Below are 144,179 nucleotides of genomic sequence, written 5' to 3' on the forward strand. Positions count from 1 at the left end.
AGCCCTTTTTCAATGGAGGGCTCCTTGGCTGTACACAGGACATTTGGATCGTAACTGGAGAAGTGTCACGATGATATCGCCACTGGCTCTATTCCCCTATTCTGATCTCCAGCAGGGGACTGATAAGGGGAAGGTGACACGTCACTAAGATAATTCCGCTTTCTCTTCTTGCTAGTGATCAAATAATTAACCTTTTATCTTTACATGGAAGTGAACGAGCTGTTATTATGGCGATATGGCAACAAGATTTGCAGATATTTTACGTTGTCCGGTTTTTGTGCTTCATGTCCAGCCCATTCATGGAGACAGAACAGTGCGAAACAGTATTAGAGATAAAGATCTCTAAAGGAAAGGAAGAAAAGTAGAATTCAATCCAGAAGAGACATGACGTCATTAGTCAAGGTAAGGACAAAAGCATTTTTTCGCACATTTTTCATGTGCATACAGCCTTTAACGTTAAGATCTTCATCCATTCGAAACAAAGTTAACTGAGTTCATATATTTTCCTACCCAGTAATTTTAACCACAAGACGACTGTTCCTGTGTCATAGAAAATGTAAAGGTGTAGTCAGGCTACAGTACTATAATCATTCTTCCAGAGAAACATGAATGTAAAGAACTGTCGCTGAATAGATGCTTTTTCAGATCACAATTTATTCAAATTTCTTTCACATTTTTGCTTACATTTTGTATTCTGATAAAAATAGGAAATATTACCATAATCCTGACATGGAGTCTGACACGGAGGAAAGTGAATTCGCTAATGCAGAAATTCAAAATTTACGCATTTGAGAATACAGTCTACAACTGCACAGTGAAAGCGATACAGATACTGCAATTGACGATCAATTATGTGAATATGGTGTTCACATAGACAATCCTTCATGTAACATAACTGTTTAGAACGATGATATCTTATGTGATATAAATGTTTCAGTGGATAATGCTCCGAGTGAATCTAATATGGATATAATTAATCAGCCAGTTGATCTATGTAACTACACAGCTGATACGAAGTTTCCAAGCAATGAAAGAAAATGTGAAATGTCTTAAGACTGAACAACAAACGACCTTTAATGCAATGAGAAACAACATCAAGGAACAGTTAAAAAATAATCCAATCGCTTACCAAAATTGACTACTAATTTTAACAATTTATAAATGTGGAGTAATAATTTAACAGAAGAAATTTCACCACTAGAATTGGCTGATCATGACCTTTTGCTAGCTATAGATTCTTTGTCTAACGAACCAAAATAGTTAATAGATATGGTAAAAAAGTAAAAAAATGATATTGGTTGTTTTGTGGAAGAGCAGGGGGCTAATGTACAGAAAAAAATCTGATGATCAGTGCAAGCACAATAGCTAATAGAACATTTTATAGCTACAATAGACCTGCTCCATGTCGCATGATGTAGCTATGATAACCAAATAGATTATGGTGATTTACACAAGTGCCTCTTTTAATGTTATACAACAGTATTTGTTACAAGATTAATGAGATAAACGAAGTGCATACTTACACAGTACAGAACTCTTTATTACTGGAGCTCTCGTTACAAGATCGCAAATTGCCAAGTGGCAGACAGGTAGTTCTTATAATAGAAAATAGAGTTATGTTATGCCTATTCATGTTTTTGAGGGACCTCATAGCCGAATGTTTACTTGGCAAGGAGTTGGTTTTCCCAAGAAAACAATGTTAGGCTTTCCTTTTGGTAAATGCTATTTGTGCACTGGGGGCAAAGTTATCATAGTTGACGTAATAAAAATCCCAATAAAACAGAGTAATTACTACCTGGTTATTAAGATAAAATTCGTGAAAACGAAGAATGCACCTATAAATAACACAGACCAACGATGGAAAACGTTTTTGCTTAAAATATCTTATTCTTACGTTTTTAAGGCTGGAAATCCAAATAGGATAGTTAAAAAATTGTATCACCCATCATTTCTCCACATTTTAAAGTTTCATTTATTAAATTAAGTGACTTTTTAAATAATTTAACAGCTTTTATGTAGTTAAAATAATTTGAAAAGCAGTTGTGATGATTGTAGATGACGTGGGTAGTATTGCTGAAATACATTTCCTGGCAAAAAAGGTCGATTCTATTTTTGTGTTAACAGATGGTGTTTAGTTTACTGTCAACCTCACCTCACTTTTCCATTTCTTGTATGTGTGCTCAGTAAAATATCTAATCGTGGTTGTAAAAACTCTGCTGACACTTTTTGTTGTATTTGTGGTGAATTTGCGATTAAAAAACACCAAAGACACACTACAGACTTTGTGAAAAAGGTTTATCTATCTTACTTTGGACCTAACTTGCTGAGCAAAATAAATCTTGGGGGCCATTTAAGGTATGTTATGTGTGTGTTGAAGATATGAGAAAATGGTGCACAAACGAGAAAAAAGCCTTTAGATTTGCTGGTCCTATGATATGGAGGGAGCAAGAAATCATTCCGATGATTGCTACTTTTGCAGGCTTGATATTACTGGTCATAACTCGAAAAACAAGAAGGTAATAAGCTAGCCTAACCTTCCATTTTCCATCTGACTAGTAGGACATGATGTAGATTTGCCATTTCCTGAACCACAAGATGATTTAAATTCTATTCCAACGGAAGTATTTTCTAATGTACAATATGATTTAGATGAGCCAGATGATGATGAATTCCATTACAATAAAGAAAGACTAGAGCCCAAATAGTTTACTCAGACCAAGCTTAAAATTTGGTTAGGGATTTGGGGGTAACGAAATAAAAATCTGAATTGCTTGGCTCTAGATTAAAAGAAAAGAACTTATTGGCCTTTGGAACCAGCATATACATGTACAGAAAGAGACAGCAGCAATTTGCCAGATTTTTTCAACAAGAACGTGATTGAGTGTACTGCTCAGACATTTCCAGTCTGATGAATGAGTTTGGTATTAAATACAAAAAGGAAGACTGGAGACTGTTTATTGATTCATCCAAAACTAATTTAAAGGCTGTTTTATTACACAATGGTAATATGCGTGCGTTTATACCTGTTGGACATTCTGTAAATATGAAAGAAAGTTATGAAAACCTAGAAATAATGCTAAATAAAACAGACTTTTCTGCTCATGGTTGGATGATATATGGTGATCTAAAAGTAACATTCATGCTCCTTGGACAGAAAGGTGGCTATACCAAATTTCCATGTTTCTTGTGTGAATGGGGCAGTAGGGCTAGGGATCAACAATGGTGCAGAAAGGACTGGCCTGTGAAGGAGTCTTTAAAACCTGGTGAGAAGAAGATTCTATGCCAAAACATTGTAGATCCGAAACACCTACTGCTACCACCTCTACATGTAAAGTTAGGCCTAATGAAACAGTTTGTAAATGCTTTGTCTAAAGGTGTATCACGTTTTAAGTATCTCTGCCCAAAGTATCCACACCTTTCAGAAGCTAAACTAAAAGAAGGCCTATTTGTCGGACCAGACATTAGAAAATTGATGTTTGATGTTAACTTTAAATCCACAATGACCTTAAATGAGGAAGAAGCATGGTTATCATTCAAGCAAGTCGTTGCAAAGTTCTTAGGACATGAAAAAGGCCCAGAATATGTTTCTATTATAGCTACGGTGTTAAAGAAGTTTATAACTTTAGGGTGTTTAAAGGGCCTGAAAGTTCACTTTTTGAACAGTCACCTTGATTACTTTCTGGACAATATGGGAGATGTTATGGCTCAAAATGGCTCTGAGCACTATGGGACTTAACTTCTGAGGTAATCAGTCCTCTAGAACTTAGAACTACTTAAACCTAACTAACCTAAGGACATCACACACAACCATGCCCGAAGCAGGATTCGAACCTGCGACTGTAGCGAGATGAAGGCTAAGATTGAAATATATCCAACAAATAATTGAGGAAGTTCGGTGTATGTGCTTCTGTGAGATGAAGGAGCTTGGGCAGGAGAGGGGCTACATCAAGCCAGAAGACTTAACTCCTTCCCACCAAGGATTTTCGCTGAGTGGTTGCCTGTCTGGTAAGGGCCCGCACAGCAGAGTTACGTAAGCAGCACTGCCATTGCCAACTTTTAGCTGTGTTCCTCTGACGGCCTTAGGCAAGAGCAGTACTTGTCTGTACATCATCGACGACACTGAGACGTAGAGACATTTAGAAAATTCTGTTGTGTAACTGGTTCAAGTAAGCGTGTAATGCTTCCATGTCCAGCCCACTACAACCGTCAGGTATCTCCTTTAGACGAATCGACTGTAGGGTACAGCCTTAATACCCTACACGTATATGCAACCCTGTGAATATGTGTTTTTCGGTGGGGGAAAAAGCACTTAACGCTCTACAGACCATTGTTGTTGCCGGCCGAAGTGGCCGAGCGGCTCTAGGCGCTACAGTCTGGAACCGCGCGACAGCTACGGTCGCAGGTTCGAATCCTGCCTCGGGCATGGATGTGTGTGATGTCCTTAGGTTAGTTAGGTTTAAGTAGTTCTAAGTTCTAGGGGACTGATGACCACTCCAGTTAAGTCCCATTGTGCTCAGAGCCATTTGAACCGTTGTTGTTATGGTGCTGAGTCTGAAGGCAGGTCTGATTCAGCTTTCCACGCTAGTCTGTCCTGTGTAAATCACTTCATCTCTGCTTCACTGTTTATTGTGCTCATGTCTTGGCGCCCTGTACAACTGACACCCCCTCCACACCCTTTCTGATCCTTACCTTGATGTCTCAGCAATGTCCTATCAACTGCCCCTTCATTCAGTCAACATGCGGAAGAAATTTCTTTCTTCCTCAATTCGTCATCGTTCATTTGACGTATGTATCTAATCTTCAGGATCCTTCAACAGCATGACAATTCAACAATCGTTAAAGAAAATACATCCCAGCAGCTTTACTTTCATTCAATAATGTTTTTAGCTGACTGTTTCGGTGCCGCACTGGCACCATCTTCAGGACCGTATACACCTTTCTAGATAAGTCATCCAATCGTTTGAGCTATTGGAGGGATAATTATGACCAACTAATTCTGTAGATTTGTTCTTCGTTGTCTTTAAAGATGTCAAGGGCCCACGTCTACGGAGAACAAATCTACCAAGCTGATAATATTCTTCTCGGGTATGCAGCCGGATCATAACGTCTTCATGGCACAATATTTCCGCGGTCCAACTGGCCGCCATCTTCAGGTGAGAGTGCCGGTGCACGATCTCGCCGGAGAGATCGTGCACCAGCACTCTCACCTGAAGATGGCGGCCAGTTGGACCGCGGAAATATTGTGCCATGAAGACGTTATGATCCGGCTGCATACCCGAGAAGAATATTATCAATTATTACGCCGGGAAAGCCTTCGTAGTCAATCTACCAAGCTTATAATCTCTCGTGTCCGCCTCTGTAATCGAATGGTCGATGGGGCAGGCACTGATGCCGGGGAGCCAGGTTCGATCTCTGGTGGTTTCAGGAATTCCTCCTCGGGGGAATGATTGGACCAGGCTGCACAAACTCGTGACGCCAATTGAGGAGCTACTTCATTTAGAGATAGCGGCTCCACTGCCAAAACGTCGAAGACGTCTAGGAGTGCAGTGAATTGACCTCATGCCTCCCCATACCACATCCTATGATGAATGCTGGAGATTACACGAGGGTCCGTTGACTACCGTGTGGTATTCAGGCCCTGATCGCTGTTTCTTTTTTATTCTTTTTTTTCCTTGTTGCCCGAACTGTTTGCCGTCAGCGTACGAGGCTTCGCCCCTACAGAATATGTCACACAGCCGTGTACATGTCACGGGTGACAAGAGAGCACGTATTTCATAGTGGGAGGTGTTGGAGCCGTGGAGAACAGGGGAAGTACATTAACGCTTCGGTCGTAGCGTCAGTCTGCAAAGCTTTGGCAGGCAACAACGCAGAGCCAAAGGGCAGGCCGGCCGCGTTTGCACGCGCCGCGCCACGCCGCAGTCGGCAGGTGTGCCGGGCGAGCAGCCAGCGCCTGCGCTGCCGCTAATGACTGCGGCGCCGCCCCCACTGCTCCCGCCGCCCCCGCGGCCCACTATTCAGCGGCGTGCGGCTGAGCGCAGAGCGTCGCGGTGCAGCGCCCAGACCGGCCCCCGGCTGTTTTCCCAGCCGGGCCGAGCACAATAGCCGCGCAGGCCTCACCAGCGACGCGTCTCCAGGATAAGGTCCGCCGCGCCCGAGCTGGACTGGCCTGGGCTGGGCTGCTATCTCAAGCTTCATCACGAACATAGTCCTCCTCAAGGATGCTTCCACGAATGAGAAATTACACTAATGTCCGTACGTATCTTGGTCAACAATGAAATTATTCGAACAGCGATTACGGCGTAAACTGGAGCTCTCTCGGCAAAATGCAGCTTATATAGCTATCGTATGGTATGCAACCAGTCGCTTTTATGGTACTTCATACGAATGGTTATACGATTATCAAGTTTACAGCCGACTACAGACCCAGCATCAAATAGATATGCTACAGGAACAGTATTAGGCAATGGAAAGTTAACCCACAAATAAAATTAATTCTTAGAAGCAACCAGTTATACACTAATCAAGTGCACATTATGACCATCGAACTACTATCGATATAAACCAGTCCAAGTGATAGCAGCATCACCTGGCGAGGAATGGCTGCTAGTCAGACACATGCACGGTGGATGTACTGCCAGTGAGCGTGCTGTGCGTGTGTATAGTGGCGAAGGCGCGCAATCTGTCTGACCAAGGGACGATTGTGATTGCCCTCAAGCTCGACACGAGCATTTCGGAAACTGCACGACTTTTCGGAAGTCTTCGACACTGGCGAAACCAAGGTGAGCCCACACCCAGACGACGTGGCTTTGGGCAGCCACCCCTCATTACCTATGTCGGACGTTGTATGTTGGACAGACTGGTAAAACAGGACAGCCAGCGAACTACGGTGGAACTAATGTCAGATTTTAATGCTGGGAATGTACAAATATGTCTGAACACACAGTGCACCGAACACTCCTTACAATGAGCCTCCGCAGCGTGTGCATACGCCAATGTTAACGTCCGACTTCGGCAATTAATACTAAAATGGGCACGTGACCATCGGCACAGGACGTTGGTGCATTGGAAGGGCATTTCATGCTCTGATGAATCCCGATAACTTCTTCACCAGTCCGATCTGTCATCTTGGTTGGCACCTATACTGCTGGCCGCGGCTCGATTTTGCTCTGGGAAACATTCACGTGGGCATCTATGGTTCCAGTGGAGCTAGTGGAAGGCACCGTGAGGGCTAATGACATCATTCACTGTTTGCAGCCGTTCAAGTTTCCTGATGTTACCATTTTTCATCAAGATATGCACCATGTCACGAGGCGAAGATCCTGATGGTGTGGCTCAATGAACACAGTGGCGAGTTCCAGCTGATGTACAGCCCCTCAAAATTCGCCAAATCTGAACCTGGTTGCACACGTCTGGGACGTGATTGAACGTTAAAGCTCATCGCCTCGTCCCTGGAGTTTACGGAAAGTAGGTGACTTGTGCGTGCGGTTGTGGTGCCAACACTCTCCAGCCTCACTGCTTCCATGATACGACGCGTCGCCACTGTTATCCGTGCAAAGATGGACATACTGGCTATTGGGTGGTCTTAATTTTCTGACTGACCAGTGCAGGTAAGTACCGTGTGCAACCAGTCGCTTTTACGATTTTAATACGATTTATTGCATCATTAGAAAGTTTGTGACCCACTGCAGTCTTATCATCAAATGGGTACGGTACAGGAATGTGATTAGGCGGTAGAAACAAAAAGTTAACCCACAAGGAAAATTAGCTCTTAGAAAGACCCAGTCATATGTTGTAGTCTTTGCTAATGACTAAACAATTTTACAAAAGATGGAGAATGATGTTTCAATTTGCCCCTCATAACTTGGGCTTAACAGGTAGAAAAAAGATCAGAACATAAAACCAACGCCGGCCGGTGTGGCCGAGCGGATCTAGGCGCTTCAGTCTGGAACCGCGCGACCGCTACGGTCGCAGGTTCGAATCCTGCCTCTTGTATGGATGTGTGTGATGTCCTTAGGTTAGTTAGGTTTAAGTAGTTCTAAGTTCTAGGGGACTGATGACCTCAGATGTTATTCCCATGGTGCTCAGAGCCATTTGAACCATAAAACAAAAGTTGTGGCTTTTAAAGGAAAATACCTACTATGTTCCAAAATAATTATTAATAGAAAGTCATATTAACAGATAACTCAGTTTCAGCTTTTAGTATGTGCTGTAAGTTATGACTATGAGCAGCGCGGAGTGGCCGCGCGGTTTGAGGCGCCATATCATGGATTGTGCGACCCCTCCCACGGGAGGTTCGAGTCCTCCCTCGGGCATGAGTGTGTGTGTTGTTGTTCGCGTAAGTTAGTTTAAGTAATGTGTAAGTCTAGGGACCTATTAACTGAGCAGTTTGGTCCCTTAGTATTTCACACGCATTTGAACATTTATGAATATGATAATGACATCTGAAATAAGTTAAACAAGTTCAAAGTTGTATGTGGCACTGTAAATAGCACATTGGCCAATAAAATCGGGGAAGACACATAGACAAATGTACAAAGTAATGGCATCACTTATGCCCACATGCGGAAGAGAGACCTCGGCAGTAACTGAGAAAGACTGAGGAAGGGTACTGTCAACAGATATGAAATTTTTTTCGGAAGTACAACGATGTGCTCTGAGAAAGGAAAGAAAGAATTCTGATATAAGGAAAGAATTTAATACATTTTGTATGAATGATATAATAGAATACGGGACAACAAACTGGAAGAATGGGGCCAGAAAGAATAGACATATACCAGACCACAGACCTAAAGGAAAGAGAAATGCAGGAACGACAGGGAAATAGGCGTTGTGTTTGAAATGAAGCACATTGTTTTACTGTGCCATGTGAATTAGGGAGAATATCGAAAATATAGGCATAAGTTAATGAAATACTTAGGAACTGAAAATATTATTATGATGTAGGATAGACTGGAATGCGTCATGTTCTCCTAAAACGTGATTGTCTGTTCGGTTCGTAAACATTTCGTTAATTTGTACTTAAAGTTTCGTTAATTTCGCCATCATCATGATGCTACTGGTTGGCGGCAGAAGATCCAGGGCAGAGCGTTCCTGAAACACCTCACCTGATGATGGAGCTGCTGTGACTCGAAAACTAGTTAATGTTACAATAAAGTTATCAAATACAAAAACTGACTGACTGGATATCATACGTAGATAAATCCCAGTTGTAGTTACTCATCCACAATGGATATACGGAATCCACCGACTATACTTCAGAGGTTATTCAGGAATGTTTACTGAAAAATTTGCTATACTCGTTCCAGACAAATCTTGTAAGAGCTCTTGGTGTGTCCTGTAGTCCGAACACTGATTTGATGTAGGGCTGCGCAGTAATTTATTCGGTGCAACCCTCTTCCTCTCTGCATAACAACTGCAACTTGCTTATTGTATTGAAGTCCTGGCCTCCCTCTGTAATTAACTTTGAGACACCCCACCACTCTTTTCACTCTCTTATGAAACTGAAGATACCGTGATACATCCCCTCCTGATTCTGTTACTTTAGTTCCCTACAAAGGTAACAGCCGGCAGCACTGTAAAACAATTATTAAAAGAGTTGTTTTGCACATTTAACACAAATTTTAAAATATGTGACAAAGTAGTCGTGAATAGCTATTTTAGATACATTTGGATGGGGAATTTGATTCTTTAAGGTTTTGTACGATTTTACGTAACATTTAAAATATTGTCACTGATGATAAAGTTAATGCTCCTGTGGTACAATATGATGCTGGTCGTGCATGAAAATTTTCATGTTCATGATGGAATAATGTGTATGACGATGGGGCCTTGCTAAGCCGTAGGTACCATGTAAAGTCATCGAAGGAGAGGAAGCGAGAGGGAGGGAAGTGGGTAGGTGCTGTGAGGGGGAGGGCTGTGACAACGGCCGGAAAGAAGCGTCTAACTTCAGACAGATTTCATTGTTGTATACTGTTAGTTGAAGCAGAAGAGGAAGAATAAGGCATGTAGTTGCATGGAAGATGGGATATGGATGCAGTAGTGCTGTAGAGTACCTGGACTGGCGATTAGTAGATAGTACACTGGTTGCTGGGACTGGGTTTGTCACTTAATGTTTTGCATGCGAAGAAAAGATACAGGTGTCTGAAGTGGATGAATTGGTATGGGTTGTGAATTGGGGATGGTAGGCTGATAAGAAAGACTATGCAGAATGTATATCTTTCAAGGGGTTGAAGATATAATTTAGGGGAGGCAGAGAACCCGGCAAAATGGACATTTGCTAAGATACGCCAGTTGAGAGATCTGTACATGGGGACAATGACGGGCAGATGTACATCCAAGGTTCTGTTCTTGATGCCACAGGGTGTGCCCTAACAATCTATCTCTTCTTAAAACAACGTACGAGAATCCAGCCACATTACGTCTTCGGCAACCATTACTATCTCCACAGGTGAACATGCCGTCATTTTAAAGACACAAGTACAAAGAGAGAGAGCTGTACAAATAAATATAATCCCTAGGTAGTTGGGCAAAGCCGATCAAGAACAATAATACGGGATATGTTAAACAATAGCGAAAGTAACATAAACAACTAGCGCCACCACACAACCAGAGACGAACAACATTAGAAATTATCCATAGCGAATATTAATTACCAACGGCTGGGCAAGTAGCGTTAATTCTGTCCTCCTATTGTTCGTCTACAGAGAGGCAGCAAAATTTCAACCGAAATTTAAGAAAAAAAAACCGTCTCAGTTCATAAGGTCATTTGTTGATGTCATTCACATGTCTCCTTAACATTACTGTGCAAACGGCTAATATTTAAACTGAAAGCAGTAATGACGGCGTGTGCATCTGTCAGCAGTTGTCTAAGTTGTCGGAAGATTTTCTTACACCTGGAAACATTCAAGATTCTCTGTCTGTGGCTTTTTCTATCGCCAGCAAGTGCTGCTTGAACTAGAAGTGCCGATAAGCAAGGCATGTATATTTCTTCTTAATTTTGTATAACAATTAAATTACGTCAGTTGTGGCACCAGTTTTATGTGACCAAACAATTACATGTTTTGAGAAATACGTTTATTTTGCTACAAAATTCGATTTTCACTCTCGCTCAGACATTAGTTATACTTGCATATTACAATAACTATCCCCTGTATGTGTTATTTCGAGATATCGATGTTCTTACGTCTTGTTCCACCATTATATTCGTACATGTTTCGTTTCTGTCTTGTTCCTCCATCACTGTCTTCGCTCATTTTCAAATTAATGTACACACTGCACAAGATCTCATCATCTATTACAAAAGTATGCAGTTTAAGTGTAATACAGCAATAAAAAAAAACTCGTTTAAAGTCGTTCCTCTGCGCTACCTACACTACTGGCCATTAAAATTCCTACAGCACGAAGATGACGTGCTACAGACGCGACATTTAACCAACAGGAAGAAGATGCCTTGATATGCAAATGATTAGTTTTTCTGAGCATTCACACAAGGTTGGCGACGATAGCGACACCTACAACGTCTGACACGAGGAAAGTTTCCATCCGATTTCTCACACACAAACAGCAGTTGACCGGCGTTGCCTGGTGAAACATTGTTGTGATGCCTCGTGTAAGGAGGAGATATGCGTACCATCGCGTTTCCGACTTTGATAAAGCTCGCGATTGCGGTTTATCGTATCGCGACATTGCTGCTCGCGTTGGTCGAGATCCAATGACTGTTAGCAGAATATGGAATCGGTGAGTTCAGGAGGCTAATATGGAACGCCGTGCTGTATCCCAACGGCCTCGTATCACTAGCAGTCGAGATGACAGGCATCTTATCCACATGGCTGTAACGGATCGTGCAGCCACGTCTCGATCCCTGAGCCAACAGATTGGGACGTTTGCAAGACAACAACCATTTGCACGAACAGTTCGACAACGTTTGCAGCAACATGGACTATCCTTACCCTTGATGCTGCATCACAGACAGGAGCACCTGTGAAGGTGTAATCAACGACGAACCTGGGTGCACGAATGGCAAAACGTCATTTTTTCGCATGAATCCTGGTTCTGTTTATAGCATCAAGGTGGTCGCATCCGTGTTTGGCGACATTGCGGTGAACGCACATTGGAAGCGTGTATTCGTCATCGCCATACTGGCGTATCACCGGGCGTGAAGGTAAGGGGAGCCATTGGTTACACGTCTCGATAACCTCTTGTTCTCATTGATGGCACTTTGAACAATGGACGTTACATTCCGATGTGTTACGACCCGTAGCTCTACCCTTCATTGCCGGCCTATGTGGCCGAGCGGTTCTAGGCCCTATAGTTTGGAGCCGCGCGACCGCTGCGGTCGCAGGTTCGAGTCCTGCCTCGGGCATGGATGTGTGTGATATCTTTAGGTTGGTTAGGTTTAAGTAGTTCTAAGTTCTAGGGGACTGATGACCACAGAAGTTAAGTCCCATAGTGGTGAGAGCCATTTGAACCATTTCTACCCTTCATTAGTTCCCTGCGAAACCATACATTTCAGCAGGATAATGCACGACCACACGTTGCAGGTCCTGTACGGGTCTTTCTGGATACAGAAAATGTTCAACTACTGCCCTGGCCAGCACATTCTCCAGATCTCTCACCAATTGAAAACGTCTGGTCAATCGTGGCCGAGCAACTGGCTCGTCACAATCCGTCAGTCACTACTCTTTATGAACTGTGGTATCGTGTTGAAGGTGTTTGGCAGCTGTACCTGTACACGCCATCCAAGCTCTGTTTGACTCAATGCCCAGGCGTATCAAGGCCGTTACTACGGCCAGAGGTGGTTGTTCTGGGTACTGATTTCTCAGGATCTATGCACCCAAAATTGCGTGAAAATGTAATCACATGTCAGTTCTAGTATAATATATTTGTCCAATGAATACCCGTTTATCATCTGCATTTCTTCTTGGTGTAGCAATTTTAATGGCCAGTAGTGTATAATCGTGGTAGTTCGTCTTTTGATTACATTGTGTGTGTGTGTGTTTGTGTGTGTGTGTGTATTTTGCATTACTCATTAGAAAGAAAGAAAAATCATAAAACAAACCCTTTTTAGTATTATTAAAAATGACACCCCAATAAATCTATACAAATGTATATAAAGATGGTATCTGTTCTTTCGGACATCTCCGAAAGAACAGATACTATCTTCATATAGTTAAGGCTAATCGACCTTTGACCTTCTTCTTCTGTGGAGATACACACGGATTGCCCGAACTCTTACGGGACTCGGTAAGATTGTCTGCGGCGAGTAATGAGTGTAATGGGCAGGGGCACTACGAATGTAGTGTGCGGACATTAAGTTGGGAATGTGGGTCTCACAGGGAGCGTGCAAGGGAAAAGTCCCTGCAGTCGCACTACCCTTTGTGCCCTCGGTGACTCAGACAGACAGTCCGCCTTCGGCAGTGACACAGTGCGGACCGTGTTGCCCTGTGGCGGCGCTGCGGTGCACGCGCCTGTTTGTTTACGCCGGAGCAGCTTCGCGTTTGCGGTGTTTTGCGTCTAGAACGAGATGGCACACTCGTACAGAAAACAGGACTTTGAAGTTCAGTTTTGTGAACGACTATATACCAAAGGCACACGAGATTCAACGTTTTTTAAGAGAAGACGTTAAAATAGAACCACTGGAAATGGTGGGAATCCATTTATCGATCGTTTCCAGCGTCGTCTATGTCAAGCTTATGAACAAGGCGGCTTGTGAAACACTTCTCCAAAGATCGGTGAATGGATATCGTTTCTGTCATGCCGACGGGAATGTTGGTGCGGTTACAGTCGTACACGTGGGAATGGGGATACGCACCATACGAGACTTCGAGCTTTCGTTTGAGTTCCCGTCAGAACTTGTGATCGACGCCTTTCGACCATACGGCACAGTTCTATCACATGTGGCCGAAAAATGGCGAGTTTTACGACATACCCCGCCCTAAATGGGGTGAGACAACTACGGATAGAACTCAGAAAGCACGTTCCCTCTTATTTGTATATAGGGGGTTGTCGCGCGATTATAATATATGATGTACAACCTCCCACCTGCTCAGGGTGCGGAAATGAAAGCCACGTCTGCTCGGAATGCCTCCACCGTCGTTTAGTGCAAACCCCGTGGGATAACGTTCAGGCAGCACAACAGATGACTGTATTGCTGATGACCTTCGTGAAGGCCACGAGAGAAGAAGTAAGGAAGATTTCCAATGGACGCCAGCAACTGCACACTATAGGAGACATGGACACCAACGGATTAGAACTCCGACCACCGGTTCAACCGTAGCAGACGCCGGACCCCATAGAAGAAATGCAGCTGAAGTTCGCTCCAGAGTCAACCGTGGTGGTTGCCAGTGCTTCCACCGAGAGCGTGATAGACCAGGCCCAAGACGGAGGTTGCGCCATCCAAACAGCCGACGCCGAAGCAAGACAACAACGGAAACAGCGTTCGACGAAGAGAAAAAAGAAGCGCCGACTGACTTCTGCTGACGATAGCCATATTCCCGAGGGGACAGTGGACGACAACGACAGTATCGATCTGCCACCAGTGCATTCAACAGATACCGAGATGACGGTGCAGGCGTTGCACAGCAACGATAACTTGACTTCTCCTTCTGGTGACCGGAAGGCAGCAGTGGTGATGATTATTGTCCAAGATCAGAGCGGTGACATCGCAGACCGCCATCCTTCGGCCGGATCTGGAAATACGCTCGGGGACTGGGCGCAGGAAATGGACCAACAGGAGCAGGGTGAAGACATGGACGCGGCGATCGACGATAGTTGGGGATCGCCGGGAGGAGTCGGGGAATGTTGGCCAACTTGGTGTGATGAGGAGCGACGGAGGCGCCGATGACCGACAGCAGTTCGGTTTTCAACACCATCGCTTGATAACACCAGCCTCCAACAGATGAACACACGCCAGGCGTACCGCATTGCGACGATCAACATTAATGACAATCGGACACCACTTAAACTTCAAATTCTGAAAGATATGTTACACACCGCAGACTTCTTGTACCCCTACAAGAAGAGCGTTTCACATCGCCGCCGGAGTTCTACTGCTGCGAAGCACATTATTCCCTTCACGATGAGAGTGGATGCGGTGTGGCGAACCTCACCAGGGAAGGAATAGGAGTGGAGAAAGTCATGTCCCTTCCTTCGGCACGTCGAATATCGATCACTGTCGACGGCGTTCGTTTATCAATGTACACTCCTGGAAATTGAAATAAGAACACCGTGAATTCATTGTCCCAGGAAGGGGAAACTTTATTGACACATTCCTGGGGTCAGATACATCACATGATCACACTGACAGAACCACAGGCACATAGACACAGGCAACAGAGCATGCAAAATGTCGGCACTAGTACAGTGTATATCCACCTTTCGCAGCAATGCAGGCTGCTATTCTCCCATACAGACGATCGTAGAGATGCTGGATGTAGTCCTGTGGAACGGCTTGCCATGCCATTTCCACCTGGCGCCTCAGTTGGACCAGCGTTCGTGCTGGACGTGCAGACCGCGTGAGACGACGCTTCATCTAGTCCCAAACATGCTCAATGGGGGACAGATCCGGAGATCTTGCTGGCCAGGGTAGTTGACTTACACCTTCTAGAGCACGTTGGGTGGCACGGGATACATGCGGACGTGCATTGTCCTGTTGGAACAGCAAGTTCCCTTGCCGGTCTAGGAATGGTAGAACGATGGGTTCGATGACGGTTTGGATGTATCGTGCACTATTCAGTGTCCCCTCGACGATCACCAGTGGTGTACGGCCAGTGTAGGAGATCGCTCCCCACACCATGATGCCGGGTGTTGGCCCTGTGTGCCTCGGTCGTATGCAGTCCTGATTGTGGCGCTCACCTGCACGGCGCCAAACACGCATACGACCATCATTGGCACCAAGGCAGAAGCGACTCTCATCGCTAAAGACGACACGTCTCCATTCGTCCCTCCATTCACGCCTGTCGCGACACCACTGGAGGCGGGCTGCACGATGTTGGGGCGTGAGCGGAAGACGGCCTAACGGTGTGCGGGACCGTAGCCCAGCTTCATGGAGACGGTTGCGAATGGTCCTCGCCGATACCCCAGGAGCAACAGTGTCCCTAATTTGCTGGGAAGTGGCGGTGCGGTCCCCTACGGCACTGCGTAGGATCCTACGGTCTTGGCGTGCATCCGTGCGTCGCTGCGGTCCGGTCCCAGGTCGACGGGCACGTGCACCTTCCGCCGACCACTGGCGACAACATCGATGTACTGTGGAGACCTCACGCCCCACGTGTTGAGCAATTCGGCGGTACGTCCACCCGGCCTCCCGCATGCCCACTATACGCCCTCGCTCTAAGTCCGTCAACTGCACATACGGTTCACGTCCACGCTCTCGCGGCATGTTACCAGTGTTAAAGACTGCGATGGAGCTCCGTATGCCATGGCAAACTGGCTGACACTGACGGCGGCGGTGCACAAATGCTGCGCAGCTAGCGCCATTCGACGGCCAACACCGCGGTTCCTGGTGTGTCCGCTGTGCCGTGCGTGTGATCATTGATTGTACAGCCCTCTCGCAGTGTCCGGAGCAAGTATGGTTGGTCTGACACACCGGTGCCAATGTGTTCTTTTTTCCATTTCCAGGAGTGTATATGCGCCGTCTGGCTCCACAAAAAGAAGAGAAAGGTCGACCTCTTACACCGAAGAGATAGCACCGCTGTTCGCTGGCCGATATGACACTTACCCAGTACGCAGCAACTAATAGTGTCGTCTCCCAAAAGGACCAAATAACTCATTATGTGCCCTGCACGGAATTGCGCGTTTCGATTACCAAAATGGAACTTCAGGATACCTGGGAACTGCAGCATGGCTATAGAACAGGTTACACGTATGTTACGGGACACTCAGCGAGAAGACTTGACCGAGTGTATGTGACGCGTGCTCTATGGACGGCGATACTGGATGACGAAATCTGGCCAGCGGCTTTTACGGATCATATCTACATCTACATCCATGCAAGCCACCTGACGGTGTGTGGCGCAGGGCACTTCGAGTACCTCTATCGGTTCTCCCTTCTGTTCCAGTCTCGTATTGTTCGTGGAAAGAAAGATTGTCGGCGTGCCTCTGTGTGGGCACTAATCTCTCTGATTTTATCCTCATGGTCTCTTCGCGAGATATACGTAGGAGGGAGCAGTATACTGCTTGACTCCTCGGTGAAGGTATGTTCTCGAAACTTCAACAATAGCCCGTACCGAGCTACTGAGCGTCTCTCCTGCAGACTACGATTTCACTAACGCGGCAGAAGATACAGCGGAGTAAGGGTTACTGGAAACTGAATGGAACACTTTTACATGACGCTGCATGTCGCCGGTCGATAGAGGAGGTCTGGGAGACCTGCGTTCGCCGCCAACGGGCATACACCTCAGTTCTCCATTGGTGGATCAAATGCGCAAAACCAACGTTACGGAGAACGTTGATACAGTACGGGCAGGACAAATCGCAGAGGAACCGCGCGACGGCGGATTTTTATTTTACAGCTCTGAGGGAGCTGATGACCATACAACCATCGCCGGAAAGGCACACGGCCATGCGCAGGATAAAAGCCAAATTATTACAGCAGACGAGACTAAGATTGGAAGGGATAACGGTTCGGGCGAGATTGACGGACACAGTTTCTGCCGAATCCCCCTCAATGCACCACGTAGAACGTGAATTCAAACGACGACGAAGGACGTTGATCAGGGAAATGGACCAACAGGAGCAGGGTGAAGACATGGACGAGGCGATCGAGGATAGTTGGGGATCGCCGGGAGGAGTCGGGGAATGTTGACCAACTTGGTGTGATGAGTTGTGCGCCAACATGACATTGCGCAGGTGTTTACCGACTACTTCCGCCAGTTATATGGGCCTGTACAAGTGAACCACGAGACACTAAATGATGTCATCTCGGATATGCCAGGTAGAGGACCACCAGTGGATGGAGAGACTTTCATCACAGCGATAACGGAGGACGCACTGACAGACACAATTGCCAGGGGAGCTCCGAACAAGCCCCAGGACAGGACGGCTTCCCAATTGAATTTTACCTTGCCTTTGTGTACCTCATGGTACAGACATGTATTAAGATGTATAAAGAACTCCTGCTACCGCAGACTGAGATACCTGTCGAATTAACGAAGGGTATTATCATCCCAATACCCAAACCACGCCGTGGCAGAAAGCCAGGGTGTTATAGACCACTAACTTTCCTCAACTGCGACTACAAGATTTTCGCGCGCGTCCTTGGGGCTCGCCTGAAGTCTTTAATCTCTGATGGACTCCTCACAGATCAAACATGCCTCAGCAGTAAAAGTAATGTCCATACGGAGCTTGGTGATTACCGAGATATCGTCACATTAGAAGCGGCGTGCCGACAGCGCGGGGCACTAGTCTGTATTTATTTCGATCATGCGTTCAACAGGGTGGATCATATCTTTCTGCACGACGGGATGGGCAGTTTGGGAATCCCACAGGCCTTCATTCTAGTGATCATGCGACTTTCACGCGGTCAGTTCGTCAAGGTTCCCCCCTTTCGATATTTTTATATGCTATGGAGTTGGAACTCTGCCTATATGGTCTCCGAAGACGGCTGGAGGGAGTGCAGTTGCCACAGCTGACCTGTCATTACCGCGCTTATGCTGACGATGTGATGCTGCTGTCACGTACGGCGTTGGCATGGACAACAGTGATAAGGGATGGCGGCGGAGAGCGTGCTTAATCTACATTGTCACGCTGCATGAATTTCGGTCGAGGATTACGACCGGGGGAGGAAGGCCCGCTCATGTTAGTTAACACCATTCAATGTTTAGGTGTCACGTTTCACTCAGATGTGCAGCGGACAGCAGCGGATAACTACCGTCGCATATTGAAGCTGAAGCGGACAATGGTGCTGTTGCAGAAATTACGTGTGGTGGATATGATTCGAAGGGCGGCCTATGTTAACGTGTACCTAGCACCGAGACTCACTCACGTAGCGTATGTCCTGTCTTTAACGTGCGCAATGGCATCACGGATACAAGCAACCTTCGGGACATACGTGAGTGTGGGACGCCCGTTTAAGATACAACACACAACGCTTACGCTACCACCTGGAGAGGTGGTGAACGTATATGAAAAGGCACGGGCGTTATTCGTCAGTACGGTTTTTCGACAGTGGCGCGGTCAATTTCGCAGTATCTCGGGTGCGTTGTCCGATGCACTGGCGTCCACTTCAATGGCGCCCCCAGCCAACAAGGGCCATATTTCACCGAAGATGTCACATTTCAAGTTTTCTTTTTTTGAGCTTAGCTATGTCAGACAAGCCTTCCCAACAACACGACTGCCGACGACGCGTGATGTGTACCAAATATTACTGTGCCGATGCCCCAGGAACACCCTGGAAAAGAAGTACCCAGACAAGAACTGGCGACAGACATGGCGTATTATACGGAACGTTTACTAACTCCCAACGTTGGTACGCCCTACATGGCATCTGGTGGTAAATAAAAGTTCGCAACGAACCAACGGCGGCATGCGATTCATTTAGCAGACAATCCATTATGTTTAAGGTTTGCAACAATGGACACTGATGAACATCGTTTAGCATGTAGTATGGCGGCTCCGGTATGGCACTTGGCACGACACACTCCTTATCCCCAAAGAATCTTATTATCCGGTCCATAAAACAAATGCAGTGACATGGGTATGGGGAATGGTTGTGAGGTACGTCTAAAACGAATCGGAAAAGGACACAATGGAGTTTTGGTATTTTCTCCTGGATGGGCATGCGAAGCTGCAACAGCATAAGAAATATAGGCAACACTTCGGTAATTATCTGCGGCGGACATTTACAGACCCGCTGGCCAGATGGGGTGTGACGGGTGAGACATGAGAAAGACGAAGTAAGCCGAGACAGACATCGATCACACTTAAGAGAACCTTAGTTAATTTTCGAGAAGACGACCCAGTCTTACGCCAACGTTTGGAGAACAGGTCGATAGATGGCTCTATTGATCTATCGAAAGTCGGGTGGTGATTAGGTGACGCCCCGGACTTGAATTTCATTTCGTTGCTAGAGGAGCATGTTTCTTTTGTATTTGTACCATCAGCGATGTCGTTATGTCATTTTCATTTGGACATTTTCGGTTTTATTCATTTCTTTATTTAATTACTTTTAAAAATATGCACATCAGTGATATAAGCACATCAAGGGCATCAATTATTTTCCCACAAACAATAGAGGTTTTCGTAAAAAAAAGTGGATACCAAAAAAAAAATATGGATAGAGCGTAAGCAGGAGATCCCCGGTCAGGGCACACAATTTCAACTGTCTCCGTTGATGCATATCAACGCTTGTCGGCAGCGTTCGGTCACCTCAGTAAATCAGTCGATTTGTTCTCTATGACATTGAGAGGCAGTACGTAAAACTGCGGTTTGAATGAAAGTAAAGTGTAAATCATATACAAATAAAATAACACTGCCAAAACTAAAATTAAAACAAGGACTTTGAAACTGGCATTTCGTAATTTTTTTCTGAAAGTATTTTCTGTTTGGCTTCCCAATTCGTATTCCAGCGTTGCTTATGTATTGAATCTTGTTTGATGTATTTAATGCAGATATTTTAAGATTATTTAAAAAGTTAAATTCTATATGCTATATTTGGGAAGATATGAAATTAGCTTGTGTAGGTATACGTTACTGAGAGGGAATGTATTTTTGCCTGCAATAAAGTGGTTTCACTACTTAATGGTTTCAGTAACGATTATTTACACGTATTTCTAAATTATTAGCTCTCTAAAACTCTAATAATGGATCCCATATGGCCTCCAAATTGACACCCATTTCATTTTTTAACACAGTTCATGCCTCTCATAGAGGCTCTCAGAGTACTGTTTCCACCTGTTCACTCTATTTTCTACGTTCAACAGTGGAATTCGTTTTGCACTTTCAGTCTTGAAGTCTTTGCATTTACTTTGTCCGAATGTTATTTTTGATTTGTCCGCATAGTGAATCCGTTCGTTCGACGACAATGATGTTTTCGATTTATTTGCATTTTTTCTGCAACCATTTCTCTTCCTATCACATTCAGGTTCATGGTGCTAATCAAACAAATCCAGTAATACGCGACCCGTCTCGGTTTATATGTACTTTAAATTATTGATCTTTCGTTGGTTTTCCATTTCCAACAAAGCAACCATCTGCCCGTTTTAACAGGGGGACTAAATCTCACAGTCATCAGCCATAGTACAAGGCCCTCGTTTGACTCATACCGAGTCCAGCAAATGATGAGTATAGCTGCTGCGCATCCTCATACATTTCACCACTCCTTCCACAAATTGGAATGACAAGGACGCTGGCATTCTTACTGAAGCTGATTATTTTCTCCTGTACGTTAGCTTCTAGAATACTTTCACTTGTTCTACTATTCTGGCGAACTCAATATCAGTCTCCCTTCTGTATCTCCCATCCTCAGGAGCCGAAACATGATGGCTAGACACTGTCAACACTTTGCACCTTCTCCCCATCTCCTAACACGCCACAAATTTTCCTCAGTAACTTTAATCTCCTCTTCCTCTCATACCATCTGCTCCTCTGGAGTAAACACGCAGTACTTTCATATCAAGGAAAAAATACAATGTTAACCTCACACGGGTGACTTTTAAGTTACAAAAACGGTTTGACATTTGTTTTAAGAGCCTTCGTCTAGACGAAAGTATAACAAATATCTTTAAGAAGTTACAAGTTATTAATTGTTGAGGAACTAGATGCGTCAGCCTATTGTCAAAATGGCTCTCCAGACATTAGGTCCACAGTTTTCGTTGGAATACAGACTTAATATTACATTGAATATTTCATTTTGTAGCATTATGTTTACTGTTCATAATGATCAGAGCACATATTTACTTACATTTAACGTTTTTTACGTTTGCGCTGTTGTATACTGCTTTGATAATAACCTGATCTTTAACATAATACACTTATAGGTTGAATTTCTACATTTTCTGTTTTGTCAAGTGGTTATAATTGACGTGCAGGTACTAACGGAGGTCAAGTGTGGTCTGTAATTATAATACGGCAGTCAAACTTGGTGCTATACTAACCCGTTAATGCGGAACCGATTTAAACTGAAGAAAATTAATTCCAATTTCAGCCACCAGGGGCAAATCTCTTGCAAAACAATGTTTATATGACGGCATGACATACACGTTGACATTTAAGTGCAATATGTGGAATATTTCCAGATATGCTTGATGCAAGATTTCGCGAATGTGTTATTTTCAGAGGTTTTCAGAAACACGGCCTGCAAGATCACCTGGTTTGAGTCCATGTGACAGTTGGCTCTGTGGATGTCTAAGGGAATGCTTTTCACAGGGACACGTTCGGTCTCTACCTACCATGAAGGCCAGTAAACAGGAACATTTTGCTCAGATTCCACCTTAACTACAGCTATCAACCGTTGATCTCGTCGTGTTACAAATGCTGCTTTTTGTCGATGTTTCCGGTGCTCAAACTGCATAAGCGACAGTCATTAATAAAATCAAAATTATGCCCTTCTCACTTTTTTCACCTCTTCTGCTCACGCCCCCCCCCCCTCCCCCCCCCCCAACTTAATCCATTCCATACGGAAACATTTCTTCTATACGCCTTTCTTGCATTCGCAATGTCCGATTTGCGCCTGATGGCCAAAATTTTAACTAATTTTTTCCAGCGTAATTTGATTCCACACTTCCGCATGAGAATATCTACCAAGTTTCGCTGCCGTAAGATAATTACAGCCCACACTGGAACTCTGTGATAGCGTAACTTTAATTACAACCAGCCGGTACATATATTGTTGTCTTACTGGTACTATATTGGATGTAACATTAGACACATCCCCATCTCGGTGGGGTGGGGTTGTCGTATGTCCTCTGCGATACAGATTTACGTGCCGTAGTTTCAACCACATCGTGGTGGTATCTATGGACAAGCCATAAAAGATGGTTTCTGCAGAGGACAGCATCTTTTGCTGTACTTGCTTGGGCACCGATGTGGATAATTGATTGAGCTGGCCTTCTAACACTAACCAACATGGCCTCCTAGGCTGGTACTGAAAACGATTGAAAGCAAGGAGAAACTACGGACGCTATATTTTCTGGTGACTTGCATCTCTGGCTTAATGATGACGACATTCGTTTAGGTGAAATATTGCAGAGATAAAATAGTTCCCCAGTCGTATCTCCAAGCAGTTCCTGCTAAACAAGGTTTTGTCATCAGGAAAAACAAAACAAGCGTCGAGTCATAACGTGGAAGGTTACTTGCCTTAATCAGGTAGGTTAACGGAATTAAAAACGGTAATGGATAGGGTGGAGTTAGACGTAGTGGGAATTTCTACAGTCTGACGAAGAATAGGACTTCTAGTCAGGCGGATACAGTGTTATAAACAAAAAAATCTGATATGGTTGCGCAGAATTAGGTTTAATAATAAATTAGAAAGCGGAATGCGTGTAAGTTACTATTAACATCATAGTGAACGCATGACAGTAGCGAAGACAGACAAGAAACCAAGAGCCACGAAAGCCTTAAGAGAGGAAACGGTCAAGCTGCAGAGGATCAATGAGCCCAACAGAAAAGATATCCTTAGATAATGCACAGAATATTGATCTAACTGATGAAAGGTGGAAATATCAAAATTAAGGTAATGAAACAGACAAAACAGAACAAAGACGTTTAAAAATGAGACTGACGGGAAGTGTAAACTGGCAAAGTAAGAATTGCTAGAAGACAAATTGGAGATTTTACAAACATGTACCACTATGGAAAAGATTGGTGTAGCATATAGGGAGATTCAAGAGATCTCTGGAGGAAAGAGAAGCAGCTTTATGATTATTAAGAGCACAGATGGCAAAATATGTAATACAAGCGAAATGTCTTCAGGCTTACAGACCAATGTAATAATTTCTGTTCCAAAGTAAGCAAGTGCTGACAAGTTTTAATACTGCCAAGTCATAGATGCAGTAAATCACTTTACAAAACACTGACATGAATTTTTTTACAGAAAAATATAAAAATTAGTAGAAGTCGACAGCGGAAAGCTCAGTTTAGATTACGGAGAAATGTAGGAGAACGGTAGGTAAAACGGTGCAACTTATAAAATATCTAAAAAAAGGAAACTCAATATTTACTGTATTTGTATATTTAGAGGAATATTTTAACGATTTTGATTGGAAGATACTCTTTGAAATTTTGGAGGTAACAGCAAAAACTTACGGGTAATTTGTACAGAAACCATAATGCTGTTATAAAAATCGGAGGACATGAAAGGTAACCAATAGTGGAGATGGGAGTACCCAGATCGTATTCAGTTTGCACAATGAAGAAAACAGTAAAGGAAACCAAGGAGATCTTCTCAAGGGAACTTACGTTGATGGAGATGAAATACTAAGGTTACGGTTTGGAACAGAATGACTTGTGTCTTGAAACGATAAGATGAATATCAACAAAAAATAAACAAATTTCATGGAATACTGTTAAATTAAGAAAGACAACACTAAGGGAATTAAATTAGCGAACAAGATACTAAAACTAGTCGATGAGTTTTGCTATTTGGACACCAAAACAACTGATGATGGCTGATGTAGAGACGATATAAGATGCAGATTAGCTATGGTAAGTTAACTGTTCATGTAAACGAAGTCTTTGTTCCCATGAACATGCAACTGAGTGTTACGAAACCTTTTCCGAAGGCGTTTGTATGGAGAGCAGTCTAGCTCGAAAGGGACACGTAGACGATACACAGTTCACAAACGAATAGAAAAATTTTAAATATGGCACTATAGAAGAATGATGAAAATTAGATGATTAGATGGAATATTCATTGAGAAAGTACTAAATCGAATTGCGGGAAAAGAAATTTATCTCACAACTTGGCTAAAAGTAGGGATCGGCTCATAGAACAAATCATGAGATGGCGACCAATTGTCAGTTTGATAACGGAAGGAAGTGCAGACGGTAAATATTATAGAGGGAGACCAAGGCTTGACTGCAACAAACAGGTACAGATGGATGTTGGTTGATTACGCAGGGATGAAGAGGCTTATGCAGGAGAGACTAGTGTGAAGAACATCACACTAGTCTTCGAACTACAGGCCACAACAACCAGACCCTTTTATGAAGGTATGACGTGTCTAAATTTGTACAGTACTGGAACAGCGACCCGTCCGGGAATCCGCGCGTGTTAAGGCTCAGATTCCGGGACGGGAGGTGCGACTGTCCCGGATCGAATCCACCCAGCGACTTAACTATCACTGTCGGTGCAACAGTCAGTCTGTATATGGTTTTTAGACGGTTTCCAAAATCCCGCTAGATGAATACCAGGTCGGTACCCAAGTACCACCTCAGTTCCACGATTCTGAAATATTTCGGGAACTTTATCTCACTTTCACATGACTAACACTACATGCACACAATCAGGACTGTCTCTTGAAAGCGGGAATTCCTAACGTCTTATCTCATACATAATGGACAATTTACTAGCATACTTCACTCAAGTATATGAAAGTTGCTTTGTTTATTTCCATTGATTTTTCCTTAATAGTTTATTTTTATCTCATTGAAGTGTAAATCGTTGGTTTCTTCGTGACAGTGAATGTACAAACACGTTTAAAGTGAATACAAATCCCTTGTTCACCGAAAACATTTAAGTGTTTACAAATTAAATATTTTAATATAAACAACCTGAGTACGGAGCAACCATTGTGAACGAGGTTATACGTTCTGACAGAAACTGAGCTTGGTTTTACAATGAATACACTGCAGAAGTATCTAATTTCCATCTCGTTTTTGTCGACAATGTCTCACTTATTGAAAAATTCTCCTGACTGGAAGAAGTGCAGGTCACTCATGTTTACAAAAAGTGTAAAAGAATGGTTGCGCAGAATAATAAATAATTGAGACTGACTTGCGTTTATTGATGGATTCTAGAGAATTCTGTCCTGTTCAAACACAACAAATAAAATAAGCTTCCCTAGAATAACACGCATAGATTCAGAATAAACAAATCTTGTGTGACACACAGCTTGACATTTTCACGCGTGCTATCGTGCAGACGATACATTCAAGAGAACGGGTAAATTCTGTCTTCTCGTATTTCCGAAAGATGTTCAGCATTAGACCAAAATATCGATTTACCAGCAGTTTACGGGATCTTGACAGATATGCAATTACCTCGATAATTTTGTGTGCAATATAATTCACTGCGCCGTACTGAACGGATAATTTCCACAATAACATAAAAGGAGTGCCGAGGAAGCGTTCCACTAACGCTCCCGGTATAAATAAATGATTTATCTGGTCGGATTATTGGAGCTCTCAAGCTGTTTGCTGACGATGTAGTCTAGAGGAAACTGTCGTTGTAGGTCAATCATAAGGAAATGCCTACGGACTTGAATAAAACCTTCACTTTGTGTAATTATAGCGGCTATAGTTAAATAGGGATAAACAGAGTGTAACGCCCACGACAAAGAGAAAGAATCTGATTATATCCGATTACATTTCTAGCTGTGTACGTCTGAACCTTTTTAGTCGTGTAATTAGTTAGCTGTATTAAACTGGACTAACACATAAAACCTGTTGCAATAAAGGTGAAAGGAAAACTTAAAGATTCTGGGAAAATCCCGTGAAGGATACTGCGACGAATTCTGTTACTGGGTCTGGATTTGTTATACAGTAGGCGTATCAGAAGACTTCGAATTCGAACTGGTACTCTGGAAAGAACGTACGATAATTCCTCTATCATCGTTGTCTATCTCGCATATAGATGTGGAAAACAAAGTAGAGAAGATGAGAGGTGTATAGACGCAATCAGACTGATTTTTGTTTCCTTCATTCAAAATGCATAGAGGTAGATGTAGACAATCAGTGGGCTCCTACTGCCAATTTCATTGATCGTGTAACTTCAGTAACAGGGTAACTTTTCGAATTGTATGGAAAATCCTACAACGCAGAGATAATGCGGACAGAAATCGAACAGTTGTTTATTATTTCTCACGTAAACCGGTATTTATGTAGCTATCACTGTAATAGCTCACACACGACAACGATAAGGGCAAAACAGAAAATCATTCGTTCGTAAAATTATCACACCCTACAGATTTCGTGGAATTGCAGCGTCTAAACGAAGCTCATCGGCCATAAAATAACAAAGGTTTCGATAGTGAACAGAGCGAAAGAGGGCTGTAGCTTTGGAATCACCATATACACTCCTGGAAATGGAAAAAAGAACACATTGACACCGGTGTGTCAGACCCACCATACTTGCTCCAGACACTGCGAGAGGGCTGTACAAGCAATGATCACACGCACGGCACAGCGGACACACCAGGAACCGCGGTGTTGGCCGTCGAATGGCGCTAGCTGCGCAGCATTTGTGCACCGCCGCCGTCAGTGTCAGCCAGTTTGCCGTGGCATACGGAGCTCCATCGCAGTCTTTAACACTGGTAGCATGCCGCGACAGCGTGGACGTGAACCGTATGTGCAGTTGACGGACTTTGAGCGAGGGCGTATAGTGGGCATGCGGGAGGCCGGGTGGACGTACCGCCGAATTGCTCAACACGTGGGGCGTGAGGTCTCCACAGTACATCGATGTTGTCGCCAGTGGTCGGCGGAAGGTGCACGTGCCCGTCGACCTGGGACCGGACCGCAGCGACGCACGGATGCACGCCAAGACCGTAGGATCCTACGCAGTGCCGTAGGGGACCGCACCGCCACTTCCCAGCAAATTAGGGACACTGTTGCTCCTGGGGTATCGGCGAGGACCATTCGCAACCGTCTCCATGAAGCTGGGCTATGGTCCCGCACACCATTAGGCCGTCTTCCGCTCACGCCCCAACATCGTGCAGCCCGCCTCCAGTGGTGTCGCGACAGGCGTGAATGGAGGGACGAATGGAGACGTGTCGTCTTCAGCGATGAGAGTCGCTTCTGCCATGGTGCCAATGATGGTCGTATGCGTGTTTGGCGCCGTGCAGGTGAGCGCCACAATCAGGACTGCATACGACCGAGGCACACACTGCCAACACCCGGCATCATGGTGTGGGGAGCGATCTCCTACACTGGCCGTACACCACTGGTGATCGTCGAGGGGACACTGAATAGTGCACGGTACATCCAAACCGTCATCGAACCCATCGTTCTACCATTCCTAGACCGGCAAGGGAACTTGCTGTTCCAACAGGACAATGCACGTCCGCATGTATCCCGTGCCACCCAACGTGCTCTAGAAGGTGTAAGTCAATTACCCTGGCCAGCAAGATCTCCGGATCTGTCCCCCATTGAGCATGTTTGGGACTGGATGAAGCGTCGTCTCACGCGGTCTGCACGTCCAGCACGAACGCTGGTCCAACTGAGGCGCCAGGTGGAAATGGCATGGCAAGCCGTTCCACAGGACTACATCCAGCATCTCTACGATCGTCTCCATGGGAGAATAGCAGCCTGCATTGCTGCGAAAGGTGGATATACACTGTACTAGTGCCGACATTGTGCATGCTCTGTTGCCTGTGTCTATGTGCCTGTGGTTCTGTCAGTGTGATCATGTGATGTATCTGACCCCAGGAATGTGTCAATAAAGTTTCCCCTTCCTGGGGCAATGAATTCACGGTGTTCTTATTTCAATTTCCAGGAGTGTATTTATGCTTGGCTAGAGGAGCTACTTGACTAATGTTTTAAACCAAAAGTGTCTCAGTTCTCGTCCTACGTAGCCCCCACTTATTGTCAGCATAGCAACTCTCTCATACAGGCGTTCGATCCGATGTTGCCGTGCAACTTCCTGTTCCAGTTACAGGCGGTTGTCATGTTAGTGGAATGACGACTTTACCTCAGGTGAAGGACTTGGAATATCAGACGCCCTGTGGTACAACATTCCTGACGAACATTTAATTGAAATATATTGAGTAATCATTGTTAAACCTTTCAATTTTATACTTGAATTCATAGAAGTTCCCCTTTGTTGCGAGTGTAATGAGAATTATTAATGTAACTAATCTGCACCGTGGTACGTGGTATCTCACTTCAGACATAAAGGCCTCACACTTATTAATGATTATTTTAATCAAAATGTCTGTCCTATTTAATTGAAATACACCTCCACTTTTAGCGGATGGGTACGTAATTCAGATAGATGAGACAGGCTTTGTTGTATTACACAGTTTACGTCGCTTCTGTGGAAGCTCCAGCTGTTGCAGTGTTCATCTTCGGTCCGCTAGTGTAAAAGATGTCAAAAAACCATCTACGTGCAAAATCAAAGCAATTCGCATATTTGTTCATTTATACTTATATACGCCGACTTCCGATAACTCCTCTCTATCCGATTAAAATCGTGTGTGTCAGATAAATTCACCTCGGAAACTTTTAGCTACAAAAACTTCATGCAAGATTTAAACGTGAATTTCGTGTCAATTACATGAAAAATCGTGCATATGTCATGATTTACTGTGCAGTGTCGTACGTCAAGTGCCGCGAAAAACCGTAAATTTTACTAGAGCATTAGCTTCAATCAACATTTGCGCTTTATGTAAATGTAGCAGTAGTGTCTTCGTTCAAGTAATCGTTAACCCAGAATTTAAACGTATGTCAACGTGAAAAAACGTAAATTTGTGATAAATTTCGCGAGTTACTAGTTATGTGCATAACTTTTGAAAGTGTGTGTTTGTTATTTGTTTACTGTACCACGTAATATAACTGTCAAATCGTGTTGAATTTCGTATTCCCTTTCAACAGGTTGTATACTGTCTGCGTTTATCGTAAACTGACAATAATTTCAAGTTTGTTCGAAACTATAATCTCAAAAAACCTTCGTGTTTTTCTGTTAATATAAATCTAGTTCTGCTTAAGTTCTAAAGAGATTTAACAGTACTTTTAACTTAGCAGACCCAGAACCTAAAATAGAATCAGCAAAACATTCCACCAGCTACTATGCAGCTCCGCTGCGAACCTCGTTTTCGAATAAGGAAAGCTATAGTTGATTTTGGTAATCAAGTGAAAACAGCCACCACAACTCTCAAACGACTAGCAACTGATGCGAATGGGGGTAATAATGGAAGAGCTCTCTAGGCTGGTGAGATATCAATGGTACCCGAAGTACTATCCTGTCCCGTGGATCTAGTTCCTTCTGCAGGAAGTTAGGGATCTGTCACTACTGGTCCACATAACTGTTAGTGGCGGTCTAGGCACCCTCTAAAGAACAGACAGGGACCAGAGAGAACTATTGGTGTTATTTCTCTCTCCCCCCTTGAAATGTGTCATACTGTAGCCGTCCTCGTGTTTCATTCTCCTTTATACTCAGCCCACTTAATCGATAAGGTGCATCTAATTAATCAATAAATTCTGATGTATTTGCAAAAGTATGGTATTTTCCTTTAGAGTGGGTGATGATTGTAAAGTTGTTCGTTTAATTTTTCTTAATTCTGAAGTGCATGTTTATTTCATGCTGGTGACTGAAAAAAATTGGCCCGTACGGTTTCCGTTCCATTGGCGTGCCCTCAGCGAACGAGGCGGCTGATTGGATGCGAGCTGGGGGTAGCTCCGACCACCTTAGTGCTGTGAGCGGCCTCCCGCCGTCGCATTCGTTCACAGCAGCAGAGGGCGACATGTGTCTTCCACAGAATTAGCCGTGCTCATGAAAGAATGCATTTGCTTGCCGCGTTCAGCGAACTCGCTCTGTTCTAGCCAGTTGGCGAATATGAATACAGACCACCCACGCAAATGCCGCGTCCCGTGCGGTAACACTACAATATTTTTCAGTAGCCAGAAGGTGCTTCCACAGGCGAGTCCTTTGCCTAGCGCATACATGCCGCTACGCCTGGAGCGTAAAGACTGATAATACAACGTTACGGAAAGTTTTTGGCGGACCAGAGCTAGGAATCTTTGGGCACGGCGATGTGCCATAGGGCAGCATTGGCAAGTAGCTGGAAAGAAGAGTTTGAATGAGTCGGCGTACAGAATGTTCTCAAGAATCGACACTGAACGTTCTAGAACAAAACTGTTAGGCGGATTTTGATTTGCCTAATGAAGTACACCGTCTGAGACTGGCCAAAATGTCAGTTTTGGAGAGCTCTCACTGAGAAGGAGCAGTAGAGTAAAGTATCAGACACTTCCTCGCCGATAGCCATACAGAGAACTTATTTGCTGGGAGTCATAGTACACGAACTTGGTCGACGACAAGTACAGAGGACTCTCTCTTCTGTACCACGAGAGGAGAAGGCATTTCACCAGCAGACGGGCCGCGCCACGCTAGGATTCGTCACTGCCTGCCCTCTCATTGTGCGCTGTCTCGACCAAATAATGTGCCACAGCCAAGGCGTACAGAAATCTTATGGGATAACAGGCGCACTGGTTCAAATTAATCAGTCAGTTACTATGTGGTGATCTTTCAGCCATGAATTTACTCTCTGGAGATCTATTTCTGTTACTAACCTCCCGATGCAGTCATCACCAACACTTCAATGTCAATTTCAATTTCTTGCTCATTCGGTTTATTTTACGAGAATTATTCCAGTTCCTCTCGAAATCCACATGTGTATATGCACTCTTTCTGCCCTGATGAGTATTTGATCCTTGTTTGTTCTGAGCAATCTTTGGAGTCATATCAATAAATGTACGTAATTTACAGCCATTGTTTCATCACAGTAGAAGACAGTCATTACTACTTAGTAATTATTAATGTTTAATGAGGGCACACAACTGCTGTCCATGTGTCAGGACCAACCCTTTCTTTCCGTTTTCGTGCCCAAATTTCCTTTACATACGCCTGGACCGTAGTGGGAAACTTGCACCTTTATAGGGAATACTCAATGAATGTCTTTGGCAAAACAGATTGACTAGAGCCTTAGCCCAGTGTCATCTTGCACTATGATCAACAGATTGGAAGTGCTGTCTTCCAGTGAAACGCGAAATGGAGCCAGTGAGATTCTCTTCACCTTTTGGTAAACTTGCTATAACCTGTGACAAGAGGAAGCAAACTCGAAAGAACTGGTAGCTATTAATCGTCGGCAGTTCAAACATACCTCTCATAAATGGTACTCCGCAGAAAATGACGCCGGGAGGTGAGAACGAAAATTAGGTGCTTGGAGACATCATTCCAGCATCTATTGAAAGATCAGAGCGCAGCCAACTGCGTACCGTGGTGAACATTGGAGCAAATGTTACCTGTTGTCTAGTCTCCAAGGTCATACTGCATTCGTTGCAGTGACTGGTAGAAGAGACTGAGATCGACAACGTTGTTCTCGAACAAAACTCAATGTCCAGGAACTGATGGTTGTCCCAAGTTTCTGTCAAGTAGAAAGGTTGGACAAATGTTCAGTGACAAGCTGGGCTGCAACTTCCATTACCTGCAACATAGAGCTGAGAATTGTATGGTTCCCTTACGTGCGTCATGTGGGCACTACGCGCCAGTGACCCAGGTAGATGACTTTGTGCTGAGTGTACTCAAGGGTTTCTTTAAGATGACTTTCCGTCTAGTTCTGATAATGATACCTTTAGGGCTGTAGGGGAACATTATTGTCAGTATAAGATTCCATAAATTTCCCTCTACAGGTGAGGCTGTTAAAATTCTAGTGACGAACTGCTGATATACTTGCAAGAACCAGATGTAATGCCACTTCCTCGGACGAGAAATAAAAATAAAAAATTAGCTCCCAATAACCCAAAGATTTCCCCCCAAGTCACAAATTCCCTGAAAAGTGAATAAGCGAACGAAGTTCCATTTATCACTATTATTAAGACAATAACAAGTAATTAAATCAGGAATCTAAGACTTGACAGTTTAGCAATCTACGAAAGAAATATTAAATTTCAGTAAAATTAAAATCAAAATCGTAATAAATAGCAAAATTAGCGTAAATTAACATTCGCAAAATAGAACCAACAATCCCAAAGAATAACCCGTGTGAGTACTCTTTGGGAATCGTGAGCAACGACTAAGTATAATTCAGTGCATTGTCACTATGTTACGAGAATTAGCCGAAGCAGGTCTTATATTTGAATGCTCGTACATGTAGGCGCGCTTAGATTGTTTTTGAGATTGGATAATTGCGATCTATTATGACGCAGTAATGCGATCTTCTGACTTAAAATATCACGACATTAGAATTTGAACGGAGGACTTTCACCTACTAGGATAAAGTGAACTTTTAACTAGATAATTGAACTAAACATTACTTAGACAGTGATTTAGGCAACGAACACTGATAGCCAATTGTCATTCATAGTAGCCCGTGGTTTATGGAACTTCAGTGATAGGTCCGAAGCATATAATTTAAATCCCCCCAACACCTGGGAAGTTTTCTTCTCAAGGCTCGGTTAGGAAGTGACTGATATTGTGCAATAAAAATAGTGTAGAATCTTTGACTCAAATAACAAGCCCACTGTTACGATTTCTTAGATACTTGAAATTACGACCAGCTTATAGGGAATTTGTTGTGGATGTGACTGTATTGGTTTTATCATTAATATTTCATCATTAATCAGTTATACATCGATTACGAACGATTAATTACGATTCTTGGTGAAGTAAATACCTCACGCACGTCGACATTTCGGTTCAGCACTGTTATTTTGTGTAACGATCTCAACACTCTACCGACTGTCGCCGAGTTATAGCCGAGGCTAAGTACAAATCAAACCAAATCATCAAGAAGAAGAGGCGTTATACAAAATGGCGCCCAACGTGGGGCCCGAACAAGACAACAGACAAGAAAAGAAGTTACAAAACGCCGCCCTAAACCAGGGGCTCGAGCAAGAAGACATATTCAAGCGTCCGGTTACAAAAAGCCTGACGTCCTAAACGAATTATAAAACAACGCAAGATAGGCATAGGCGCTTATTTTGCGTCACGTTCTTCACCGACGCAGAACTTCGAGCCGACGTCGCAGGACGCAGGCCGCACCAACCTACAGCGACGCGCCGACTACGAGAGCGACGACATGCGACGCCGTGAAGATCGGGGGGCGCTGAGGCTGCCTAAAGCTAACTGTGCCTCCGTCGTCTCAACTCGACCCAGCAACAAACAGTAAAGTACTGTACAACTCAGGTTAGTTAGTAGTAGATGAACTCTTGTTTTGTGTGTGGTGTAACATTGGAATCTTTGTACCATTGAGTGTTTGTAAGATCTGGTGGGCACCTACATAGACAACTGAATAAGTATTACTAGATAAATAGGTTTTGTAAACTGGTAGTTGTCGAGTATTAATCAAGATGTCTACATGAACTAAGAAAAGTAGATTGGAACTATAAAGGCACATTTGCATGCCGAGCGTGAGTTTCCTCGGAAACGCGAGATATTAATTAAATAAATAATCAGTGACAAATAAATAAGCCTATGGCACACAACTGCAGCGCTGTGTCGCTGATAAAACAAAAACAGACTTACGTTACTCGTATGTTTGTTTAAGAAAGAAAGAGCCCTGGTTGAAGTGGTGCGAGAAGCACGTATTTTAGTTTATTGTCTGGCACACCGCCATATTTCATGATATAGAAAATTACTGCGAGTTGCAACCATACTAGGCACTCGATTCTGTAAAGAATTTATATTTATAAAAGTAAGTAGGATTATGAACTGTAGGCTTATTCATTGAATATATCTGATTTAACTAACTGTGTAATTTTTTGTTTAGTAGACAATCACCTCTGTACGACGTTTTGGCATGGCTGGCAAATTATTGTAATATTGAGATTTAGTTTATGAGTCCGCACCTACCGCAGCAGTCTTTGGAAACGATTTAATTACGAAGTCCGATTATTTCAGTTTTATTTCACGGTCAACTACGAGTAACATTGCCTTTACGAAAAAGCCATTGTCAAGCGTCTGATACCGAATAATCAAAACCTGACGACTCATAGGAGAGCCAATCATTCAGATAAAAATAATTAATATTTTATTTTATTTTATTTTATTTTATTTATTTTATATTGGCGACTGCGTGTCGGACTTGTTATTTTGTCATTTGTTACATTGTTCTCTTTGTTTCATGTGAAAAATCAACCTTCTGGTCCTGGACTTGACTATATGAGAAATAAAAAAATCAGAAGATATTTGCCAATTATAAAATTTTGCGGGAAGACGCAAAGAAGCTTCCAGCAAAATAAGGTAAGACGCAGCATCTTTGCATTAGCAGGCTTGACCAGACGTATAATTCAGTGTATTAGCTTTTCAGTAAAATTCTGTAGTGTTTCTTTTCCGCATAACAGTTTCAGTGATAAATTCCATTCTCAGTATTTTTCCTTAAACAATAACGTATGCAACAATACCAATACACGAGTGTACAATATGGCCGACTTCTGTACGATATCATGTAACATGGCCAGCAGCCATTACCAATAATCTCAAATTCAGTTTATATTTTTAAATTAACAGACAGCCATTGTTGCTACGACCGATTCATACTCAACTGTATTTTATTTTAAAATCAGTGTCAAATATTTTCTTGAAACATATATCACGTGTGGCATGGTAATAACTAGAAAACAATACGCAAAAATGGAACAGCAAAGACGTACTATTCAGACGCAATCCGACTCGGACGAGAGACAAATGTTAGAAAATGACTTTACGACAGCAACCGGTAGTGACGATTCATCAAACATTGACGCGAGTGTTGACGAAAATTTTGACAATAGGCCTTCCACCACAAAAATTTCAAAGTCTCAATCAGAGCCCATGTTAATGCATGACGTCACGTCTAATGACGCGGCGGGGGCAGAGACCTTGCAAACGGTAAACATTGCCGACATGTTACAAATGCTAATGAAGCAAAACGCCGAAAACATGGCAACCTTACAGATGCAAAATGAACAGTTAAAGACACAAAATGACGGAATCAAATCTGATCTCATAGCACTCAAGACAGCTAATGACACTTTATGTAAGCGTGTGGAACTTATAGACGCCACACTGACCAAACAGATGACTGAACTCAGTACGAAATTTTCCAAGCTTAATACGAGACAAGAAAAGACTACAAATGACGTAGCACTTTTACAGACACAAGTAAAAAACCTTAATGTCACGTGTGAAGCTCTTACTGAACAAATTCAAACATATCCTTCAGTACACGACAACCTTGAAAAACGAATTACTGACGTGCAGAATAAATTTGACGATGTTGAACAACACCTGACTGACATCTTACAATCTGATGCCACAGCTCATTTTCAAAATATTAATAAAGAATTTCATGATTGGGTAGAGAACAAAGACAAACATTTTGATAGATGCATACGTGAAAATTTACCAACAATTGTGCACGACTCCGTAGCGGAATACATCACTAATAACAAACAGCTGATTAGTGACGCAGTACAATCCGTCACTGCACCCATGAGACAATTCACCGATCAACCACAGTCTGAATGTAACGAAAATATCAGTCAAAATGTACAGTTCAGAAATCAATATACATTCGAGTATGACGCACACATACCGCACACAACATACACACAAGAACAAAACACACCACGACAACAACACATACCACAACGTGCAAACACAAACACAAGGTATTATCATGGTAAACCACAGCAACATTATCGTAATTACTCGCCAGCTGAGCATTGCAGTAATTACAGTGGTACAAATCCATATCATAATGCAAAGGAAGAAGAAAGCTTAATGAAACACAGGCAATTTCAGATTTTTATCCCAGAAAAACGAACCATTCATCCGGTGATTTTTCTCAAATCTTTTAGTAACGCATTTCCACGCACTTGGAGTGACCGGAAAAAGATTTCATATATTGTCGGTTACATCCAAGGCGATGCAGCTGTCTGGGCATACAGTCAAGCTGACGTATGTACCACGTACAGTGAGTTTGAGCGTGCTTTTCTGAACAAATTCTGGTCGCAATCCGTCCAGGAGCGACTCAGAAGACAAATCTTAGAACCTGAAACTTTTAACAGTAAAAATGGTAACTTACGCAGATATTTTGAAAAATACTTGAACATGGGACATTTTTTAGACGAACCAGTCGCAACACGTGATATACTCCGAGCGTTGAAGGCCAAATTGCCTTTCAACATTAAGGAAAAACTTCTACATATCCCGGATGACGATTCAGATTATTTTTTAACAGCTTTAGATTCGGTTGACATGTTACTTGAAGATCAGCGCTTCGCGCGGCAAAACAGCAGCCACAATGTTTACACTAGTGGTATGCAAAACATGCAGGCTTGCCAACACAATTCTGGCGCGCCCACAGTTGGATACGCGGTACAACAAAAACAGCAAACTCACATGCCGTCTCAGTACGGAAATCAAAATCAACACGCGTATTCCAATACGAACAATAGTTACAACAGTAATAACATTTCATGCGGCAATCCATACAAAAGGCACCGCGGTAATAACTACAACGGTAACAACGGATACAAAGGTAATAACAAAAACACAAACAGAAATAGAAATATTAATAACTACGAGCCAAGACAGCATCAAGGTTGGACTCGTAACGATCAGTACTTTCATTCAAACTCTGCTTTACCACAGCAGCCACCAGGACAAAATTGGAGCATACCTTACGACCGACAGGTAAGTTATAATGCGCAACAGCAACAACAACCGCAAAAGTTTGGAGATCATAATAGGCAATAGCTGAATGTGAATATAATAGAAATGACACCTGATGCACAACCTCAATCTGTGTCAGTACCTAGTACAAATGCTAATCCAACAAACTAGAAACAGTCACTACTTTGCCCCAGGTCGTGGCTGAAGAATTCTTGGGGGGGCGACTTCAATGTTAATCAGTTATTTGACACCACACTTGAACAACAGAATAATGATATGCCGAGTAATTCTAAACAAAAACTACCTGTTTTATTTATAAGATACAACCACAATAACAATATATCAGATGAACTTTTACAAGACAGTACACAATGTCGTTTAAACACAAATGAAATTGTTTTAGCATCCACTACTGGTGTAGTAGGTGGGATTCCAACTACTATTATCCTAGATACAGGTGCAGCTGTGAGCGTTTTATCTTTTAATTTTTATAAAAAGATGTGTGAATTCGAACCTGTGCCTGAGTTTCCTGCCCAAAACTGTAAAATAACTACTGCACTAGGTAATAAGTCATGTAGGGTTACGAAGCAAGTTTTTGTAAACGTTAAAATAGGTAATGGAACCGTACAATGGCCATTCCTGGTTGTACAAAACCTTGTGACTAATTGCATGTTAGGAATAGATATTATGAGCGAGAAGGACTGCATTATAGACTTCTCCAAAGGTAAATGTATTTTAAATGATAAAGGCAGTGTAATTATTATTGATTTGGACAGGAGAACTCTAAAGCATGACAAACACTGTACTGGGTACAAGGTTCAGTTAGTACTTAACAAAGACATTCAACACATGCAAACACACTCATCTGACGCAGAGCTAATGGACTTGAAAACATTGCTTGATCACAAGATAAGTGAAGCTACAGCTCTCAGTGTACATGAACGTATAAAACTACAGGAAGTGTTATCCAAATATTTACAAGTTTTTACCAAACGATTAGGTGTTATCAACACGTATGTGTACAAGATTGAAGTTAAGCCTCACAAGATCTTCTACCATAAGACATATAACGTACCGTTATCTCAACGACCTGCTGTGTGGCAAGAACTAAAACAAATTACAACATAGATTATAAGTAGTATAGAAATTTTCATTTCAGCGGTTCCAGTGACGCAGTTGAAGACAGAAGAACTTTTCTTTCAACGCCGCGGCACCACCGAGAAGACTGAATATTGAAGTAAAATTTATGATTACGTAGCAGTGAATGATATATAAATTTTTCACGGAACATTTGTGACTGTAGGTACCACTGACCTGGTATGACACCTGACGAACTGACAGACGTCATCTGTGAAGCGATCTTTTACTTTGAGAAATAGATTAGACGCACATCTCTCAACACGAAAAGCATCTATCAGTAGTCAAGGCCACACAGACACTCTACACACACGCACAAAACGCGAGGAATCGAACATTTTCTCTCTCTTACTATTTTGAATATTTATTGAGTAGCGAAAACGCCTGGTCTTGCCTACTGATGTAATGAATGTTGTGTCTAACCTATCTTAATTTCAGATGACATCACAAAAAACATCGATAATATCCCAGCAAAACCGCTAAAGAGGATGTAAATATCTGCAATTCATGTAATCAAATGTGACACAATGTAATAACCCATAGCTATGTAATGATGATGTAAACATGTTTATGTGCAACTGTATTATGTTTATGCTAAGAAAATATGTGACGTGTGTATGTATAATTACTTATTTTTTTAACTGATGTATCATGTAAAAATTTGAACAAAACGAGTGCCAAAAAGACATTGCATAGTGAACCTCTGTTCACGGACATTAACGAACATTTAGGTGAGCTATATTCAGCAAAAAAACTGAAAATGTGAAGTGAATAATTCGTGCATCGTCTAGTGACATTACTACAGTACCCAACTTCAAGATGTTAACTGGATTAAATGGACACAAAGTGCCTGTCCAGAAAACAACACGACGGGTGGAAGAGTTTTGGTTGGAACTTCAGGGAATGAAATGTTCTCGAAATGTGACGGACACTCTTACCTGGACTGTCCAAGGATCGACGCCAGCTATGTGCCGTCCGAGGTTCTGCAACCAAGCTTCCACGGAATGTAAAAAAAAAAAAAAACGAACTGCACGTGGACCAATTACTCGACGGGTTACGTCTGATCTGTAATAAACAATGCTTTTTGTCACAACGAACTGCATCACAACGACTATAATGGAAATAGGAAATGGACACGCTTATGTATTAATCACGTTGTTATACAACGATGTTACTGTGATCAAAAAAACTTTACCACGACGATACTAACCTGTAAAAAATTATTGTGCAGCAGATGAATATGAACTGTGATAACGACACGATGTGTATAGGTCAACGCACCTGAAACAACAGAACATTTTTCGTTGAAGCATTTCATTGCAATGCTATGTAACTAAGAACATTCAACAATCTAAAGTTGTATTGTATTATAACAAATATTGTAATTTTAAAACTAAGTTACCTGTCATAGAATGTAGTCTTCATATGTAATCTTGGTGGAATATTTTCTTTGTGCAACGACTAAGAAATGCGCGCGCACACGAACAATATGAACTGCAATACTGTGCCGCGTGATCTAAATTTACGAAATAACGGCAGTGCCGCAGTTACACAGACGCTTCTGCGCATGCGCGCACTCTATCTGCCAACATAAGAACTTTTACGGCGCACCCGCGTCATTCAAATTTTGTATATAATGTGTATAATGTGTAATGTAAGTCATGTAAATAGTTGTAGATAACTTAGATTTTCTTGTGCCTTTAGGTGAATTGCTCGCCTGCAGGTGTGTCCTTTCGCCTCGCAATTCAGGAGGCAATATAAAGGCACATTTGCATGCCGAGCGTGAGTTTCCTCGGAAACGCGAGATATTAATTAAATAAATAATCAGTGACAAATAAATAAGCCTATGGCACACAACTGCAGCGCTGTGTCGCTGATAAAACAAAAACAGACTTACGTTACTCGTATGTTTGTTTAAGAAAGAAAGAGCCCTGGTTGAAGTGGTGCGAGAAGCACGTATTTTAGTTTATTGTCTGGCACACCGCCATATTTCATGATATAGAAAATTACTGCGAGTTGCAACCATACTAGGCACTCGATTCTGTAAAGAATTTATATTTATAAAAGTAAGTAGGATTATGAACTGTAGGCTTATTCATTGAATATATCTGATTTAACTAACTGTGTAATTTTTTGTTTAGTAGACAATCACCTCTGTACGACGTTTTGGCATGGCTGGCAAATTATTGTAATATTGAGATTTAGTTTATGAGTCCGCACCTACCGCAGCAGTCTTTGGAAACGATTTAATTACGAAGTCCGATTATTTCAGTTTTATTTCACGGTCAACTACGAGTAACATTGCCTTTACGAAAAAGCCATTGTCAAGCGTCTGATACCGAATAATCAAAACCTGACGACTCATAGGAGAGCCAATCATTCAGATAAAAATAATTAATATTTTATTTTATTTTATTTTATTTTATTTATTTTATAGAACCTGACAAGGAGGAGTTCGATATTAGGGAAGACCCAGTGGAAGACATAAATTAAACCTGCTAAACATTCCTTCCGTTGACCCTGAAATTGATTCAATAGAACGAATGGATGAACTGAACATGCCCACAACATCCGATGACGAAATCGAGAAAGTTCCGGACGTTGTGGAAGCTCAGGTAACAGTAATAAACGAACCAAGAGAAATTTCAGGGGTGACAGACGCTTCGATATGAACGTATTATTCAATTTCAAGTCGAAGGTAGAGGAAGATCTAAAACGGAGATTCTTAAAAATGGAGGAAAATCTAAAAGGTCGAGAATTATAGAGAGCGGAAGATCTAAAACGGAGAGAATTAGAAAGCGAGGAGAATAGAAAGTTCAGGCAAGAAATGTTAGATTTGCACAAGAATTGGGATCTCAAATATAACTTAAAGATGGAAAGGGTACAGAATGAGGTCAATAACATTTCTAGTGGTGTACGAACGCTAGATGAGAATTTAACAGTAGTGAAGTCTACACAAAATTCAATAGTACATAAAGTTGCGGAACTATCAGAAAAGATGAACCAATTAAAACTAACTACTAATCAGAACGTTGATTCGTTCTTAGTTAGAAAGTCCAATCAGTGGGAGAAGGAGATGTCCGACTGGATTGACGAGCAATCTGAAGAGATTAAAAAACGGGTATATGATACGGTAGAACGTAGATTGACTTCTATCGGTAATTCTAATTTAAATGTCACAAATGTTGAAGATTTAGAATAGCTTAAAGAGGAGTTTTGTCTTACTAAAAATAGAGTACTCAATGAAATTCCAATAGAAATGGAGAGTACGGTCGTTTTGGGGCCGCTTTGAATGAAAGTGTAAAGGAGCGAAGCCAAAGCGGTCAGGAATTAGCCAGTAAATGTCAAAACTGTAACGTTTGCCCAGAAAAAAAGATTACGTTACGAATCTAAAGCAGCGGGAATCGATAGTGAGGAACGATCTTTACTAGAATCAGAATCGTTTACTCAACGAACGGCATTGTCTTAGATTAAAATCAAAAATAGTATCTTTAAAAGCACACAATTTCCGACATATCTGAAAAGAATAATGTTCATCCTAAGATCTTTATCAATAGTTTTAAGAAAATATTCCCCAATGTGTGGACGGAATATGATAAGATTCAGTTCATAGTTCCTAAAATGGTCGGAGAGGCATCACTCTGGGCCAGCGAGATTAGTGAAACTTGTCAAACCTGTCATGAGTGAAAAACTGTTTTTAGCTAAATATTGGTCCACTAGAAAACAGGAACGTTTGCATAAAGAAGTACACAGTCCCGAGTTTTACAATCCAAAAAGAGGAACACTACGTTCATACTTTGAGAAATATATGAATAAAACTCGGTATTGGACGGAGCCGATATCACATCGCGAGGTTATTCGTATTTTGAAGACCAGACTTCCAATTAATATCCGTGAGATGTTAGTGCATGCTCCAGATGATGACTCTGAACAATTTCTATCTACAATACACTCAATTGACATTATACAGGAGGATTTCCGTCACTTAAATAATAGAGAAATACACTATAAGAATGGTAATGGTAATAATTACGATAATGGTAATCATTCTTAGTGTAATAACAGTAATCAGTGGAAAACTGATAATAGAGACCTACAGTTTAGACCTAAGTTTAACAACCAAAATTTCAATAATCAGAACTATAGTAACCAAAACAATAGGAATATGTATAATCAGTAACCAGTTTCACCGGAAGTGAACAGTCCATGTTTTAATGAATCTAATTTACAGAATCGGAAAAGAAAATTTAATGGGAGTAGACCGTATAAAAATCAAGAACCGAATAGTAACAGAAATCAGAAACAGTCATTCCAATGGGTGCCAACACATTCTCGTGGGGTTAACCAAATGAACTTAGATAATGCAACAAATTCTACGTGTCAGAACGCTTCTGCGGCCATTCCCTTAGGAAATGGTGCGGCAGAGGTCCGAAATCCTAGGTATAATTCGCTTAACCATAATGTGCTTGTTGTGGAGATCGTTGAAGAACCGCGGGGAGAATCTGTGAATCCAACAAACTAGGGCCAGCCAGTCCTAGACTTCCAGGGGTGGCTGGTACGAGCAATGGAGGTCACGACAATCATGATGAATTGATGAGTGAGGCAACGACGCAACGTTTGGAACCGAAGGAGCATGTCCAAGCTGTGATAGTTGGTATGATAAATGAAATACCTGTAAATGTGTTGGCCGTGCGGTTCTAGGCGCTACAGTCTGGAACCGAGCGACCGCTACGGTCGCAGGTTCGAATCCTGCCTCGGGCATGGATGTGTGTGATGACCTTAGGTTAGTTAGGTTTAATTAGTTCTAAGTTCTAGGCGACTGATGACCTCAGAAGTTAAGTCGCATAGTGCTCAGAGTTTTTTTTTTTTTTTTTAAGACACGGAGGCTACGACAAATGTGATGCCATTCGATTTATTCAATTGTATATTGTATTAATAGAGTGGAGAAAGTACCTACTTTTCCAGTTATGGGATGAACTGTTTCCGGTGATTTTGGAGCTTCTGTTAAACCCATTAAAGCTCAAGTGATGGCGAAACAATGTACTCGGGAGGGAAGACTAATAAGCACCTACCTGATTATTAAGAATTTATCCATACCATGCATTTGAGGGTGGGATTATTTGGCCGACAACGGGCTGTCATCGACATAAAAAAGGGAGGATGTATTTTCCACACAGACAACGGAATTGTTGAACTGTCTCTATTGAAAGAAATGAGGATTCCTGATAAATGTTGTCAGAGTCTATCAGTAGTATGTAATTATAGTAATGTAATCTCGTATGACACCGAGATCATGTCAGTAGCAGATCCCAATCCAGATCTTGAACAGTTTATACGAGATAAAATAAATGAATCGGAAAGTTTGTCTAGCGTACAGCGACGGGAACTATCAGAGCTGATACATGATTATGCTCCGGTTTTTGGCAGTCACCCTAGTGTGATTAAAGGATTTAAATATAGAATGCGTGTGAGAACTCATGACACCTATTGTAAGACAACATATTCTATACCCTGGTCAAAACGTGAAGCTGTTAGGTTAGAGGGGGGTTGGGTTGTTTGGGAAGGAGATCAGACAGTGAGGTCATCGGTGTCATCGGATTAGGGAAGGACTGAAGTCGGCTGTGCCCTTTCAAAGGAACCATCTCGGCATTTGCCTGGAGCGATTTAGGGAAATCACGGAAAACCTAAATCAGGATGGCCGGACGCGGGATTGAACCGTCGTCCTTCCGAATGCGAGTCCAGTGTTTAACCACTACGCCACCTCGCTCGGTGTTAGGTTAGAAATTCAACGGATGTTGGAATGGGGTATCACTGAACCATCCAACTCGGTATACAGTAGTCCACTCTCAGCAGTTATAAAACCTAATGGAGACGTAAGATTGGTACTTGACGCCAGGAATATTAATAAAATCTTAATACCTGTCCAAACCAGGGCAGAAAATCTAGATGAATTGTTACAGCGTTTCTGTGGTGTAAAGTATCTATCCTCAGTAGATCTTCGTAGTTCCTATTGGCAGGTCCCCTGAGATGAAGAATATAGAAAGTATACAGCTTTTATATTTATGGGTAAGAGTTATCACTTTAATGTTATGCCCTTTCGTTTGAATATCAGTGGTGGAGTTTTTATTTCCGCACTTGATACTGTGTTGACCCCGGACTTGGTGAATGAATTGACATTGTATGTTGATCTCCTAGTGGCTACAGATACGTGTGAGCGTCACGTGGAGTTTTTGCGACGAGTGTTTTGTAGGTTTCAAAGTTATAGAGTGACGGTGAACATTTCCAAATCGGAGTTTGGGAAAGAAATTAAAAGCAATAAGTGAGTGCCCATACCCTGGTAATCGTAAGCAATTAAAATAATTTCTTGGATTAGTATATTTTTTCAGAAAATTTCTGCCAGATCAGATTCTGAACCAGGACTGTTTGTTGAATCTGCTACCGAAAAACACTTCGTGGCATTGGACACCTGAGTGTTGCGAAGCATTCGAAAAAATACGACACGCGTTATTAAATGCCAAAATACTGAATCATCCTCAGATGGATAAGCAGTTTTATATAGCCACTGACGCTTCCGACGCGGGTCTGGGGGCAACATTGTTTCAAATGGATATTCCTGAAGACATTAATACTATTAAAATTATAAGCTTCGCAAGTCGCACGCTCACCAGTTGTGAAAGAATGTATACTACTACAGAGCTGGAAGTTTTAGCCTTAGTGTGGCCGTTGAAAAAATTTAGGTATTTTGTTCATCGTAAACCAATCGTTGCACATTGTGACCACCAAGCAGTAATTTTTTTAATGACTTGTAGGTTATTGCACGCACGATTAACTCGATGGGCTTTGCTATTGCAGGAATATTTATTATAGATAACGCACATTCGTGGCAGAGACAATGTAATAGCAGAGGCCCTGTCTCGACTACCGCGTGGTGTTGCAGGAACGGTTGCAGTCGCGAATAAAACCGATAACTTTCGTGTTATGTTGATTCAACCCACTTTGTATGAAAAAGTAAGGCAAGCAAAGGAATTGTAAACAGTCTCTAACGGCCTTCGCCTTCGACGAGACGTGAAGCCCCAAGTTTACTTCCTTTTTCTAATCTTTGAAAACACAAGAACTCTACGTCAGATTAACGAAATAGGTACTTTTTAGGATTTTGATGCCGAAATAGGCAAAATTAGGCGTCAGCGTCGAAATACGCAATTTTACATCCTATAGAACTAACGGTATTCAGTTTAGTTAGTCATGAAACGCGTAAGTACCAACTTATATGCAAATTGGAGCATAGGAAAAAAATAGGTTTTTAACCTAAAGATCCGTGATCTATTTTTTACATACGAATAAAAAAACACCTATAAAGAGTATTTCATATTAACAGGGATAGCGACATAAAAAAATAAGAAAAGACCGAAGTTTTAGACAAATACGAAGCATGAGCGGATATCAACTAGACACCTTGCTGCACGCTGGGCAGAAAATATTTTTTTCCATCTGTCGTATAGTGTGGAAATACTTGGAGCCACTGTCTTATATGATGAAATAGGCACTTTTTAGGACATTAAAGCGGAAATAGGCAAAAATAGGCACTAACGTCGAAATAGGCTTTTTTAGGTTCTATAGAATTAACGCTATTAAGTGTAAATAGTCATGAAACGCATAAGTACAAATTTTTATGCAAATAGGAACTCAGGAACAAAATAGGTTTTTACCTAGAATCCGCGGTCTATTTATGACTTATGTAAATACTAGTAAACGGAGATTGTAAGTAACCTTTCTTGTGAGTATTTAATGGTACAACGATTTCCGTCTTACGAAGTTAGGAAGTGACTGATATTGTCCAATAAAACACACACTCGTGCCAAGTTGTGCATTTGTGATTTAAAATTCTATCAAATTATTGACATGAAACTCCCGAGTAATAATTACGCGCAGCGATAATGTTTGACTGTAGCGCTCGCGGCTTGTGTAGAATCTTTGACTCAAATAACAAGGTTACTGATACGATTTCTTAGATACTTGAAATTACGACCAGCTTGTAGGGAATTTGTTGTGGATGTGACTGTGTGGGTTTTATCACAAATATTTCATCATCAATCAGTTAAACATCGATTACGAACGATTAATTACGATTCTTGGTGAAGTAAATATCTCACGCACGTTGACATTTCGGTTCAGCACTGTTATTTTGTGTAACGTCGTCTTCGTAACTTGATAACGATCTCAACACTCTACCGACTGTCGCAGAGTTTTAGCCGAGGCCAGGTACAAATCGAACCCAATCATCAAGAAAAAGAGGTGTTATACAGAGTTTGAAGCGCTTATAAAAAGACAGTGGCGCTTAGAGAGTACTAGACACAGAAAGTTGTTTAAAACCTGAAATTGATAGAAAAGAGTTTTCTGGAGACAGGCTAAGTGTATATCCGAAGGATATGCTAGCAGTAAATGACATTACCATTTTTTTCACAGAAGACAATATACATAGATATACGGAGATATAAACTGGAACTGCAAGCGTGGTTTTCTGGTGCCAAACTTATAGTCGAATTCTTCTATCGATCACGAAACTCATCTCCACATGTAACAGAAAGCTTTGGAAAACCTAAACTCAGTACTACATTAGTTGTCCAAACATACTTTCTTCATCATAGAAGGGTTACACTTCGTACAGTAAACTGAGAGAATTACAGTGTCGTAAGTATATGGACATCCAGCACACAGAAATAAAAATATTACAGTAACTTTTTCTTTATTGAAACAAATGGTTGCAAGTCCATTGTGAGTTGCAATAATAAGTATCCTTTATTTATTGGTGGTGACTAGTTTCGAATATTGTGTCCATTCGGAAATCATCCTATAAAAGATAAGTTACAGCACGTGTTAATACTGTTTAATTATACCAATGAGACATGAATATTGACAGTAGCTGTTCTTATAACAGGTTACGTGAAAGGTTAGATAGTGTCTTCGCAAGTAATTGAAATACAGTCAAGTGCGCATGTTTGGAACAACCACAACAGACAATACAATGAGCAACGCCTTAAGTTTAACATGCCGTAGGCAAGTTACAGTGGACAGTACGATGCTGTAAGACACCAGCAGTTTCCTGGTAACACCCTTAGAGGCTGCTAGCATTGGCGTGCGCGTAAGAGAAAGTATTTGTTGTCCAACCCAAAAGCTCTATTACTGTAAAGTTAACATTACAAATCACAAAATCACAAAGTCCAGACTCCATTAAAGTAATAAGAAGCCGTAACTCACAAATACGTAGCCAGGTTACAATACAAATCAGCAACTTGCGAAACAATTTTTACAGATATATACATACAAATAAAACATAATACAAGATATCCACAGTAATGGCAAAGGCCTTATAACGTCACATACGACGTTAAACATGCAGTCATGATCAAACGTGTAAAACTTTTTTCCGATAGGCAGCATATTTCTTGTCATTGCACAAAGAACTTAATATGAATCAAAAGTAGGAATAAAATGGTGACATATCCGTAGTAGTAACAAATAGAGGCCGCCAGTAGTGGTGTGTGTACAAGACAAAAATGTTTGTTCTTTAAACAAACACTCTTACATCGTAATACTAACCTTACTAGTAACACAGGGGCAAATAAAATAAAGTACAACCAATTTTTGGCCTTGGGGAATTGAACAAACATCCTTTAGAGCAATAGTAACTCATATAAAAATGTAATTCCACATGCGTTGTGATTCTCAAGTTACAGTCGAAAGTTACAGTGAAAATTTCTGACAGCGGAAACAACTTTAAATGCAACCTAGAAATGATATAAATGAAACGAATAAAATATGTGCATAACGTTCATAAAAGATTCCATAATATTACCGACGACGCAAAATGTAGTCGTGGAAATACTTGAACCAACACACGTCCTTGGTGACATAATAAACATCTTGTCATCTAACATAGGAATTATGAAATAAAATACTTTTATAGAATAATGAAAATATCTCTACAGTATACGAGGAGAGCCTCATGTCATTATCTGCGATGAAACATGTGGTTAAATTACACAATGCATACTAGTGTCTTTAATTACAGGTTATCAAGCTGCTTAATGGAGAGAGGTTAGGCGTTGTATAGCCATTCATACCACGATCAACTCCCTTCTCAAACCCGTAAAATCTCTCCCCTATTTCTTGATAATGAAAAACGTGCTACCCTTTTTTGAACGTTTTCGATGTTCTTTGTCAGTCATATCAGTCAAGGATCCCATACTGTGCAACAGGAATCGTTGAGAGAACAGACAAGTTCAGTGTTAGCAGCCCGACTAGTATTTTGGTTCCATCTTCTAAGTGTTCTCCCACTAAAACGCAGTATTTGGTTCGCAATATCCACAACGTTTTCTTTGTGAAAGTTTGAGTTTACATTTTTTCTCATTGTGATACATAAAAATTTAATCGAATCAACAGCCCGTGCACTTTATCATTCAACCAAATTTACGTGAATATTTTTAATACTCATGTGGAGGACATCAAAAATTCTATTATGAATGAACACACACAGCACTTGTGTTATGTTCTAAAATATGTATTGTTTGTTACACCAACGGCTTTCTCGTGTTGCGCCATCATCAGGTACAAACATAAGTATGTGATGCAGTGAAATTTTGTTGGATCAAAGATTTTAAATTAGTGGATATAGAGAGAATTTACTTTTTCAGAGATGAAAAATGTTAATGTTGGAATTAGGAATAAAACCAGCGGGATTATTTCATTGTAAATGCAGTGTAACATTATGTAACTAATTTAAAGTATGTGACACGACAACCATTGAACATAGCCAAATTACAATAGTAGTACATAGAAGTACATAACTGAACAATAAATTTTCGTAACATATTCCAAATATGTGGCTGAAGAAAATAATCTTACCTTTAATGGATCCTGAGTTACAAACAGATGAAATGTAATAGTGATACTAAGCAGTTGAGTGAAGCAGCTGTGACTACAGAGAGTATAAATTTCCTTTTTAATAAGACGAGAGAAAGTGTAGTAACTGAAATAAAGGAAACGAGGCATGTGAGTAAGAGGGGTAATTTACAAGTTGACGTTGATGGTATTATGAGAAGTATCTGCAGTTAGAAGTGGTGAATAGGGGAACTGCTTCTGGTCATTCAGTACTAAGCTTGGGCTAATAGACATCTACTTCTAATTTCCATTATTTCAAGCTACTTCATCTTCCTTCCTTTGTCAATGTGAGGTTATATTTCATGTTTCACCTTGCAACCACGGCCTTCTTTAAGCGGGTGGTCTGCAAAAGCAGATTCTTCTTTTCTAAATTTCCAGCTTCTGTGGTGTTCCTTCAAGCGGGTACATATTGTCCTACCAGACTGACCTATACATCATTTTCCACAGTTACCAGTAACTGTCATTATTTCACTCTTTTTCAAAGCAGGAGTGCTGTCTTTACCATAGGGCAAAAAAGTGTCAAACAGTACTGTGGGCATAAAATTATGTCTTAGCATCCCTAGATTTAAGCTTCTAGCTACATCCAGTGAGACTTTCCAAAGCATGTAATTGTGCACCATTTATTGAATTCTTGAGCTGGTGTGTCTAGGGCAGGGTAAAGAAGAGTGTATCTGTTTTTTCTGCTTTCTGTGCATTGCTCTGTCCACCAGTGAAGGAGGATAGCAATCTTTTGATGCTATTCTACTGATGGCATTTAATTCCATTTGGAAGTTGTCTTCATATTGAGGATAGATATTAGGCGATGTATCACAGAGTAAAATGTAGTATGTTTACGGCTCACTGGGTGTTGAGAATTGCTAGTATTACTACATCTCTGGTGGCAGATTAGCTTTAAATCTTGAAAGTATAAACACGGTTGCAAACCGTCAATCGCTTTAATCATTAATATATGTCTGAGTGAAGCTAATCATGTACCCACACGATAAAATAAAAACAGTGAATAGTAGAGGGCGTATGAATGAGAACAGTGGCATATTTAAGTTTAGAAAATAATTACAAGTTTTATTAAACTTTTAGTAACTACAACTACCTGATAATTCTCACACAAAAATGACAAACACAGATCAGATGAGGAATGTTGTTAGATAGGCAAAGCATACGTGGAAGCTACACAAATTCTCACCTGAATTAATCCCTTTCACTGTTTCCATGAATCCACTGTGAGGCTCAACTCTGTTCAGATGGAATCAACTACGAACAAGTATTCCACAAACTATTGTTCACCTGCGAACAGAGAGCTGTGAATATCATGTAACAAGCAATATCTTACCCCTTCACCTTGATTAAGGCGGCAGCAGAAAACGGCGCGCTGTGGGCGAGGGTCGGTACGCTATGACAGCTGTAATGTTCTGAAACGTCCATGAAAATTTGTCAACTACAGACCACAAGTTTCACCTACAAGGGAAAGACCTGAAGTACTCCACCAGGGTAGGACCACAAGACGAAGAAAGCCAAGAATCACAACTAATTGCCACAAAGTCTCGGTACAGGAGACGAATTAACAAAATCGACGCTGCTCCCACGTTGTAAAAACCAATTGAACTATCCTCTAGTCATTGAAACTCCCCTCCTCACAGCTCTGTTGGCCTGGTAGCCCATCCATACACAGCACCAAGGTTCCCACGCTGGGAGAGCAAGCCTCTACTTTGTATATTCTGCGAGGAAGCAATTAGCAACTCCAAATCTCCCTTGGCTGGAAAATGAAGATTTTAGATTAGGAAGGCATCCTCCTTACGGTAAGCATAGCCATATTTTGAAGAAAAACATCTACCTAAGTAGGACAACGGTCACTCATTTATGGAATGATCTGATCTTTCTGGGCCAATTTCTGAAAGAAGCCAGACAGTTGTGCCTATGAGATATAAGTTTTTGGCGCTCACTAAAAAAACCCGGGGACTTCCTGGTATCAGGGAGGATTACAGTTCCACCTCCAATAGACACATACATAAGCCACTCTTTCCATATCTTTCCAACTTCTAACATGAAAATGTACAGAATTTTATGACCTTCCCACCATTCGCGCAACCACTCAGTTTACAGCAGGCTCTCTTACATTGTTTCCTCGACCCAGTTTCAGCCATCTGGCTGTCTTCCGCAACAGACTACGCCTGGCCCAGGTAGATTGTTTTGCGAAAGGGCGCCCTTCTCTCTGACCCTGAGCTAAAGGAGAAGAGAGCTCCAGTCACAAGTAACGCTGCAGGTAAGAACCACTGAACACTGTTTCCTAGAATCACTCGCATTGCCGTGTCACTGTGTTCCACGTTTAAGGCCCCCAAATCATCTCGCTCCCTGTTCTTGATTGCCTTAACTGTGGACCCCGGGGTACAAACTTTCTGTATGAACATTCTACCCACAATTTCTCCTTATAAAAAATCGTTAATCACACATAGAAAATGTGGTACCAGGGAACACCAACATCATGCTGTAAAATATGTATTTTATTTTAACAGGCAATATTGTTAAAATGAGTGTGGCATCCCATCTCTCACGGTCATCGCTCACGGACCCTGATGTCTACAGTTAGATCGAAATAACGAATGCAACTTCCTCCAAACTTATTACTCCGACCGAACAGGGCTTGGAAGGCCCAACGGTACCGACCGGCCGCTGTGTCATCCTCAGGCCACAGGTGTCACTGGATGCGGATATGGAGGGGCATATGGTCAGCAACCCGCTCTCCCGGCCGTATGTCAGTTTGCGAGACCAAAGCCGCTTCTTCTCAATCAAGTAGCTCCTCTGTTTGCCTCACAAGGGCTGAGTGCACCACGCTTGCCATCAGTGCTTGGCAGACCAGATGGTCACCCATCCAAGCGCTAGCCCAGCCCGACAGCGCTTAACGTAGGTGATCTGACGGGAACCGGTGTTACCACTGCAACAAGGCCGTTATCTCCAAACTTCATTGTGAATTTTATGCCGTTTTGCTTAGAATTTAGCTGTCTGAGGAATTGCTGAAATTGTCTGCTACTACATGTCCATAAGCACACCACATCGTCAACATACCTAAACCACTATTCATCCTTTTCCAACCTTTAATCCAATAATTGTGTTTAAAATTGTTCATGAAGATTTCAGCAAGTATTGGACTAAGGGGGGATGCCATACCTAGACCATCCAGTTGTTTGTATTTTCTATCATCGAAACTTAACTCATTTTGTGTTAGAGTAATTTCTGTAGCTAATCTTATTTCATCTATGAAAACTTGATTAACTCCTGATTTATCTAGTAACTCTGACCAGGTATATTAATGAATGAGTTGCTAAAATCAAAAGAGACGAGGTGGCACTATAGGGGGGACTCACAAGTCTTAACTTGTTCACTAAGTCAACTGAAATAAGGATACCACGACTAGATTTGAACTTGGATTTGGTCTTGACCGGGTCATTTAATTCTCTGGCTAATTTGTAACATGGAACTGAGAATGAAGACATCACAGGACGGATTGGGATATTATCTTAATGGAGCTATAGGACTATCTTCATGAGCTATAGGATTCATGTTGGTGAAGAAGTAGACATCAGAGCCTGATACTCTTTTGTACAGTTTGATAACACTTCTAAGTTAATCATTATAGGATTGTGTGGACTCTTTTATGTGTCTGTGGGAAGTTGGTGCCATTTAGGAAATCTTCCACTTTGTTGACACGGATAAATTGCCCCTTTTTGTGACATTCAGAGATCATCTCTAAATCATTTTGTAATTGTGTTTGATCTTCTCACGACTTTACAAATCACGAATCGAGTCACACAGCTGAGACGATAGGCACGCAGTTCTATTAGAAGTCGCTTGTGAGGAGCGTTGTGAAAAGCCTTCTGCAATTAATTTTAGATGCCATGGCACTAGCACTCATTACTTCACGTGAATAAAGAGCCAGTTATATTCGAAAGTTTCTGCATCCATAGTGGTTATTTGTGAATAGGTCTTTTCCTTCTAGATATTTCTTAATGTTGCAACGCAGAATATGTTCCATAATTCTACTACAAAGTGGTGTTAATGAAATGACTCCATAATTCAATAGATCTTCTCTATTTTCCTTGTTGCCCATTGGTATGACCTACGCAAGGTTCCAGTCGTTAGGAAAGAGCAAGCTGTTGCATATTATTGATGAAAATGGAACTCTTTCATCAGCATACTCTGTCGTGGAATCTTTGTTGTTATTGTTGTGGTCTTCAGTCCTGAGAATGGTTTGATGCAGCTCTCCATACTACTCTATCCTGTGCAAGCTTCTTCATCTCCCAGTACCTACTGCAACCTACATCCTTATGAATCTGCTTAATATATTCATCTCTTGGTCTCCCTCTACGATTTTTACCCTCCACGCTGCCCTCCAATACTAAATTGGTCATCCCTTGATGCCTCAGAACATGTCCTACCAAGCGATCCCTTCTTCTAGTCAAGTTGTGCCACAAACTTATCTTCTCCCCAATCCTATTCAATACCTCCTCATTAGTTATGTGATCTACCCATCTAATCTTCAGCATTCTTCTGTAGCACCACATTTCGAAAGCTTCTATTCTCTTCGTGTCTAAACTGTTTATCGTCCATGTATAGCTTCCATACATGGCTACACTCCATACAAATACTTTCAGAAACGACTTCCCGACACTTACATCTATACTCGATGTTAACAAATGTCTCTTCTTCAGAAACGCCTTCCTTGCCATTGCCAGTCTACATTTTATATCCTCTCTACTTCAAGCTTCATCAGTCATTTTGCTCCCCAAATAGCAAAACTCCTTTACTACTTTAAGTGTCTCATTTCCTGGTCCAATTCCCTCAGCATCACCCGACTTAATTCGACTACATTCCATTATCCTCGTTTTGCTTTTGTTGATGTGGAATCTAACTGGTATAAAATCAGAACCAGAAGACATACATTTATTGTTTTTCTACTCCGAAGGTTTGTGCTTCAAAGTAACTCATGTAGGAAGCTGTTCTTGATTCGAATTCTAGAATATGCATTGCACCTCTTTTGGTGAAATGATTGCAGAAAACACAGTTTGGTATCTCTGCATTGTTGCCGCTGTCGTCGCCAATATTGTATCGCTGTCACGCAGTGGAGGTATTGATTGTGTCTTGCCTCTCGTATACTTTACGTGCGACCAGACTCCCTTTGGGCTGTCGGTCCGTTGTCCGCATAGAGCCCGGCGGCGCGGACGGCTGAATTCGCGGTAGCGCTGGGTGTGCGGAGCTCGGCCGTCCAGTGACCCACGTCCCTGGGGAGCGGCGGCCTGCATCCGGGCAGAGTCCCGCTGCTGCCACTGCTGAGCCGCCTGCCGCGGCTGACTGATACAAATGGCCGCCATTAACGTGCGCCCATCACTGCGGCCAGAATGAGCTTTTTATTCAGACGGGGGATTTACCGCAGCACCGTACAAGCCCCGTGTCCCACGACGGGTATTTGACTGCCACGGGTCGTCGTCCTCGGCAATTCACTGAGTGAATATAAGGCTGAGGAAAAAGTTCGACCTGCACAGGGCCGTACGTTAGTACCATTAATACCACATAGTGTTTGCAAAAAGTTTCCATATCCGTAGCTCACAACAATATATTGATGCCCGTACATACACTACTGCCCATTAAATTTGCTACACTACGAAGATGACGTGCTACAGACGCGAAATTTAACCGACAGGATGAAGATGCTGTGATATGCAAATGATTAGCTTTTCAGAGCTTTCACACAAGGTTGGCGCCAATGGCGACACCTACAACGTGCTGACATGAGGAAAGTTTCCAATCGATTTCTCATACGAGAACAGCAGTTGAGCGGCGCTGCCTAGATAAACGTTGTTGTGATGCCTCGTATAAGGAGGAGAAATGCGTACCATCACGTTTCCGACTTTGATAAAGGTAGCCTATCGCGATTGCGGTTTATCGTATCTACACATTTCTGCGCACGTTGGTCGAGATCTAATGACTGTTAGCAGAATATTGAATCGGTGGGTTAAAGAAAGTAAAACGGAACGCCGAGCTGGATCCCAACGGCCTCTTATCACCAGCAGTCGAGATGACAGGCATCTTATCCGCATGGCTGTAACGGATCGTGCAGCCACTCTCGATCCCTGAGTCAACAGATGGGGACGTTTGCTAGACAACAACCATCTGCACGAACAGTTCGACGACGTTTGCAGCAGCATAGACTATCAGCTCGGAGACTATGGCTACGGTTACCCTTGACGCTGCATCACACACAGGAGCGCTAGCGGTGGTGTACTCAACGACGAACCTGGGTGCACGAATGGCAAAACGTAATTTTTTTCGGATGAATCCAGGTTCTGTTTGCAGCATCATGATGGTCGCATCCGTGTTTGGCGACATCGCGGTGAACGCACATTGGAAGCGTGTATTCGTCATCGCCAAACTGGCGTCTCACCGAGCGTGATGGTATGGAATGCCATTGGTTACATGTCTCGGTCACCTCTTGTTCACACTGACGCCACTTTGAACAGTGGACATTACATTTCATATGTGTTACGACCCGTGGCTCTACCCTTCATTCGACCCCTCCAAAACCCTACATTTCAGCAGGATAATCCACGACCGCATGTTGTAGGTCCTGTACAGGCCTTTCTGAATACAGAAAATGTTCGACTGCTGCCCTGGCCAGCATATTCTACAGATCTCTCACCAATTGAAAACGTCTGATCAATGGTGGCCGAGAAACTGGCTCGTCACAATACACCAGTCACTACTCTTGATGAACTGTGATATCGTTTTGTAGCTGCATGGGCAGCTGTACCTGTACACGCCATCAAAGCTCTGTTTGACTCAATGCCCAAGCGTATCAAGGCCGTTATTACGGCCAGAGGTGGTTGTTCTGGGTACTGATTTCTCACGATCTATGCACTCAAACTGCGTGAAAATGTAATCACATGTCAGTTCTAGTATAATATATTTGTCCAATGAATACATGTTTATCATCTGCATTTCTTCTTGGTGTAGCAATTTCAATGGCCAGTAATGTATGAAAACTATATACACTCCTGGAAATTGAAATAATAACACCGTGAATTCATTGTCCCAGGAAGGGGAAACTTTATTGACACATTCTTGGGGTCAGATACATCACATGGTCACACTGACAGAACCACAGGCACATAGACACAGGCAACAGAGCATGCACAATGTCGGCACTAGTACAGTGTATATCCACCATTCGCAGCAATGCAGGCTGCTATTCTCCCATGGAGACGATCGTGGAGATGCTGGATGTAGTCCTGTGGAACGGCTTGCCATGCCATTTCCACCTGGCGCCTCAGTTGGACCAGCGTTCGTGCTGGACGTGCAGACCGCGTGAGACGACGCTTCATCCAGTCCCAAACATGCTCAATGGGGGACAGATCCGGAGATCTTGCTGGCCAGGGTAGTTGACGTACACCTTCTAGAGCACGTTGGGTGGCACGGGATACATGCGGACGTGCATTGTCCTGTTGGAACAGCAAGTTCCCTTGCCAGTCTAGGAATGGTAGAACGATGGGTTCGATGACGGTTTGGATGTACCGTGCACTATTCAGTGTCCCCTCGACGATCACCAGTGGTGTACGGCCAGTGTAGGAGATCGCTCCCCACACCATGATGCCGGGTGTTGGCCCTGTGTGCCTCGGTCGTATGCAGTCCTGATTGTGGCGCTCACCTGCACGGCGCCAAACACGCATACGACCATCATTGGCACCAAGGCAGAAGCGACTCTCATCACTGAAGACGACACGTCTCCATTCGTCCCTCCATTCACGCCTGTCGCGACACTACTGGAGGCGGGCTGCACGATGTTGGGGCGTGAGCGGAAGATGGCCTAACGGTGTGCGGGATCGTATCCCAGCTTCATGGAGACGGTTGCGAATGGTCCTCGCCGATACCCCAGGAGCAACAGTGTCCCTAATTTGCTGGGAAGTGGCGGTGCGGTCCCCTATGGCACTGCGTAGGATCCTACGGTCTTGGCGTGCATCCGTGCGTCGCTGCGGTCCGGTCCCAGGTCGACGGGCACGTGCACCTTCCGCCGACCACTGGCGACAACATCGATGTACTGTGGAGACCTCACACCCCACGTGTTGAGCCATTCGGCGGTACGTCCACCCGGCCTCCCGCATGCCCACTAAACGCCCTCGCTCAAAGTCCGTCAACTGCACATACGGTTCACGTCCACGCTGTCGCGGCATGCTACCAGTGTTAAAGACTGCGATGGAGCTCCGTATGCCACGGCAAACTGGCTGACACTGACGGCGGCGGTGCACAAATGCTGCGCAGCTAGCGCGATTCGACGGCCAACACCGCGGTTCCTGGTGTGTCCGCTGTGCCGTGCGTGTGATCATTGCTTGTACAGCCCTCTCGCAGTGTCCGGAGCAAGTATGGTGGGCCTGACACACCGGTGTCAATGTGTTCTTTTTTCCATTTCCAGGAGTGTAGATTGTAAGTTTTAAGTTGACAAACCAGAATAACTCGAAAAATAAGCTTCACACGAAAAAATGTGTAGAATCCAAAGTTGATTATTTTCGAGGGGGACATCTGCAGGTGCTAAAATTAGCCCGCCACCTCAGCCCCCTGGGGGTGGGGCAGGAGGCGACTTCAAAATTTTAAATGGGAACCCCCATTTTTTATTGCATAATCCGATTCAACATAAAAAACTACGTCCATTTTGTCTTAAACATTTGTTTTGATTCTTGGTAGTTGGCGCTGTAATTCAAGAAAATCCATGTTCTCATTTTGGCGTGGTAAATGGTTACAGATAAATAGATAGTAGGATGTTTGGTTAGTCAGTTAGCTAGTCAGATGATTTGTTTGATAATTAAAAGTTTTGTGGCCTTATTACCACGAAACAAAGAAAACTTATCCGAATCTGCAGAAAAAATTAATACAGTATTTGGGTCAACATATTAAAACTTATAAACAGCCGACCAGTTGCAATGGATAAAGAATTATTTACCTGGGTTTCGACAAATATAAAGTTGTCTTCTTCAGAAGGTGGCCTAAGGACAATGAACATCATAGCTTACATTAGAAAAGTATGAAACTTAAGTCAAGAATAGATTTTAACACAAATCAGAGAGCTCTTGCATTACAGAAATGTGAGAGCGACGACTGGTACTTACAAGTTTACATTAGTAAGGATTAATGTACCATCGCCGGTTTTTACAAATGTCGGCATAGATCCATTTGTCAAAATTGAAATATAGCCGGCTATCAAGAGGAGTTTACAAACTAACCTGTAATAACTGTCCTTCATATTATATTGGTCAAACAGGCAGAGCTGTGGAAACAAGATATAAAGAACACCTATTAGGTAAAAAAGGAGCGAATATACACAGCTCTATTTTTGCTGAACACCTCTTGATTGCCGGTCATACGCCTAAACAGTTAGAAGACACTGTTATCCTACACAGAGAAGTCAAAGGGCGTAGATTAGATCTGTGGGAAGAGTTAAAAATTTTCAAACATCTTGAGCTCAAGGACGGTAATATACTGAACGACCAGTTGAACCTTGCTTGTAGACAATTTTTCGAAGGCTTTAAACCTGTACTGTTTATGGTATAACATTAATGCTGGCAACCTTAGTGGTCTATTTCCTCAGGAAGCTATAATGCACCTTCAACGCTTTAAGCTCACCACCCTTTATGTAATGTGGTTTTCTCAAGATGTATGGTTGCCACTACATCGGCCCTTATGTGATTTTGTCTGGCTCTAAAACCTTGGTTCCCTACGAATGTGTATTAACTGAATTGTGTACCAGGGTTCGTAATTCTGTCTTAAGAGCCATTATTGTCAATTTTAAAGTTCTGACATATATACCGTTTGTGGGCTTCACTAATATAGTAATGTATTTTTTATATTTTGGCTGTATATGCCACTGTGCGTAATTCTCTCGGCGTAAGCGCCACCTGCCTTTTTGATGTATAACTACATTAATTGTACCAATGCTCCCATACTGTTATAACGAGAGTGTTAAACGCCTTCCTTCTTTTTATTGTTACTTTATCTAAGGACGTTATTAATACTGATAATTTACACGTTGCCTCTGTACGCCAATTGGCACATGGTTCGCGCCATGAGCGCCACCTGCCCTGGTCGCAGAGTAACTACGCTCGCCGATTACACTCAGTCGGTTGTGAGCTCTGCAAGATCCATATACTAATTTATATTTACGTGGCAAACCCTAATTCTAGAGCTATATTTCAATTTTGACAAATGGATCTATGCCAACATTTGTAAAAACCGGCGATGGTACATTAATCCTTACTAATGTAAACTTGTAAGTACCAGTCGTCGTTCTCATATTTCTGTAATGCAAGAGCTCTCTGATTTGTGTTAAAATCTATTCTTGACTTAAGTTTCATACTTTTCTAATGTAAGCTATGATGTTCATTGTCTTTAGGCCACCTTCTGAAGAAGACAAATTTGTATTTGGCGAAACCTAGGTAAAGAACTCTTTATCCATTGCAACTGGTCGGCTGTTTATAATTTTATTACGTGGAACAGTTGCTTTTGTGCAGCTATGTTTAAAATACTGATTTGTAAAACTCTAATTTCTGTCTCTGAACCCCATCCAATGAGGAGAGAGGGAGAGTTTTTGTTTCAGCGAATCAAAATTTACGAAGTAAATAACCATTTTTTATTATCCCTAACCATTGTCCACGCAAAAATGAGAACATGGATTTTCTTGAATTACAGCACTATCTACCAACAATCAAAACAAATGTTTAAGACAAAATGTACGTAGTTTTTTATGTAGAATCTGATTCTGCAATAAAAAATGTCGGTTCCCATTTGAAATTTTAAAGTTGCCTCCCTCCCCACCCCCAGGGGGCAGGGATATCGAGCTAATTTTAACACGAGCAGATGTCCCCCTCGAAAATAATCAACTTTGGATTCTACACATTTTTTCGTGTGAAGCTTATTTTTCGAGTTATTCTGGTTTGTCTACTTAAAATTTACACCCTGTATATCCAGTGCAACTGTATGTACTGCATCGCGCCTTGCACAGACATCGATTTGCGTCCCCACGCCTTCCTACACATCTTGCGGATCCACTAAAGACCTATGCTCCGAATGTGTTCTTCAACTCTTTTGTGAAATCTGTCATTAGGTCTTCTATCTACGTTGTGTCACTTGGGGGTTCTCCAGTTTGGCTGTTTCAAATGGCTCTGAGCACTATGGGACTCAACTGCTGAGGTCATTAGTCCCCTAGAACTTAGAACTAGTTAAACCTAACTAACCTAAGGACATCACAAACAACCATGCCCGAGGCAGGAGTCGAACCTGCGACCGTAGCGGTCTTGCGGTTCTAGACTGCAGCGCCTTTAACCGCACGGCCACTTCGGCCGGCTTTTGGCTGTTTCCGTCACATACACAGAACGGATTTTCCTGCGGTAAACAGGCACGTGTGAAAACAGACGCCACTTCTCAAACATGTGCCGAGGAATTCTCAAAGAACACTGTGTAGGTGTCAACTTATTCAAGAGTGCTTAACATTCTAAAAGAAATATTTAAAGCACTGCATTTCCACCAACACAAAACATTACTGTTAACGTATTAGGGACAGCCAAATCAAATTGAGACAATTGGAAAATAGTGAGTAAACTATTTATTATTTCAAAAACAGTCACCATAACAGTTATTACCTTTACCCCACTGTCAGACGAGAAAGTTAATGCTTTCGGGGAAAAACGTTCGTGTTTACCTACGTCATCATGACTGTATCCAAGCGCGCACCTCTTCGTCCGAAGCAAACCGACGGTCAAATCTTTAGGGCTCCAGAATTACTGAAATCACATTGGAGAGACGGCACTCAATGGAGAACGGTTAAGAACTTCCCAGCCTAACTTCAGCAGCGTAGTCGAAACAAGTTGAGCAATACGTGGGAGGGCATTATCCTGGAACAGAATGATGCCGTCCGTCAACATTCCTGATCTTTCGGACTCGACTGCGCGCTTCAATTTTTTCAAAGTATTCACGTGCTACGGTGCGTTAATGGTTCCAGTGTACCAGAATGTCAATGATTAGGGCCTCACTGTAGTCAATGAAAAAGGTCATCGCGGTCCTCCTGGAGCTGGTGTGCTTGTTGTTTCGACTACGGTGCAGATGTTTTCCTGGGAATTTCTTGCACAGCCTCCATACAATCTCGATCTCTCCACATGTGATTTCCGTACTTTGGAGCCTTGGAGAAAGACATTGGCAGTCGATTCGCTTCGTACGAAGAGGTGTAGTCCTGGGTACAATCACGATTCCACAGGCAAACGCAAACATTTCTCATGAAGGTGCTGACAGTTTTGTTTCGCAACAGAATAACTCTATTACCAGTAATGGCGCCTAATTTTGATGATGAGCAGTTTATTCACTTTTTTCCCATCTGTTTCGATTTATTTGATTCTCCCTAATATATGAACAAGCAAACAAAGTTTGTTTTAAACAATAATGCTGCTGACAAGATGACTCTTGGGTCAACGATTATTTATATATTTTTGACGACGCTGGCGATGATTTTGTGTTCAGATTTTGAGCCACTATGGCTCCAGTATATTGGGACACGTTTTTGTAAAACAGATTATAGAGCTAAACCGGTAGTCTGATGACCGTAGACGTAAAGTAAAGGAAAAATATTCCTTATAACATACGTGAAGAGTTAAATTTTCATATCTATGCCGAAATAGGTACTGGGTGTTTCACAAAGGTTCAGTTACAGAGGACTAGTGGTCGCTGGCATACTGGGTGTTTCAAAGAAATTGCGATGAATATCTGTGGGTGATAGATCACGTAAAGGGAAACAACTTTTATTAGAGGCAACATATCTGCTGACGCCATCCTGTGACTCTGGACGCCCTTTAAGACTGTTTATGTCCATAAGCAGGTGGGTTAGGTACTTCGCGGCGTACCTGTGCAATGTGTGTTACCTTTCATTCAGGCTTCTGTTCCCTTGAAAGGCTGTAGGCCTGGTTAAGTTCCTGATTCACCAGTAAAACATGTTTCACCACTTAGAGACAATCATTCTTGCGGTTTTCTGTTTGAAAATCACTTTACTAATTTCCTGCCTAAGAGTGCTGCACACTTGGTTAGTAGACCACGTTGGCTCGGTGAAATTTCATCCAGAGCCGGCCGATACTGAAAGATGTCGAGTGTCACTGGGAAGCATCAGCCAATATTTTGCCCTAACGGAAGTTGTTCCCCACGAGAGGATACTTTTAAACACCACGTTCCTCTTCAAATTGGCAAGTTTTCATGAAGATAAAAGTTTTCTGACTGACAGAGCAGCGTTTTTAATACAGAAAGTAAAAGCAAATACATTCTTATTCAACTTAACGTATATGATATGTAAATTACAATACCTGTCAGGAGGGTGTAGAACAAATAGGGACAATGGCATCGAAAAGAATCGGGAAGACTTGCTTTGGACTGTCTTAACAGATATGACGTGTTAATGGTCTAAGCATTTTACTTGATAATGGCAAAAAAGCCTTAATGTAGATAGTACAGAAGGTAAGTACAGTAACACACCGTCAAATGCCTGTTTATTCTTTCAAAAACTATTACATGACTGTGGCTCAGCACCACTGGAAAAGAAAGAAAAGAAAAAGAGGTGCAGAAACGTTTGCGGCAAACTTACAAGCAGAGTACAAGGGATTCGCAGCAGGTCGAATTAGAGAAGAAAGTGAGAAGAAGCGTGCGGCTACACCATTTTGCATGCAGGTAGTCCAGCTCCTTACACCTTGACAAGTAACACAAATGTCTTCTCATTGACTATTGAAAAGGTACTTTAAAAAACCTGTCTTGTGTAACTCACGCTAGGGCCATAAGAAAATTATGGGTATTTATTACACACATGCGACTTTCAGCATTGACCCGCTAGGTCCGTAAGAAAATATGGATGTTTATTACACGCATGTGTGCTCCAGCGATTCAAGTTCAACACAGTAAAATTTACGTATGGGGCATAAATAGCCGGAAAACATACATTATTTCTAATTACACAACTGACGATCAGTTATTCAGACGAGTGACAACTGCAAAGTACAGCCATATGGTGTGTGTATGTGTATTGTGTATTGAACCGTGGACCTAGAAACGACGGAAAGGGTTCGTCACGCCGTAGCCCTCAGTGGTTTACAACCCCATAACAGTCCGCAGCAGTCCACCCGCCCCACCACCGCCCCACACCGAACCCAGGGTTATTGTTCGGTTCGGACCCCAGTGGCTCGGGAAGCAGCGCGTTAGACCGCGCGGCCAGCCGGGTGGGCTCAGCCAGATGGTAATATCATATAATCATAAAGCTGTGCATAAACTGGAACTGAAATCTTAGAAAATAACGGCAAAGCTATCAATGAACAACTCAGGTACCGTTGCTCGACGTCAGTAACGCAACAGGCCATAGAAATCTAGGAATGATGGTAAAACTGATCCTGAAATGCATTTCCTTCTGATGAAGTATGGCTGTATGTATCTACGTGAGCACCTAGAACAATCGACTTTGAAGTTCTAACAGTCCTCGTGAGTTACTAGAATAGCTGGATTGCACCTATCTTCTACCACCAGTCAATAACTTCTAATTGGAATGAGAACTATAATACGCGGCAAAATTTTTTGGAGAACTAACAACTTCCGCGAACTACGGTTATTTCATGTGGGACTATACACGAGCACACACCACCATTGAGTCTATGACAGTGTTACGAGGGTATCTTCTATCATCAAAATCATTTCATTAATAGAATTATCAGCAAAATTTATGGACAAGAGAGGTAAAGTAACATAAAATGATAACAAACGGATGAAAATGGAAAAAAGTGCGGGAGTATGATGCCAGAGGCCTCCCTGTCGTGCACGGAAAGTTACGTGTTACGTGACCCCGAGATCAGCGTGACTAAAGCTCAAAATGAGGCTGGCCCCGCAAGGCGAGGCATTTGAAGGAGTGGTATAAGACAGTGTATGTCAATCAACGAGCAGTTCCGTTGCACAGCGGAGGTGCTCTTCATTACAACTTGGCCAGAAGACAACATTTGTGTGACTTCACACGGAGCAAAATAAGAGGAACCCTGGAAGTGATTGACCATAGTCAACTACAGCAGCAAATGACAGCTGCATTGTGCAACAGGCAAGAAGATACCCTGCCAAAGAGAGGATACAGTTTCAATCACATTTAACCCGACTGCAAGGCACGCTATCTTACGCTTCACGGTGACACTGTGACTTTGCCCGACAAGTAGTACCTTGTGTTCCGTTGACGACGTACCGTTTACAATGGTACCAGGAGCTAAGGGACTGGATCAACGGATGACAGAAGATTCACTCTAAGTAGTGACTCTGGACGTACCCTCATATGGTGACGAGTTGGAAACCATAATACCGTAATGCAGGGAAAACCGTCGATCGTTTTGATTGTCCTTGTGTCGCGTGTCGGGAGACAAGATGCAAGTGCTAGGTGACCGTCATATACTTCAGCGTGGAACACACACTAGCCAACGTTAACGTGGCACTTTGCTTCTTCCTCATGTGCGTGTTTCAGGGGTGGTATTCAGAAATGGCTTCATTTTCATCAATGATAATACACGACTCTATCGGACTTTGCAGTTGTAGCATTCCTTGGAACGAGAGGGTATTGGGCGAATGGATTGGCCTACCCTTTCCGTCGTCTAAAATCCCATTGAACAGTTGTGGGATATGTTGGGGAGACCAACTGCAGCACATCCATATGCACCAACGACCAAACAGCAGTTGTCGATAGCACTGGTGAAGGAACGGAACGTCCTACCACTGTATCTCCTTACAACTCTTGTGGCCAACTTGGAAGTATGTCGCAGAGAATACATTGCCATCCGTGGTGATTACACACCCTTGTAAGAAACACCGTTGTAACGTCCGGAGGACCATCATAAATCTTTTACTACAATTTTTTTCTTTGAAAAATTGTCTTTTGTCTTCGCCTCACTGCATATTCCTTTCAGTTACTTCCTGTACTGTACTGTACTGTACTGTATTATACTATAGTTGTTCTTTCCGTGTATGGTCCAACATTCGTATGGCTACGTTACTTGGCTGTGACACATCATGTTACAGTTACTTTCGTCCAGATGCTTCCCATTTCAGTGTAGTTATTTTCACCTTAAACGAGGATTTTTTGTTACAGGAAATGACAGTGATCTTGATTTTTTAATAGTTATTCAACAAAACTATTTATAGATCGTCTTATTTGACTACAGTAAATGATTTATGCCAAAATAAACCATCTCTAGATCTAGCACAGGGGGACAACTGCTACAGTCTCTAGATTCAGCACAGGAGGAAAACTGCTACCAGTTGGTACGAGGCTGGACCTATTGCTCATTTGAACCCTTCGGCGCAAAGGACCCTGAATCTCAGAACATAATCTGTATCACCTGGCGAAGATATCTCATACCACAGAAAATTATGACGCAGAGTCGACTTGAGTGCGGCTGTCTTGGTCATAGATGATCCGTGGACTAGTGGTATCGTCTTTGATCAGTAATCAAAACGTCCTCGTTCGAAATCTGCCTTACGTAAAAATGGTTCAAATGGCTCTAAGCGCTATGGGACTTAACATCTGAGGTCATCAGTCCCCTAGACTTAGAACTACTTACACCTAACCAACCTAAGGACATCACACACATCCATGCCCGAGGCAGGATTCGAACTTGAGACCGTAGCAGGAGCGCGGTTCCGGACTGAAGCGCATAGAACCACTCGGCGCCTTACGTAAACTTTTATTAAAAATCATCTGGCATAAGAAGTCACCCTCATATTGCCGACGGCCTTGTCGAAGAGGGCGGAGGAGCGGACGGAGGTTCAGGGCACACTCTTGTCCTTGGGGTAGGAAACTGCTCCTAAAGGAGGAAGAATTATCAACGATCAACGGAGTGAGTATGCAGAAAGCAATTTCAACACTGCATTAAAGACACATAAAGTGTATGTATAGGACATCTGGCCTGTAATTGAAAAAGTGTCATGACGATCTCCCCATTGGCGAAAGATTCCAGAATAGTTCCCTATTCAAATATGTGGAAGGGACTGCCAAGGCTGAGGTGACCGTGAGGAAAAGATTGAATAATCAACAAAGGATAACGTTCTACGAGTCAGGACGTGGAATGTCAGAGGCTTGAACGTGGTAGGGAAAGTAGAAAATCTGAAAAGGGAAATGCAGAGGCTCATTCTAGATATAGTCGGGGTCAGTGAAGTGAAATGGAAAGAAGACTAGGATTTCTGGTCCGACGAGCATAAGATAATAGCAACAGCAGTAGCAAATGATGTAACGCGAGTAGGATTCCCTATGATTATATCTGCTGCACGTGGTGTAGGGGCTAGAGTCGCTACCTCTTTATCAAGGGGTCCCGGATTCGATTCCCGACCGAGCTGGGGATTTTCTTTGCCCGGCGACTGGGTGTTTGTGTTGTCCTCACCATATCGTCATTATAATCATCATCTTCATTATCATCATTCGTGACGTTGGCTTAATTGGATCGTGTAAAAACTGGACTGTGTAAAAATTGAGACTTGTTTCGGGCGCTGATGACCATGCAGCTGAGCGCCCCACAAACCAAACATCATCATCATCGTTATGAACACGAAGGTTGGAAAGAGCGTGTTACTGTCAACAGTTCAGTGATTATGTTGTTATTATCAGAATCGACAGCAAACAAACACCGACAACGATAGTTCAGGTATACATGCCGACGTCGCAATCTGAACATGAAGAGATACAGAAAGTACATGAGTATATTGAAAGGATAATACTGTACGTAAATGGAGATGAAAATCTAATAGTCGTGGGGGACTGGAATGTAGTTGTAGGGGAAGCAGCAGAAGAAAAGGTTATAGGAGAACATGGGCTTGGGACAAGGAATGAGAGAGGGCAAGACTAACTGAGTTCTGTAATAAATTTCATTAATTAATAGCGAATGCACTATTCAAGAATCACAAGAGGAGGAGGTATACTTGGAAAAGGCCTTGTGATACCGAAAGATTTCAGTTAGATTACATCATGGTCAGGCAGAGATTCTGAAATCCGATACTAGAATGTAAGTCGTATCCAGGAGCAGATATAAACTATGATCACAATGTAGTAGTGATGAAGAGCAGGCAAAAGTTTAAGAGATTAGTCAGGAAGAATCAATACACAAAGAAATGGGGTAGGGAAGAACTAAGGGATGACGAGATACGCTTGAACTTCTCTAAGGCTCCAGACACAGCAATTAGGAATAGCTCAGTAGGCAGTAAAATGGAAGATGAATGGACATCTCTAAAAAAGACAATCACAGAAGTTAGAAAGAAACAATAGGTAACAGCAGAAATACTAGGGTTGATCGATGAAAGAAGGAAGTACAAAAATGTTGAGGAAAATTCAGTAACACAGAGATACAAGGCACAGAGGAATAAAATAAATAGAAAATGCTGGGAAGCTAAGAAGAAATGTCTGCATGAAAAGTGTGAAGAAATCGGAAAAGGAATGATTGTCGGAAGCACTGACTCAGCATTTAGAAAAGTCAAAACAACTTTCGGTGAAATTAAATGTACGGATGGTAACATTAAGAGTGCAACGGGAATTCTGCTGTTAAATGCAGAGGAGAGAGCGGACAGGTGGAAAGATGCATTGAAGGTCTCTGTGTGGGGAAAACCTGTTGATGACGTGATAGAGGAAGAAACAGGAGTCGATTTAGCAAAGATAGGGGATACAGTATTAGAATCATAATTTAAGAGAGCTTTGGAGAACTTAAAATCAAATAAGGCAGAAGATATGGCTAACATTCCAATAGAGTTTCTGAAATCATTGGGGTAAGTGGTAAAAAACGACTGTTCACGTTGGTATGTAGAATATATGAGTCTGGCGACATACTATCCGACTTTCGGAAAAATATCATCCACATAATTCCGAAGGCTGCAAGAGCTCACATGTTCGAAAATTATCGCACAATCAGATTAAAACGACATGTATCCAGATTGCTGACGAGAATAACGTATGGAAGAATGGGAAAGAAAATTGAGGAGGTGTTATATGATGATCAGTTTGTCTTCAGGTAAGGTAAAGACACTAGAGAGGCAATTCTGAAGTTACAGTTGATAATGGAGGCAAGACTAAAGAAAAATCGTTCATAGTATTTGTCGACCTGGAAAAAGCGTTCGACAATGCAAAATAGTGCAAAATGTCCGAAATTCTACGAAAAATAGGATAAGCTATAGAGAGGTATGAGTAACATTCAAAATGTACAGGAGCCAAGAGCGAATAATAAGAGTGGGTAACTAAGAACGAAGGGCTCGATTAAAAAGGATATAAGGCATGGATGCAGTCTTTCGCCTCTACACTTCAATTTCTGTATCGAAGAAGCAATCATGGAAATAAAAAGAAAGGTTCGGGAGTGGAATTAAAATTCAAGATGAAAGGATTTCAGTGATACGATTCGCTGATGACTTTGCTATCCTGAGTGAAAATGAAGATCATACTCGATCTGCTGAATGGAATGGTCTAATAAGTACAGAATGTTGATTGAGAATAACTCGAATAAAGACGAAAGTAATGAAAAGTAGTAGAAATGAGAACATCGAGAAACTTAACATGGCTAATGATGGTCACGAATTCGGTGAAGTTAAGGAATTCTACTATCTAGACAGCAAAATAAACAATGACGGACGGAGCAAGGGGGAGATCAAGAGCAGACTAGCAATGGAAGAAAGGGCATTCCTGGCCTTAATTTGAGGAAGAATTTCCTAAGAACGTACGTTTGGAGCACAGCATTTTATGGTAGTGAAACAAGGACTGTGGGAAAATTGGAATAGAAGATAATCAAAGCTTTTGAGATGGGGTACTAAAGATGAATGTTGAAAATTAAGTGGACTGATTAAATGAGGCACGAGGACGTTCTCCGCAAAATTGGAGAGAAAGGGGATATGATTTGTAGAAGTTTATTTTACGAACTTCTATGTACTACCAGTTTCGGCAATACATTGATGCCATCTTCAGGCCCCACTCGTCATAGTCGTAAAATCGTTATATACGGAAAGGGCCATATAACTGGATCCGTGCATCAATCGTCCTTCAACAGCTCTTGGTGGCTAAGCGACACAGAGATTTCAGTCCTTCTAGAGTTGCCCAAATGACTGGTGCGGATCTGGTTATGAAATGGATAGGAGAAGGAACAGCCACGTCCAAACCCAAGACTCGTGGGACCTCATGCACTTCAGGCAGGGACAGTCCACCAATATGGAGGTTGGATGAAAAAACCGCGTGAAATCAGGATTCATTTGTGAGTTTCAAAGTGCTACCAGAACTTCAGCTAGCACAATGACTGTGCGTAAGAAGTTAAAAAGAACGAAGTAAAATGATCGAGCAGCTTCTTTAAGGATTCATTTGTGAGTTTCAAAGTGCTACCAGAACTTCAGCTAGTGAAGGATTCATTTGTGAGTTTCAAAGTGCTACCAGAACTTCAGCTAGCACAATGACTGTGCGTAAGAAGTTAAAAAGAACGAAGTAAAATGATCGAGCAGCTTCTTGTAAGCCACAAATTAAGTAGCTAAACGACGCTTGTAGTGATGTAAAGAGCGGTGCCGGTGGACACTGGATGACTAGAAACACGTAGTTAGGAGTGATGAATCACGCTATACCGCGTAGCAAACCGATGTAAGAGATAGGGTTTGGCAATGCCTGCAGAACATCACCTGACATCATGTTCGGTGCCAAAGGTGAAACATGGAGGAGGCGGGTTTGCAGCATGGGGATATTCTAAATGGTTAAGGTGTGGTCCTCGCATTGCGCTTGAGAAAACCTAAATGCGTGTGAACAGCAATGTGTACTGCGTACGGTACAGGAACAGTACATAAATGGTTCAAATGGCTCTAAGCACTATGGGACTTAACGTCCGAGTTCATCAGTCCAGTAGACTTACAACTACTTAAACCTAACTAACCTAAGGGCATCACACACAACCATGCCACAGGCAGCATTCGAACCTGTGACCGTAGCAGCAGCGCGGTTCCGGACAGAAGCACCTGGAACCACTCGGCCACACTGGCCGGCAACAGTTTAGACACGATGACCTTTTTTTGTATCAGCATGACAGTACGCCTTGCTATTAAGAACCATCTCTGATGCACACGTTTGTGAACGGTGACATTTCTGAAACGAAATTTGCTGCCCAGAGACCAGACGTAAACACAGTGGAACTCTTTTGGAATGAGTCAAGACGTCGACTTCGCTACCATCCCCAGTGATCGTCATCACTGCCTGCTTTGGTTTCAGCTCTCGAGGAAAACTTCGAGGTCATTTTTCCACAAACATTCATGCCTAGCAAAGTATCTCCAGCGTAGTTAAAGCCGTCAGATGCGAAGGGTAGACACACGCCATATTCATGTCCACTAGTACCTTTGGTCAAGTAGTGTGTTATAATCCTACGGCTGAATAGCGGCAAGTAGGGGGATGTAAATGACTATAGAAAAATGAGAAAATGGAACAGCTGGTTGAATGTTGTACTTTCCGTTATAAGGCAAATAAAGACGTAGATACAGAGGCAGCATTCGCGACAGAATTAGTCGCCTCGCATTACATAGTGGTTTGTAAAGTATTTATAAAGACGTATTGTTTCGTCATCTTAAAAAGGCGAAAATAAGAAGTCACTACGAAAACATAAAAGTTAATTTCCCACAGCAGGATCAGCTCTCAGCGTCCGGAACAGTTCAAAAGTACTCAGTGCTGAGCCAAAGAATCGCCGACGATATTTGCCAGCTTGTGAAGGACAATGAGAAGCCGAGGCGTGCGGCAGAGTTTAGCTCCGGCATGTTTGCGCTTAATTTATGGAGCCAGCGAAGCTCGCTAATCCATGGGGCAAGACAGCTCCCCGGAGCTGAGTTGCAAGCCTGTGGCAGAAGTTTGAGATTCCGTTGTTAATTCCACGATAGCAGTTCCTTTAAGGCCTCCGTTCGCACGCACGGGGCAGAAATTCCACTTACTGCAGCAACAAATTGACAAGTCAGCTGTTTCGTCGACATAAAGCCGCAACGGAGAGGTGTAAAGCTAGCAAGTATTTGAATTGTTTGTGAACCCCATTCACGTTTTCAAGTACCTGTGTAACTGGTTTTTATTCTGTCTCGACGAATTTTCCTCACTTTTCGGAGCAGATTTTCAATAGATCAGTCAGTGACAACATATTCTCCAAGTTTCAAAAACAATGATTCTATAACTGGTGTTGGAAAATTAAAAACCTCACAGAGTCTGTAGTTTCATTTTAATGGGAAGAACATTTAAGAATTCCTTTTCATGTTGCCCATTCTGGATTACAGTTTAATTGGCTTGGCTCTGAGCACTATGGGACTTAACATCTGTGGTCATCAGTCCCCTACAATTTAGAACTACTTAAACCTAACTAACCTAAGGACATCACACACATCCATGCCCGAGGCAGGATTCGAACCTGCGACCGTAGCAGTCGCGCGGTTCCGGACTGCGCGCCTAGAACCGCTAGACCACCGCGGCCGGCCTACAGTTTAATTAATAAAGGTACATTTCTATAAACGTTTGCCCGTTGTTTTACGTTTTCACTGGAAGAGAAAAGAAATCTTACACGTCACCACAGTGGACTACAAACAACGAAACGGTATACGAGTAGTGCACGTCAGCCGTTGATGTCAGTTAGGAAACTGAGGGAAGGTAGGAAAAATAGTTTTAAGTTTTCTTAATAAAATTCATTTCGACCCACAAATAAACGTAGTATTAAAATCCTACTACCATGTAATTGAGGTGGAATGACTAATCTTATGAACAACTGGACGGGATGACGATTGGTAGACCTTTAAGCCCGACGATGGCGAATGTTTTTCCACATATACATCTACGTGGTTACTCTGCAATTCACACTTAAGTGCCTGGCAGACGGTTCATCGAACCATTTTCATACCACTTCTCTACCATTCCACCCTCGAACGGTGCGTGAGAAAAGGGAACACAATCTTTCCGTTCGAGCTCTGATTTCTCTTGTTATGATGATCCTTTCTCCCCACGTAGTTGGGTGTCAACAAAATATTTTCGCAATCGGAAGACAAATTTGATGATTGAAATTTCGTAAATAGATCTCGCCGCAAAGAAAACCACCTTTGTTTCAGTGACTGCCACCCCAACTCGCGTATCATGTCAGTGACACTCTCACCCCTTTTGCCCGATAGCAGGAAACGAGCTGCCCTTCTTTGCACTTTTTCGATGTCCTCCATCAATCCTACCTAATACGGGTCCCATACCGCACAGCAATATTCCAGCAGAGGACGGACAAGTGTAATGTAGGCTGTGTCTTTAATGAGTTTCTCCCATCTTCTAAGTCTTCTGCCAACAAAGCACAGTCTGTTTCCCCTTCCCCACAATATTATCTATGTGGCCTTTCCAATTTAAGTTGCTCGTAATTGTAATTCCTAGGTATTTAGTCGAATTGACAGCCCTTAGATTCGTGCGATTTATCGTGTACCAAAAATTTATCGGATTTCTTTTAATACCCATATGGATGATCTCGCGCTTTTCTTTGTTTAGTGCCAATTCCCACTTTTCGCACCATACAGAAATTCTCTCTGGATCATTTTGTAATTGGGATTATTCGTCTGATGATTTTACTAGGCGGTAAATTACAGCGTCATCTGCAAACAATTTAAGGGGGCTGCTCAGATTATCATCTAGATCATTCATGTAAACCAGGAACAGCAGAGGGTCTATGACACTACCTTGCGGAACGACGGATATCAGTTCTGTTCTACTGGATGATTTACCGTCTATCACTGCGAACTGTGACCTCTCTGAGAGGAAATCACGAATTCAGTCACACAACTGAAACAATACTCCATATGCACGCAATTTAATTATTTGTCGCTTGTCAGGAACGGTATCAAAAGCCTTCAGGAAATCTAGGAATATGGAATCGATCTGAGATCCCTTGTCGACAGCACTCATTACTTCATGGGAATAAAGAGCTAGCTGCGTTGCACAAGAACGATGTTTTTTGAATCCGTGTTGGCTATGTATCAATAAGTCATTTTCGTCAAGGTGATTCATAATTTTCTAGTCAGTGGTATGGGTCTGTAATTCATTGGGTTACTCCTATTTCCTTTCTTGAATATTGGTGTGACCTGTGCTACTTTACAGTTTTTAGGAACAGACCTTTCGTAAAGTGAGCGGTTGTATATGATTGCTAAGAAAGGCCCTGATGTGTCTGCATACCCTGAAAGGAACCTGATTGGTATACCATCTGGACAGGAAGACTTACCTTTATGAAGTGATTTGAGTTGTTTTGCAACACCTAAGATATCTACTTTTATTTAACTCATGCTAACAGCTGTTCTGGTTTCGAATTCTGGAATATTTACTTCGTCTTATTTCGTGAGGGAATTACGGAAAACTGTATTTCGTAACCCCGCTTTAGTGGCACCATCATCGGTAACATTTCCATCGCTATCACGCAGCGACGGTATTGAATGTTTTTTGCCACTGGTGTACCTTACATACGACTAGAAACTCTTACGGTTTTCTACCATATTTTGAGACAATGTTTCACTGTGGAAAATATTAAAAGCATCTCGCATTGACTCCGCACTAAATTTCGAGCTTCCGTGAAGCTTAGCCAGTCTTGGGGATTTTGCGTTCTTCTGAATTAGGCATGCCTTTTTCGTTGCTTCTGCAACAGTGTTCTGTGTACCATGGTGGATCAGTCCCGTCTCTTATAAACTTATGCGGTATGAATCTATCTATTGCTGTCGATACTGTATCTTTGAATTTGAGCCATATCTGGTCTACACTTCAATAATTAGCTTGGAAGGAATGGAGACTCTTTCTTACGAAGGCATCAAGTTAACTTTTATCTGCTGTCTTAAATAGATATATTTTGCGTTTATTTTTAGGAAAGCCTTTCTGAAGAAGAGAAATTTGTTAACATCGAGTATAGGTGTAAGTGTCAGGAAGTCGTTTCTGAAAGTATTTGCATGGAGTGCAGCCATGTATGGAAGTGAAACATGGACGACAAATAGTTTAGACAAGAAGAGAATAGAAGCTTTCGAAATGTGGTGCTACAGATGAATGCTGAAGATTAGATGTGTAGTCGGCCGCGGTGGTCTAGTGGTTCTAGGCGCGCAGTCCGGAACCGCGGGACTGCTACGGTCGCAGGTTCGAATCCTGCCTCGGGCATGGATGTGTGTGATGTCCTTACGTTAGTTAGGTTTAAGTAGTTCCAAGTTCTAGGGGACTGATGACCACAGAAGTGTAGTCCCATAGTGCTAAGAGCCATTTGAACCATTTTTTTTTTAGATGGGTAGATCACATAACTAATGAGGAGGTATTGAATAGGATTGGGGAGAAGAGAAGTTTGTGGCACAACTTGACTAGAAGAAGGGATCGGTTGGTGGGACATGTTCTGAGGCATCAAGGGATCACCAATTTAGTATTGGAGGGCAGCGTGGAGGGTAAACATCATAGAGGGAGACCAAGAGATGAATACACGAAGCAGATTCATAAGGATGTAGGTTGCAGAAGGGATTGGGAGATGAAGAAGCTTGCACAGGATAGAGTAGCATGGAGAGCTGCATCAAACCAGTCTCAAGACTGAAGACCACAACAACAACACCCAACCTTGCGGACGTTTTCTGCACATGACACAATTATCCCCCTCTTTAGATCAAAACCCCCCGGTAGAAGGGCGGGACGCCATCAGTGGACCTGTCTCATGCACTCTGGTTCCTCCGCCATCAGTTCCCCTTACTAGTTTAACACCGAATTTTTCACATACCAGGAACGCAACTGGTTGCTTCATATGGACCTAAAACCCAAGGCATCATCTTAGATGTAGCTCTAACAGCGCCTTTACTCTGCGGCCAAAATAATTTACGTACACCTGACTGGCAACAGCCTTCCTCCTGTACGCACGCAGAGTTGTTCCTAGCAGGCCGTCAATTTTTCGTTATAGTCTCCCGACTACCATCCACGGGTAGTTGTCGTTTATCGACCGGACATTAGACAACGATAAATTAACAGTACAGGCAAGTATGTTACTAGCAGGTGTAGTCAGATGAGCCTCATGGTGCGCAGTGTCCAATGCTACCTTTTGACTGGTCTCACCAGGTCCGAGCCTTTGAATGAAATGTAATAAGGACAGATTTCAAGTAGCAATTCACGCGCTCTGCAAATGATGTTAGCAGGTGGTAAGTAGTAGTAGTTACATGGTGACAATTATTAAACTATTTGAAAAAATGTGAATTAGTTACAAACTGAGGCTTGCATACCTTTTGTTCAACATGTAAATGTCACTAGGGATATTCGGATTTAGGTTATGACATATACGATGTGCCTGCTGTCATTCGCAATGATGCGTGCAGACGATTAGCGAAATTCTGTATGAACCGCTGAAGTTTCGGGACATCGATGCTGTCGACGACATCCTGAATGACTGTTTTCAGCCCAGAAATGCTTTAGGGGTTGTTGCTGTTCTTAATATAGCCCCACAAATAGGAGTCGCCTATGGTCAGATTCAGAGAATATGGCGGGCGTCGAGGACAGTGCCAGTGGCCTCTGCGTACACCAGAGCCAGAATGCGGTCCCCCACGTTCTCCTCCAGGACGTCACTCTCCTTCTTCGATGGAATCGAGCTCCATCTTGTCAAAATCAGGGTCACTTTGGATAATGGCGATGAAAACTGTTATGTCTGCCACAGAGGGCCCCTGCCAGGCGGACTACACGCAAGACACTCCTGTGTAACATATAACATACACAAGCACTCGGAGGCGCAACCAAGAGGAAGACAATTCTTCAAAACAAACAGAACTTGCTAGCGACTAAAGCGAACCTTTTCCTGCAGAGGTCGCCTCACAGACACAGGGAAGTTGGAGTACTCCGCCGACCTCCGTCGGCGTTATAAGGCCAGCGCAGCAGCAGTACAGCCACTTCCTCGCCGAGCTAGGACCTCACCGACGCTCTAGATGAATAGTCGTCTATATGTTATTTGTTTCTTTGTGTGTATATAGTGATTGTTCGAGAAGTGTAGTTCAGTTCCAATAAACGACATTATACTGAGTGTTCTACAATACTGAGTATTCTTCATTGGGTTCGAATCCCATCCTCGTCACTGAAGAATACTCAGATTGTAGAACACTCACTATAATCGTTTACTGAAACTGAACTACACTTCTCGAACGATCACTATATACACACAAAGAAAACAAATGACATGTAGGCGACTATTCATCAAGAGCGTCGGTGAGGTCCGTCGGAGCTGGTCCTAGGTCGCCGAGGAACTGGCTGCGCTGCTGCTGCGCTGGCCCTATAAAGCCGGCGGAGGTCGGCGGAGTACTCCAACTTTCCCTGTGTCTGTGAGGCGACCTCTGCAGGAAAAAGTTCGTATTAGTCTTTAGCAAGTTCTGTTTATGTCGAAGAATTGTTTTCCTCTTGGTTGCACCTACAATAGCTTGTGTATGTTATATGGTACACAGGGGTGTCTTGAGTGTAGTCTACTTGTTAGGGGCCGTCTGTGGCAGACGTAACAAAATCATCTTCCAAAACCTTCACGTACCGTTCGATAGTACAGTGCCAACAACGAATATCGTACCGATTATTCCGTGACAGGACACTGCACATGAGGCAGTCACACTCTGAGTGAGAAGAAACTTCTCGATCGCGAAATGCGAATTCTCAGTCCCCCAAACGCGCCAGTTTTGCCTATGGACGAACCCATCTAAATGAAAGTGGGCTTCGTCGCTAAACCAAGCCATATATACCGCCCAATTCACATTATTTCCAGCGGCCAACCATGAAGTTTGAACATCCGAACGCAACCGTTCAGGAGCTATAACGATTTCATTTCATGTATTTCAATAGTTGTCACCCTTATTTGGCGGATGGCATTGCCATAACTAAACTTCTTACATTTACTCGACATAAAGGCTTGAGCATTATGACTTACCAGGCATCAGACGTGCCCCAAAGAGGGAGGAAACCTTAGAAAAATGTCGAATAGTGGCACCAGGTGTACTCACTCCTCTCGGAAACAAGGAAACAAAGCGAGAGAACGCATTTACTGCAACCAAGAGGACCTAGATAATCAATGAACAGCTTTTCCATAGAGCGTTCTGCCCTATCAGAACTTAATTCATCTATCCTGGAATTCTGAATGGCATTGGCTAACCAATCACCCTATCGGAACTTAACTCACTTGTCTTGGAATTCGGATTCGGCTTAGCTCTGAGACATTTTTGGCATTGGTTAACCAATCGCCCCACCTCCTTAATTAGGTTTGGACACGTTAAGTTCTCCTTAATTTTCATAAGGATCTTAAAGGTACCTAAGTGCCCCTCACGAGCGGATTAACAAAAACACTTAAATATGGCAGGCACCAATTCCTGGGGCAGGCAAGTCTTAGGCTATCTATCACGACGGGTAGTAACTGATTTAATTCAACAAGTGTCTGTGGGTTACTGAAAAATATCGCTCTCGATCTTTCTACCGGGGGGCCCTCTATTATATTTCTTACCGCATCACATTCAGATTTCTACAGACAGCGCCGACAATGCTACTAGGATTTCCTCGATACACATGAGAATTTATAAGCTGAGAATTTACAAGCTGAGAACTGATTTTACAAAAAGTTTCCACTAAAATTACCTAATGATAAATTTTCATTAATGACTTCAATAGTAAGTCTTTTAAGTTTCCCTACAGTACGAGGAAACGTTATCTGTAACCTCACTATGTCAGGCGCTTGACAAAGCTTCGCTCAAATTTTGTATCCGCTCTGTGAGCCATAGTAACTGCATAATTTGTTCATTAGTCCCTATTGCAAAATCTGAGGGAGCTGCAAACACATCGGGAAAGAATTGGGTAGTTTATTATAAATTTTCAAACATCATTGAACCCTCTGCCAGGCACTTTATTGTGAACAGCAGAGTAATCACGTAGATGTAGATGTAGATCCTATACCAGTGCCCATTGTATTACAATCACTAAACGTTTCACTTGCGTGACCAGAACCATGCATGCCTTCCAAGAGCAGACTCAGTTACTATTTTGCAAGACGAACAACTAAAACTCACAGATCGGCACGTGTTCAATAATGAAGTAACACAGCTTCGCGTGACGCCATACAGTACTCGTGTGTAAATGCAATCATGGCGCAGCGACAGTATACTGACGGCTGCACAGATCTCCAATCGTTGCTTTAACCGCCGATCTCCTTCGGCCAATATCAGTACTGTGCAACCGAAGCGCTCTTGCTTGCAATAGGGGGAGCTCCTTTCCAAATTACAGCTTTCCAAACAACGGCTCTCAACTAGGTGGCTCCATCACACCACGTGCGGCCAAGTTGTTTCTCGGTACTTACACGTTTTGGTGCCAGCACAGGGCCCCGCTCGCCACCTTCCTGGTGTCGCTTCTAACTCAAAGAGTCCTTCCTGCTCGAGCCACCCCGACTCGCCCCGGACCACATTCGTGCCACAAGCCTCTCTGATAAAGACATTCCACGCTACCAGCCATTCCTTCAGAGAAGCACAAAGTCGGACAATACAAAATTTTTGCGGAAGGTTTCGATAGAAGGCACATCTATAAATTTAAATATTGTTTCAAGTAAACTATAATATCATAATGTAACAGAAAATGTAACAAAATGAATCAAACCGTAGTTCTATAACAGGAAACAAAGGATGTCAATGGAAATTAAATCTGCATGAAGCTGATGGTAATCACTGAACAATAAACTAACAACATATCCTCTTCCAAAACCATTAATGTTTATTGTATGTATCAATACCTCCACATAGGCAATAAACCTGGACACCAGTTTGTTTCGTTTTAAAATGATACGACTTCAAAGTAAGTGGTAAGTAATCTATAGTTTTATAGAAATTTTTTATTGAAAGTTTCTTTTACATTAATAAATGGTGCCTAACAAATTCTTTGTCACTCACCTTTGAAAACACAAACTGTATTCCGCTTCAAAATGTGTAAGAGGTTTCTTTCCAGTATATATCTAAAATATGACAAGCAGATAGATCGGGCTGACAGTTTCCAATTTACAACTTGATAATTAATTTAGGTGGGGGCGGCAAACCACAGAACTGCTGACACGCCTTAAAATCTTCATTTGTAAGTGTCAGGTATAGGTGATAAAGAAAAGTAGCTCAGTTCGTTTACTTTCATTCCATTAAGTCTTTTGGGGACATTTCTGTGGGGACTTCATGAAGCAAAACTAAAGTTTTACGAATCTAAATCTGCGTAATACGAATTATTCGTGCTATCGGGTCAAGAACATTCCGCAGAGGGCTGAGAATACTGGCAACGGCTTTCAAATATATATGTTTCCTAGTTAAGCTTTTCACAATACGAGTAATATACACTGACGAAAAAAATCGCAGCAAAAATTAATTAATGTAGAGTAATGAAATTTCGGGAACACATTTCGTTAAGTAACATATTTAAGTGATTAACATTGCATCGTCACAGGTTAATGAAAGTGCTCGATATGTCATTACAAATATGAAATGTTGGTACATTAATTACCGGTGTAACCGCCAGAAAGTTGAATACAAGCACGCAAACGAGTATGCACTGTGTTGTACCGATGCCGCATATCACTTTATCGGATGCCTGTTGCACTAGGTGAGTCAGTACAAAGACGGTTAATGCTGTTTGTGAATAACGCTGGAGTTGTTTTACGATGTCCAATATGTGCTCGATTGGAGACCGATCTTGTGATCGAGTAAGACAAGGCAAAAGTCGACATTTGTTTGGGACAACGTTATACTGTTGTAAAACATTCCCCGGAACGCTATTCAGAATGGCAGCCAAACAGGTTGAATCACCAGATCGACGTACAAATTTTCAGCCAGGGTGCGTGCGGTCACCATGAGAGTGCTCCTGCTGTCATGAAATCGCAATTCAGACCATAAGTCTAGGTGTATGCCCTGTAGGTCCAGTGCGTCTATTACGCAGACATGTAGGGTGGAAGTCCTCAAATGACCTCCTTTTAACGAACACACGGCGTTTACCGGCACCGAAGTAGAACCAGGTTTCATCAGAAAACACAACAGCCCTCCACTCTGGCCTACAACGAGCTCTCGCTTGACTCCACTGAAGTCGCAGATGGTGGTGGTTTGGGGTCAGCGGAATACACGCTACAGGACGCCTGGCCAGCAGCTGTCCTTGAAGTAACCTATCTGTAACAGTTCGTTGTATCACTGAGGTGCCAGCTCCTGCTCTGACTGCTGATGCATGTGCAGTACGACGAACCGGAGCCATATGCCGAACGCCATTGTCTTCCCTCTCGACAGTGTCACGTGGCCATCCCGAGTCCGGTCTTCTTGCGACCTGCATTCTCGTGACCACCATTGCCAGCAATCATGTACTGTGGCTACATTTCTGCCATGTCTTTCTGCAGTATCACAGAAGGAATATCCAGCTCCTTGTAGACCTATTACACGATCTCGTTCAAACTCAATGAGGTACTGATAATGGCGTCTTTGTCGCCTTCAAGGCATTCGTGACTATCAACAACTCACCACGTCCAATCTCAGAGGTAACTAATACTCACGAAAGTTACAGTGTATTTATGTTTAAAGCAAACCCGGTTTGCGTCCTCAAATTGGTGCTACTAGCGCCACTCTTATGTGACTGGCGCAATATTTGAATAGACGTCATCTTTCAGGTGTAGAAACATATCTACCAACTTTAATTTATGTTCCGAAACTCCTCCTCGGTTGTTTTTTCCGTCAGGGTCTCTCTTACTCAACCTAACAGCTCAGTTCATGCAACATGACTATGTGATCAGAAGTATCCGGACACCACCAAAAACATACGTTTTTCATATTAGGCACATTGTGCTGCTACCTACTGCCAGGTATTTCATATCAGCGACCTCAGTAATCATTACACATCTTGAGAGAGCAGAATGTGACGCTCCACGGAACTCACGACCTTCGAACGTCGTCAGGTGATTGGGTATAGTGGACACGTACAGCACAAAAGCGTACAGGACGACCTCGTCTGTTGCCTGACAGACTGCCGACAGTTGAAAAGGGTCGTAATGTGTAATAGACAGACATCTGTCCAGATCATCACACAGGAATTCTAAACAGCATGAGAATCCACTGCAAGTATTATTACAGTTAGGTGGGAGGTGAGAAAACTTGCATTTCGTGGTCGAAAGGCTGTTCATAAGCCACACATCACGCCAGTAAATGCCAAACGACGCCTCCCTTGATGTAAGAAGCGTAAATATTGGACGACTGAACAGTGGAATAACGTTGTGTGGAGTGACGAATCATGGTACACAATGTGGAGATCCGATGGCGGGTTGTGGGTACGGCGAATGCCCGGTGAACGTCAACAGCCAGCGTGTGTGGCGCCAACAGTAAAATTCGGACGCGTTGGTGTTATTGTGTGGTCGTGTTTTCCATGGATGGGACTTGCACCCTTGTTGTTGTTTTGCGTGGCACTATCACAGCACAGGCCTACATTGATCTTGTAGCACTTTCTTCCTTCCCACTCTTGAAGAGCGATTCGGGGATGGCGACTGCATCTTTCAACACGATCGAGCACGTGTTGATAATGCACGGCCTTTGACGGAGTGGTTATACGACAGTAACATCCCTGTATTGGATTGTCCTGCACAGACTCCTGACCTGAATTCTATAGTACACCTTTCGGACCCAGAATGAGATTTTCACTCTGCAGCGGAGTGTGTGCTGATATGAAACTTCCTGGCATATTAAAACAGTGTGCCAGACTGAGACTCGAATTCGTGACCTTCGGCTTTCGCGAGCAAGTGCTCTACCGTCTGATTTGCCCAAGCACGACTCATGACCCGTCCTCATTCTGGAAACATCCCCCAGGCTGTGGCTAAACCATGTCTCAGCAATATCCTTTCTTCCAGGATTGGTAGTTTTGCTAGGTTCGCAGGAGAGCTTCTGTGAAGTTTGGAAGGTAGCAGACGAGGCACTGGCAGAATTGAAGCTCTGAGGACGGGTCGTGCTTGGGTAGCTCAGTCGGTAAAGCACTAGCCCGCGAAAGGTAAAGGTCCGAAGTTCGAGTCTCGGTCCAGCACACAGTTTGAATCTGACTGGAAGTTTTACCTTTGGGATGGTTTGGAACGTCGACTTCGTGCCAGGTCTCATCGACCGACATCGATACCTCTCCTCAGTGCAGCATCTCGTGAAGAATGGGCTGCCAGTCCCCAAGAAACTTTCCAGCACCTGATTGAACGTATGTTTGTGAGAGTGGGCCAACACAACATTGAATTCAAACATTACCGATGGAGGGCGACACGAACTTGTAAGTCATTTTCAGCCAGGTGTCCGGATACTTCTGATCACATAGTGTACCAGCAGAAACAAAATATTTAGCTACAAAAATGATAAAGATTTATCAGCGGTCAACTTCTTCCACTCCACTCACGAATTTTTTAGCTGAACCAATTAATATAAGCACTATTAATATCACAAAATAACATACCTGTGACGTATGTTGTTCAATCTGTACATCGAGGAAGCAATTATGGAAATAAAGGAAAGGTTCAGAAGCGGAATTAAAATTCAAGGTGAAAGGATATTAATGATACGATTCGCTGATGATATAGTTATCCTGAGTGAAAGTGAAGACGAATTACATGATCTGCTGAACAGAATGAACAGTCTAAGGAGTACAGTGTATCGATTGAGAGTAAATCGAAGACAGCCGAAGGTAATGAGAAGTAGTAAAAATGAGAACAGCGAGAAACTTAACATCAAGATTGATGGTCACGAAGTAGATGAAGTTAAGGAATTCTGCTACCTAGGCAGTAAAATAACCAATGACGGACCGACCAAGGAGGACATCAAAAGTAGACTAGCAATGCCAAAAAGGGGCATTCCTGGCCAAGAGAAGTCTACTAATATCAAATATCGGCCTTCATATGAGGAAGGAAGTTCTGAGAACATTCGTCTGGAGTACAGGATTGTATGATAGCGAAACATGGACTACGGCAAAACCGGAACAGAAGAGAATGATATTACATCTGTTGAGACATCAGGGAATGACTTATATGATACTAGAGAGAGCTGTAGAGAGCAAAAACTGTACTGGAAGACAGAGATTGGAAAGCATCCAGCAAATATTTGAGGACGTAGGTTGCAAGTGCTACTCTGAGATGAAGAGGTTAGCGCAGGAGATAAATTCGTAGATGGGCGCATCAAACCTGTTAGAAGACCGATGGAAAAAAGAAGAAGAAGAGGAAGAAGAAGAAGACGTTATACTCTGGCTAGCACATTCTCTATGCATTAATCTGATTAACGTAAATGTTAAAATCTGATTTTCTGTTTGATGATGCATGGCTATGGTTGGTTGAGGGTTATCATTTACCTATCACGCATTGACACATTTTATATAAAATTGGTAACAATCTTTAAATGAAATTATGTTTAAGAGCTTTTGACTTGCTAGAACACCATGAAAACAACTTTATTTTGGATGGGAAGTAGCACGTGTTTTCTTTTGTATATATCTATTATGTTTTTCCGTGTAGATAAAGTGGCGAGTTAAAACTTGGACACGGCCTGGTTACTAGGCCACCTTGGCACAACGGTTCACACAACTGCACGGATCACCCTGGCACATCACCCTCCTCCATCCACATTCTCACTGCCACCCCATTCTACTTAAATTCCACCTTACACACTTGCTGAGGTGCCATTCCAGAACAAGGAGAGCCTCGGCAATTCTTTTGCTGTGTAAAGGGGAATTTGGGTCGAACAGGCACGCGTGCCGGGTCAACCAGTGCAACTGTGTAAAAGTCTGTGTCCAGGTGGCTTAGTGTCTAACGCACCTGAATGGTAAGCAGGAGACCCGGGTTTGATTTCCGGCCTTAGTACAAATTTTCACTCTCCACTTCGTCTATATGCATAAAATCATATCTGTATGAGGCCAGTGAAGTCTCCGAAATTGTGTCATTTTATTTGTTTATATTACGTATTCTTCTTTTGTAACATGTTGCACAAAGCTGAGGAGTACTTCACTCACTTACGGAAGAAAAAGTATATGTAACTATATCTTACCGATGCCTGACGAAGGGAAAACTACAATCGCTGCGTTAGTTTCCTTTCGTCATTAGGGACCTTTCAGGTTTGTGTGTGTGTGTGTGTGTGTGTGTGTGTGTGTGTGTGTGTGTGTGTGTGTGTGTGAAATCTTATGGGACTTGACTGCTAAGGTCATCAGTCCCTAAGCTTACACACTACTTAACCTAAATTATCCTAAGTACAAACACACACACCCATGCCCGAGGGAGGACTCGAACCTCCGCCGGGACCAGCCGCAAAGTCCATGAGTGCACTGCCTGAGACCGCTCGGCTAATCCCGCGCGGCTGGACCTTTCAGGTTTGAAAACAGTTGTCGTTAGCGAGGCGTTGCACATGTCAGCAGTTCCTGTCGCTGGTATCCATTCACGACCACTGTTCTTACACCGTGTTACATCTACGTCCATACGCCGCAAGCGACCTTATGGTGTGTGGCCGAGTGTACTTTTGGTACCGCTTCCTTCTCCCCATCTTCCTTGTTTCATTCATGAATGTCGGTAAGCGACAACACTAGCTCTAATTTCTCTGACTTTCTCATTGTGATCATTTCGCGTGACGTATGTGGGAGCAAGTAATATGTTGTCCAAGTTTTACAGGAACATATTCGTTCGCAATTTCAAGCGTAAACCTCTTTGGCAGACACATCGCCTCTCTTGTAACGTTGCTACTGCAGTTTGTTGAGCATCGAAATGATGCTTTCCGCTCTGACTTAACGATCCCGTGACGAAAGCGTCACAGACTGACGAGCAGTATTGAGGAATCTGTTGAACTGGGGTTTTGTAAGCAACTTCTTTCGTGGACGAATGGCGCTTCCTTAACATTCTTACAATAAATCTCAGCCAGGAATCTGATTTCCCTATAATTTCTTAAAAGTAGCTATGCCACTTTAGGTCGCCCTAGATTGTAGCTCCTAGGTGTTTTACGATAATTACTGTTTCCAGTGATATGTCACCAACAGAGTAAGAATACAGTTGTGTATTTCTTCGTCTACTTGTGTGCAGTAGGATACGTATTTACGTTAGGGCACTCCTTGGATAGCTGCATATGTACACAGTTTCTTGTATACATGATGCAAGATGCCACTAGTGTTATGAGACTACATGTACATATTAAATCAATGATCAATACTCAATACTGAGCATCCCCTCTCGATATGCAGATCGCCGCACTGCAACTCAGATGTTATGAAAGTGAGACACGTGCAGGAAAACAGAACACGTGGATGACCCTGAGATATGAATCATAGCTGTGGGTCTTATATTAATTTCCTAAATGTGAGTGTAGAGGAGGGTACACTGACGTGTTGAAATTACATTGGAATTCGATAATATGAGATTTGTTGACAAAATTTGACTGCGCATTAAGTAACACAGGACAAGGAATTGCAGACTGGATTATCTCAATATGGAATCCGTCAGTAAAAAGTATTCCCAAATGATATTTCATCGGAAAGGATACCCTAGGGAGGAATGGAAGAAACTCACGTGATAAATTCGCGATATACCTAATTGCATGGAAAATGCTGGGTCGCGTTGTTTATGATGATTGCGTCGATTATCAAACGTGAAGCGGAGAAGAATTCATAAAAACCAAATAGCAAAGCCATGGGCCAGGGTATCATCCCACGATGCTTGATCGATCTAAATCCCCAGTTATGTGAAGCATGAAAACGCGATTATTCTCATGTCAGTCTTACTGACGCGCCTTATTGCCGCGCGAACTTACCCTTGATGTGATGAGCTGGACGACGAGCTGGCGCGCCTCTCTCGAACTTCGGGCGTTGAAGCTGTACTAGCCTCCAAGCCCAGATCCCTAACCAGAAAGAAGACTCTTGAATGTAACACATCCAAAAGTTAAAAATTAAGTGCCAGATCTTGAATCTAGAAACGCAACTCGTGATTCGTGACTCCTGAATCCTGAATCTTGAACCTAGAATATCAAAATATTGAATGAGGCTAAAACCTGCGCTTTGTCGCTCCTTTGCTAGCGATGTCGCCAAAAGTGCACGTCAGCCAATATAAAGAACTGTCTGTACCTCAAACAGAGAGTGTCTATGTCTCTAATATTTCTCTCCATTATGCGGATTTATTTAAAGCTTTATCCAATGCTATCTCTTTTGTGAGGTAAGCAAGTGGTCGGAGACCGCTTCTTCAGATAGTTGATAGTTCCAACGAGTGGCACAACTGTTTCTAAAGTACGCGAACGCCGACCAAACAGAATGCGACTTGGTCTCCACGTCCGGAATTCACGTGGGCCGTCCCTTACAGCTGTGCCAGCGGACTCCAAAGCCGTCCCTTAAAGGTAGTACCACGCATTTCCCACGTTATTAACCGATATTATCATGCTGATCAGGTCGGAGGCGCTCGCTGTTCAAGACCCAATGTCCGGTCGTCCTCACCTACTTGCGCATGGTCGCCTACAGTCGTGATAAGCGCTATTGATACATGTCATACCCTCGCAGATGTGATTTTGACTGTAAGAGAATCATATCACCTACGCCCCCCGGGTTCGCCGAAACGTTAATCCCCTCAAACGGCGCTTAGTGACCGCCCAACTGAGCGCACGGAGGATTTCTGGCAGTCGTTCTTCGCGACTGGAACAGGAAAGGGAGGTAATGACAATGGCACGTAAAGTGCTCTTCGCCACACACCGTTGGGTGGCTTGCGGAGTATAAATGTAGATGTAGATGACAATGGCCGATGATGGCCGTACAGTAGCTCAGGTTCCAGCCCATTTTGGGCCCCCAGTCCTAACAGCCCCTCTTGTCACCATAACGGCATCACCTCAGCCGTGGCCCTACTGCTGTGGTCAGTAACTACATACAGGTTTACTATGGAAAGAAACATTAGAATGTAGGGAAGAGCGACTTCTGCATTTGTCATTCCTGGCCTACATAGCTACGAATCAAATCCAAGCTAAGCATCATATAAACAGAAAATCTGCATAGCACATTGCAAAATTAATTGAAGTGCTTCATAAAAACGGAACGTCTGGCTGGCTACAGCCAAGCGCTTAAGTTTGAGCAGTCGGTGTTGATAAACAAAAAATTCTCTGTGTGGACATTGACACGTAGAAATACTGTAGCAGCTTTATGTCATTCTGGCCCATGTTACTGCACTGATGCTGTGCGATGTACTGGCACATGCTGTGCCAATCCTAAAATTTTTGAGATTGGATTAATAAAAACAAGAGAAACTTTAACGTGTTGCTTGTAACGCTTCAGGTGGTGTACAACAAACGTAATGATCATGCAATACAATGTTCATACAAACTGTTAAAAAAAAAAAACATTCTTTGAAGGTTGCTCACTTCATGAGTCAAATTGGCTTGGCGGTATCTTATGTCGCCAAAGCGCAGACCCTTCATGCGAATTTCTACACTTCTACATCTACATCTACATAGATACTCTGCAAATCACATTTAAGTGCCTGGCAGAGGGTTCATCGAACCACCTTCACAATACTCTATTATTCCAATCTCGTACAGCGCGCGGAATGAATGAACACCTATATCTTTCCGTACGAGCTCTGATTCCCCTTATTTTATCGTGGTGATAGTTCCTCCCTATGTAGGTCGGTGAAAACAAAATATTTTCGCAATCTGAGGAGACAGTTAATGATTGGAATTTCGCGAGGAGATTCCGTCGTAACGAAAAACACCCTTTTTTTTAATGATGTCCAACCTAAATGCTGTATCATTTCTGTGACACTCTCTCCCATATTTCGCCATAATACAAAGTGTGCTGCCTTTCTTTGAACTTTTTCGATGTACTCAGTCAGTCCTATTTGGTAAGGATCCCATACCACGCAGAAGTATTCTAAAAGAGGGCAGACAAGCGCAGTGTACGCAGTCACGTTAGTACGTTTGTTACATTTTCTAAGTGTCCTGCCAATAAAACGCAGTCTTTGGTTAGCCTTCCCCACAACATTTTCTGTGTGTTCCTTCCAATTTAAGTTGTTCGTAATTGTAATACCTAGGTGTTTAGTTGAATTAACGGACTTTAGATTAGACTGATTTATCGTGTAACCGAAGTTTAACGAGTCCATTTTTAGCACTCATGTGGATGACTTCACACTTTTAGTTATTTAGCGTCGATTGCCAATTTCCGCACCATTCAGATATTTTTTTCTAAATAATTTTGCAGTTTGTTTTGATCTTCTGATGACTTTATTAGTCGATAAACGACAGCGTCGTCTCCAAACAACCGAAGTAGACTGATCAGATTGTCTCCCAAATCGTTTATATTGATAAGGAACAGAAAAGGGCCTACAACACTACCGTGGGGAACGCAAGAAATCACTTCTGTTTTACTCGTCCACTTTCCGTCAATTACTACGAACTGTGACCTCTCTGACAGGAAATCACAAGACGGTATTCGATAAGCATGCAATTTCATTACGAGACGCTTGTGTGGTACAGTGTCAGAAGCCTTCCGGAAATCCATAAATACTGAAGGATCTGAAATCTTGTCAATAGCACTCAACATTTCATGTGAATAAAGAGTAATTTGTGTTTCACTAGAACGATGTTTTCTAAACCCATGGTCACTGTGTGTGAATATTGCCCGCATCTCGTGGTCGTGCGGTAGCGTTCTCGCTTCCCACACCCGGGTTCCCGGGTTCGATTCCCGGCGGGGTCCGGGATTTTCTCTGCCTCGTGATGGCTGGGTGTTGTGTGATGTCCTTAGGTTAGTTAGGTTTAAGTAGTTCTAAGTTCTAGGGGACTGATGACCTAAGATGTTAAGTCCCATAGTGCTCAGAGCCATTTGAACAATTTTTTGTGTGTGAATAGACCGTTTTCTTCGAGGTAATTCACAATGTTCGAACACAATATATAGTCCAAAATCCTGCTGCATATCGACGTTAACGATATGTTCCTGTAATTTGGTAGCTTACTCCTACTGCCTTCCTTGAATATTAGTGTGACCTGTGCAACTTTCCAGTCTTTGGTTACGGATCTTTCGTCGAGCGAACAGTTGTATATGATTGTTAAGTATGGAGCTAATGCATCAGCATACTCCGAAAGGAACCTAATTGGTATACAGTCTGGACCAGAAGACTTACTTTTATTAAGTGATTGAAGTTGCTTCACTACTCCGAGGATATTTGGCTCAAATGGTTCAAATGGCTCTGAGCACTATGGGACTTAACATCTATGGTCATCAGTCCCCAAGAACTTAGAACTACTTAAAGCTAAGTAAGCTAAGAACAGCACACAACACCCAGTGATCACGAGGCAGAGAAAATCCCTGACCCCACAGGGAATCTAACCCGGGAACCCGTTCGCGGGAAGCGAGAACGCTACTGCACGACCATGAGCTGCGGACCCGAGGATATTTACTTCTACGTTACTCATGTTGGCAGCTGTTGTCGATTCGAATTCTGGAATATTTACTTCGTCTTCTTTTGTGAAGGCATTTCGGAAGGAACTTTGTCGTTTCTTGGTAGGTGTGTATTGATAATACCTCTTATCGTCATCCGTAGTGATTTTTACAGAAAAGAACCGTCCGCCTTTTGCCTTTCAGTTAAGTTGCGGCAGGTGTGCACGCGTCGTTGTATTTGTTGAAGAGTCAAGTTGTGCGGAGGAAATATTGCACACGCTTTTCACTTCTTGAAATGTTAAGAAATGTTGCCAGGCTGCGTTTTGAGACAGAACAGCTCACGCTACCGTCGAACGTCTGCTACTTAATATTGTCGGCTAACAACTGACTGGTCGAATGCACTTGTGTTTTTTACAGTTGTCAGTACAAGGTGCCATCGCAGCTACTGGTCTGACGTCGCCTACACGCCCGGAATAAATCCCTCCTGGAACGTTTTGGACGATTGGTGAACTCTTCACTGCCATGACGTACGTTAGTGGTACTGTTGTCACTGGACTGCGTGGTACCACTTGCACACCACCTAAAACTCTCTAAAAAGACAGGTGTGGTCTTTTAAGGGGGGTAGGACGTCAAACGGGCCGACTTGTAGCAGAAGAGGCACCACAGCACATTTTAATTTCCACTGTCTATACTTTTACAAAAACATTCATAAAACTTTGTCAGCATGACCAGGAAGGATTCAGGATTTACAATTACAGCAGTGCAAGTTCAAAAACATAACAAAATATTTTTTTTTTTTTACTTGAGAAATTTTATCATTTTGCACTTACTATTGGCTGCATTTGTTGTTATAGGTACACTTCTCTTAATAAGCAAGAGAGGTTCTTGTATGAATTTTGCACAGCATACAAGGCATACTTACGGGTGTATGAAACTCTATAATTTATTTAATTTATGAAAAAACTAATGGGCTGTTACATTTTAAACTTCATGTTTAGAGAAACTCAAATTTTATACTTAATATCTCAATTATTACCACAGTTTGTAATAGATTTGGAAAATTCTAGAGTTTTCCATTAAAGAGTTTGTGCTTGATAAGCATACAAAGTTTGAAAGTAATAGGATATTTATTTTGGATGTTACATGTACCTAAGTACAGCAATTTGTGTTTTGCGGTAAAAGGCCGTTAAAGTTTCTGTTTGTATTTGACATTCTTTTAGAACTATCCAGCATCATAAGCAGGTTCTTTTTCATTTTCTAAATAAGTTTTCTTCCTTTTCACATTCCTATGATGCACTCTTCTTGATTTTATCACATCCAAAAATGATTTATCTGCTTTCACTACACGCTCTCTGTCTATCGCATACAAAGGTTTGATGCGGTTCACTCCGGGCTTAATGCCCATTTTCTCTAAAACATATTTCCTGCTTTGCACACCATCATTAAAACATGAAACTGTATCATAAACACCAATGACAAGTGCGTTTCTTCCCACAAAAATCGTTTTTGGCAATCTTTCCCATGCACATTAGTTAAAACTTTCATTTGGGTTCTGGATACCACCATGAAGACATTTCTTCAATAGGTTTTCATTTGCAAGATCCATGAATATGGGCGTGATGGCTTCCGTTACAGCAGTTGGTAGAACTGTTTCCTTTTGGAAGCACTCGGCGGGGGTTTGTTTACCGGCTCTGAGAGGTTGCAGTCTTCATCCACTGGTGTAACATTTCTCACAGTACCCTTTACTGTGTATCTGAGGGCCTGGTGACGTTGTTTACGGTTGAAGCAAACGAATTCTATGCATATTGTGCCATAATATGCCACAAACGAACACAAAACAACGCAGCCAAATTAAAACCATTTCGAAATTCACCACACCACACTGCAAGCCTTTCAAAACAGAGAACAAACAAAATTAACGTTCAAATCAATGCACGTCGATAGCAGCAGAGGAAGTATCGATATGAATAGCCCTTTGTTTCAAGTATGACAATCTCTGACGCAGATATAAACAATAGAATCCTACAGGGCGAAATACACTTATGTATTACAGAAGAATGCTGTGAAAAGTGGTGTGGCGCTGCATCTTGGTACACCTAAGACCAAATAACGTGCCTCATAATCCCTCAAATACATATGTTTTATACATCAAACTATTCAGGAAGATTTGCGCAACAAAATAGGCACATTTTTGAAAAATCGATTTTTTTTAAAATTTCGACGTTCTACCCACCTTAAGGATGACAGATATTTCGTTCGGTGAACTTATTTTGCATTATGAAAACAGGGAATCCATGCGCGACATCTGACTAAAGTTTCCATCTCTCGAAACACCAAGTAGCTGAGTCTTAAGACTCTGGACGCCAGAAAGTGTATTACGTGGAGGTGGAAAATTGTATTACTGAAAAGAGCTTTAGCCAGAAATTTGGCTTGTGAATCCAAGGAGCTGACTCAGAAGAAGGCTGCCACAGGGCCGTGAGCTGTTTCATTATTCAGCGACTCGCCCCGCCGCGAGCAGCAGCCCAGGCAGCGGGGAACACTTTCTCTGCGGAGCGCCAGCCCCGCGTGTCGTTCTCTCTACACTCGCAGCCACCCCAAAAGTCTGGCCTGCCTGTCGACCCTACCGCGGTTTATGTATTAATGGCGTATCAGTTGACGTACGGATTTTCTTCCGGCCTAGCTGATATGGTAAATAACATAGTACATAACAAAACACCATTGTTTCAGATTAGGGTGTCCAAACTGCGGCCCACAGGCCACGTGTGGTCCAAAGCAAGTACCAGTGCAGCCCAAGAAGTGAGCAGCTATTGCACAATCGATAACAAAATTTCCGTAAAACTTCCCTTATGTAAGGTTACAATAAATAGAATATTTCAGATTTGAAACTCCGCCGCGCGATGCTACTCTCTCATTGGTCCATTGCGTTCTTAACACTGACGTCCATGCTATATTTGAACGTCCACAGTCTCGTTTTCATAACCGGCCACTCCGTCAGACGCACTGGTTTGTTATTTTACAGCTACTTAAGTTGCAACTGTGAAAGTATACATTTTGAGACATAATCCTAAGGACGGGATTATACAGGCATCCAAATATTTCGACTTTATGTAAGAATTTGAAAATAAATTTCAGGATTTTAGAAAAAATAATAAATTGTTTTGCATTTATGCAACATCATTTACAAATACTGAATATATGTTGTCATATGATTTTCAGAAGCAATTCATAGGCCTGTCACGCGATTAAAAGAAAAAATCATCATGTACCTTTGTTGAAATTCTACTAATCTTAAATGCGCAAATATCCCTTGCTGCACAGTCAGCGTTGTATATGTCATCCTTCTTTGGAAGCAAGTAGACCCTGATAATTGGAACCATTTTGATAGAACCCATATTGGTACGACAGTTTCCCAAAAACCATTTCAGTATGACATTAATTCTATGATTTGTAATTACTTATATATAGATATATTAATTGAAATCTCATATATAAAATGTGAAATTAATTAAATTTTGTGTTTAGTATAAATGTTAATAAATCAACAAATACAAAATTATTTAAATGTGTTAATTATATAGTCTGACTACTCAGTTGTTATTGTTGGTGCTAAATATATTACGTGTGGCACAAAAATACTCCTCTTCTTCCAATGATTGGAAACCCCTGTTTTACATGATCCATCATTTAAGTGGACGTGGAACGGGTGCAATTCGTAAACGTGTTGAAATGAGGAATACCAAATGCTGTACTTTTTACAAAGCTTATTAATTACGTGACACTGCATTAGCGTCATCTTCATTTCTTGTATTCAGTTCTGTAACAATCTGCCGTACTGTATGCGGTGATTGTAGTAATGTTATTCCTCCTTACCCCAACTTCGAACCATAGATGACATCAGTCATCTTAGTCTTCTGTGATTCTTTTCTTTACATTGATTCATGTCAGACACTTTCTCTCCATTCAGCAGCTAGTCTCTGTACATGTAACGAATTTAACGATACAATGCAACGCCACATGTGCGGATGTGGTCTTGTATAACTCACCTCAATAATAACAAGTAGTACTGTTGTGGCATACATTTTGTCTCAATACTGTGGTTGCAGTGCTCTCTTTCCAGGAGTTATTAGTGTAAAACAGTCTTTTGGCCGTATGTATATACTCTGTAATAGGAATTATTACGTATCTTACATTTTTTCATACTCATGTTATATTTCACCTCTCTCGCTTTTTCAGTGTATTGTATCTATTTTGTTTTAACAGCTCCTGTCAGTATTTAAACAATAGCTTTTGTTCGTCTTTGTAGCACTTACGTAACTACTGATATCGGTTTATACACATGCTTTAATGTTTTAAAATAACCGTTTTAAGGTATCTTATTTTATTATTACAATATAATCAACATTTCTACAAAAAAAAAAGACAGAAAAATAAACCAGTTTCATTGTTGCGCTTCCCAGAGCCACAAGGTGTGTAGTACATAATTTTTCTACTGTTACAGGATTTAATCCAGGCACTGAATCCAGGTGCTGAAAGCTTGAAGATGCCTTTAACACCCAGCATTCCTTGAACATAGCAAATAGGTGGCCATGCGGGCTAACCACTCTGTAGAAACTGCACGCTGTAGTCGTAGCCTATGGGATACAGAACTCTAAAGAACTGACATGTGACGCGTCAGTGCCAGTCCTGTGCGAAATCCCGCTGCCGTCTTGGAAGCACCGTAGCATGGGTGTAAGTACAGTCATGGTGCCCCGGCGCAAGTGCTTGAAGTAGACCCTGCTCGACCTCTTGAATATCCTCCCTCACCCCACTTGCAATTCAGCACAACGTCGTCGACACATCAGCCCTTCCATTCAGCCTCCTCTCTCCTTCCTCTTCTCTCATCAATGTACACTACATTACGCCACTACCCCGACCACTATCTTTTCTCTTTAAGTAAAAAGTGATAAAGTGAAACTTAATTTATTTCCTTATCTGTGCATCCAGGAAACAGCAGATGGTCCAAGAGTCATTGCACATTATACACTATCTATTGCCCACTATCCAAAGTATGTTCTAAGTAAATTTAAAATAAACAGTTTATTATGATACAATATTTTTATGAAATTACAATGAAATGAATACCCTTAGCTGCATACAACCGTTTATATAAGTCAACGGGGACAGTTGAAAATGTGTGCCCCGACCGAGGCTCGAACCCGGGGTCTCCTGCTTACATGGCAGACGCTCTAGCCATCTTTATTTATTTATTTTTTTTACGAGGGCCGAAAAGTGACAAAAATGTACAGTTGGACGCGAACACGCGACTATAAGTTTAGAATTCGCAACGATTACCACTTTTTTTATTTGTGGACCAATCTTCTCATTTAGATAAGTTTAATCTTCAAAAATAAAAGACACTAAATCAAATCAACTCCTCCGTGGCACCGCCACTTTAACTCTGCCATAAAAAAGAAATGAACTAATCCTTTTCAGGCGTTGCCCCTAGCTATTCCCACTTTTTTATTTTTATTTATGTATTTTTTTTACATGATTACATTTAGGAAACGTTTACAAATGAGAATTCTAGTAACTGAGTGTTACAACAAACAAATCCATCTGAGCCACCGAGAACACAGAGGATAGTGCGACTGCAGGGACTTATCTCTGGCACGCCTCCCGCGAGACCCACATTCGCAGCTTATCGCCCCGCACTATATTCATAGTGCCCCTGCTCATTACACTCGTTACTCTCATTACTCGCGGCTCCTTGCCGATTCACGTAAGAGTTTTGGCACTGTTTGTGCATCCGCACAGAAGATGGTCAAATGGCCGGTGAGCCTTATATATAACATGTCGGAAAGAACAGATACTATCTTCATATGTAAATATTTTTACGTTCAGAATAAATAACTATTAAAAAGTAACTAACTACGACAGTGATTAATGTGAGGGGAAGTGAAGTAATGTCGTTCTCAGAACTGCAAGACAAAACGGGAACGAATAGATAATTTTAAAAAAATTACATGTTTGATTACCTCTATAAAAATGTAAAATGCTAATGGAGTTACGTGCCTAGTAATCTACACTGAGGCGACAAAAGTCATGGGACAGCGATATGCAGATATACTGATAGTTCCTACACAAGGTATAGAAGAGTGCAGTTATTGACCGAGTGAAATTAATACTCATGAAGGGGGTTCCTATTAGGCGACGTGACGGGAATTAAGAGACTTTGAAAGCGGAATTTCAGATAGAGCTGGATGCATGGGACAGTCCACTTCGGAAACCGTTAGGAAATTCAGTATTCCGAGATACACAGCATGAAGAGTGTGCCGAGAATACCAAATATCAGACATTACCTCTCACCACAGACAAAACAGTGGCCTTCACCGAGAGTAGCGACCTATGAGTAGAGCCGTCAGTGCTATGAGGAAAGCATTTTTGCATGAAACAACCGCAAAAATCAGTGTGGGACGTACAACGAACACATCCGCTGGACCGAGCGGAAAATTCTGCGTGAATGGGCTACAGCAGCAGACGACCGAAGCGAGTGCCTTTGCTAATAGCGCGGCAGCTCCTGTGGCGCCTCTCCTTGGCTCGCGACCATATCGGTTGTACCTAAGACGACTGTGAAACCCTGACCTGATCAGGTGAGTCCCGATTTCAGTTGGTAACAGCTAATGGCGCAGACCTCCGAAGCCATGGACTCAATTTGTCAACAAGGCACTGTGCAAGCTGGTGGAGACTCCGTAATGACGTGGTGTGTGATTACATCTAATGGATTGGGTCCTCTGGTACAGCTACACCGGTTATTGACTGGAAATAGTTATGTTTGGCTACTTCTAAACATTTTGCACTCATTCACGGACTTCATTTTCCCAAACAAAAAATGGTTCAAATGGCTCTGAGCACCATGGGACTTAACATCTGAGGTCATCAGTCCCCTAGAACTTAGAACTACTTAAACCTAACTAACCTAAGGACATCACACACATCCATGCCCGAGGCAGGATTCGAACCTGCGAGCTTAGCAGTCACGCGGTTCCAGACTGTAGCGCCTAGAACCGCTCGGCCACCCGGCCGGCTCCCAAACAACGATGAAATTTTTGTACAGGACAATGTGCCATGTCGCCGGGCTCCAGTTGTTCGCAATTGGTTTGAAGTACATTCTGGACAGTTGTAGCAAATGGTTTGGCAACCCAAATCTCCTGGCATGAATCGCATGGAACATTTATGGGACATAATAGACAAGTCAGTTCGTGCAAAAAATCCTGCACACTTTCGGAATAATGGACGGCTGTAGAGGCAGCGTGGCCCAATTTTTTGCAGGCGTCTTTCAGGGCTTTTAGAGTCCATGCCACGTCGAACTGCTGCACCATGCCGAGTGTGAAGTATCTCATGACTTTCGTAAATTCAGTGTAAAAATCTTGTTTTACTTAAAGTAATGAACAGTGCAAGCACTAACGGTTGGTATTTCCGTCCTTGGTGAATTTTGTTTTGTGGATCTTAGGCCGTGATCCAAAGCATGTGCTGGTGCCTTCTGTTCTGTTGTGTTGCACAGTGCTGGAGGCTCAGAAAGGCTATAAAGACGCAGGTAGCAAATTCCTGACGGATTAAATGTGAGTGCCTGAACAGTAGGCTAGTGCTCTTCCAACTGAGGTTTCCAAGAACCACTGAGGACTCACCCTCACTGCTTCACTTCCATCATTATCTCACATACTACCACCCAAACATCTGGGATGCTCTCGAGCTCACCTTGTAGGACTAGCACTTCTGGAATAAAGGATACTGTGAATACATGTCTTAACCAAACCTTGGTCTATTGTTACCAGAATTAATTATCTCTCTGCTGCCGACCAAGCACTGATCTGAAACGTCCTGGCCGGACCGAAATTCGAACCTGGAACGTTTGCCTATGCCCCATCGACTGAGCCATCCAAGCCTGAGTCACGATCTACCCTTCAGCTTTACTTCTGCAGGTACCTCACCTGGACGCGGAGAGCAGTTACAAACTTAAAGAAGCCCACCAAGAAGAACTGTGTAGACGTATCTGTTGAGTTATGACGTCATCAGACCGCTACCTAACACAGCCACACTGCCGTCTGTTATGTATCTTTTAGTGGGGAAGATTTGGCTCTGTTTGCTTTATTTACCACTGAGGCCCACGACTTGTCCCATTTCTGGCCTTCTTTTCCGTCAAAATTGTTTCTTAGGTTTCGAAGCATTCTTTTCTGTTAAACCATTCTTTTTCATTTGAGTTGTTTCATTCTTTTTGTAGGACTGCAATGAGACAAGCTGTGGGTCTAAGTATTAAATAAAGCAAACAACATATGTGTGAATATATCTATATGACTTACCTGACGACCGATGATAACGGACCATAGATTAATACGTTGTAAATTTTAACTGAAATAAACTATGGAAACATCTCCCAAATATGCTGGTACTTAACTATAACTAAATTAATAATTAAAGAATGAGCGTTCAACGTCCTGATCGCTTTGTATCTGTATCATCTACCTGACAACCGATGATAACGCAACATACACCATTACGTTATAAATTATAATTGAAATATAATTTGGAAAAATCTCTCCAATATGCAGGTACGTATATGTAGCTAAAATAATTATCAAAGTATGAGCGTCCAGCGCCTCGAATGGTTTTTATCATCAGATAACCACGCAGTACCTCAGTACTTCCACTGTTGATAAAAAAAAAAGTGTACATACTAAAATTTATTGAATCGGGTCAGTGAAATATTTAGGGTGCTGATAAATTCATCTGGCTCACCGAAAACGGCTGGTCATTTATTGCTTCAATGCATATTACAATACGACGTACACAGGGTGTCACAAATGTTTTGAAACAGGTGATGGTTGGTCCAAAATGAAAAGATTATATTGGGAAAGGGAACCAATTTCCGGTAATGTATATTTATTTTGTTATGGTCATGCCGCACACCGCATAACAACAACGTAGCTCATAGTAATTGTTCCGTCTAAGTGGATGTATTGCAAAGGCTTATGCAGTTCTGCCGCAATCTCGCAGATTCCGCGTGCCTGTTGTACACTGGAACAGCGGGTGATACATAGCACACACCAGTCAGGCATAACATACACTGTAAGTAGGCTGTTTATGTTTTCTTTATGTAAGTAGGCTGTTTAGGTTCTTATGTAAGTAGGCTGTTTAGGATTTCTTATTGGTAACGCCACCTCTGTATGAAAATCACTGGCTGTGCTGTGTGCAGTCTGTGGCTGCTTTGCATTGTTGTAATACTCGCCATTGTAGTGTTAGGCAGCTGGCTGTGAACAGCGCGTAGCGTTGCGCAGTTGGAGGTGAGCCGCCAGCAGTGGTGGATGTGGGGAGAGAGATGGCGGAGTTTTGAAATTTGTCAAGAACTGCTATATTTATATATGATGATATCAAGGTAAATACATTGTTTGTTCTCTATTAATATCTTTCATTTGCTAACTATCCCTATCAGTAGTTAGTGCCTTCCATAGTTTGAATCGTTTACTTAGCTGGCAGTAGTGGCGCTCGCTGTATTGCAGTAGCTTGAGCAGCGAAGATTTTTGTGAGGTAAGTGATTTGTGAAAGGTATAGTTTAATGTTAGTCAGGGCCATTCTTTTGTAGGGAATTTTGAAAGTCAGATTGCGTTGCGCTAACAAAATATTGTGTGTCAGGTTAAGCACAGTTTTGTATAAATTGTTCTAAGGGGAAGTTTCATATGTCGACCCTTAGCCTAGGATACCTCACTGGAATCTTCTGATTTTTTCTTGTAGTTTGTGTATTTAGTGTAGCTTTTGTTTATTGCTAGTGCGTAATTGTAGAGAGAATCTCCTTTGTAGTTGTAGCCTTTCATTGTTGTACAGTAAAACAGTTGTGGCATGCATATAGATTTGCACCAAGTATTTCGCAGCTACGCTTGCAATTAACTAGATATTATTTTCAGTGCTATGTTAATGTGTTCTCCTATTTTTGCACTTCAAATTGTGCTTTTCTGTGTTATCGTGTGGAATATTGTGACAATAATGGCGTGTGAAAAACGTAATACTAGGCTCCAAAGTAAACTGAGAAATGACAGTGAAGACGAAAGCAGTGTGTTAGCGCCGCAGAGTAATGAATTAACTAATGTTCAAAGTAGTAATTTGGTAATTGCGCATAGGGAAATGGAGCGGGCGGCAAACAATGGTGTAGACAGTGAAACAGGTAGTGAACAGGGAAGCGTTATCGATCGATTGGTCGGCAACAGCTCGCCTCAGGAATCGGGAATGACAGAACACAGTATTGCAAATACTGCAGACTCAGGTTTTGCGTTCCCACCGTTTTCTCAAATGAGTCAAGACACATTTTCCACTTGTCAAAATGTTAATGTTGCCGGTGCAACTTCACTGCCGAAAAGCACTGAGGAACATGTTTCAGACACCAGTGCATTGTTATTACAATTAATGCAACAAATGGGACAAAAGCTTGAAAAGTTAGACACAATGGAACAACATCAGAGACAAACACAGCAACAGTTAGACACAATGGAACAAAATCAGAGACAAACACAGCAACAGTTAGACACAATGGAACAAAATCAGAGACAAACACAGCAAAAGCTTCAAAAGTTAGACACAGTGGAACAAAATCTTAAAAAGTTAGACTCATTGGAACAAACACTTGAACAAACACGTGAAGATTTAACTACTGAGTTACATAACATTGAATCGAAATGTCAAAAAGTCTGTAATGACGTAAAAACACAAATTTGTGAGCATTTTCAACCTATTTTTTCGCGGCATGAAAATGCATTACAGAATCACGAAGCAGCCATAAAAGAACTGCAAATTATTGTACATGAAAATCATGAGACCTTGCAAGCTAAATTTGACTCAGTTGCATCTACCGATTCGGTTACACAACTTGCAAAAACTCAGGAAAACTTTAAGGACACAGTAGATACTCTGAAACTTGGTTCAAGCGTCTTTCTATGAGAGTTGAGAGAATTTCTACTAACTTATGAAATGTCACATGACTACTGAATGATATTTTTATGCTTTGCTTTTCATAGTTGCTTATTTCATTTGATATCTGGTTTCCAGCTGTGTTGCAGCATTGCTTTTATAAAATGAAATGCATTTGCTAATGTGAACACTTTCTGTCAACAGATCTATTAAATAATTATTTTATGATCCACATTCTTTAAAAAAGGAGCACTTGGAAAGGAAAGAACAATAAGAAGGAACTAGTAACAGTAACACATAATTTTTTTTTTCAAGTACATGGTAATATTTCCTTTTACAATCAGTTGTTGTGGTGCACCACTTTAATTACATAGATATTAAGATGTGATTATACATTTCCCTTATCTGCATTGTTATCTTTAGTGTACTATTTTTTCTGCTTGAGCTATGTCATGTTTAGATATAAGCTGCTGTTTGCCAGGCATAGTGTTACTGAATTTGACTACTGATTTACTACTGATTTATTTTTATTGTTTGCAGCACATTGCCTTATATTAGTTGTAATATTGCAGTTGCTCTGATAATTTATGCTGCTTGCTTTGGCATTTGTATTTTTTTATCATTGCTGTTTGTGTTAATTGTTTTGTGCTGCTGCATTGCCTCGTCCCTTAGTTTAGCATCTGAGCTCAGTAGATTTAAGTTAGCTTAAGAGGGGGTAGCCTCTAAGAGAATGAGTTGCGATGAATTGGAAGAAATGCATTGAGAAAACAGGTTTAGGTAGGATTTTCTTGGAAATAAATGTTGAGGTAAGAAATGTGTGAACATATAAATACAGAAAGCAGGTATAGATAGGACTTTTTGGGAATAATGACGAATGAAGGGAGATCTCCGAGAAATAATGCAAAATACTGCAGTACAACAAACCCTGTCCTTTCTTTTTGTGTTATCCCACTATATGTTTGTGTACCCTTGTGTATTTGTTTTCTTCCTGTCTCTGTGTACTGTTTCATAGAACTTTTTTCTCTTTTAATATTAAGCTACATTCACTATGATGAGGAATACTGTTATCCTCGAATATAATTGGCATTAATAATATGTTATTTACTTTGTAAAGATGTTTAGACATTATTAATTCTGTTCTGTTCAATGCTCATGTGTGAAGTTGATGTTTCAAAAGTTATTGTGATCCTTTATGTATGTACTCATGTCATAATTCCACTGATGTATATGTTTATTTCTATTCTTTTGTAAAGCCTGTGTTACTACAAATGTTATCTGTATTGTTATGTTCTTTAATGATGTATTTTGTACCTTTGTAATTGTATTTTCATGTTGTAAATTTATAATTGTACAGACACCAGTTCTTCCAATTAAGTTACATTTCACTGCACACGTTTCTGTTGGTCATAGTATATGGACAATATGTGAGAAGTAGGGACTGTTAATGTTTGCACGTGAGTTAATAATTCAGCAAGGGACTGGATAACAGCATTGCTGGTTCTAAGGACAATTCCAAAAACTTTGTGAGTGCACAAGTGGTGGTTTATGGACTTGCTATATACTCCGCAAGACTCTTCGATGGCCCACCAATACCGTAATCTCTACAAGGACTACAGTGGGTCTACATCTTTGATGGCCCACCAATACCATTATCTCTACAAGGACTACAGTGGGTCTGCACCTCTGGTGGCCCACCAATGCCATACTCTCTACCAGGACTACAGTGGGTCTGCTCTGTGATGACCTACCTACCAATATTCTTCCAAACTACGACTGACTCTGCTGTGGGTTTGCTCTGTTGTGTCCCATTATCTGTCAGCATGTTGCTATTCTACTGTTATGTACGATTAGGACTGTCTTTATGGACTGTGAGAAAATTTGAGCTTTTGACCAACATTGTATCAATAAGTGTGTGCATTTGATTTCTTTGTTATTGTAATTGTGAAAAATTTTTGTCAAATCTGTATTGGCCAGTGCCCAACACCATTTGTAAAAATTTTTTGTGGGGAGCATGGGGGCTATGTAAGTAGGCTGTTAATGTTTTCTTTATGTAAGTAGGCTGTTTAGGTTCTCATGTAAGTAGGCTGTTTAGGATTTCTTATTGGTAACGCCACCTCTGTATGAAAATCACTGGCTGTGCTGTGTGCAGTCTGTGGCTGCTTTGCATTGTTGTAATACTCGCCATTGTAGTGTTAGGCAGCTGGCTGTGAACAGCGCGTAGCGTTGCGCAGTTGGAGGTGAGCCGCCAGCAGTGGTGGATGTGGGGAGAGAGATGGCGGAGTTTTGAAATTTGTCATGAACTGCTATATTTATATATGATGATATCAAGGTAAATACGTTGTTTGTTCTCTATTAATATCTTTCATTTGCTAACTATCCCTATCAGTAGTTAGTGCCTTCCATAGTTTGAATCTTTTACTTAGCTGGCAGTAGTGGCGCTCGCTGTATTGCAGTAGCTTGAGCAGCGAAGATTTTTGTGAGGTAAGTGATTTGTGAAAGGTATAGTTTAATGTTAGTCAGGGCCATTCTTTTGTAGGGAATTTTGAAAGTCAGATTGCGTTGCGCTAACAAAATATTGTGTGTCAGGTTAAGCACAGTCGTGTAGAATTGTTCAAAGGGGACGTTTCAACACAACTTGGCTCATACCACGTGTGTCATGTGACGACCACGTACAGCGTACCGGAGCATTAACCTGAGCCACAAACACACCACTATCCCTGGTGTCAGTTGTCCATTGCATCAGACTGCTCGTGATGTATGCATGGGGAGGTGAGTTACTGTGTACCGTGCATGACGCATAGTCAACGATGGAACGTTATCCGACAAGGGAGTTGGTACACATTTATTTAATGTACAGTGCCCGTGAATCAGCATGAATATACAGAAAACGCTTTACCAACAGGCGTCATCCTAACTGAAAGAAGTTCATCCTTGTAGATACCAGCTTACGACAGACGGAGTCGTTCACCACGCTACAGGGAGCCGACCAACGCCCCCGCCAAAGATATGTTCCAATACCAGACTTCGAGGCGATGGTGTTGGATCCCGGGACCGACCAACCAACAATAAGTACCCGTCAACTTGCCAGTGAAACGCGCACTTCGAAGGGCAGTGTGGAGACCACTGATGAAACAGGTATTGCACCGTTATCATAAAAAAAAATGTGCTGGCACGGGGACCAACCGATTTTTAGCATCGCGTTCACATCTGTGAGTGGGTAGGTAGGTGGTTAGTGTTTAACGTCCCGTCGACGACGAGGTCATTAGAGACGGAGCACAAGCTCGGGTTAGGGAAGGACTGGGAAGGAAATCGGCCGTGCCCTTTCAAAGGAACCATCCCGGCATTTGCCTGAAACGATTTAGGGAAATCACGGAAAACCTAAATCAGGATGGTTGGAGATGGGATTGAACCGTCGTCCTCCCGAATGCGAGTCCAGTGTGCTAATCTGTGAGTGGATTATCCACTGCAGTAGTGTAGTGCCAAACTTCGTGCAGTTTGTATTGTTCACGGATGAGGCCTCATTCACCAGCATGTAATGTGTTGCGTGAGGAAAACCCCACGACACTCACATCGGTGGGCAACGATTCTTTTTCAACGTGTGGGCGGGCATTGTCCCAGGTCACCTAATAGGACCTTATGTGCTGCCTCACCGCTAAACTGATCTACGTTACCTGGTGTTCCTGCAAAATGTGCTGCCATAGTTCTTGAAGACCAGATCCCTTGCGTCCGCGAAACGATGTGGTTTCAACACGACGGTGCACCAGCCCACTTCGACGCTAATGTTCGCGAACATCTCAACAACACGTATCTCCATGGTTGGGAGATCCTGCCCACAGCCAGCGGAATCGCCGGATCTCACATCTCTGGACTTTTACCTCGGGGTTTACGTCAAGACGTTGGTGCATAAAGCCCCCGTAGTAACTGAGGAAGAGGTGCTTGCTAGGATGCAAGCTGCTCATTACCTGGTACAACAGACATCAGGAACCTTTCAGAGAGTACGGCGGAACTTACGAGCCATTGCCATGTACGCGCTGAGACTGGCGGTCGTCCCTTTGAATTACTATGAGCTACGTTTTGTTATGCTGTGTACACCGTGTACGTCCATAACACAATAAATATGCATTTCCGTTTCGTGATTCCCTATTTCAATGTAATCGGTTGTGGACCCTCTATCACCTGTTTTGATTTAATCCAAAAGGTTTGAGAGGCAAAGCCTACACAGGTATAGCCTATCGTACTCTTCAATACTTTACCGGCAGAATAGATCCTTTTAACAATGCGGTGACGAAAGGAAAATGGGGAAAATGAACCAAAACTCGCGCGCACACCGTGTGTGGATTATTACGATAGCTACGGCAGAGAAAATTACCGTCGCAGTTTCCGAGGTTCTGCTTGACTGATATTACAAGCAGCATCACTTCCCCACTAGAAGCACGGTAACAAGCGTCGGTGATTCTCGGCCTGCTGAAACAATCAGGCAGTGTCAGCTAATTTTAATTGGAAAGCGCTGATCGGGTCTCTACAGTCTCTAATGAGGGCTCCAGCATTAGTAGATGAAATTCTAGACACATAAACATATCATGGAACACTGCTTAATGTCATAAAACTAAATTTACTCACATTAGTTTTTCCCGGTTCTTGTATGAGCAAAATGGTTAGTTACTTTAGAAAAATTAATACGTCACTGTCTTTCATTTGGTATATTACTCTTCTGCTCATATTTTCGTCTTTATTCTGTGAATCAGTGAAAACTGCTCGGCAGATCATATTTTTTATTAAACAATTCCTTAAAGTCTGTTCCTAATCCATTATCGAATGGGGCGTCTAAATAAAGGGTTTTTCTGTTGTTCGTAATCCATTATCGAATGGGGCGTCTAAATAACGAGTTTTTCTGTTCCTGTGTGTGAGCGTAGGTCCGACTGCGTCATCTCTACGGGACAGTGATGAAGTGGGCTGAAAAAAGTTCGTGGTTTCTGTGCTGAAAGATAGATCTTCAAGTTTTCAAAGGACTTTATAGAGAGATGTACGGAGTCCTGCTTCGAGTTCTGCCAGGTTTTTCAACGTTTCTGTTACACTCTCTCACCAGTCAAATAAGCCTGTAACATTTTGCACCACCTTTGTCCTAGTGATGATACTAACAAACAGCTAACGACGCCTTGCTCACGATGGATCGTTGCCAGGTGTAAATAATGTAACTTGACAGGTATGTGGAAGGGTCGAAGTAATGGGATACGTGTTCTTTTTATTATCCAATTTAACTTGTAAGTGGTCACACACCCTTTAGATAATTTGGCATGTTAGGTTTGGAGGGAATATCTTCGAAACTATGAAATAAAAAAAAAGAATGTGTTTCATAAAAAGAAGTTGAAATGTAAATAAAGTTCCTGAAAACTGTATAATCAATTTTTGCAATATTTTGAAATTTAGCAAAATGTGCCACCCGCCACTGATTAATTTTGAAAAAAAAACCTTAGTTTCAATAACAGTTACAGAAGATTTCGTGCCGCAGCCATCCATGCGTAAGAAAGTTGGTTTTTGAAACGCTATTATTGTAATGATAATGTTCAAAACATAAGGCTTTTTATACCACAGATGTAAAATGAACGGAATTTCGTTGAATAATGCACACGACGGACAACATAATATAAAACAACATTCAGCAGGATCCGCTGATTGTGGCTGAAGATCCTCTAAATATCCTGATTTGAAACAGGCATATTTCAGTAGAGTGGAAAACCTTTGCTAAAAGAACTGATTATGTACTAGTGAGTGCAACTTTCTTGTTTCTTATGTGGAGATTGACATCATATTTATTCAGCAGAACTAGCTCTGGTAATCGTCTCATATAGTTCCCATGCTGCACCTGTCCTGTACAGCGTTTCGGGATGACGAGATGAAAAAAATTTTTGTCCTCGGGTACGACGCTCAGAACAGTTCTTTCACACTGACCACCCCAGAATCTAACAAGAACATAGATTCTTTTACCACACTAGGGTCTTTTGACGCGCTCAGATGTTATATTTAAACCTAACTAATCTCAGGACATCACACACATCGCTGCCCTAGGCACGACTCGAAGCTGCGACCGTAGCAGTCCCGCGGTTCCGGACTGAAGAGCCTAGAACCGCTCGGCCACCGTGGCCGGCCGTTGCAACATCTTCGGCTTCAAATAGAGATTCTCGAATCCTCGATTCAAACTCTTCATTAATTTCTTTCGAAACAATGAAGAGGGGTGGGAGTGGGGAGGGGTCAGTGTGGAAAATTGGTTTGGAGCGTCATACCTATTGACAAGAGCTTTTTCACCTTGTGACCCCAAAAGGCTCCAAGGGATAGGCATAGACGTCGGAAATATACGGCTTTCGGTGTTGGAAGAACTTTGTGAGAAGATTTTCAGATCGAGTCCTGCTGAATGATTATGATGTCGATCTCCACTTGAGAAACAATGTAATTAAGCTGCAGTCCCGAGTACGTACAAAATTCTCTTCGGTAAGGTTTATCTATGCTCTGATATATGTCTTGTATAGACATTTTACATTCATTACTATACCAGGACGCTGCTATTTTATGAAGATTTATCAACCCTTGTATAGTTAAGCGATATGCTTATTTCGACTGCATTGTAATTTTCAAGCAATATGCAGTTACTTAGCGCTGTTAGTACATACAATTTTCGCTACAAATGCAGAACGATTTCACAGCTACAATGTCGACGATGAGATATGGAAGTAAATACTCGACGCACTGCTATAAACCAATCAGATTTATAGCCTAAAAATTGTACATATTAATAGCGCTACATAAACGCAGATCGCTTGAACATGGCGATTCAGCAACGTCCCGGTACAATAATGTACATAAAAAAATTGTCTTTACAAAATAACTACTGCGCTGCAGACCCCGAGGAGAACAAGTCTGATACAAACGAGGTTCTTTAGAGTATCACGCGACACAAATTGAAATCCTTTTGAATTTTGTTTTATGTTGTGTCGTCCGTCGTGCGTATTATGTGACGAAATTTCGCATATTTTATGTCCATAGTTCAAATAATGTTATATTTTATGCATTTATTTACAGATTATCACTATCGTAATGATTCTGTCTCACAACATACAAATGTGAAATAGTATACTAAGAAAAAAAATTAAAATATAAAACAACAAATTAAAACATGTAAAATGAATAATTAGATTAATAATGAGCAATGGATATTTATTTAGGTGTCTTGAAAATATCCCAGTAGCACACTGTGTACAGCTTGTTTTCCAGAAATCGTTTTTCTAAAACAAGTTTAATTATACACAGATGGATGTGGCGTGAAAGTTTTCTTTATTTGTGCTTTATACGGTTTTTGAGAACGTTACTTACATTTCCACTTTTACATTTAAAAAAGGTTTTGAACATATCACGGTTTAGAAGACATTCCCTCGAAACTTAACATACCAATCTATGTTTTGGGGTGTGTTTTACCCCTAAAAAGTTCAACTGAGCATAAAAGAAAAAATACGTATTGCATTATTTTGACCTCTCTATATACTTGCCAAATTACCTAGAAACTTAGTGAGGTAGTTAGTAACATGTTCCATGGATCATTTTGCGCGATAAATCGCTATGCTGTTGAACAAGTCATTATACACTCCTGGAAATGGAAAAAAGAACACATTAACACCGGTGTGTCAGACCCACCATACTTGCTCCGGACACTGCGAGAGGGCTGTACAAGCAATGATCACACGCACGGCACAGCGGACACACCAGGAACCGCGGTGTTGGCCGTCGAATGGCGCTAGCTGCGCAGCATTTGTGCACCGCCGCCGTCAGTGTCAGCCAGTTTGCCGTGGCATACGGAGCTCCACCGCAGTCTTTAACACTGGTAGCATGCCGCGACAGCGTGGACGTGAACCGTATGTGCAGTTGACGGACTTTGAGCGAGGGCGTATAGTGGGCATGCGGGAGGCCGGGTGGACGTACCGCCGAATTGCTCAACACGTGGGGCGTGAGGTCTCCACAGTACCTCGATGTTGTCGCCAGTGGTCGGCGGAAGGTGCACGTGCCCGTCGACCTGGGACCGGACCGCAGCGACGCACGGATGCACGCCAAGACCGTAGGATCCTACGCAGTGCCATAGGGGACCGCACCGCCACTTCTCAGCAAATTAGGGACACTGTTGCTCCTGGGGTATCGGCGAGGACCATTCGCAACCGTCTCCATGAAGCTGGGCTACGGTCCCGCACACCGTTAGGCCGTCTTCCGCTCACGCACCAACATCGTGCAGCCCGCCTCCAATGGTGTCGCGACAGGCGTGAATGGAGGGACGAATGGAGACGTGTCGTCTTCAGCGATGAGAGTCGCTTCTGCCTTGGTGCCAATGATGGTCGTATGCGTGTTTGGCGCCGTGCAGGTGAGCGCCACAATCAGGACTGCATACGACCGAGACACACAGGGCCAACACCCAGCATCATGGTGTGGGGAGCGATCTCCTACACTGGCCGTACACCACTGGTGATCATCGAGGGGACACTGAATAGTGCACGGTACATCCAAACCGTCATCGAACCCATCCTTCTACCATTTCTAGACCGGCAAGGGAACTTGCTGTTCCAACAGGACAATGCACGTCCGCATGTATCCCGTGCACCCAACGTGCTCTAGAAGGTGTAAGTCAACTACCCTGGCCAGCAAGATCTCCGGATCTGTCCCCCATTGAGCATGTTTGGGACTGGATGAAGCGTCGTCTCACGCGGTCTGCACGTCCAGCACGAACGCTGGTCCAACTGAGGCGCCAGGTGGAAATGGCATGGCAAGCCGTTCCACAGGACTACATCCAGCATCTCTACGATCGTCTCCATGGGAGAATAGCAGCCTGCATTGCTGCGAAAGGTGGATATACACTGTACTAGTGCCGACATTGTGCATGCTCTGTTGCCTGTGACTATGTGCCTGTGGTTCTGTCAGTGTGATCATGTGATGTATCTGACCCCAGGAATGTGTCAATAAAGTTTCCCTTTCCTGGGACAATGAATTCACGGTGTTCTTATTTCAATTTCCAGGAGTGTACATTCACATCGTTAATTAATTTGTACATACGGCTACATTCTGAACATTTCTAATTTCTTTTTTTCAAAAAGAAATAAAGATATGTACAAGTGAGTCAGTAATTTCTACTCATCACCTTTTACACATTACAATAATAGACATTCTTCTACGGAATAGAAGGAGTTGTCAAGGAGAAACTTTCTATGTGTGTTATCGAATTTTACTTTGCTATCTGTCAGACATTTTGTACCGCTGGGTAAATAATAAAAGAATTTTGTTTGACATTGTGCACCCCTTTTTGTTCTAAAGTCAGCCTTAATGTGAGGTGATGACGATGATGAGGTCCCATACTCCGAGGAGCGTAGGGGACGACGCCTGAAACCAGCACCGCAAAGGTCCTAGCGGAGGCGGGGATGAATGATGATGATAATGAAGACGACACAATAACACCCAGTCATCTCAAGGCAGGAAAAATCCCCGACCCCGCCGGGAATCGAACATGAGACCCCGTGCGCGTGAAGCGAGAACGCTACCGCAACACCACGAGCTGCGGACTGAATGTGGGGCAATGAATGCCATTTTTTCTTCTAGTACTGTCATTATGTACCTCATTGTTTCTCTTGAAATGTAGTGGGTTATTTACAACGAACTCCATGCGACACAAATATACCGTGAAGCAGCAGTCAAAAAGCCCAACTCTTTAAACAGCGTCTACAAGATGATCGTGGGTGAGCATCACTTGTTATTCTCAGAACACGTTAATGCGCAATGAAGACCTTCTTTCTTAAAGATGAGTTACCACCAGAACATTATTCAGTACGACATTATTGAATGAAAATAGTCTGTCACCTAATTGATTTGTGTCTTCCCAAGATTTGCAATGATTCTAATCGCAAATATGCCTGTACTAAGTTATTTTAGGAGTACCGAAATATGTTTTTTTTTTAACTTAAATTCTCATTAATATGGACCGCTAATAATTTGGAAGTTTCCACACTATTTGTTATTTCCTTACGATGAGTTACACTTACCATTGGTGTAGTACCTCTAAACGAGCAGAACTGAATATCTTAGGTCTTTTTAAAATTGAGATGGTGAGAGCATCGCAGAAATCCAGTCAATGATACTTCTAAAAACTTTGTTTACTATTTCTTCTGTTTTCGTATGTATGCTTGGATTGATTCCAATAAAGTGTCACGGAGATCGTTTATTTACATTATTTCCATGTCAGCGTAGAACATACATATTTTTAAAAAATAGTTTTAGCTAGGAACGCTTAGTTTCTGCAACTGCCGCAGCTATTACTAGAAACATGGGCGACTGTACGTAGTCAGAGTAACTCGACATTAGTTCTGATAAATCTTGTACAGCAGACTTTTTTTTGTACCTATGCCTTAAACAAAGTTCTTACCAACCCCAGCTGTGTGGGAAATTGAAGAGAAATGGTATGAGAATATGCTACTGAAAAACTTAAGTGCTTAATTTTTAAGATATTCGTCCGACGCGGAGGATATGAAAAAAGATTGTTTTGCTAGGTATGCGTCTGTAAATCACACCATTCATTAAAATCATGTATTTAATTACGTCAGTTACTGGAAGTGTTACTTCAACATCAGTAACACGATCTGTGACCTCTCGTTCCCCAAACCCTCGTCGAAGTGCTTGCTACTCCTTTAATTCGTTTGTCAGGCAATTTACACACAATAATCCATCTGCGAAATTCTCGTCAAGTAGCTTGTAGTGTGATCGTTAAATGCTATGCTAGCTGTTTTTGACAACAACCAAGCGAAATGCCACAGTTGTAAGACACAAGATTTGTGTTTGGGATGGCGGCAGCTGAAATCTCCGTCCAACCACATAGACTGAGGTTGCCACTGGACCGCTGGTATCTGAACAAGTTGGCGATCACCATTCACCCCTTGAATACTATCCCCACTACGTTCTGAATTTCAAATAGTGTATTACAGTCAAAGTTACCAAAAGCTTTATCTAAAATTATTAGTGGAGAACTTAAGACACTTACTACTGCATAACAAAAAAAAAAAAAAAAAAAAACAGGTTACTAGATCTTCAACAGCATTGGAGTGCATAAAGTTTCTTGCCCTTCTCGTCCTGCCTTCCGTGTAAGGAAACCAGGCAGAAAATTCAAAGCATGTTCTCAAAAGCACATAAATGCTTTCGGACTGAACCACTTCGAAAAATCAGTTAGTGCAAAGCATATGGTAGAAACTAAAGACATTATCAGCAGAATAGAAAACAATTTTGTATTGCTACACAATGCAGCCAATGATCAGAACCTAAATCTGATAGAACAACAAGTAATATAACTTCAAAAATTAACCCTGATCTCTGACACTAAGTCATAAATTTTATCTTTGATCACAACAGGTTAAATTACATCTGTGAAGCGTTTCTTAAACATGTGAGTGAAAGTGAAACTAGAGTGCCGTGAAGTTCGATGACAGAACGAATAAACCAACGTATGCTAACCTAAAAATGTTGAAAATGTTCTTCCTTCTTTCTTCAGTACGTGTTCTCTGTATTTACTACTGTGTCTCACGTATTTTGCGCACACGATTCACGAAATACAAAAAATAATGTGACGAGAATGCATTTCACCCCACTTAAGAGCAAATGTAAGTTATATATTAGACGATTTGCACCGAAGATGGACCCACAATGTGCGAAATGCATAGTGGAACTTAATAAAACACGAAGAAATTGTGACTGAAGGCGTTTTTATTTAAGCACCGTGTGTAGTGAATACAGTCATGTTCACATCTGCAAGATATAATTTTTTTTTTTTTATTTACAGTTCTTTGATAGAAATCTCCTGTTGCCGAAAGCTGAACAGTAACAGTTTTCTTCAGAAGAACTGTTTTTTTGAGACTTCTTTCTTTCTTTGAAACAAATAATATTTATTATCATTTCTACATCGAACGAGGATATCCTAGTGAAGCTACGAAAGCAAAAACTGTCTTCCAAATTCACCTCACACAGTATGTGATTCCCAACACGTCTTCTATAGTACCGGTAAACTCCCGATTACTTAAAAAATCTAAATCTCATATATCCATATACAATACAGCTTCAGATGTCTAATAACAAATGATTTACTATGTTAAATATTTGACGTTGAGCATGTATGTGAGAAAAAAAATTCATACAGATTCGAAATTACGTGTAAGTCACTAATTGTTCCCATTCTTGGTCTGCTTATTTTGTTGAATATTATTAATGTAGCACCACATATTATTAATTCTTCCTCTTCACTTGTCATAGCGTAGCTCTTGATGAAAATATACGATGAGAAATGTTTGCTGCCAATTCAGCGTAGCAAACTACGCCAGTACATACGTAGAAATGTTTGCAGCTAGTCTAGACGGGGATGAGAACTACGAAAATTGTTGACAACATGTTGCTGACTTCAGAGGAACAACGTTATAAAAAATGTTTCAGACAGGAAAATGTTTGTAAACTCAGTTTAAAAGCGGATTTATAGTGACAAAAGCCATTTAAATATCATCGTATAAGATATAGGATGCCAAGTTCAAAGCATCAAATTGTACCGTAGTAAAGTACAGTTTTCTAACATACTCTTAATGAATGTTATTTGTTACTGCTTAAAGTGTTTCCACATTCTTCCAATAGATCCCCTAGTCAAAAAATTGTTAATTACCAAGAATGAAATCGACTGCCTTTTAGGAACTCTAGCAGGGAATCTCTCTTTTGATACGATGGACGTTTGGACTGAACTAATAGTAGGATTCACAACAGTTAGTTTCCCTACAAGGTGAAGGAATGTTTATATTAAAAATGTGTGTTTTATTGTAAACATTTTATCACTACATAACAGCCAATTTCTCAGATCTGTACATTCTTCCGTCCAGAACACGTCAGAGATATTTCAGAGACTGGTTACAAACTACATAATCCTGTTTCTCCTGGTCTAATCTCGTATCTTCAGAGTCGACATGGCAAGTCAGTGTTAGTGGACAGGGTAGCCGGATTACTTTCCTATCACCACCTCCGGGATGGCAACTGTCTTTACCTTCTCTCTGCGTCTAGCGTTACACAACGAGAACGCGTGAGAAGGTTTTCCGATGTAATTTCAAATAGTTGAACTGAGGCGGGACGTGGGTAACGGACCGCTGTTCAGTTGGTTGCATGTGGGTGGCCGCCTAAAAACCATATGTACGCCGACAGGCACACCATCATAGACGTTAATCCACTGAGCAGTTTCGATCCAGGGTCAGCTTGTCTCTCCGGGTTCCGTAAGCGACAAAACGGAGACGGCTATTCGGGCAGGTTTACAATCCACAAAATAATATTTCTAAATTCTTCAGCAAAATCCTTACAACACAAGCGACGACCTATTTACGTTTCTATTATTTTGAAGGTGCCTGAGAGTAGAGAATTATAATCACTTTGGATCTCAGAAACAAATTACAGAAATGAAATTTATACGGGAAATGCTGAGTCACGCCCCAGTCGTTTATCTCGCGAGCTGCGATCCGTAAGAAATTGTGTCAGACAGAGGAGAACTCGGGCAGGAAACGTATTAAAGCAATATGGGCGCTAAGTGGCAGTTTGGCCACTTTAATACGAAGCCCGCCTCGGGCGCGGACACCCGCCTACGCCAGCCGTTAATATTCTGCGGGCGTGCGCCCTGCATCAATCATGGTACTACCCGAGTGTGTGTGTGTGTGTGTGTGTGTGTGTGTGTGTGTGTGCATGTGTGTGTGTGTGTGTGTTCGTGCGTGCTTGTGTGTGAGGGACGGGATTCTCGATTGGCTGCAGCAAGCGCCGCGGTGCGGCCGTGGCCTGGTGAGGAAACATAGGGGTGGTGTGGGGAAGGGTGGGGAGGGGGGAGGGAGGAGGTTTTGGCAGGCTCCGTTCCCTTGCGCCCCCACTCGGGTCTCCAGCTGCCACGAGATCGTTTAGACCTGCCGTCGCCCTCACGCCGACAGCTGCCAGCTGCCGTTACGTTCTTCGCACCCCCTCCTTCCAATCCACCTGCGATCTGCAGCCAATGTTGCCAGCAAGACTGGCAGCTGTATGGCAGTATTCCTCCTGAAATAATATAGCTTGTCGCCCCGGCAGGCCTCCGAATTTACCATGACGGAGACACTCTGTATTTCTCTTCCTCAATATACGTTTTTTAATTTCTGTCATGTGGACAAAGTCGTGTTTAATTTATAAGTTTAAAAGAGTTAGAGGAAAAGGTTCCAGTTCTCGATGACATTCTAGACCATATGGCACGCGAAGGAAAAGTTCTGCTTGCTTATGACACAACATCATAGTCACTAAAAAAACAGCAGAACTCATATATTAGACAAAGCAAACAAAACCCCCAAGGATGTTTACCATTTAGCTGCATGTAATAAATTAACATTGAACACAAACAGTATGCACTTCCGCCAGATTAAGCGTAGATGAGAACTCTGCATACGAGCGTCACTCCAAAAGAAATGCACACTATTTTTGTAAAAAATACAGTTTTCATTCTGCATGTGTGAAAGTTTTACAGTGTGTAGATACATCCTACCCGCTTGTTTTCAAACTTAGTTCAACCTGTTCCCGTGAGTGGCGCCGTCACAGCATGTCTTCAAGATGGCTGCTACACTTGACGTTCGACATAAGCAACACGCTGTCATAGAATTCCTGTGCCGTGAAAACTAGACAGTGGGAAACATCCTCAAGATGTTGAAAAAGGTGTATGGAGATGCTGCTGTCGATCGCAGTACAGTTAGTCGGTGGGCAAGGAGGTTACGTGATGAAAGCGGGCACGGCAGTATTGAGGATTGTCCTCGCAGTGGTAGGCCTCGTGCTGCACACACTCCAGGCAATGTGCAGAGAGTTAACGAATTGGTGACTGCTGGCAGACGCATCACAGTGAACGAATTGGCATGCTAAGTTGGGATAGGGGAAGGAAGTGTTTGCAGAATACTGAAAGTGTTGGCGTCAAAAAAAGTTTTTGTGAGGTGGGTCCCCGGACGTTGACAGTGGCTCACAAAGAAACGAGAAAAACGGTATACAGCGAACTTTTGGAACAGTACAAGAATGGTGGAGATGAATTTCTTGGAAGAGGTGTGACAGGTGATCAAATATGGGTCCATCATTTTTGACTACAGATGAAGAGGCAATCAACGAAGTCGCATCATTCAAATTTACCCAAGAAAAAGAAAATCAAAATCACACATTCTGCTGGAAAAGTTATGTCTACGGTGTTTTTCGATTCAGAGGGACTCTTGCTTGTGGATACCATGCCAAGTGGAACCACCATAAATTCTTATGCATATGTGACAACACTGAAGAAACTTCAAGCTCGACTTAGTCGTGTTCGACCACATCGGCAAAAGCAGGATGTTTTGCGGTTGCACTTCAATGCACGGCCACGTGTCAGTCAAATAACCATGGAAGCGGTCACAAAACTCGGATGGCCAAAACTGAAACAGCCGCTTTACAGTCCTGACCTGGCTGCATGTGACTATCATCTCTTTGAGAAACTCAAAGACTCTCTTTGTGGAACAAGGTTTGAATATGATGACTCCCTTGGGCACACTGCCAAACAGTAGCTCGCAACATTTTGGTCCAGAATTAACCACGTCCATCATTTCAGCGGCCGAGGCTGCCATCCCACGGTCTTCTGGCCACCCTCGGAGGAGGGCTGTACCCTGGTGGTCGCCGGAGGTTGCTGAGGCTATTCGCGACCGTCGGCGGGCTCTCCAGCGTCACAGGCGGCACCCGTCTCTTGAGACCCTCATCACCTTTAAGAGGCTCCGTGCCTTCGCCCGTCGTCTTATTACACGGCGTAAGTAGGAGTGCTGGGAGACGTATGTCTCATCCTTGGGCTCCCATGTCTCCCCCTCGCTCGTGTGGTCCCGGATCCGGCGGATTTACGGATACCAGACCCCTATGGGTGTCCCTGGGCTCTCCTTGGACGGTGCTGTCTGCACGGACGCTGCCGCCATTGCTGAACGGCTTGCCGCGCACTTTGCTCAGAGCTCTGCGACTGCATCCTATCCCTCCGCCTGTCGCTCTCTAAAGGAGCGAGCCGAGCGGACGCCGTTCTCATTCCACACGCGTCGTTCTGAAACATACAATGCTCCTTTCAGCGAGAGGGAATTCCTCGCTGCCCTCGCCGATTGCCCTGATACAGCACCAGGCCCAGACTGCATCCACGCGCAGATGCTGAAGCATCTCTCCAGGGACTGCCAGAGACACATTCTCGCGATATTTAATCGCATTTGGAGCGAAGGCGTGTTCCCGTCGCAATGGCGAGAGGGTGTTATTGTCCCCATCTTGAAGCCCGGTGTGGACCCACTGGCAGTGGACAGCTATCGTCCCATTACCCTCACCAACGTTTTGTGCAAATTGCTCGAACGTATGGTGGGGCGGCGTTTGTGTTGGGTCCTTGAGTCGCGCGGTCTCCTCGCTCCATCCCAGGGTGGCTTCCGTCGGGGCCGGTCTGCCACGGACAATTTGGTGCGGCTGGAATCTGCAGTCCGTACGGCCTTTGCCCGACGTCAGCATCTCGTTGCTGTATTTTTCGATCTGCGGAAAGCGTATGACACCACATGGCGGCATCACATCCTCGCCACGTTGCATGAGTGGGGTCTTCGGGGTCGGCTCCCGGCTTTTCTTCAAACCTTTTTATTGCGCCGCTCTTTCCGGGTGCAAGTCGGTGCCACCTCTAGTTCATCTTATATACAGGAAAATGGGGTCCTGCAGGGCTCAGTGTTGAGCGTCTCCTTATTTCTAGTGGTCATTAATGGTCTGGCTGCAGCAGTGGGGTCGTCGGTGTCTCCTTCTTTGTATGCCGACGACTTCTGCATCTCATTTAGCTCCACGACTACGGGAGTTGCCGACCGCAGGCTGCAAGTCGCCGTTCGCAAGGCAGCATCATGGGCTCTGACTCATGGTTTTCAGTTCTCTGCAGCCAAGACTCGAGTTATGCACTTCTGCAGGCGTCGGACGGTCCACCCTCATCCTGAACTTTACCTCGACGGCCACCTGCTTGAAGTGGTGGACACTTGCCGCTTCTTGGGACTCGTGTTTGATGCCCGGCTCACATGGGTTCCTCATGTTACTCAGCTGAAGCAAAAGTGCTGGCGGCACCTCAACGCCCTCCGCTGCCTTAGCCACACGTCTTGGGGTGCAGATCGCTGCACGCTGCTGCGATTGTACAGAGCCCTTGTGCAGTCCCGGCTTGATTATGGGTGCCTGGCCTATGGGTCTGCATCACCCTCAGTGTTGAAGTTGTTAGACCCCATACACCACTGTGGGGTTCGGCTTGTAACTGGCGCTTTTCGTACCAGCCCCGTAGATAGTCTACTGGTGGAGGCCGGGGTTCCCCCGCTGCGGATTCGCCGCCATCGACTGCTCGCCGACTATGCTGTCCACGTGCATTGCTGGCCAGACCATCCCAATCGTCGCCTGCTTTTCCCTGCCATGGTCCTCCATCTGCCCGAACGGCGACCTAGGTCTGGGCTTTCCGTAGCTGTCCGTGTCCAGTCCCTGCTGTCAGAACTGGGGTCATTCCCTCTTCTGCCTCCCTTCCAGGTCCGTACACCTACGCCTCCCTGGTGTTTGTCCCGGCCGTCCGTCCGTCTGGATTTGGCACAGGGACCTAAGGACTCGGTTCCGCCTGTGGCCCTCCGTCGCCGTTTTCTTGCGCTCCTCGAATCATTTCGGGCTGTGAGCCTGTCTACACTGATGGTTCCCTGGTTGATGGTCGCACTGCCTACGCTTTTGCTCACGCTGCCCATGTTGAGCAACGCTCCTTGCCGGCTGGCTGCAGTATTTTAACTGCAGAGCTGGTGGCCATCTTGCGCGCTCTTGAGCATATGCGTTTCTGCTCAGGTAGGTCCATCGTCATCTGCAGTGACTCCCTGAGCAGCCTTCAGGCCATCGACCGCTGCTATCCCTCTTGTCCTCTGGTGTCCTCTATTCAGGAGTCTGTTTCCGCCATTGCCCGCTCTGGTCGTTCGGTGGTCTTGGTTTGGACGCCAGGTCATGTTGGCATCCCGGGGAACGAACTTGTTGACAGGCTGGCCAAAGGGGCGATCGACGCCCCAGCTTTGGAGATCGGCCTCACAGCTCGCGACCTGCAGCTGGTGTTGCGCCGTAAGGTGCTTGGGATGTGGTCTGCTGAGTGGCGAGGCTTGACAATGCCTAATACACTGCGGGCTGTCAAGGAGACGACCGATGTGTGGCGCTACTCCCTGCGGTCTTCTCTCAGGGAGTCTGTTATCCTGTGTCAGCTCCGCATCGGCCATACATACCTGACGCACGGCCATCTTTTGCGTCAGGAGGATCCCCCCCTGTGTCAGTGTGGGTCCCGGCTGACGGTCGCCCACATTTTATTGGAGTGTCCCCGACTGCGCACCCTCCGGCAGTCGTTTAATCTCCTGGGCACTTTGCCTTTGGTTTTAAGCGACAATGCCTCCGTGGCTGAAGACGTTTTAAATTTTATCCGTGGTAGTCCTTTTTATGGATCCATTTAGGGGGGTCCTGCAGTTTTCCGTTTCTGTGTCTTTTGTCCTCGCATCTCTCCATATTTTTTGCTGTTTTGGTGTCTCATCGGATGGTTGACTCTTTCCCTTTTTTGTTGTCGTGGTCAGTCAACCAGTCTCCGGCCATCTTCTTTTCTTCTATTTCTTTCTGTCTGGTGTTCATCTGTACTCTTCTTTTCTGTAGTGTTCGTTGCCTAATTTGTGTTCTCTAGCACCTGGGGGGGGGGGGGGGGGGCAGTCTCCTTCCCCTTGGGGTTTTATCTGCTCTGCAACTTTGCCTCGCTTGTTTTTGGAATGGGGGACTGATGACCTTAGCTGTTTAGTCCCCCTTAAACATCCCAACAACCACCACCACCTTGGATGACCAAAACTGAAACAGCCGCCTTACAGTCCTGACCTGGCTGCATGTGACTATCATCTCTTTGAGAAACTCAAAGACTCTCTTTGTGGAACAAGGTTTGAATATGATGACTCCCTTGGGCACACTGCCAAACGGTGGCTCCAACATATTGGTCCAGAATTTTACCGTGCGGGTATACAGGCGCTGGTTCCAAGATGGCGTAAGGCAGTTGAGAGGGATGGAAATTACGTGGAGAAATGAAAATATTGTTCCCAAAGGATGTATCTACACACTGTAAAACTTTCAAACATGTAGAATAAAAGATGGATTAAAAAAATAGTATGCATTTCCCTCGTATTTTGTAACAAACAAGCTTTGTTTTAAGGGATTCATTTTAAGGGAATGTACACACAAAGATACTTGCGAAAAAAATGTAGCAGGATGGTATGCTCTTACGGTCCTATCACACGTTAAAACAGCCAATATCTGGTGCTGACATACAATTCCTACTACATAAGCTCTTAGTTACGGGATTTATCTCAGGATCGAAGGTCCAAAACATGGAAATTATATTTGAAGTGCAGGAAAGGACATCCTGAATAATAACTAGAAATAGTAGTCGGGCTCATAGACACGAACTGCTTAAAAGCTGTGTGTCCCTAGTTTACCAAGTGAGAACGTTTACCAATCCGCTGTGCATATTACGGAAAATATTACTACGTATATTAACATTACTGAATGTATTAAGTACATTACTAAATTCTGTATATAATCAGGAAACGACAGTCATTTTGTAATTACATTTAAAAGGAAAGGAACAACAAAAACTCAAGACAGCACCTCCCACCAAAGAATAAAATGCTATAGTAAACTGCCCAAGGATGTGTAAAAGATCACAAAAATAAATCTCTTTGAAAAGGAGCTCAAATATTGGTCATGAGTAATTCTTAATGTATAGTTAAAGCCTACATAGATGGCTCAAACAAGTAGCTAATACTTAAAGGGAATAACCGACAACACCGTGTCAAATTACAACACATGATTACACAGAAATACTTTCACAAGAGAATCATGTGCCATATAGAGCTAGAGATGGCGTGATGTTAACGTCGTGTTATTCTCCTGAGTTCTACATCTCTCGCATCATGGGGCGCGTTGACTCAGTTCTTAAGGTAGACAGAGGGGTGGACATCAAGACGTACATGCGGCGTATCAGCGTACCTGTGTGTCTAAAGTTAGTTTTGCGGACAGGATGGAGCTAGAACAACGGGCACAGTAGCATGATCATGGTTCAGGAGCCATTAACAAAGTTTTATGGTATAGTTTACTTGGAGCTAAATGGCTGTAAAACAAAGATCACTGTACAATGAAGACGAGTCGAATGACACTGACATAGCCTGATTTAGGTTTCCCGCAGTTTTAGTGAATCATTTCAGGCAAATTCCGGGATTGTTCCGTCATCAAAGCTACGTCCGACCACGTATCCTCCCCTCATAAAAGCATATTTATTGTGTTTGTGTATAAGCATATTTTCGAGCTATTCATTTTAGTTGTGTTATACTGACAAATCCCGCATCATTGAAATATAGTCCCAGGAAGAATAAATAAATAGGTAGCTGTGAATAAAGCACGAATATGCCGCAGCAACAGTAAATCCGCATAAAAAGACAAATTCTGTCTTCACAAATTTCCGAAAGGAGGTGAATACACTCTCATATCACATGGAGGATCTTTGAGATATGAGATAAACCAAACCAAAAACTGTATTGCAACAGTAAATACACGTAAACAGATAGAATCCATCTTTCCGTATCTCCGGAGGGCACTGGGCACTCTACCACATCGCCCATCCTAATTAAGACTCGATCACATAGAGCATGTTTTCAGATATGTTTTTGACCCGACGAATAACTAACAGAAACCAGTATACTAGTCGGCGATCTACAACAGAAACCGAGGAAACATCGACTGTGCCCCAGGGAAATCTCATGAAACTTCACACGTTTTCATTATTCATGAAGAGTTTGTCATAAGGCTCCAGACCGTTCACTTATGTTGGGGCTATCTATAGGGAAGCATCGCCGTCAGACACTTGTAAAGAAATGCAGAAAGACTGACAGAATTTTCGCTTCGTGCCATATGGATAAATGCAAGGTAATAAATATATACAACTGAAAAAGGAATATACAGTGTGTTTTTACAATACTAGTGGTGAATGTCTTGAGCTCGTCACGTCGTATAAGTGTTTAAGGTTAACAAGAAAACGATATGGAATGCAACTAATACGTAGAATCTGTACTATGGAGGGCAAATTAAAGATATTTTTGAAGGGTTTTGAGAACGCGCTTTGTATCTGTAAAGGAAAGAGCAGACAAGACCCTAGCGCGACCAATTCTAGATCATTATTCCAGTGTTAGGAGTTCTTATCAAGTAGGTATGACAAACTATAGCGAACGAGTTGTTGCCCATACGAAAGTGTAACAGAGGTGCTCTGGGAATGGCAATGACATTTCTTACAAACGCGAGGCAGCTTTCGCGAAACACTCTTGTGTTCATTTAGTGAAGTAGTATTTGAGAAAGACCGTGCGGCCATTTTGTTGCCACCATAATATGTCTAGCTTAAGGATCATGAAAATAAGGCACACTTGATTAGGATACGTACCGAGATACATAGATAGTAATTTCGCTAGTTCAGTCCGGGAATGGAAGATAACAGAAAATCTAAACTTGGTGGACACTGTCGACCACGAGGTTCACTGCCGCCTGACGGCTTAGTGGGCACGTGGAGCGATGAGGGAAGTATACTGCCGGAAAAAAATTAGTACGCTTGAAAAGACGAGGTTGATTTTGATCCGATGACGTCATATGCTACTTGGGGCATAGTAGATGTTCTGTTAATGACCAGATAGCCTTCTAGCATAGCTAACACAGCGCCATCTTGTGGTCCTTGACATTTCAAGACGAACTGTTGCCAACAGGTTATTAACAGTGGGACTAGGGGCATGCACACCTCTAGTCCGTCTTCCGTTTACGCCATAGCAGCGACGTGCAAGGTTCGATTCGTGTCGTCAGGGTATCACTTGGAAGATGAAATGGCGTGCCGTGGTCTTCAGCAATAAAAGCAGATTATGCCTGCACGCAAGTGATGTCTGCTTGGCAGTACGACATAGACCTGGTAATTACTGTCTCATAGAAAGCGTTGGTCCAAGACACTCTGGCCCCACAGCAGGTCTTACGCTCTGGGGTGCGATGAGCTCTCATTCACCTTTGGGTTTTCTGGAGGGGAAACTAACCAGCTCTCGGTACGTGCAGAATGTCGTTAGATACTTTGTCGTTTTTGGAACACGAAGGTGATGTGTTGTTCCAGCGCGATGATGCTTGCCGACATACCCTCCGTGAAACTCAACGTGCTCTGTAAGACGTGCTGCGATTTCCCTGAATAGCAATATCTCCGGACCTGGCTCCAATCGAGACGTGTGGGACATGATGGGACGAGAAGAAACTCTTCAACCAACAACCCTTACCTGGAGAGGTGGTCGAGCAGGCTTGTCGTAACGTATGCCAGACTGCAGTCGCCATCTGTACGACTCACTGGATGCCGGAGTTAGCGCGTGAATTACGTTGAGGCAACACCACGTACTAATACGGATCTTCCAGAATGGGTCGACACTTGGTATCTCAGAATTGGTCGTGCTGTTGATCTGTAAATTTAATCTTTTGATGTAGTTCATATGCACTGTTGCAACAATAAATCTCTAAAACGCTGCACTTTTTTTTTTTTTTTTTTTGGCTGTGTATATAAGGAAGGTAGAGACGAGTGGGGAATTATAACTAATAAAATGGCGTGCCTTCATAGCTCCGTCCATCTTGCATGGGTCGAAAGTGTGGTCAATTATCACCGATAAACGACTGCGAACACGTACAAACGAAATTTACCGTGTTATGTAGGACACTACCCACAATACTCTGAACATTGACATGAGACAACATTTTAAACAACCACCCATCTACCAATTCATTCAGAGAATATCTACCAAATTCTATACGAAAACAAATTATTCACCCCACAATCTAATCATTTCACTAGAGCAGTAAACTACAAATTCATTCACAACACTTTAGCGACATACAATTTTAGAGACTACAAAACAGTAACATCATGCACTGATCATATCCTCGTATTTTTCCGTTCATGTATAGCACTGTCAGTTGCTTACGTGACGAATACTGTTATGGAGAAGGATTCAAGCGACAAAAAGGGAAACACACTGACATAACCGACTTCGACAAACAGCATACCGCCGGCCGCTGTGGCCGACCGGTTCTAGGCGCTTCGGTCCGGAACTGCGCTGCTGCTGGGGTCGCAGGTTCGAAACCTACCTCGGGTTTGGATGTGTGTAATGTCCTGAGGTTACTTAGGTTTAAGTAGTTCTACGTCTAGGGAACTGATGACCTCAGATGTTAAGTCCCATAGTGGTTAGAGCCATTTGAACCAAACAGCAGACTCTTAAGACTCGGCGCCTGGGAACGAGGATCTCGGGGTTACTGGACGGCTGTTCGAGTGCTACTGTAGTCAACATATATGGAAGAAGAACGATGAAAGCTCGAACAGGCGACAAGGTGTTGGACGTCCATGCCTCATCACAGAACGTGACCGACAGAGTCCAGATCGCTCTGTAAACTAGTACAGATGGCGACCTGCTGCGTATGTGACGACGGAGTACAGTGCTGGTGCCCGAGCAAGTGATTCGGACCACAACATTCAGCGCATGTTGTTGAACATGTCACTCCGTAGCAGACAACCCCAATGGGTTCCTATGGTTACCAGACTATACGGTTTTTTACGATTTCAGTGGACGTGAGATCGTTAAGACTACACCGTGGGTCGACGGAAGCTTATTGTCTGATCGGATGAATCAACCTTTTTGCTACACCAGGTCGATGGGCATGTCAAGATACGCCGTTATCCGGGCAAGCGGCTGCTCCAAAACTGTCCTCCATAAAGGAAGAAGGTCGGTGGTGGCAGTGTTGTACCTGTGGTAGTTATCGAAGTCACCACGGCAGTTGTGGACTCCATGAATATTATTGCGAACCAGCAGCATCCTTTCATGCTGACATCTTCCCTGCAGGCGGTGGCACTTTCCAGCAAGATAACAGTCCATATCATAAGGCCAGTATCGTGCTGTAGTGCTTCCATCGTGGTGAACCAGGAATGTTGTCTTGCCCATCAAATTTGCCTGATCTGAACTTGATGGAACACGTCTGGGACGGTTTAAGATATCAACTCCATACCCACAAACCATCGGCCACGTACTTAATGGGAATTGCATGAGCTGTGCGTAGACATTTAGTGCCGCATACCTCCTCAAACCTTAAAGGGATTTGTCGAATAGATGCCACACAGAGTCACAGCTATATTGAGTCTGGACCAATATGCTATCAAGCTAAGGATCAAAATGTTTTTGCAACGCCCATATCGGTTGTGTTATAGTTAGTATCTCTGCATCAGAGAGAGTCCGCGTGGAGCTCTGCACGTGTGCGGTCTCTGACTTGAGAAGTTTTCAAATAGCGGTGTGCGAGTTGGGTGTGGTGTACTGAGATACCACACAAGGAAAGCTTGCGACAGTTGCTAGCAGAAGTACCGTGGACGCCCGTCCGCAGCAATAACATCGCTGTTCGCAAACTGAAATTTGAAATTGAAATTTGTGGTAAGGTTTTATGGAACCAAACTGCTTAGGTCATTGGTCCCTAGGCTTACACACTAATGAATCTAACTTAAACAAACTGACGATAGGGATAACATACACGTGGGGAGCCGTGCGAACCAATGACGCTGCTCTGGAGATGTAACTGAATACTGTTAGTTTGGAACTGTTCTTCGAATAGTGCATCAAGACAGAAGATTAGTTATGCAATAAAATGGAACACCCTGCGCCGTCCTTTCGATGTTATTTATTAAATGGCTACCAGTTTCGGTGATTCAGTTCACCATCTTCAGGCCTTAACTGACACGGGGGGGGGGGGGGATACAGGATCGCATCAGTGGCCGACATCTATGGTGTGAACTGGTTTCCTTAGATTGCTGAGCCAAGACGTTGTGTCTGCAACCATCAGCTACCTACCTAGATGATGGTTGCAGACACAGCATCGCTGTTTCAGCAGTCTACAGGAATCAGTTCATAGATGTTGACCACTGATGGGATCGTGTACACGATTGGGGTTCATCCTGTCATCGTCAGTTAAAGCCTGAAGATGGTGTACTGAATCACCGAAACTGACAGTTATATATTATATAACATTGAAATGACCGATGCAGGTGTTCGATTTTATTTCGCAAAAGAATAGCTGACGTGCGTCAATCGCTTAAGCAGAAAGCTTGACATATGAATAGAAGATTAGGTTTTTTTTTTTTTTTTTTTTTTACTTTATTTCAGAGAACGTTGCTTAGTTTGTATTCATTGAACTGTAGTCTTCGCATCTCAGATATGCTAAATCTGCATTCTACAATTGTTGTAACCGGCATTACCAAAGATGATTAATATTTTTACTATTCCATATTTTGTGTTACTTTAATTGTGTGTGAGCTGCCCCAGCACCAACGATTCCGTCCTACCAGGGTATCTTTATTAGCAAAAAAGAACTACGGAAATAACGAAACCATGGAAATAACGACGCCTCAACACATCACAAGAAAACTGCCACACCACAAGAAAAAAACTATCACAGCAGTCAATTAAAGAAGCTTTAACATCTGTGCATACACATGTTAAAGGTTTTGTAATACCAATATAGCCTGTTTATGTGGTACAATCCTCGGAACATGTCGTAAAATAAGTAATTTATTTGTCAACAAATTTTGTGACTGGTAGCGGTGTTTGGAAACGTTTCCATATTTTTGAACAGTGTGGTTTCAGATCAGAGCTGTGTGTACCGAGATACGTTTGTGAATTAAAGAACTGTTGAGGCGCGTCCGGCAGTTGTGTTTGAAGGTTTGTAAAACTTATTGATTGAACGGGAGTAAGAGATCGCTGAGCCAAGGTGAGTGCTGCTGAGAGATTTTTTAAATAATACTGCGCTTTTTAAAACCATGTAGTTTTTCCTGTTGCAGAACTTTGTCATTTCATTTATATCTGCTGTATCCAGGTATGCCTAAGGCGTCGCCATTTTGTAGTACATGGCAGTGGTTAATGTGAGCTCTGGCGGACCAAAACAGCAGCCCAGGTATTCTAGTAATAATGTTTTCCTGTTTAAATTGACTTACTGTGGTGCCAAGCCGTGTACTTCGTAAGATGCAGTTGCTTCGAAAGTGCATAGTAGTCATTTACACTGCGTTGTGAATAATTCAAATTAACTGCCTTTCCTTGCTTCCTGCTTGTTGTTTATTTGACGGTTAAAGTTTAAAATTTTGTGCACTTCTCTTTAAATGGAATTGTATATGGCCCTCTTCTGCCTTGAAGTCTTAACGTTAAAACGTTTTGGTTCTCTAGTCAAGAGCCGTCAGCTGACATTTAAGAATGTCACTTGAATATTTGATTCAGACTTTTGCCTTTGTCTGTGTGTTGACAGCCGACATTTGCGCAAACTACTCTCTTCAGATTCAAGCTCAGCACAACTAACAGCTGAACTGTGTGTTTGTCTTTTAATGTATTTCCTGTGTTTAAAGAAGTGCAATAATATTTTCCTCTCTTTCTGAATTTTTTTTGTTTTTTGTTTATTTAAGCTAAAAGTTTCTAGTGTAGTTCTGAATATACACACCTCTGGTTATTTCCTGCTACTTAATAATAATATTTTTTTAAATATTTTATTTAATTTAATTGCTCGTGCGAAGAGCGTCATTATTAATAACTAAAGGATATTTACTGAAGTTGTAGTAAGGTCGATTGCGCCTGTCATTGGGTGCCAACTGGGAATATTTCTGTACGCAGGGCTTGGCCCCTTGTAATTTTTGCGGTCTGCTCACATACAACAGCTAATTGTGTGTTACCTTGTTTTATCCTGTACCATGGTCAGCTTTTGTTAAAAACGTTGTACAGGTACCAATGTTGAAATTGTCCTTGTCGTTATTTAATGGATTGTTTACTAAACTGTCTAATTTGTGTTCAGTGGCTTACCACTTAAGGGTCAAATAGCCAAGTCCAACCTGCTCAAAGGTTTTTCTATACCCTTCTTACAATTTCGTTCCAGGTTTGCCTCATCTGTGCGTACAGCATAGTAAGGCACGGTACTTCACCGACTACGCTCCAACAGTGGCGATATTCCCACAAACCTAATGAGCATAACTCTGGTAGTAGTGTCCTGGGGGCACGCTCTCCTATGCTAAAAGTTAAGCGAACTGCTCAGGAAATCAGTAATCCCATGTTATAATCCAAGTTTGTGGCACAGTAGTGTACACAGATGGTTCCAGACAAGGGATTTCCCTTGGCTGCTCTGTAGTGCCCCCGTCAGCAGTAATCGCTTTCGTGATGGGTATATCGATTTCTCAGTAGAGCTCCACACGCTTCTGAAGGCACTGGAGCAGATGCGACGTATTCAGGGCATCTGCTCTGATTCCCTTAGTGCCTTACAATCCTTACAGAGCCTTGCTCCAACGGCGGGAAAAGTAGGTGTCATTCTGCCGGGTATAAGGGCAGGCGGGGATATGGGGAAATACACAAGCCGATCGGTCTGCTTGCAGAGACAGGCTGCAGCACAGGGTCCTATTCCCCCGCAGGCTGTCGTTTCTGAACTACAGAGAAAGTTCATGCCATGGGCGGGCAGGAATCCTGCACATGTGCGGTGCACTTGCACGCGTGCAGTTAACAGGTGTTCCACGTGCACACAGGGGCAAGCTGGCCACCCGCTTATCTCCCATCCCCACCATACCCTCTGTCCGCTCCTTCCTCTGTAATGCGTTTTGTTTCCTAGCTTGCTTTATTGAGTGAATGAATAAGGTTAGTAGGAGTGCTTGAAGGAAATCATGGTTTGAAAGAGTACCTATTACCTACGATACGTTTTATTTAATTATCACTGGTGGAGTTTACAATACGTTTAATATCTGGAACAAAATTTCTACATACAGACAAACACAAACAGTTACGTAAATTTTCATCACTGATGTTTGATCTTAACCGAGACTTATTAATTCAGCAAATGGTTTTCCAGCTCTCGCTATATTAAGCGCAGTCTCATAACTTGCACATACCGCTGGGCTATTATTGTTGTCGTCCTGAAAACTTGAAAACAGTGCTCCATAAAATTTTAAGTCAGTTAGATGAGAGACATGACGAGAGAAAGTCGCAGATCTCTCGTGACAACAGCAACTACGACAAATTCAAATGGCTCTGAGCACTATGGGACTTAACTGCTGTGGTCATCAGTCCCCTAGAACTTAGAACTACTTAAATCTAACTAACCTAAGGACATCACACACATCCATGCCCGAGGCAGGATTCGAACCTGCGACCATAGCGGTCGCGCGGTTCCAGACTGTAGTGCCTACAACCGCTCGGCCACTCCGGCCGGCCAACTACGACAGATTCATCTGGTATCGTCAGATCGCCCTTCTTAAGCTCAGTCAATTCCCCATCCGCTCAGAATCCGATAATAAATTGTACTCGTCCTTGTGAAATTTATTATAATGGCCTTCAATACTAAACTTCCGTTGAGCAGCGAGAATGCTGCCACATATTAAACATTTCGAATTTTCACGTTTTTGCACAAAGAAAAAATGATTCTCCCATTACTTTTTAAAAGGTAGCAAATCTCCACTTCTCCGTTTCTTGAAATACGACGTTAACGACATAGTGCTCGCTTCGCATCAACGTCCGCAGCTTAGCCTGGTACTACACTGCCGCAACCTGCCGGCTGTCGCCACAGCCCCGGTCGACGCCTGCACGCGAGCTGCACACGTGCAGCGCTGTGCGCTCATGAGCCGCGTGCAACGTTTGCCCGCCCCTGGTTAATGCAGTTGTGGGATGAGGAACGTCTGGCGGTAACGGGCAATAAACTGCGATTGATGAAGTCAACTATAAGACCGTGGCATTCCTCCTGCCGTTTGCTCAGGCGGAGTGAAGTGATCCTCACACGCCTTCTGCCCTGTTACACGTGAGTTTTTATTGCGCATTTTATATCGTGATGCACGGACAGAAGCAAAGACCGGTGGCGAACTGCCCTCTATTTTAGTCGATGATGAGACGTGTGTGACTCACGTTTTAACGTATTGTGATGTGTCTGGAATCTGGCCTAAGCTTTTGGCCCGAAGTTTTAGTGTGTTACAGAGTGTCTGGATCATCCTTATTTTATTCTTGCGGTCAACCAGCCACGTGCATCTGTTGCATTGTTTTATCTCCTTCTACCACTTTCTTCCTGTTTAGTTAATGTTTTAATACTGGCACGATACTCAGTTTCGCACACTAATAGTTTTCCACATTTAATTACTTATAGTTTTCCTGCTGTTTTATACTCATGCTTAGTGCATTTTACCGACTCTGGTCTGAAATTTCTTCCGTGCGGGCGCTGAAGACCCTGCTGTCGTGCGCCCACACCAACGTATCTACCCATTCATTCATCATCCAAGTCTTTGACTAGGTTTCAGTTATCACGAAATACCAGAACCCCCCAGCATTTGGGGACGCGAGGCTACACCGGATAGAAGCCGCTTCACAGCTTAACACGTGCATTTGTGAGCTGGCAAGCCGGAATGAGGTTTGGCACATCCGGCTAGGTAAATACTGGGCTGGTACCGACATCCCGCTGCAGGTTCGTGCTATGCTAACATCTGGATAGCGTTCTCGCACTTTAGCATGACATTTGCTCTAGAAGCAGACAAACGGGGTACACAGATTCCGTCCCTGGGGGCAGTGGTGGCATCAAGAAGGTCATCCGACCATACACTGTCACTAGCATTGCTGGAACCCATGTAACAATGGCCACCCCGTAGAGAAACGGGGAAAGGCTAGGAAGAAGAAGATAAAATATTGCAGGTCAGGATATCTGATGCTTTGCACTCAAATTGGCTCTGAGCACTATGGGACTTAACTGCTGTGGTCATCAGTCCCCTAGAACTTAGAACTACTTAAACCTAATCACACACAACCATGCCCGAGGCAGGATTCGAACCTGCGACCGTAGCAGTTGCGCGGTTCCGGACTGCGCGCAAGAACCGCTAGACCACCGCGCCCGGTTGCTTTGCACTGATACTGTTTTCATATCATTACATTGTAAGTAGACTGTATAGGTTTTTTTATTGGTAACGCCACATAGCGCTCTGTATGAAAATCACTGGCTGTGCTGTGTGCAGTCTGTGGCTGGTTTGCATTGTTGTTGGCTATTGTAGTGTTGGGCAATTTGCTGTTAACAGCGCGTAGCTTTTCGCAGTTGGAGGTGAGCCGCCAGCAGTGGTGGATGTGTGGAGAGAAATGGCGGAGTTTTGAAATTTGTAAGACTGGATGTCATGAACTGCTATATATATTATGACTTTTGATGACTATTAAGGTAAATACATTGTTTGTTCTCTATTAAAATCTTTCATTTGCTAACTATTCCTATCTGTAGTTAGTGCCTTCCGTAGTTTGAATCTTTTATTTAGCTGGCAGTAGTGGCGCTCGCTGTATTGCAGTAGTTCGAGTAACGAAGATTTTTGTGAGGTAAGTGATTTGTGAAACGTATAGGTTAAAGTTAGTCAGGGCCATTCTTTTGTAGGGATTTTTGAAAGTCAGATTGCGTTGCGCTACAAGTATTGTGTGTCACTTTAGTGAATGCTTGAGTACGTTCAGTTTTGCTCAGCTGTTTGAAAAGCAAATAATGTAAAAGGTTTATCAGCACAGTAATTCATAAATTTTTCTAAGGGGACGTTTCAACATATACATTTATTACGATCCCATAGAGCCAATCATTTCATTTTAGCAAACTAAATACAAGCATTTTCAGCCATCTGACGTGAACTTTCGATAGCCTGATCTCACAAATAAGAATTCAAGTCACTCCATTCCCTCAGCACCGCGCTGACACTGGTTCAGCAACTGTAGTAGATCTTTAGATGCAGAGAAGACTGTCTTGGTTGCACAACATCAGTTTATTTAATCCTTACACGTGAGGCGTTTCGCCTTTTCTAGGCATCATCACACAATCTAGGGAAATTACAAACTGGTATAAGCATAAATTTGTATTAAGACAATAATAAATCAGTAAATTACAAATAACAGAAAGAAGACAATCATTGCTTGGACTGTGGAACACAGGACCACATTTGTGTTTCAGGGGATGATGAGGGGTATAAATCTCAACTCATAAAAAATTGCACCTTGACTGAGCTTACCGACAGAAACACTTGCTAATCGTGACCCATGAGGCGAACGTAATCGAATGTCCCATAGAACCGGTAGGTAACAGCCTGATAGCCACAGTCGATGCTGCTAAGGCGTGAAAGAGGTGTATAAATTAGGCAAACAGGCAAATTCAGTGACCAGAAAAAGCTCACGACTGCAAAATACATTCCTGGCACGCCTTGATATTTTTCTTTTCCCTATTGTCATTACTCTTTTTGTGTTGCTTCTAGGTGACATAAAGAAACGTTGGCAGTGTCTGTCTGGCTGTTTCCTCCCAGTTCTTTGGTACTCTTAATCACTTTCGACATCGCGGATACGAGTGAGAAGAATTTTATCGGTGATGTAATGAAGCATCGACCGCGGCTATCTGGCTATTACCTGCCGGTTCTATGAGACTTTTAATTACGTTCCATATCTGGATCACGGTTAGCAAAAGTTTTTATTTGTAACCTCAGTCATGGTTCAACATTTTATGAGTTGAAATTTATACACCTCACAACCCTGTGGAACCCAAATGTAGTCCTGTGCTCCACAGTCCAATAAATGTTTGTCTTCTTTCTGTCATTTTTAATTTATTGATTTATTATTGCCTTTAATAGCAATTTATCCTCGTACCACTTTGTAATTTCCCCACATTGTATGACGATGCTTAAAACAGGCGAAACGTGTCAGATGTAAAGATTAAATAAATCTATCTTCTGCAACAAAGACTGTTTTTTTCTACATTCAGATGATTGTATTATTTACATGCATCAGGCATGTCAGACATACAACAGACCATGATAGTGAGCACATTGTGTTGATAGCTGTTGCATTTATTTGACTTTTTTTAAAATCCTAGCCCGAATCCTTCCTGTACTGAAAAGTTACTTTGTAAACACGAATTCATTGCGAATCGTATGTCGGAACTGACTACACGGCTTAATGTGTGATGAAAGAAGAAGGGACACGAGTAGCATTTAACGTTACGACAGGGCTACTGCGAGAGTAACAATTAGGAAACGGTTAAAGTTAACAGAATGTTCGTGCGGTCTTACTCCACTCAAAATAAATATGCATGTGACCATGTGCATTGCAACAATAAGTAAACATCAAAATTTAATTTCTATACAAATTGTTATAAATGTACCCTCATGAGCTCCGAAAGATGGATTTTATACGAAAATAAAAGCTTCGGTGTACCAAATGACTGGCTTTTGGCTTTTTGGAAACCAAGAACCTAAGACTTCAGACATTGTACAATAAACGTGTAGTTTATCTTTATTATTTATGAGCTGTTACCATTTACTGAATAAGATGTTTCAATTTAAAATCGTTGCTTAAATAACTGAATTCTCAACAATTCTGGCATTAGTTCTCTAACACATAACGCAGTTATGCTGTCCACCAGACAAACGGGAATCGAAATCGAAGGTTTCACTTTCGTTGTCACCGTTGTAGCCCGATGCTGCCCTACTAAACTGTCTCCGCTCTCAATGGCGCAGTAACAATAACTACCCTCCACTATTAAGTCTCATAGTTGAGCTTAGCTACAACCACTTTGTTGTTTTTCCTAAAGTCTCCCTTTCAATGACCGATTCTCTGCTGCAAACATTCTGTGCACCTGAGAACTCATTTGACAAAGGAATTTTACACACTTTGGCTAACTAGCAGTCGTCAGACAAGTCCTATCTTCAACACAGTATACCACAGTAAAAAATAATGAAAATAACTGTATTATCAATTTATAACAACCAAAAATTAAGGTTTTGTCTCTCGAGACTCATAACATAAAAATGTTACAAAATACAAAGATTGAAACTGGTGGCCGGTTTTGATAGTGTGTTTCGGAAATTTTGGTTTTTGGAGCAACGGTTCTTAAGAGGTATAACGGGAAGGTGCTGAATGTTTTAGAATTTCCTCATTATCATGTATAGGTACTTAAATTTGCGTCACTGATTGACTGGGAAACCAAAGCAATATAACGGTCACTTTATGTGCAATCTGTTAGGAACTCCGCAATACTGTTCGGATATAGTCTACTCTCGACGTCTCCACTGAGCGCAGAACAATTAACAAATCTGAACAAACGGATTTTACAAGACATCAATAGCGAAAGAAAATCATATTTCACTAAAGCCGACGTAATCGTCTTCTGAGATTCAGCAAGTATATTGATATTTAAGATAATTGTCATTTATTGTTTCGTCTCAGTTCATTACTTATTATCTTACATGTTTAGATCTCTGTGGATCGTCTTCAGATCTAATAGTTGCGTCAGCAAACCGTCTTACCTACTGAGTACCACATATATGTTACAGTCCTCTAATATAGGTTCTGAGTAACAAGACGGGTAGGTGACGCAACTTGTTAGATCTGAAGACAATCCAGAGAGATCTAAACATGTGATCTGTTTAAAAATGTGCAACTGAGACGAAACAAAAAGTGAGAATTGTCTAAAAATCATCTGTACGGCTGCATTAAGCATATATGTGAATAAATAAATTTGCCGTTTATAAGTAAAAGAAAATATTACACGCATCCTAGCAGCTGAAGTACACCCCACATCCACCAACCGCCACCCCAAAAAAATTGAAGCGGCTGTATCAGTAAAAGAAGAAGTGCATTGAGAAAATCATTACACTTCCTTGAAGAGCCTTTGAATTTTTTGAACGCTAGGCACAGCTACTCAATGAAACCTTCAAAGGGAAACATGGTCTTGCTTACGTTATGAGCGGCATATATCTGACTAAAATATTAAAGGTAACTGTCGTGCAATGGTAAAACATATTGTTATCGAACAGTGGACTGCGGTCCAGACAAAACTATCTGTTAAGTTCTCACGGAATCCGCGACATTGGTCATGCAGTTCTGCGATGAACTGTGACAAGCATTAATCACTTTAAATGCGCGCCACTGGTTAAAGCTCTTTGTTTATTTATTTTGGACGGTAAAGTGTTGCTCAACGTTGTAGCACATAAGGCGATCAGTGCTGGATCATCTGGAGGTATCACGTAGCCCGCTGGTTGGTGGAGACAGCGAGGAGGCCGATTTGAAAGTTGAAAGAAAATTTTTTAAACATTAAAATGGATCAAAATTCAGGAAACAGAAATATAAAGTAGATAGAGCTAATGATGAAATGTAAATCACACCTATTTAAGAACGGAGTCAGTTTAGTCAGTTTACTAGAAAAATCCCGACTGCAAAAAGATGTTTGGAAGGTAGTTAGGCAAGACAAATGGGATAACCAAGAGCTGGGTTTGTAGCAGTGGGGCAGGTAGGACGTCTCATAACGGAACACCGGACATGGGGAACCTGTGGTGGATACAGGAAGGGTTGAGTCGTATGCCTGATGAGATGCGAACGTAGTAAAAACCTGCTCATCAATTGGAGACGGAGTACTTGTGGTGGTTTGCACGTGAGTGAGGAGCTGCAGTCGTGCGCACTTTACGGATTCCAAAATCATACACAGTGTGGAACGTTACCAGTAATATTAGTGTTTAATCACCTGCTACACAAAACTGCGAACTAACTCATGCCAATAGTTTTTTTTTTTTTTTTTTTCCGTCAGTCTACTGACTGGTTTGATGCGGCTGCCACGAATTCCTTTCCTGTGCTAACCTCTTCATCTCAGAGTAGCACTTGCAACCTACGGCCTCAATTATTTGCTTGACGTATTCCAATCTCTGTCTTCCTTTACAGTTTTTGCCCTCTACAGCTCCCTCTAGTACCATGGAAGTCATTCCCTCATGTCTTAGCAGATGTCCTATCATCCAGTCCCTTCTCCTTATCAGTGTTTTCCACATATTCCTTTCCTCTCCGATTCTGCGTAGAACCTCCCCATTCCTTACCTTATCAGTCCACCTAATTTTCAACATTCGTCTATAGCACCATATCTCAAATGCTTCGATTCTGTTCCGATTTTCCCACAGTCCATCTTTCACTACTATACAATGCTGTACTCCAGACGTACATCCTCAGAAATTTCTTCCTCAAATTAAGGCCGGTATTTGATATTAGTAGACTTCTCTTGGCCAGAAATGCCTTTTTTGCCATAGCGAGTCTGCGTTTGATGTCCTCCTTGCTCCGTCCGTCATTGGTTATTTTACTGCCTAGGTAGCAGAATTCCTTCACTTCATTGACTTCGTGACCATCAATCCTGATGTTAAGTTTCTTCCTGTTCTCATTTCTACTACTTCTCATTACCATCGTCTTTCTCCGATTTACTCTCAAACCATACTGTGTACTCATTAGACTGTACATTCTGTTCAGCAGATCATTTAATTCTTCTTCACTTTCACTCAGGATAGCAATGTCATCAGCGAATCGTATCATTGATATCCTTTCACCTTGTATTTTAATTCCACTCCTGAACCTTTCTTTTATTTCCATCATTGTTTCCTCGATGTACAGATTGAAGAGTAGGGGCGATAGGCTACAGCCTTGTCTTACACCCTTCTTAACAAGAGCATTTCGTTCTTGATGGTCCACTCTTATTATTCCCTCTTGGATGTTGTACATACTGTATATGACCCGTCTCTCCCTATAGCTTACCCCAACTTTTTTCAGAATCTCGAACAGCTTGCACCATTTTATATTGTCGAACGCTTTTTCCAGCTCGACAAATCCTATGAAAGTGTCTTGATTTTTCTTTAGCCTTGCTTTCATTATTAGCCGTAACGTCAGAATTGCCTCTCTCGTCCCTTTACTTTTCCTAAATCCAAACTGATCGTCACGTAGCGCATTCTCAATTTTCTTTTCCATTCTTCTGTATATTATTCTTGTAAGCAGCTTCGATGCATGAGCTGTTAAGCTGATTGTGCGATAATTCTCGCAGATGCAGCTCTTGACGTCTTCGGAATTGTGTGGATGATGCCTTTCCGAAAGTCAGGTGGTATGTCACCAGAGTCATATATTCTACACACCAACGTGAAGCCGTTTTGTTGCCACTTCCCCCAATGATTTTAAAAATTCTGATGGAATATTATCTATCCCTTCTGCCTTATTTGACCGTAAGTCCTCCAAAGCTCTTTTAAATTCCGTTTCTAATACTGGATCCCCTATCTCTTCTAAATCGACTCCTGTTTCTTCATCTATCACATCAGACAAATCTTCACCCTTATAGAGGCTTTCAATGTATTCTTTCCACCTATCTGCTCTCTCCTCTGCATTTAACAGTGGAATTCCCGTTGCACTCTTAATGTTACCACCGTTGCTTTTAATGTCACCAAAGGTTGTTTTGACTTTCCTGTATGCTGAGTCGGTCCTTCCGACAATCACATCTTTTTTGATGTCTTCACATTTTTCCTGCAGCCATTTCGTCTTAACTTCCCTGCACCTCCTGTTTATTTCATTCCTCAGCGACTTGTATTTCTGTATTCCTGATTCTCCTGGAACATGTTTGTACTTCCTCCTTTCATCAATCAACTGAAGTATTTCTTCTGTTACCCATGGTTTCTTCGCAGCTACCTTCTTTGTACCTATGTTTTCCTTCCCAACTTCTGTGATGGCCCTTTTTAGAGATGTCCATCCCTCTTCAACTGTACTGCCTACTGCGCTATTCCATATTGCTGTATCTATAGCGTTAGAGACCTTCAAACGTATCTCGTCATTCCTTAGTACTTCCGTATCCCACTTCTTTGCGTATTGATTCTTCCTGACTAATGTCTTGAACTTCAGCCTACTCTTCATCACTACTATATTGTGATCTGAGTCTATATCTGCTCCTGCGTATGCCTTACAGTCCACTATCTGATTTCGGAATCTCTGTCTGACCATGATGTAATCTAATTGAAATCTACCCGTATCTCCCGGCCTTTTCCAAGTATACGTCCTCCTCTTGTGATACTTGAACAGGGTATTCGCTATTACTAGCTGAAACTTGTTACAGAACTCAATTAGTCTTTCTCCTCTTTCATTCCTTGTCCCAAGCCCATATTCTCCTGTAACCTTTTCTTCTACTCCTTCCCCTACAACTGCATTCCAGTCGCCCATGACTATTAGATTTTCGTCCCTCTTTACATACTGCATTACCCTTTCAATATCCTCATACACTTTCTCTATCTGTTCATCTTCAGCTTGCGACGTCGGCATGTATACCTGAACTATCGTTGCCGGTGTTGGTCTGCTGTCGATTCTGATTAGAACAACCCGGTCACTGAACTGTTCACAGTAACACACCCGCTGCCCTACCTTCCTATTCGTAACGAATCCTACACCTGTTATACCATTTTCTGCTGCTGTTGATATTACCCGATACTCATCTGACCAGAAATCCTTGTCTTCCTTCCACTTCACTTCACTGACCCCTACTGTATCTAGATTGAGCCTTTGCATTTTCCTTTTCAGATTTTCTGGTTTCCCTACCACGTTCAAGCTTCTGACATTCCACGCCCCGACTCGTAGAACGTTATCCTATCTTTGATTATTCAATCTTTTTCTCATGGTAACCTCCCCCTTGGCAGTCCCCTACCGGAGATCCGAATGGGGGACTATTCCGGAATCTTTTGCCAATGGACAGGTCATCATGACACTTCTTAAATTACAGGCCACATGTCCTGTGGATACGCGTAACGTGTCTTTAATGCAGTGGTTTCCATTGCCATCTGCATCCTCATGTCGTCGATCATTGCTGATTCTTCCGCCTTTAGGGGCAATTTCCCACCCATAGGACAAGAGAGTGCCCTGAACCTCTATCCGCTCCTCCGCCCTCTTTGACAAGTCCGTTGGCAGAATGAGGCTGACTTCTTATGCCGGAAGTCTTCGGCCGCCAATGCTGATTATTTATCAAAATTTAGGCAGTGGCGGGGATCGAACCCGGGACCGAAGACGTTTTGATTAAGACGCTACCCCTAGACCATGGGTATATCCTCCATAGTATGATATCTTTAATACGCTAAGGAACTGGGCGAGAATCACGCATTGTTGGCTTCGGGAATATTTTCATAATGTATTGTTCTAGGTATCCATAGGGGACTCCCAAAATGAGTTAATCTCTTGTTTGTACATCGACTGCAGTTTTGACTGATTACAGACAATACTACCGATCCGCTCGCACCTTTACTACTTCATTATCCGCCACCGAATTCATTTTAAAGGGCGTTTCTCGTACGCAGATTAAAAGACGTCAAAAGGTAAGGAGGAGGATATTAGTCTTCAGCGTCCCATCGACAATGCGCTCATCAGAACGGAGCACAAGTTCGGATTAGGGAAGGAAATCTACCGTGCCCTTTCAAAGGAACCATCCCGCTATTTGGCTTAAGTAATTTAAGGGAATCACGGTAAACCTTGGCCTACATGGCCGGACGTGCGTTTGAACTGTCGTCCTCCCGCATGGGAGTTCAGTGTACTAACCACTACACCACCTAACTCAGTGAAATGTAAGGAATTCGTGGGGCGTAGTATGCGGTGATCACAGTCAGAGAGGGTGCTGCGCCTGCCTGATCGACATGAAGGCACTAACACCCATCCGAGGGCCGGCCGAGGTGGCCGAGCGGTTCTAGGCGCTACAGTCTGGAACCGCGCAACCGCTACGGATCCAGGTTCGAATCCTGCCTCGGGCATGGATGTGTGTGATGTCCTTAGGTTAGGGGACTGATGACCTTAGAAGTTAAGTCCTATAGTGCTCAGAGCCGTTGGAACCATCTATCCGAGGAAACAATAGTGCACATTGACTCAACGTTTAGTATGTCAGTTATTCACTTGATACTTTGTAATTAACCATTTTCTATAACACAGTTAAATCTGAATAAATTTAGTGTTCTTGCCGTGAAGGTCTCAGTAAATAAAATAGGTGTTTTAATTACTGGTATCTCAAACAGGATGACCATTGGGATACGTTCTCCTTTTTCTTTAGCTTTTAGCGTTTAGATTTTCTCTGTTTACATGCACGTATGTGGTTCACACGTTTTCAAGTCTTGAGCTCGTCTTTCAGCGTCCCTACTGACAGTATTGCTATTTATCCTCAAACATCGAGCAATATGGTCTGGGTTGTGCAGGTACTGATCGAAAAATTGCTATCGACAATTACTTTTGATAAGTAATCTATTATTTTGCTAGCGATTCCCGTTGACTGGTAAAGGTCTGAGTTATGCAGCAAACGCCTCGTGGATACAGCCGCTGTCCCGACCGACAGAGATTGAAGTAACATTCGGCAGGCAAACGGGCAGCGACCAAATACTGGTGACCTTCAGGCGCCTGAAATAGCGAGAGTAAACATCCAGAATGAGGTCATACATGAACGTCAATAGCAATAAAAATCTAAACTGAAATCGATTAGAGAATCGGTGGTATTCATACCTTTTACCATTTAGGTCTTCACATGGCCTACAGCTACGTACAAGATCTAACTGGAAAAAATGACTGAATCTCGGCTGGATAATAGCAAAAGTTAACCAGATTTGAAATCTGCATATCTTAGGAAGAGTAGCGGAGGCCGATTGCCAAATAGACTTCAGCTGCATGTAAACCAGTTTTTTCCTCAGAAACTTGAGTTTTTTACCAGCGTATAAAATGTTCAAAGAACTCACAGGAATAGAGGTCGGTGATATCTCGCCAACAGTCGATATTGCGACAGGTGCAGTGCTTGCACAAACGCAACGAGAGGGTGCTGTGCAAGAAAACTGAAAAGAAATCGGTATGCAGGACGTATGGCAAAAGACAGAACACACACACACACACACACACACACACACACGCACATTCACACACACACACACACACACACACACACACACACACATCGTAAACACTAGCGCCACTGCACAACAAAAGAGGACAAACGTCGGAAGTTATTGATGGTGAATATTAGTTACGAACGGCTGTGGTAGCATTTATTTTATCCGCCTGTTGTTTATCCAGGAAGTAAGCGGGATTCCAAGCAGAATTTAAGGCGCAAAAACCTCTTTTTCTGTTTAGAAGGCCACTTCCTCACTTAATCTCAACAATCTCGTTAATAACACTAACCCAATAGCTCCAAGCGCACGCCAGCCGTGTTGTCGTTGTCCGTAAGTGTCACAACATTTACAAGAACCGATCAAATCTGTTGTTACAAAATACTGGCTTGGTATCGGTCAACCTATGGAATATATAACAAGGGGATTATAGAGCGCATTTCCAGCTACTGAGATAGTGATACCAAGGAAGTAGTTGAGGTTAAATTACAAAGCAGCTTTATAAGTACACAGGGATTTTTGCTTAAATTGTGCTTGGTATCCTCTCCCTATCTCTGGTCAAATAACTGAGGGACAGCTTTTAAGTTACCTCTAACTGTCGGTAATTTTCACTATCGATCTTCTCACCTCAGTCACATTCGGTTGTGTGGTGGTGTTAGTGTTCACGGTGTGTGTGTGTGAATGAGTGTGTGTGTGTGTGTGTGTGTGTGTGTGTGTGTGTGTGTGTGTGTGCGTGTGTGGTTTGTGTGGGTGTTTTGTCTTTTGGCATATATCCTGTGTACCGACGTCTTAAATTTCCTTGCACAACACTCCCGTTGCGCTGTGCCTCGAAAAAGAACAGAAAGTGCACCTTTCGCAGTATCGGCTGTTGTCCAAGGTATCTCGTGGCTATATTCCCATAAGTTGACTGAGTAATTTGGCCCTGCTTCTTTCCTTAAGCCTGCTAACACTCGTTCCTTTCTTTGCGTCGTCGTCTAACAAGAAAAATCCTTGAGTGTGGTGTCATAAAACACAATTGATGTTTACGTCATTCGAAGCCCAAATATTGTCTGCCTTGCACCCACAATATTGGCCGCTAATATCACATGGGGCGGGACTGGAAGTATCCAATGGCGAGCACAGCTTGAGGCTACGGGGCGTAGCAGAACTGCTTAGTCGACGGGTCATTGTTCCATTGCTAGTGGTGTTGATACAAAGCAGGAGAGCAATGGCAACCACAAACAAAGCACACATTGTATTATATCTACAACAACAGTTACCGAAGTTGACATTTCGTCAGAAACCAATCCAAGGTATTTCACAGATTGAGAAAGAAGTGGAAGATGGAGTATTAGCGTTTCTGCAAGATGAATCAATTGAATACGTTATGCACATCCTCGACTGCGTGGACAATGTACATGAGGATCACAGTGCGGACGATATGTGCTTAACAAGTGAAAGTGATACTGAAAAAGGTGTCAAGCCATATAGCTGATCATCCTTGCCGGAGAGGGAGACACAAATCCCGTCTCTAGTAAAACGCAGTAAAGGACAATCATTGCCCAAGTAGCGGGTACTAAACATAATTACGTACACGGAAGATCATCCGGAGCACAGCAAAGAAACAATTATGTGCATGTTTAGAATAAGTCGACAGCGATATGACCGTGTAGTGCTAAAGAAAAACTAGCGGTATTCAAGGGAAAACAAGGCGCACTTGTTAGAAAAACTGGTGTTTGTGCGTTTCAAGGACGCTAGATATAACTTACAAGATGTACATGATAGTGACTTGCAACGTTTTGCAGACCAAATTGCGCTCAACGTAGATTGCAGGGATTTCGAGCGAAGCAGTGAATGGTTGACTAACTTCAAGCAGTGCTGTAGAACTGAAAGAATAAGATAATGGAAGTTCAAATGAAGCGTCAACGTCACCATGCATAGAAAACTGCGGAATCGGTCCAAAAATATGTAGAAGAGATAAACAAACTTATCCCATCATTCATTAAGGAATTTGTTTTCAACTCCGACCAACGTGGATTTGAAGATGAAATGCATATGAAAGGAATCCCGGAAATTAGAAATACCGAGAGAGTTGTATAAAGAGCAACTAACATCAACGCCTTAAGGTTTTCTTTTACAATTATGCCGACTACTAAACTGGATAGTAAATTGGTCAAAAAGTTATTTATTGTGCTGCGAGAAGTTGTAGGTGCTCTGCTCCCTCCAAGTCTTTCTCGTGTGCGTTATCTTCCAAGGGCAGTAGGGAGTATTTACGTCACAGCAAGCAAGCGTGCGAAAAAGGTCGTAATAGAACTATAACTACTGGGTGACACTGCTTTTGGCCAGTAGGTGGTCAAAGTAATATGCTTTCCTCGATTTGTTGTCTGCGTGTAAAAATTTTGCTCCCTTAGAGCAAACTGATGTGTTGGCAAATGTGCCAACACCTTGTAGATAGAGGAGGCCGAAATGCACGCTATCTAACGTAGACGGGCGTGAATTCTGGAACAGGATAAGTAGTGAATGGTAGCAAGAAAAGTACGTTGCTTTGGGAATACTTAACTTTTATCTATCCTTGTTGGTTTACAACGTTCTTGATGAGACATTTCATATGATAACTATCAAACTATGTAAGGCTAATGGCGCCTTGCTAGGTCGTAGCCATGGACTTAGCTGAAGGCTATTCTAACAGTCTGTCGGCAAATGAGAGAAAGGCTTCGTCAGTGTAGTCGCTAGCAAAGTCGTCGTACAACTGGGGTGAGTGCTAGTCCGTATCTCGAGACCTGCCTTGTGGTGGCGCTCGGTCTGCGATCCCAAAGTGGCGACACGCGGGTCCGACATGTACTAAATGGACCGCGGCCGATTTAAGCTACCACCTAGCAAGCGTGGTGTCTGGCGGTGACACCACACAAACCATACCTCCTGAAAGGTGTGTGAGATTGCAAACACTTGACAAATCCAGCCTCTGGACGTTTGTTTTTTTCCGTGCCTGTGAAACACATTATCGCACTATCTGCAGCTACCCTTAAAGGATAGCCTATTTCACGATAAGCTCCACAACAGACTGTTTCGCATTCGGTTGCATGCCATTTCATCAATTCTCGTTACGCCTTTACTCCAGTATGATTCTCTATGCATTCTTTAAGAGCGGATACCTAGCTGACCGCCCTGCACGGTTTGTAACTATCATGGATTTCGCCATTGATCTTGATGGGGCGACGCTTTCTGATCACTGTGCGGTGCCATTTTTCATTCGGTACTCATGGCGTAAGTTAACGGTTTGAATTGAACATTTCTTGTACTACGATGATGTTCATTGTGAGACTATAATATACCCATCCCACGAAAGGTTGATCTCTGCAGGTTCCGGACAGTCATTTTCTGACGCCCTCTACATCTACATATCTACATATATA

The sequence above is a fragment of the Schistocerca americana genome, chromosome 5 (assembly GCF_021461395.2).
Source record: "Schistocerca americana isolate TAMUIC-IGC-003095 chromosome 5, iqSchAmer2.1, whole genome shotgun sequence".
NCBI lineage: Eukaryota > Metazoa > Arthropoda > Insecta > Orthoptera > Acrididae > Schistocerca > Schistocerca americana.